The following is a 124,940-nucleotide window of genomic DNA, read 5'->3' as shown; positions in this document are numbered from 1 at the left end:
GATTTAACACCATCAGTAGATATACAGTACATTGAGTTCTATCTGTCAAGTAATTTTTAAACCAGTTACAAGTGGATTATTTATCTTTAGGCTCAGCTAATGGTATATGTATAAAACATTTATAGATCTAACTTAATGAGATTATATATAACTCTTTTAATAAATGCCTAAATATTAGATCAACTTACCTCAGAGTAACTTAACATTTTTAGATAATCAAGAGTAGTGGCAGGCAGGAAAAGTGTTTGTCACGTCCTGACCAGCAGATGGAGCTAGTGTTTTAGTTTTGGTCAGGACGTGGCAGGTTTGTGTTTGTTAAATGTTGGGTTGATGATTGGGACTTCCAATTGAAGGCAGGTGTGTATAGTTGCCTTTGATTGGAAGTCCTATATAGGTGTGTGTGTTTGTCTTTGGGGTTGTGGGGAATTGTTCTGTGTTGAGCCTATGCTTTGCAGACTGTCAGTTTATCGTTCGTTTTCTGGTTTGTTATTTTGGCATTCATTTTGATAGTTAATAAAAGTCAAGATGAGCCTGCACATACCTGCTGCGTTTTGGTCCTCTTCTCTCCAGTACGACATTTTTAAGGATGAGTACAACTATTTTTATGACAGAATTCCCCACCAAAAAAGGACCAAGCAGCGGAAGAAGGCTGGCGAGGTAAGGGAGACCGAGAGGCACCCCCAAGATTTTTTTAGGGGGGGGCACAAGGGCTGTTTGACGGGGCAAGAGCTGCCCGCCAGTCAACAGTCGCCAGAGCTGCCCGCCAGTCAACAGTCGCCAGAGCTGCCCGCCAGTCAACAGTCGCCAGAGCTGCCCGCCAGTCAACAGTCGCCAGAGCTGCCCGCCAGTCAACAGTCGTCACCAGAGCTGCCCGCCAGTCAACAGTCGTCACCAGAGCTGCCCGCCAGTCAACAGTCGTCACCAGAGCTGCCCGCCAGTCAACAGTCGTCACCAGAGCTGCCCGCCAGTCAACAGTCGTCACCAGAGCTGCCCGCCAGTCAACAGTCGTCACCAGAGCTGCCCGCCAGTCAACAGTCGTCACCAGAGCTGCCCGCCAGTCAACAGTCGTCACCAGAGCTGCCCGCCAGTCAACAGTCGTCACCAGAGCTGCCCGCCAGTCAACAGTCGTCACCAGAGCTGCCCGCCAGTCAACAGTCGTCACCAGAGCTGCCCGCCAGTCAACAGTCGTCACCAGAGCTGCCCGCCAGTCAACAGTCGTCACCAGAGCTGCCCGCCAGTCAACAGTCGTCAGAGCTGCCCGCCAGTCAACAGTCGTCAGAGCTGCCCGCCAGTCAACAGTCGCCAGAGCTGCCCGCCAGTCAACAGTCGCCAGAGAGGTCAGACTGCGCTGAACTGCCGGAGTGGCCAGACTGCGCTGAACTGCCGGAGTGGCCAGACTGCGCTGAACTGCCGGAGTGGCCAGACTGCGCTGAACTGCCGGAGTGGCCAGACTGCGCTGAACTGCCGGAGTGGCCAGACTGCGCTGAACTGCCGGCGTGGCCAGACTGCGCGGACCTGCCGGCATGGCCAGACTGCGCGGACCTGCCGGCGTGGCCAGACTGCGCGGACCTGCCGGCGTGGCCAGACTGCCCGGACCTGCCGGCGTGGCCAGACTGCCCGGACCTGCCGGCGTGGCCAGACTGCCCTGACCTGCCGGCGTGGCCAGACTGCCCTGACCTGCCGGCGTGGCCAGACTGCCCTGACCTGCCGGAGTGGCCAGACTGCCCTGACCTGCCGGAGTGGCCAGACTGCCCCGAGTTGCCAGACTGCCCCGACAGCCTGGAACGGCCTGCACCTGAGCCACCTCCAGGATAGGTGGGTTGGGGAGGGAGGGTGTAGCACAGTGCCGTCGTTGACGGCAGCCACCCTCCCTTCCCTCCCTTATGGTTTAGGGGTTATTGTTTGTTGGGGTATTGGGGATTTTCTTGTTTTTCTTTTTTAGGTGCATTCCGGGGTCTGCACCTTGAGGGGGGGGGTACTGTCACGTCCTGACCAGCAGATGGAGCTAGTGTTTTAGTTTTGGTCAGGACGTGGCAGGTTTGTGTTTGTTAAATGTTGGGTTGATGATTGGGACTTCCAATTGAAGGCAGGTGTGTATAGTTGCCTTTGATTGGAAGTCCTATATAGGTGTGTGTTTGTCTTTGGGGTTGTGGGGAATTGTTCTGTGTTGAGCCTATGCTTTGCAGACTGTCAGTTTATCGTTCGTTTTCTTGTTTGTTGTTTTTGTATTCGTGTTGATTTAATTAAATGTTCAAAATGAACAACTGCACACCTGCTGCGTATTGGTCTACCTTTTCTGATGACGATTTCGCATTATCGTCAGAAGACGAAGATACTTGTGACAGTGTTTGACTTTTTTTTGTGACATACAGTACGTCAGAGGTCACCTTTGAGGGTGCCACTGGAGGGCACCCTTATGTTTTCTAGTGTCCAGGTGAACCTCCCCTGGCTTATTGGGTTCACCTGGTGTATGACTATTTAGGTCCTCTGTGGACTGGGCCGGTTGCACAGGTCTCTTGTTTTGTGTCGTGTCTTTGGCTATGCCGGATTAAGTGATATGACATGCTATTCTATAAAATCCTTTCTCTGTAATTAATATTACCTGATTGAGCTAATCATGTAAATGTCATTAACTAGAAAGTCGGGGCACCACGGAAGAATGTTTATAGAGCTGTTATATTCCGAATAAACTCTTAAAGACCTAGTAATATTTTACATCAATAGCAGTCAATATTAATCGTCACCTTATTTTCAGTCTCATATGAAAGTTGTAAATTCTTGGTTATCTTCACGAACCCTGGCTAACAAGTTGAATCAGCAATACGAAATTGGGTTTAATTATTTATTTACCAACTACCTAACTAATCACACAGAATTACATATACACAGAATACAAATTATGTCATACAGAAAACGTCCCTGGTGGACGGAACCTGTATGAGGCTTGTTACACAAAGAGAGGGGGTTGGGCTTGAATGAAAGAGCGGGAAGACTGATGAACAAAGGAAGCAGCTATGCTATCATAAATACAGTATCTCATGCATTCTAAATTACCGCCCATTTGGAAAAGGAAAATGCAATAAATATTTACTCTGAGCTGCGCTTCGGTAGGTCGGTCGTAGATGCTGGCCGTGTTGGCCAACAGAGATCTTCCTGTCTTCGGAAGAATGTCTCTGGTGGTAAATTGGATACTTTGTAGTATCTTCGTTGTGTGTTAGACTGGATACGTCGTCCGTCCTTTCCTAGCCCACGTTTACAGCGGCCGCTGCTAACTCAACGGCTAGGAATGATCGCTTCTGTAGTGAATAAGAGTTCAAAGTTCATACCATTCACAACCAAAGCTCACGCTGAGGTTGGCTTAGTTCTGTACTTGACATGTGAGTCCTTTTAACGCAGAGGCTGCAGACCTCACGTACCCGGAACAGGCTGGTTTCATTTTCGTCACTGGCTTATATAGTGGAGAGGGGAGGAGGGTGTGTTTCATCGTTTATAACCCATGTCTTTTCACAGGGGCGGGCCACTGATTGAGTAGGACTCTTTCCTTATGAAAACCCAATTCTCTCAATTGGAAGCTAAAATTGCATTTAATCTCCTAACAAACAGTTTCAATATCAAACATTTAAATTGCACAACAATTCCATGTGAATCTGATAACTAGAATGTGTAGACTTTCCCAGGTACAGTTTATGTCGTCCTGTCATCAGTCATAATGTCTCAGATGACAACCGAACTGACATCCATACTCATTAAGTACCTGGTATATTTCCAACTGGTTCTATTACCGAAATATGGTTCCTTTCCCCCCACTTGTTTGATGTTCCCAGACTCTCTATATTTAACAAGGGCTATTCTAGAGTCCTTCAGTAGGGTCAGAGAGAGAGGGGAAGGGAGAAAGGTATTTATGGGGGGTCATAAACCTTACCCACAGGCCAACGTCATGACATTTGTTTAGTGATTCATGCGGCAGTGTGTTGTTGTTTTTGCTGTTTAAGCGGCAGTAAATGTTCTGGATTTGTCCTCACCTCTGCCTGCTGTGTTTCTCTGCTCCTCGGGGGGGGGGGGGGGGGGGGGGGGCTAGTTACCCCACGTTACCCTATTATATCATAGAATAAAACGTAGATCACCTAAACCTGTGTTAACCTCAGACCTTGTTTTCTGTGTATATCCCAAAACTCAAATTATTTCCCCATTGAACCAGAAGTGGAAAATGTTAACTAATTTCTGTTTTTAGGGCTACAAGCTGATGAGCTTTGTAGCGAGGAATAGTAATGGTGTCTTTTTGTAGGCACTAATGGAGGCTAACTCCGCCATGGCTCGTTGGCCAAAGCTTATGGGGAAATTCATGTTTTTTTGTATGGTTTTTGGTATAAATGCTGAAAATAGCGTATGTTGTAAACACAGGCTTAGGATATGTTATCTTATGTTTGTTCTACTGTATGAGAATCTTCATCGGCTAACATCACTTTTTGTCAATTTGTTAAGCATTTATGTCATCAAAATAAGCACATAAAGGCTTCATAATCATGTTAACAGACTGATATTCTCATAGAACAAAACGTATAAGATCTCCTAAGCCTGTGTTAATCTCACATTATTTTTGGTGTGCAGTATATCCCAAAAAAACGTTCTTTCCCCATGAATTTCCTGCTTAAAGCAGGTTGATGTTTATTGTCATGAATCTTGCCCTGGAGCCAGAACTCCAGGGCGACTCCAGCTCCATGGGCAACTCCAGGGCTGTCAAAATTGGTTATCTTAAAAATTCATAAAAACAAAAATGAGCTTTTTGGTCATAATTGAAGGTTAGGTTTAGGCATTAGGGTTAGCAGTGTGGTTAAGGTTAGGTTTAAAATCATATTTTATGACTTTGTGGCTGTGCCAGCTAGAGACCACTCGCAGAGCTGCCTCCAGGGCAAGATTTGTGACAATAAATGCCAACCTGCCCTTAGCAATGGCCAATGAGCCAGAGGCAGAAAATGCTTACTAATTTCAGTTTTTTAGGACTACAAGCTGGTCCGGGGCCTTAGCATTTTTTTATTTTATTTTATTTTTACAGGGACAGTGCATATTAATCAACGTTTCAGTAAAAGTGCTGGTTTCAGCCAGCTGGCAAATTTTTAAACTGCAGTCCCTGGGCAGGTTGTGGATAGAAGCATTACATTTGGTACAAACATTCCTTAGGTTTGTAACAAATTGGTTGTGACTAGATAGAGTACATCTGACTGAAAGTGACTTTTCGTAGCCGGTTAGGAGAGCCTTTTAGCTAACCCTTTCCTTAATCTTAACATTAACCTAACTCTCCTAACCAGCTATGTTAATTCTCCTAACCTGCTGGGTAAGTTCTCCTAACCTGCGATAAAAAAAGTCACTTCTGGTCATAGCTGTAAATCACCAGGTCAAAACCATTCAAACTTAACCTGGAAGCAAGTTAAATAAAATGGCTGCCATAAAAGCTGGTATCTGACAGATAAAATAGGAACTGATTAAATATTTTCACCAGGAAGCTGAATTCAAAATGGCCACTAATGTAGACGGTAATGAATCCACAGGAATTTTTAAAACACCTTTTAATGTGACATTTTAATTTAAAAATAATTAAATAAACTACTAATACATCAAATGTCTTAAGTTCTGATTAGTGTAGAAAATAAAGTACTTAGGGCTCTGGTTCACATGTGCCACAATGGCACAATGTAGTGCATGATAATCCAGAATCCTAGCATCGACACTTCTGAGAACATACATGATCGCTTTTTCAGCCACACCTCCGGTGTTCTCTGCAAGCTTTGGCAGCGTCTTAGAAGAGTGTCCACAAAGGAGTCCAGTAATCAATTGTTTTAGCGCATCCAGATATTTCTGGTGAAGGTCACCAGAACGATTTCAGAATTGTCTTGTCATAGAGAACACAGCTGGTGTATCTCTCAAGCAATGTTAACCAGCAGATTGGTTACAGCTGGACTAGGGTCGGACAGGTTTCCTGGGTAGATTAAGACACAGCGGAGGCGGCAAGAGAAAAAGGTACCCATACAGGGATGAGAAATGCGTTGTACTCCGAATTGTTCCATTATCCCAACCGTTACACAAGGAGATTGAATGACTGCTAGCTTTTCTGGAAAACTGCAGTTTTCATCCTCATGCTAGCAAGCAGTAGCCACAACAGCCATTATGGAATGGCACGTAGCATTGAACAAAAAAGGGGCTGATTGGCTGATTCTGCCATTCCAAAATGATCAGGGACCCACGATGTAATTCCGTTTCCGTAATTCCGTTACCGTATGTAAATCCACTTCACCAAAATCTTTTTTTTGAAACTCAAGGCGTCATGTCAAAGCTGACACCCCATTTTCTCTACAGACATCTTTGAATCTTAATTCGGAGCAGATTATTTAAGTTTTGGGAAAACATGGTTGCATGAGAAACTGAGATTTTACCGTAATTCTGTTATCAAACTTTGCATCTGCACAGTTCTTCCAGTAAATGCATTTCATTTCATTATTTATTTACTAACTAAATAATAAAACAGAATACACATACACACTTACATGAGACAAAAGTCCCTGGTGGACTGATAAGATATGACGGCTTGTTACACAATGGAGAGCAGGTGGGGAAAGAGATAAAGGGACATTTATCGTGTATACATTGTATAACTATTCTCACATTAATCATATACCTTGCACATGAACCACCGCCTGTCTGGGTAAGAAATGTAATGTATTTATGTATAGATGTCTTTGTTCGTCTCTCTGTTGCAACCAATCAATCCTTCCATGGGAAGGGCTTGATGGGTGTAAGGCTCTGGTTGTCCACCAGAGGTCACAATGTCCTTAGTTGTCCGTGCCATCAATGATGCACCAGTGATAGTCTGAGGTGAGCTTCTCGCCTCTTTTCTTCCGTGGGTAGGTTGTCAAAGTTCTAGACCCCTTTACATGCACAACTGCAGACAGTCAAGGTTTTGGTTTAGTGAGGTTATCATCTTCACCTAATGTTTAGAGTTTAAGAGTTTCTAACCATTTCAACGTGTAGCCACAGCTGCACGCTTTCTGGTCTGGGAGTTTCAACCATTTGTAATATTTAGCTAACACTTCACGTCTGCTGGTCTGAAGATGTTAATTCTTAGCGAGTCTTTTTAAGCACTCTGGTTGGAAAGGGTGGTTCCGTCACACTAACACGCTCTTCTGGCCTCATTCGGGGCGTGGCTTAGTTGATGTGCAACGGACATGAAAAAACATTCTCTTTAGAAAACCAAAATCACATTCCTATCATGACAAAAATAGTTGAATCTTTCTTCATATTACATTAACATCATATTGGATGGAAACTTGAAAGCCAAAGGGGGTTTCCTTCCTAAGTTACAGTATTTGGTTCATACAGTTTTTAATAACCTCACAAAATGAAAAGCAATATGACATGATTATTCCCACTGACCATTCTTAACATTCCTATCTTAGAAATATTGTTCCAATATTAGCTGTTTGGGTGTTATAGTTTTGGCTGCAAAGGCATTCCTTTGGTTGTTACTGAAGAGCAGAGAGAGAGAGAGAGAGAGAGGGTCCCTCTCTCTCTGGTGTTTTACATGCCAGCACCCACACACAACCCACTTGTTAATGAATATTTGTTAGTGGTTACCCTTTTCGCACGTACAAACAAATGGGTGTGATCATTCTACAGTGCTCCCCGCAGCGTACGTTCAAACCCTTGTGATTAGAATGCTTATTTAGAACGTCCAGTTTCGATTGATGCTACAGTCAGAATTTGAGCTAGCTACACTTTTCTTCAAACATTTTGCACAAAGAGTCTATACAAAGTTACAGTACCAGTCAAAAGTGTGGACACACCTACTCATTCAAGGGTTTTTCTTTATTTTTACTATTTTCTACATTGTGGAATAATAGTGAAGATATCAAATCTATGAAATAACACACATGGAATCATGTAGTAACCCAAAAAGTGTTAAACAAATCAAAATATATTTGAGATTCTTCAAAGTAGCCACCCTTTACCTTGATGACAGCTTTGCACACTCTTGACATTCTCTCAACCAGCTTCATGAGGTAGTCACCTGGAATGCATTTCAATTAACAGGTGTGCCTTGTTAATTTGTGGAATTTATTTTTGGAAGATTTTATTATCAGTGTTGGTTGCACACGTCAATTCTCTTGATAAGAATTGTACTGAAAAACCCAATGTAAACCTCATACACAATGTTTGAAATGTTTAAAATTTAAATAAGATCTGAGGTACAGGGAAACAGGGGGGTCAACTGTGCCCGTAATTGATTTAGCTTATTCCCCCAAAAAATATTTGGGGTATCAGGTTGATTGTGGAGGTCTGCACACTGTGAAATGTATAGTAATTTAGACTAAGAATTCATTGAGATACCAATCTGTCATTACCACAAATGGGGGCCATGATGAAGTTAATGCGAGAAAAATAAGTTCAATGTAAATGTGCATTCTGCCAGTGTTGGTGTATACTCAGTTGAGGGTCTTAAATTTGAGTGACAGTGCTTAGTGCTTCACGCTGGTTCTATCATTCTAAATTTGGAGAGCCACTAGAATGTAGCTTGGGCTAACCTTGCCCCAATCTCATTCTTATCAAGGTTAGTGTGAAACTGTTATGTTTGGTCTCTCTTTTCCTTGTGAAAGTCAATATGGTTTCTAGGTGGTATGGAACATGAGATTTGAAGGTTGTTTTTTGTTTGGCAAGTTAAACATGTTTTGACAAGTCTCCGGGACTGTCACTGCAAACAGAATGTGGTAAGAGCTATGTAAACAATGGTTAAACATTGAGAGATTTAGTCACCTGAATCTATAGATACCTTGTTTATGTGTGTATTTTAGATTGTAAAACCCAGAAGGAAGGGTTTGAAATGATGAATTAGTAAGAGGGCACCGAAGAGAATGGCTGACGTTTTACATGCTCCTAACCAACTGTGCAATTTATTTTTTTTTTTTGCATTGTTTGTAACTTATTTTGTACATAATGTTGCTGCCACCATCTCTTATGACCAAAAATAGCTTCTGGACATCAGAACAGCAAGTATTCAACCTCGACCTGGAAGAAGCTTTTTACTTTAACGAGTCAAACGAGAGGGATATACTGCTTTACAGGAACAGGCCCAAATCCCCGTTCATTGTGTGAAGACAGAGGAAAAGTGGGCGCGGGTCGGGATGCCTTCTGAGAATCCGTAGACGAGCGACTAAACTCCCACTGCCGTCTGTTCTACTGGCTAACGTGCCATCATTGGAAAATAAAATTGATGACCTACGATTATCCTACCAACGGGACATTAAAAACTGTAATATCTTATGGTTCACCGAGTCATGGCTGAACGATGACACAGATAATATAGAGCTGGTAGGATTTTCCATGCCACGGCAGAACAGAGAAGAAGCTACGTCTGGTAAGACGAGAGGTGGGGGTGTGTCTATTTGTCAATAACAGCTGGTGCATGCTATCTATTATTAAATAAGTCTCGAGATATTGCTCGCCTGAGGTAGAGTATCTTATGATAAGCTGTAGACCACACTATCTACCAAGAGTTCTCATCTAAACTCAGCAAAAAAAGAAACGTCCCTTTTTCAGGACCCTGTCTTTCAAAGAATTTGTTAAAATCCAAATAACTTCACAGATCATTGTAAAGGGTTTAAACACTATTTCCCATGCTTGTTCAATGAACCATAAACAATTAATGAACGTGCACCTGTGGAACGGTCATTAAGACAACAGTTTACAGACAGTAGGCAATTAAGGTCACAGTTAAGAACATTTAGGACACTAAAGAGGCCTTTCTACTGACTCTGAAAAACACAAAAATAAAGATGCCCAGGGTCAGTGCTCATCTGCGTGAACGTGTCTTAGGCATGCTGCAAGGAGGCATGAGGACTGCAGATGTGGCCAGGGCAATACATTGCAATGTCCGTACTGTGAGACGCCTAAGACAGCGCTACAGGGAGACAGGACGGACACCTGATCATCCTCGCAGTGGCAGACCACGTGTAACAACACCTGCACAGGATCGGTTCATCCGAACATCACACTTGCGGTACAGGTACAGGATGGCAACAACAACTGCCCGAGTTACACCAGGAACGCACAATCCCTCCATCAGTGCTCAGACTGTCTGCAATAGGCTGGACTGAGGGCTTCTAGGCCTGTTGTAAGGAAGGTCCTCACCAGACATCACTGGCAACAACGTCGCCTATGGGCACAAACCCACCGTTGCTGGACCAGACAGGACTGACAAAAAGTTATCTTCACTGACGAGTCGCAGTTTTGTCTCACCAGTGGTGATGGTCGGATTCGCATTTATCGTCGAAGGAATGAGCATTACACCGAGGCCTGTACTTTGGAGCGGGATCGATTTGGAGGTGGAGGAGCGGGATCGATGGTCTTGGGCGGTGTGTCACAGCATCATCGGACTGAGCTTGTTGTCATTGCAGGCAATCTCAACGCTGTGCATTACAGGGAAGGCATCCTCCCTCATGTGGTACCCTTCCTCCCTTCCTTCTGTTAGTCACATGTCTGTGGAACTTGTTCAGTTTGTCTCAGTTGTTGAATCTTGTTATGTTCATACAAATATTTACACATGTTAAGTTTGCTGAAAATAAACGCAGTTGACAGTGAGAGGACGTTTCTTTTTTTGCTGAGTTTATATTATTTGTAGCCATCTATTTACCACCACAGACCGATGCTGGCACTAAGACCGCACTCAACCAACTCTAAACAGCCATAAGCAAACAAGAAAATGCTCATCCAGAAGACCTACCAGTGAAGCATCACAGGCTAGTATGAGCGGTAGCTCCAGGTTGTAGTGAACTAAGTAGATGTCTCTTAGCTTCCTCAAAAGCACTTTGGCTTTTCTGTGACCATTTCCAATTGACATCTTTCTGCAGTAGAGCAGTCATAGGCTTAACTATGACAGATAGATTTTGAATGAATTTGCCAGAATAGTTAAGTAACGAAAGAAAAGACCTGAGCTCAGTGGTGTTTGTAGGAATGGGAGCCTTCTCAATAGGTTCAGTTTTCTGTTTCATGGGGTGTATTCCCTCTGCATCTATCACATGACCTAGATAGGCTATGCTGTTCTGGAAGAAATAACATTTCTCCTTGATTGCACTTTGTCTTTTTAGCACTTCAAGATTTCTCATGTGCTCTTCTGTGTCACGCACTGTGATAAGTATATCATCAATATAGCAGATTACCCCATCTCTCCCTTGTAGTATCTGATCCATCATTTTCTGAAAAATAGCTGGCGCACAGGCAACACCATAAGGAAGCTTGTTGACCTTAAACAACCCCTTATGCATATTAATGGTGAGATAGTGCTTAGAGCTAACTGTACTTGCTGGTATGCCTGATGAAAAATCCAGCTTTGTGAACTTCTCACCCCCTGTCAGCTTTGTGAACAAGTCCTGTGTACTTCCAGCCACGGATTGATAGTTACCTTGTAATCTCCAAATGTTGTTACAGTATTTTCTGTTTTTGGTATACACACAATTTGGAGCAGCCCATTCACTGTAGTAAGAAACCCTTCTGACTCCAACTTGACTAGCTGTTTTTCAACAGCTTCTGTAAGTGCATACGGCACTGGGCGAGGCTTGCAGAATGTAGGTACCGCCCCATTAGTTACATGTACCTTGGCTGTGATGCCTTTTAGCATTCCCAGCTCTGGCTGAAACACAGAGGAATATTTTTCACACAAACCCATTAATGTCTCTACAGCTGTTACTCTGTGTACACATGACCAGTCTAGCTTCAGCTGACTGATCCAGTCTCTACTCAGCAGGGCAGGACCATTTCCTTTGACCACCAGCAAGTCTATCATTTTTGTGCTCCCATTACACTTGACTTTGACTGAGATTTTCCCTCTTAGAACTAGTGACTGTTTACGGTATGTTTTTTTTAACAGTTTGCAGGGCTCAATTTTGCCTTTTTCAATGTGCGGTTGTACAACCTCTCTGATATCACAGAAACTGCTGCACCTGTATCAACTTCCATTTTGAGTCTCACATCATCTATCCTTACGTACCCATAGTATGGTTTAGTCATGTCTTTACCTGTATCTAATGTAAACTGTTCAGTTCCATTTACGTTACCCAACTCATATTCAGTGAGGAAAATGGCTGATGTCCCTTTTATCAGACGTCTGGCTCTCATTTGAGATGTAATGCTCATCACTCTGGCGCTTGAGTGCGACGCAATGCTCATCTCTGTTGCAATGACATTCTTGTTCACTCTCTCGCTGGTGTGCGTTGCCCTGGTGCTAATCAATCAATCAATCAAATTTATGAAGCCCTTCTTACATCAGCTGATGTCACAAAGTGCTATACAGAAACCCAGCCTAAAACCCCAAACAGCAAGCAATGCAGGTGTAGAAGCACAGTGGCTAGGAAAAACTCCCAAGAAAGGCCGGAACCTAGGAAGAAACCTAGAGAGGAACCAAGCTATGAGGTGTGGCCAGTCCTCTTCTGGCTGTGCCGGGTGGAGATTATAACAGAACCTGGCCAAGATGTTCAAATGTTCATAGATGACCAGCAGGGTCAAATAATAATCACAGTGTAGAGGGTGCAACAGGTCAGCACCTCATGAGTAAATGTCAGTTGGCTTTTCATAGCCGATCATTCAGAGTATCTCTACCGCTCCTGCTGTCTCTAGAGAGTTGAAAACAGCAGGTCTGGGACAAGGTAGCATGTCCGGTGAACAGGTCAGGGTTCCATAGCCGCAGGCAAAACAGTTGAAACTGAAGCAGCAGCCAGGTGGACTGGGGACAGCAAGGAGTCATCGGGCCAGGTAGTCCTGAGGCATGGTCCTAGGGCTCAGGTCCTCCTCCGAGAGAGCATACTTAAATTCACACAGTACACCGGATAAGACATGAGAAATACTCCAGATATAACAGACTGACCCTAACCCCCCGACACAAACTATTGCAGCATAAATACTGGAGGCTGAGACAGGAGGGGTCAGGAGACACTGTGGCCCCGTCTGACGATACCCCCGGACAGGGCCAAACAGGAAGGATATAACCCCACCCACTTTGCCAAAGCACAGCCCCCACACCACTAGAGTGATATCTTCAACCACCAACTTACAATCCTGAGACAAGGCCGAGTATAGCTCATGAAGATCGAACCCAAGGGGGGGCGCCAACCCGGACAGGAAGATCACGTCAGTGACTCAACCCACTCAAGTCGCACACCCCTCCTAGGGACGGCATGGAAGAGCACCAGTAAGCCAGTGACTCAGCCCCTGTAATAGGGCCAGACTACACTCAGTCATAGGACCTACTGAAGAGATGAGTCTTCAATAAAGACTTAAAGGTCGAGACCGAGTCTGCATCTCTCACATGGATAGGCAGACCATTCCATAAAAATGTTGTTCTATAGGAGAAAGCCCTGCCTCCAGTTGTTTGCTTGGAAATTCTAGGGACAGTAAGAAGGCCTGGGTCTTGTGACCGTAGTGTACATGTAGGTATGTACGGCAGGACCAAATCGGAAAGATAGGTAGGAGCAAGCCCATGTAATGCTTTGTAGGTTAGCAGTAAAACTTTGAAATCAGCCCTAGCCTTAACAGGAAGCCAGTGTAGAGAGGCTAGCACTGGAGTAATATGATCACATTTTTTGGTTGTAGTCAAAATTCTAGCAGCTGTGTTTAGCACTAACTGAAGTTTATTTAGTGCTTTATCCGGGTAGCCGGAAAGTAGAGCATTGCAGTAGTCTAACCTAGAAGTGACAAAACCATGGATTAATATTTATGCATCATTTTTGGACAGAAAGTTTCTGATTTTTGCAATGTTACGTAGATGTAAAAAAGCTGTCCTTGAAACAGTCTTGATATGTTCGTCAAAAGAGTGATCAGGGTCCAGAGTAACGCCGAGGTCCTTCCCAGTTTTATTTGAGACAACTGTACAGCCATCAAGATTAATTGTCAGATTCAACAGAAGATCTCTTTGTTTCTTGGAACCTAGAACTAGCATCTCTATTATGTCCGAGTTTAAAAGTAGAACATTTGCCGCCATCCACTTCCTTATATCTGAAACACAGGCTTCCAGGGAGGGCAATTTTGGGGCATCAAAACGTACAGCTGTGTGTCGTCGGCATAGCAGTGAAAGTTAACATTATGTTTCCGAATGACATCACCAAGAGGTAAAATATATAGTGAAAACAATAGTGGTCCTAAAACGGAGCCTTGAGGAACACCGAAATTTACAGTTGATTTGTCAGAGGACAAACCATCTACAGACACAAACTGATATCTTTCTGACAGATAAGATCTAAACCAGGCCAGAAGTTGTCCGTCTTGACCAATTTGGGTTTCCAATCTCTCCAAAAGAATGTGGTGATCGATGGTATCAAAAGCAGCACTAAAGTCTAGGAGCACGAGGACAGATGCAGAGCCTCGGTCTGACGCCATTAAAATGTCATTTACCACCTTCACAAGTGCAGTCTCAGTGCTATGATGGGGTCTAAAACCAGACTGAAGCGTTTCGTATACATTGTTTGTCTTCAGGAAGGCAGTGAGTTGCAGCGCAACAGCTTTTTCAAAAGTTTTTGAGAGGAATGGGAGATTCGATATAGGCTGATATTTTTTTAATATTTTCTGGGTCAAGGTTTGGCTCTTTCAGGAGAGGCTATTACTTCCACTTTTCGTGAGTTTGGTACACATCCGTTGGATAGAGAGTCATTTATTATGTTCAAAATAGGAGGGCCAAGCACAGGAAGCAGCTCTTTCAGTAGTTTAGTTGGAATAGGGTCTAGTTTGCAGCTTGACGGTTTAGAGGCCATGATTATTTTCATCAATGTGTCAAGAGATATAGTATTAAAAACCTTGAGTATCTCCCTTGATCCTAGGTCCTGGCAGTGTTGTGCAGACTCAGGACAACTGAGCTTTGGAGGAATGCACAGATTTAAAGAGGAGTCCGTAATTTGCTTTCTAATGATCATGATCTTTTTGTCAAAGAAGTTCATGAATTTATCACTGCTGAAGTGAAAGCCATCCTCTCTTGGGGAATGCTGCTTTTTAGTTAACTTTGCAACAGTATCAAAAATACATTTAGGATTGTTCTTATTTTCCTCAATTAAGTTGATAGGATCGGTAATGTCTTTCCAAGCTAGTCGGAAGACTTCCAGTTTGGTGTGGCGCCATTTCCGTTCCAATTTTCTGGAAGCTTGCTTCAGAGCTCGGGTATTTTGTGTATACCAGGGAGCTAGTTTCTTATGACAAATGTTTTTTGTTTTAAGGGGTGCGACTGCATCTAGAGTATTACGCAAGGTTAAATTGAGTTCCTCAGTTAAGTGGTTAAAGGAAGCAGGGTTATTTTTAGTTATTGCAAAGAGAAACTCAACAGTATAAAGCATTAACGTCCCAAAGAGGTTTATTTCCAACATGACAGCGGGTACAACATAGCCGGTTTCAAGCTGAATCCATCTGAACCTGCTCAAAGGAAGCACACTAGAATACCTTGGCAAACAACCAATGAGGGCCTACCAATAAAACTATACGCATCCAATCAGATACATATTTCCAATATCACGCACTGAACATGTGCATACTATTTTAACCAGGTGTGTGTAATAATATGCTACTTATCTCTCAAACACTACAGAAATTATTATTTTTAGGTCACTGTGATAAGCCTTTTGGTTACTAAAACCTCTTCATCATTGCCTTTCTCTGTGCATGCTGCCAGACAGCTCATAGGACAACTTTGGGGTTTGTCTTGCATTTATTTACAACACAGTGTAGCCTTCACGGGCAGCAAGTCCATGCATGTTACTTTCCATGTTACCGGTGTACTCCCCTCACTTTAATACACATACAAACACACACACATACAAACACACACACACACACACACACACACACACACACACACACACACACACACACACACACACACACACACACACACACACACACACACACACACACACACACACACACACACACACCACACACACACACACACAAACAAACTCTTTCTCCTCTGTGTTAGAGTTCTCTGTTTTGTGTCTGTGTCCAGTTAGGCAATCAGCCAATGTATTTGTGTTGGCCTGCGTAACGTGCTGGACACTGGCCAACCCCCACTCCCTCCCCTCACTCCCTTTTTTCACTTTTCCCCTTAAGAGAAAAAAAGAGTCAGAATGTTCTGTTTAACCATTCTGTTTCAGGCCAATGAATGAGACAGAGGTGATCATGCAGTAGTGAAAAAATCGAATTAAGGGGAAAATATTGGGCAATTACGTTTTAGTCGTGTCTTTATTTTCCTAGTGCAATGGCAGACAACAGACAACTATAAAGCTGTCCATGAGAGAGTTCACTTTCTTTCCATGTAACCCTTTCACACGCTCGAATTGCTCGTGCTTTAACTTGACTTCCAATCAAGTCCGGTTCGGAGGCGCTGTGAAACCAGAACATTCAACAGACAGAGAGCTGGCTGGTGGCCCGAGATTACTTTCCATGTGTTCTGTGTACTCCCTTCATAAACACTTTTCAGTTAAAATGTGATGACCATAAACTATTAACTACTAACTACAGTATGATGGTATTACAAAAGAGTGACTTATTAAACTGCTGTCGTGCAGGAATCTGCACAGACCCCTTGTTGAACTTTGTCCTCCTTTCAGGCAGGCAGGAAAACAACACTGCTAGCATAAAAGGGGGAGCAGAGAGAGTTGAGGGTTGTTGTTCTTCCAGAAGCTACTGCTAGACCGAGCTGAGCTGACTGAGGGACTTTTTACTAGACAGTAAGTGACCGCAAAATAATTTCCTAACTTTTTGTGCATGTTGATAAGACAGAGCGTAATTCTCTTTTTGATGTATATAACCTGTGATGCCCGATCACTTGAACAAATTGAGACAAAGTGTTTTGCTATTCCTTTAGCTTTGTTATTTTGCTTGTGTTGTCTCCATATGGCATATACGCTGTATTTGATCATTTCCAGTTGATTGGCAATTGTGTGTTTCTAAAATATGAATATGCAGAGAGAGAAAGAGAGAACTTTCTGCACTTAACCACCCACACCGAACCTTTATTTTTCTGCCGTTCATCAGTACGCCTTTGGTTGTGCAATAGAATTTCTAAATGAACAAAAACAACAATATCTATCCCTATAATAAAAGTCGAGAAATGTAAAACATTTCATACTAATTCCTCATTTCTTTCATGACAGCAAATAAATACTTCAAAAAATGTATCCCTTTCTTTGTCTCTTTTTTAATGCCATTGATAAAGAACTGATTTCCAGGCAGCATTGCTTTTAATTAATAAGTCTGATAAGGGAATGACTGAGGGAAAGAGACGAAATTTAGGAAGATTGGGACACAAGCCAAAATTGAGTTGATCTTTAACTATCTTGTGTCCAACTATCTACTACCAGGCACAGTATTGGGACACAGATAGAAAATTGTGACATAGCATTGAACTACTCTACAAACCCTGTCCTCATTACCTGAGCAGACTCTTACCTGACTTGCTTTATCGCTTTATATATATATATCTCATGCACCCCCTCAGCAGATCAAGCCTGCGGTGCAGCACCGTGATGTGGGCGGGACTAAGCCTGCTCCTGGCTCTCTGCCTGCTCCCTGGGGGCGGAACAGAGAGTGAGGGGGAGGGGACCCGCTGTAAGCCGCCACCTGGTTGGAGCATTGGGGAGGTGGAGCCTATGAAGGAGGTCATGGGCCAGGTCACGGTGGTGGCCCTCCTCCAGGCCAGCTGATTGTTCTGCTTGGTGCAGGCATCCTTGTAAGTGGACCAGATAGGGCTCCGTTCCATTTTGGACCCTCAGCCACTTTCCTACCCATAGTGGAGTGTGGTTGTTGTTATGCCTGTTCTTTTTGTTATTTCGTGATTTCTTTTGACCATCTCTCCTTATCCTCATGTTTCACTTCCCTGTTGTGTTCCTCTGAGCAGATTGGATGGGCTGCGCCTGAAGCTGGAGGGTCAGGGTCTGGAGAATGTGACCTATATGGTGGTGAACCACCAGGGGGAGCAGGCCCAGCGCCTACACACCCTGCTGAGGCAGAAACTGTCTGAGAACATCACGCTATACAAACAACAGCCCAAACAGGACGACGTGTGGCAGACCCTGGCTGGAGAGAAGGATGACTTCCTCGTCTATGACAGGTCAGCTCCAGACTGTGGTCTCTCTGTCTGTCTGCGGTCAGTCTACTCAGAAATACAAACCATGCTCATCATGCTGTCTGTTCCCCTAACAATTATCCTTCTCTCTCTCTTCTCTCTCTCTCTCTTGCCCAGGTGTGGTCGTCTGACCTACCATATCTCCCTGCCCTACTCCATCCTGGGTACTCCCTATGTAGAGAACGCCATCAAGAAGACATACTGCACACGCATCTGTGGTGACTGCTCGTATGAGGTACACACACACACACACACACACAGACACAGACACACACACACACACACACACTGGGCGTGTCTGTGTTTGTATGTGAGAATTAGCTCTGAGTTATGGAAAACAAACCGAGACCCCTCCTCTTTTCCCCCACACAGAGCCAGGAGATCCCAGCAGAGTGCAACAGGACAGTAGAGGCGAAGCCTGAGGGAGAGGAGAAGCCAGTCACCGGAAGGGAGACAACTCATGGTGGACACGGCCATCATCACCATGGCCACGGTCACAATGACAACCGCCATGGTCACAATGGCAACCGCCATGGTCACGATCACCATGGTGAGAGGGGGATGGGGCGCGGTCACGGTCGTGATCATGGGGCAGAGCGGCAGCAGCAGCACCAACATGACACTGAGGGGCTCCAACACGGCCAGGCCCAGGGCCAGTTGCACGTTGGTCAGGAGCATATGGGTCAGCAGGCGGTGCAACTGGGCCAGATGCCCCAGGAAGGCCAGCGAGGCCATATTATGCAGAATCCCTGAGTGAAAGGGATGTCGAGGTGAAAGGCGGAGCACAGCTGACAGTGGAAGGAGGGGTCTGATCTAAGTCCCTCATCCAAGGCCAGCTGATGCTGACACTGACGGAGGCTGTTTGGCGATGGGGAGAGCAACGAGCCAATCGGACTCTGACACTGTGATGAGGCGCTGCCCGCCTCCTGACAGTGACAGGGACTGATGGGCCTCAGGGAGACCTGACAGTGACGCTCGTCCCCCGCTGACTGACAGCAGCCTCAGCCAGTCATGTGAGCCTGACCCCTGGGTGTTGAGAGCTGAGGGTGAGGGCAGCTGTAAGCAGGGCCATGGCTCTGTGACAGTTACCTTGCTATACCTTATAGGCCTCAGATTAACATCTGTTAGACAAACACCGGGGCGAAGCGCTCTTATAACATCTTACCAACTAGTATTACCCTGGGATCGTGAAGCCACACCTGACAGAGAGAGATGGTAGGACACCCATTGGGTGTGGTAGGTGAATGCCAAGCCTAAACCCATTACGATATGGGGAAAAGGATGGCATTTGAGATGTGACCATAGCGATGGTAAGACAGCAAGGTAGGTGTCCTCCACCATCTCTTTCTCTGTCAGTGCGTTGGTGTCACCCTCCCAGGAGTGTGTGGGGTGATTATGTTAACGTTTCTCCTGCTCCGTTTTGCTCCCTCCATCCACAATGAAGGCAGGCGCAGAAACTACGCTCTAGTGGCATCTGTCTGACGTCCGGCTGGAGAGAGGGGAAAGGGAGGGACTTATAATATGACCACCCACTAAAGTTCTAAATATCGAGAGCTTCGGAAGGAGTATGTAGTAGTAGTTGCCTATGCTGAACAAACTGGCATGATGGCTGGGAGAGAGAGATCTGAACCAAAGTTGTTATACTCAGCGTTAGCAAAACCAATTTGGTTAAAATACATTATTGATAGTTCAGATTTTTTTGTTGTTAGGCCTCAAAAAATTGGGGGTCTCACTAACATTTTGTTTTTGCAATTGAATTAACTCTCAGGTGTTTTAGAGCAGTAGTGTTTTTCGTAGATAAAGCTTTCAAAACGTCAGTATCCATTGCTTACAGCTGTGAGGACGTGTGTTTAGTTACCGTCACTGAGTTATTTTAGTTTGGCAATGTTGCACACATATGTATAATGCATTCTTTGTGAACTAGCAAAACAAAAGAGTGAACACTTTTCAACTAGCAAAATATCGGGAACACTTTTCAACTAGCAAAAGAAACCATCTAGAATGAGAGGTGGGTAAACAGAAAAGATTGAACGATTGTTTGAATCCATTCTGTACTTAATGAAGGGCTCTAGGGGAAGACAACTGTCACCTTGAACACCTGATGCTTTGTACAGAGCACGTTCATTCTGACTGTCGACTGTTAGGTGGTGTAGCATGTAAGAAACGGTGAATAAAGATGGCTGATGCACTCATATTGCAATGTTGTCTTGTTTAACTACTCTGTGTGTATGTGTGTGTGTTTGTGAGTGAGTGTGCAGAGGGAGACACAGGAAAATATAGCCTTTTATAAGCCATGTTTATCTCTGACCTGTCACCTGACAGACAGACTGATCTTGAGATTGATTTGTTGAACTGCTAACAAAACAAGCAGTGATTGCGTAACATTTTCAGCCAATCATTTGAGAAGCTTTTCAGAGTGTTTTCACTGTCAAAGAATTTGTCACGTTGCCTACACGTGACTCACATGTTAGTCAAGTAGTGGGAGTCATATGACCACAAAAATGGGTAACACTTTATTTGGATAGTCCATCTGTACATCCTCAACAGACTATCAGTAACATTTCAACTAACTATGTACTAACCCTAGCTCTAACCCTAAACTTAACACTTATCCTAACCCTAAACATTAACCCTTACCCTAACCCTAAACATTAACCCTTATCCTAACCATAAACATTAACCCTTATCCTAACCAGAAACATTAACCCTTACCCTAAACATTAACCCTTACCCTAAACATTAACCCTTACCCTAACCCTAAACATTAACCCTTACCCTAAACATTAACCCTTATCCTAACCCTAAACATTAACCCTTACCCTAACCCTAAACATTAACCCTTACCCTAACCCTAAACATTAACCCTTACCCTAACCCTAAACATTAACCCTTACCCTAATTCAAAACCTAGCCGTCACCTTAGCAAGCAGTTGCTTAGCAACGTGTAGTTTGTTGATAGTATGACCATCTACAGATGGAAAATCCGGACGATCCATATAAAATGAGACCCAAAAATGTATCGTTGTAATAATCATGGGCAACTTTAAGTAGTTTGTGTGTAAAGTTTGATGCATGGTTTTAACAGTACATTAAAGCACACTCAAACACTATTATTTTACATAGAAAAAAACTTTGCCTGCAATTCAGAACAATCACCACGAGATAGAAGAGGAGGTCTGTAAAAGGTTCTAGAGCTCTCCTGCCAGAGTGCATCATTTTGTAGGTGCAGCCTGTAGACTAGTTCTTACCAGAATACAGGGTGAGTCAGTGTTCCTTTTCAGTGCCTGGTTGAAAACACTTCATTTTAACATTCTGTCATAAAGAGCACATGTTCAACTTCATAAGAGGTTAAATAATTTTAAAAAATGACCATAGTAATGTGCCTATTAAGTGCCAAATAAAGTAACAGGGTTGACGATTTCTTCGTAAATCAGCCATAAATCTACTTGTGACAGGGGGAATGGAAGCTTGCTGTGTACGACAGAGTGGCAATTGAATCAAGCTTCGCAAAAAATGTGAAATTATAAAAACAATTCCAGCCTGTCTATCTATGGGTAACAGGGTTGACATTTGATAATCGACCCACTCAGTTTCCCACCACAAAACACCAGAAAATGTCCAAAAAGAGTAGAACCAGCTGACCTGCTTCTCCTCTATGATTTTACTATTAGATGTTAAAATATTTTAAAAGGAATAGTTTCACCATATTAAAATGATAGCTCAGTTCACGTAACAGGGTTGACCTTAAAATGAGGGACAGACGTAAATGAATCATTAATCACATTCAATAAATAATTATCTTCAGAAATGACTTTGTCAAAGCAACAAAAATAACTAGGGCTTCACGATGAGGGTGAACTTGGATACATTTGGGGATTAAGTGGGTTAAAATCTTCCTAAAGTGATACAAGGGTTGACGGAGTGACATGTCAAAATGTTGAATTTTAGCAAGCCTTTACTCATATAAAAAAACACTCAGTGTGGTCCATATTATAGGGCACTTCATTTATTATAACTTCATTTATTATAACAAGCCTTTGAAATTCAATATTGGTGGACAACTTCTAATTAAAATATCAAAAGGGACGCAAAAGGAACTATTTTTGTGGAACGACCCAGTTATGAGAATAGTCAACTCCCTCTCTGTGTCTGTCAGTGGAGGCTGCTAAGGGGAGGTTGGCTCATAATAATGGCTGGAATGGAGTGATGCGTATGATAACATTCCAGCCATTCAACACCATTCCAGGGGCTCCCGAGTGGTGCAGCGGTCTAAGGCACTACCGCATCTCAGTGCTAGAGGCGTCACTACAGACCGTGGTTTGATTCCAGGCTGTATCACAACTGGCTGTGATTGGGAGTCCCATAGGGCTGTGCACAATTGGCCCAGCATTGTTAGGGTTTGGCTGGGCTAGGCCGCTATTGTAAACAAGAATTTGCTCTTAACTGACTTGTCTAGTTAAATAAAGGTAAAATTGAAACAAGTCCAGCCATTATTATGAGCCGTCCTCCCCTGAGCAGCCTCCAATGGTGTCTATATAGTAGGCATAATATTGCTGCAGTACGCTAATAATAGTTGCGTTAATAAAATGTATGATCCTACTGAAATCCTTAGTTTAGCTACGTAAGTGTATGTAAAACTTCCGACTTCAACTGTATATTAAAAAAAAAAAAATCGGTGTAAAATCTTTTAGCTGATCCAAGATTTCCTCAGATAAGGCCCTTGAAAGTCACCGTCACTGAATTCACATAGCTAGTCAACAAATCAAACATCAATCAAAACAGACCTTTTTACTGTGACCAGTAGGTTACCTTTGTGTGACCAAATGTGACAGACTCAGGCCGATAGTGGTCAAGTTCCTAAGGTTCGAGGACAAAATGGCTGTTCTGGAGATTGCCAAAAACTTGAGAGGAACCAACATCTTCCTCAAAGAGGACTGAAGATGTGTGCAAGAGGCAGAAATAACCTATCCCAGCTAACCTATCCCAGCTGCCATAGAGCGTGAGGACATTTCCTACATCTGCTACGACAAGCTCAATGTCCACGCTCCCTCCCAAAAGCTTGGGAGGAGTGAGAGAGCCAAGCTTCTGAGTCAGTAGCTTCAGCCCAACGTCACACACGCACCAAAAAGAAAGGAGGACCAAGGTACTCTTCATAAAATGAATTAAAATGCCTTTATTTGTATGGCATGTTCAATGGAAAGAAAGTTTAAAAACACACGCACGCACACACACACACACATAGTGACCATTGTGAACATTGTGGCAATAACAAGGAAAGCCAAAGTGCTAAAGGTTGGGCCTAAAGTAATTTATAAGAGATCTTACAAAATGTTCTCTCAGGACTCTTTTGTTGAAGATGTAAAAAATGTATGTTGGTCTGATGTTTTTCGAGGAATTGAATCCAGATACAGCACTGGAAGTTTTAATAAAATTAGTAATGCCAATTGTTGACAAGCATGCACCTGTTAAGAGAAATGTTTGAGCCCCCTGGATTGAAAATTAATTGAAAAATTGTATGGTTTGAAGAAATTATGTAAAAGAGTTGGCAAACAATCAATTGAGACATTTTACTGTCCGTTGAGACATTTTGTGACTAAATTTAACAAAAATATGAAATTATATTACCAAACCAAGATAAACGACAAAACACAATGGAAAAGAACTTTGGAGTACATTCAATTATATTATGGGTAGAAAAGTTGATGGGATCCTTTATAACAAAACCTTCAGATATTGCCAATCATTTCAATGACAATTACACTAGTAGAACCATCATATTTGTGTATAAAAGATATACAGTAACAATTAAAGAGAAGAATTGCTCTTTTGAATTTAGTCAAGTTAGTGTTGCAGAGTGGGAAAATCGATTCTAACCCATCAACAGGGTTGGGGAGTAACGGATGACATGTAATTACATGTCATCCGTTACATGTAAGGGATTACAAAAACCGGTAACTGTAATCCTTAACGTTACCAGCAAAAAGATTGTATTCAGATTACAGATACTTTTGAAAAACTAGATGATTACTTCGAGGATTACTTTTAAATTCAGAAAGGATGTTTGCGAAAAAATAATATTTGACACTTCTCTGTTTTCTCAATGACATTCAAATCAGGATTGAAAAAAGGCGCAAATTTAGGTTTGTTCCACCTGAGCGAGTCTGACCACAAGTCAGAGACCACTATGATGACACACCAAATGTGTTTGATGGATCGCAGGAAAAGAGCAGGAATAGGCTTTTGTAGGCTACAGTCCAAGCTATGTCTTCCAATGGTGCAACTGCTGTAGGCATCCAAAGATTATCCAACTTGAATAAACGCTTGGAGGTAAGGATGACAGCAGTGGTTTAGTCTACGGCGATACAGATATCACTTATTATTGAAAATAAATCTAAATGTGTATTTGAACACAATAATGGTTGAATTCAAGAAGTTAAGTTGACTATCAATCATTGTTTTTGAAACCAGTAGAGAGCCAGTGAAAAATGTGCTCTTGCATCAGCTGCATAGTGCAGATCCAAGCTTTTCCAAGAATAAAGTGGGGATTTTATAGCTCAATCTAATTGATGCTGATCAAAAAAGAATCCATAGGTCTAATGGACACCAAATGGAAACTTGCACACTTTTGATAGACTTAAAAGTTGCTACCTCCATATGTATGTATGTATGTATGTATGTATGTATGTATGTATGTATGTATGTATGTATGTATATTTTATGTATGTGTATATATATATATATATATATATATATATATATATATATATATATATATATACATATACACATACACATACATACTTCCGACTTCAACTGTGTGTGTGTGTGTATGTGTATGTGTATATGTATATATATATATATATATATATATATATATATATATATATATATATATATATATATACACATACATAAAATATACATACATACATACATACATACATACATACATACATACATACATACATACATACATACATACATATATATATATATATACACACATATAGGTTCCGGAACTCCAATTTGAGCAGCAGCAGCTGAAAAATGAGCTCCTACAAATATTGAAATTTACATGGTTTTTAGAGTGAAGTACATCGGAAAAAAGCAAAAGAAAACTGCAAGACTGAATAGGAGAAAAAACAAGCAACAAACAAAGAAGATAGGCTTTTGAAAAATAACTATTTTTCATAAAATTGTAGTTATCTTAGCTAGCTGAATTGTTTACCAGTTGCTAAGCAGTTGCTAGGGACTCTTTTGGAAGAAGCTAGCTAGCTAACGAAGAACAACAAAGAATATCTAGTTAACAGAAGAAAAGAAAGAGAAAATCAGGACAGAAGAAAAAGGATATCAAAGTGAAACAGTTCTCTAAAGACACAAGAGACAATAATACAAGAAACAACACTTCTGTAGCTTGTCAACTATGTGTCTGTCTATCCCTGTTCTCTCCTCTCTGCACAGGCCATACAAACGCTTCACACCGCGTGGCCGCTGCCACTCTAACCTGGTGGTCCCAGCGCGCACGACCCACGTGGAGTACCAGGTCTCCGGCAGCCTCTGGAACTGCCGGTCTGCAGCCAACAAGGCTGAGTTCATCTCAGCCTATGCTACCCTCCAGTCCCTAGACTTCCTGGCGCTGACGGAAACATGGATTACCACAGATAACACTGCTACTCCTACTGCTCTCTCCTCGTCTGCCCACGTGTTCTCGCATACCCCTAGAGCATCGAGCCAGCGGGGTGATGGCACTGGAATCCTCATCTCTCCCAAGTGGACATTCTCTCTTTCTCCCCTGACCCATCTGTCTATCTCCTCATTTGAATTCCATGCTGTCACAGTTACCAGCCCTTTCAAGCTTAACATCCTTATCATTTATCGCCCTCCAGGTTCCCTTGGAGAGTTCATCAATGAGCTTGACGCCTTGATAAGTTCCTTTCCTGAGGATGGCTCACCTCTCACAGTTCTGGGTGACTTTAACCTCCCCACGTCTACCTTTGACTCATTCCTCTCTGCCTCCTTCTTTCCACTCCTCTCCTCTTTTGACCTCACCCTCTCACCTTCCCCCCCTACTCACAAGGCAGGCAATACGCTTGACCTCATCTTTACTAGATGCTGTTCTTCCACTAATCTCATTGCAACTCCCCTCCAAATCTCCGACCACTACCTTGTATCCTTTTCCCTCTTGCTCTCATCCAACACTTCTCACTCTGCCCCTACTCGGATGGTATTGCGCCGTCCCAACCTTCGCTCTCTCTCTCCCGCTACTCTCTCCTCTTCCATCCTATCATCTCTTCCCTCTGCTCAAACCTTCTCCAACCTATCTCCTGATTCTGCCTCCTCAACCCTCCTCTCCTCCCTTTCTGCATCCTTTGATTTTCTCTGTCCCCTATCCTCCAGGCCGGCTCGGTCCTCCCCTCCTGCTCCGTGGCTCGACGACTCACTACGAGCTCACAGAACAGGGCTCCGGGCAGCCGAGCGGAAATGGAGGAAAACTCGCCTCCCTGCGGACCTGGCATCCTTTCACTCCCTCCTCTCTACATTCTCCTCTTCTGTCTCTGCTGCTAAAGCCATTTTCTACCACTCTAAATTCCAAGCATCTGCCTCTAACCCTAGGAAGCTCTTTGCTACCTTCTCCTCCCTCCTGAATCCTCCTCCCCCCCTCCTCCCTCTCTGCGGATGACTTCGTCAACCATTTTGAAAAGAAGGTTGACGATATCCGATCCTCGTTTGCTAAGTCAAACGACACCGCTGGTCCTGCTCACACTGCCCTACCCTGTGCTTTGACCTCTTTCTCCCCTCTCTCTCCAGATGAAATCTCGCGTCTTGTGACGGCCGGCCGCCCAACAACCTGCCCACTTGACCCTATCCCCTCCTCTCTTCTCCAGACCATTTCCGGAGACCTTCTCCCCTTCCTCACCTCGCTCATCAACTCATCCTTGACCGCTGGCTACGTCCCTTCCGTCTTCAAGAGAGCGAGAGTTGCACCCCTTCTGAAAAAACCTACACTCGATCCCTCCGATGTCAACAACTACAGACCAGTATCCCTTCTTTCTTTTCTCTCCAAAACTCTTGAACGTGCCGTCCCTGGCCAGCTCTCCTGCTATCCCTCTCAGAATGACCTTCTTGATCCTAATCAGTCAGGTTTCAAGACTGGGCATTCAACTGAGACTGCTCTTCTCTGTGTCACGGAGGCTCTCCGCACTGCTAAAGCTAACTCTCTCTCCTCTGCTCTCATCCTTCTAGACCTATCTGCTGCCTTTGATACTGTGAACCATCAGATCCTCCTCTCCACCCTCTCAGAGTTGGGCATCTCCGGCGCGGCCCACGCTTGGATTGCGTCCTACCTGACAGGTCGCTCCTACCAGGTGGCGTGGCGAGAATCTGTCTCCGCACCATGCGCTCTCACCACTGGTGTCCCCCAGGGCTCTGTTCTAGGCCCTCTCCTATTCTCGCTATACACCAAGTCACTTGGCTCTGTCATATCCTCACATGGTCTCTCCTATCATTGCTATGCAGACGACACACAATTAATCTTCTCCTTTCCCCCTTCTGATAACCAGGCGGCGAATCGCATCTCTGCATGTCTGTCAGACATATCAGTGTGGATGACGGATCACCACCTCAAGCTGAACCTCGGCAAGACGGAGCTGCTCTTCCTCCCGGGGAAGGACTGCCCGTTCCATGATCTCGCCATCACGGTTGACAACTCCCTTGTGTCCTCCTCCCAGAGTGCTAAGAACCTTGGCGTGATCCTGGACAACACCCTGTCGTTCTCCACTAACATCAAGGCGGTGACCCGATCCTGTAGGTTCATGCTCTACAACATTCGCAGAGTACGACCCTGCCTCACACAGGAAGCGGCGCAGGTCCTAATCCAGGCACTTGTCATCTCCCGTCTGGATTACTGCAACTCGCTGTTGGCTGGGCTCCCTGCCTGTGCCATTAAACCCCTACAACTCATCCAGAACGCCGCAGCCCGTCTGGTGTTCAACCTTCCCAAGTTCTCTCACGTCACCCCGCTCCTCCGCTCTCTCCACTGGCTTCCAGTTGAAGCTCGCATCCGCTACAAGACCATGGTGATTGCCTACGGAGCTGTGAAGGGAACGGCACCTCCATACCTTCAGGCTCTGATCAGGCCCTACACCCAAACAAGGGCACTGCGTTCATCCACCTCTGGCCTGCTGGCCCCCCTACTTCTGAGGAAGCACAGTTCCCGCTCAGCCCAGTCAAAACTGTTCGCTGCTCTGGCACCCCAATGGTGGAACAAGCTCCCTCACGACGCCAGGACAGCGGAGTCAATCACCACCTTCCGGAGACACCTGAAACCCCACCTCTTTAAGGAATACCTAGGATAGGATAAAGTAATCATTCTAACCCCCCCCCCCCCCCTTAAAAGATTTAGATGCACTATTGTAAAGTGGTTGTTCCACTGGATATCATAAGGTGAATGCACCAATTTGTAAGTCGGATAAGAGCGTCTGCTAAATGACTTAAATGTAAATGTACATATATATATATATATATATATGTGTATATATATATCTATATATATATATATACACATACACACATATATATATACCCACATATATATATACACATATATACACACATATATATATATATATATCCCGAAAATGATGTCATGGCTTTACAAGCTTCTGATAGGCTAATTGACATAATTTGAGTCAATTGAAGGTGTACCTGTGGATGTATTTCAAGGCCTACCTTCAAACTCAGTGCCTGTTTGCTTGACATCATGGAAAAATCAAAAGAAATCAGCCAAGACCTCCACAAGTCTGTAGACCTCCACAAGTCTGGTTCATCCTTGGGAGCATCATGTTGTGGGGGTGCTTTACTGCAGGAGGGACTGGTCCACTTCACAAAATAGATGGCATCATGAGGTAGGAAAATTACGTGGATATATTGAAGCAACATCTCAAGGGCATCAGTCGGAAGTTAAAGCTTGGTCGCAAATGGGTCTTCCAAATGGGCAATGACCCCAAGCATACTTTCAAAGTTGTGGCAAAATTGCTTAAGGACAACAAAGTCAAAGTATTGGAGTGGCCATCACAAAGCCATGACCTCAATTTGTGGGCAGAACTGAAAAAGCGTGTGCGAGCAAAGAGGCCTACAAACCTGACTCAGTTACACCAGCTCTGTCAGGAGGAATGGGCCAAAATTCACCCAACTTATTGTGGGAAGCTTGTGGGAGGCTACCCGAAACATTTGACCCAAGTCAAACAATTTAAAGGCAATGCTACCAAATACTAATTGAGTGTATGTAAACTTCTGACCTACTGGGAATGTGATGAAAAAAATTCAAGTTGAAATAACTCATTCTCTCTACTATTATTCTGACATTTCACATTCTTAAAATAAAGCGGTGACCCTAACTGACCTAAGACAGGGAATTCTTACTATGATTAAATGTCAGTAATTGTGAAAAACTGAGTTTAAATGTATTTGGCTAAGGTGTATGTAAAGTTCCGCCTTCAACTGTAGGTATTTTCAGCTACAATAGTCATTTACAACATGGCTACACTGTATTTCTGATCAATTTTATGTTATTTTAATGGGGACATTTTTTTTAAATTTTCTTTCCAAAACAAGGACATTTCTAAGTGCCCCCCAAACCTTTGAACGGTAGTGTATATATCCATTGATTCTTGAAGAATATAAATTATAAATGCCTCATGAGCTTAGTTCAACTGTCACACTCCATGAGAACCAAAAATATAAGCTTGTTTTTTTCCAATGTTTGTAAACATTGTAAATGTAAACAAACACTGTATAGCCTCATAACATGGTCAAAACAATTTTTAAATCATGGATGGTCAGTAATTGCATTCATAGCTCTGTCTTAATCTGAGAGTGGCTACATTTCTCCAGGCCCATTCCTCAGCTTTTTACCAAAACAGAGGCCGTTTTGTTATTGTTTCATCTTTGGATTTGCCCTTTAAACAGCTGCATATTATCAAGATATCAAAGTGTCACCGACAAAAAGATAAACAATAGGCCAATAGCAAATGCAGCATATGGCATTCATTTTTCACATGTAAACAGCACTTTTCAGTAGTGCTCAAAGCATGTCAGTCCATGAGCGCAGCATTTATTTTTCAACTTGAATCACTGAGCCCAATCAGTCCTCCATAACAACAAAATCATAAACAACAGAATAGTGCTGGCTAATAAGTGCTTAGTTTTGGGTAAAACAATTTGGCTAATCTATACTTCCATGTTTCCAAGTCCTATTCTTGAAGATCAAGAGGTATAACATTCATTGTAATGACTGGAATTCTGATAGACTTTGATTCTAAATGTAAAGATATAATTTAATCATATTATTATATGTAGTAGAAAGTGATGGGTTAGAAGAAGCCTACATAACCAACACATAAAGTACATTTTAACATCCATATATGGCCAGCTATGTAAACTTTAACATTGATTTACCTTGCAATAGATGTCGTTCAATTGGTAACCATGTAAAAGCTTTTTAAAAATTGTGATCAATACGTAATATAGTACACATATCATAATTTGGTTGTAATCCAGAGAGGTTAGACAAATGATCTTTGTCATAGTGTTCTATTGTTTCCAGTACTTGCCTTACATTATCTCCAATGTATCGCGCATGTAAAAAACCTGTCTGATTAGAATGAATAATGCCCAACAATACCTTTTTAATTCTATGCGCTATACATTTTGCTAGAATTTTTGCATCACAACGCTGAAGTGTAACAACACCTGTTTCAGTAATAATGAAATCAGACCTTCTTGTTGAGTGTCTGATAATCTACCATTTACATAGGAGTGGTTAAAACATGCTAATAACGATCCTCTGAGTATTTCAAAAAAAGGTTTGGTATATCTCAACTCGTACGCCATCCAGCCCTGGAGTTTTCCCAAATTTAAAGGCTTTAATTGCATCAAGAAGTTCCTCCTCTGTAATTTCGCCTTCACATGAGTCTTTCTGTACGGCTGTTAATTCTACATTATTAATAGAAAAAAAATCCATACAATTAGCTTCGGTTAGAGGAGACGGAGAAGACAAACGAAACATATGCTTAAAGTACTTTGCGTCCCCTTTCAAAATATACTGCTCAAAAAAATAAAGGGAACACTAAAATAACACATCCTAGATCTGAATAAATGAAATAATCTTATTAAATACTTTTTTCTTTACATAGTTGAATGTGCTGACAACAAAATCACACAAAAATAATCAATGGAATTCCAATTTATCAACCCATGGAGGTCTGGATTTGGAGTCACACTCAAAATTAAAGTGGAAAACCACACTACAGGCTGACCCAACTTTGATGTAATGTCCTCAAAACAAGTCAAAATGAGGCTCAGTAGTGTTTGTGGCCTCCACGTGCCTGTATGACCTCCCTACAACGCCTGGGGCATGCTCCTGATGAGGTGGCGGATGGTCTCCTGAGGGATCTCCTCCCAGACCTGGACTAAAGCATCCGCCAACTCCTGGACAGTCTGTGGTGCAGCGTGGCGTTGGTGGATGGAGCGAGACATTATGTCCCAGATGTGCTCAATTGGATTCAGGTCTGGGGAACGGGCGGGCCAGTCCATAGCACCAATGCCTTCCTCTTGCAGGAACTGCTGACACACTCCAGCCACATGAGGTCTAGCATTGTCTTGCATTAGGAGGAACCCAGGGCCAACCGCACCAGCATATGGTCTCACAAGGGGTCTGAGGATCTCATCTCGGTACCTAATGGCAGTCAGGCTACCTCTGGCGAGCACATGGAGGGCTGTGCGGCCCCCCAAAGAAATGCCACCCCACACCATGACTGACCCACCGCCAAACCGATCATGCTGGAGGATGTTGCAGGCAGCAGAACGTTCTCCACGGCGTCTCCAGACTCTGTCACATGTGCTCAGTGTGAACCTGCTTTCATCTGTGAAGAGCACAGGGCGCCAGTGGCGAATTTGTCAATCTTGGTGTTCTCTGGCAAATGCCAAACATCCTGCACGGTGTTGGGCTGTAAGCACAACCCCCACCTGTGAATGTTGGGCCCTCATACCACCCTCATGGAGTCTGTTTCTGACCGTTTGAGCAGACACATGCACATTTGTGGCCTGCTGGAGGTCATTTTGCAGGGCTCTGGCAGTGTTCCTCGTGCTCCTCCTTGCACAAAGGCGGAGGTAGCGGTCCTGCTGCTGGGTTGTTGCCCTCCTACGGCCTCCTGATATACTGGCCTGTCTCCTGGTAGCGCCTCCATGCTCTGGACACTACGCTGACAGACACAGTAAACCTTCTTGCCACAGCTCGCATTGATGTGCCATCCTGGATGAGCTGCACAACCTGAGCCACTTGTGTGGGTTGTAGACTCCGTCTCATGCTACCACTAGAGTAAAAGCACCACCAGCATTCAAAAGTGACCAAAACATCAGCCAGGAAGCATAGGAACTGAGAAGTGGTCTGTGGTCACCACCTGCAGAACCACTCCTTTATTGGGGGTGTCTTGCTAATTGCCTATAATTTCCACCTGTTGTCTATTCCATTTGCACAACAGCATGTGAAATTTATTATCAATCAGTGTTGCTTCCTAAGTGGACAGTTTGATTTCACAGAAGTGTGATTGACTTGGAGTTACATTGTGTTGTTTAAGTGTTCCCTTTATTTTTTTTGAGCAGTGTATAATCTGGTGAATCATGGGTGACTGTCATTTGCAACAAGTTTTCAGAAACAAAACAGCAAAATTACCTTTTTGTTTTTTAAACAACATGGCACAAAAGAGACTGTGAAATGACACACACACAAAACACACACAGACACACTATCACACTCTAACACACACTATTCTTTAGTTGTATTGTTTGTATATCGTATTTAAAATGTGCGTGACTGTACTTGTCTATCAGTGTTTTGTTACTTATAGTGTTTTATGTTTTTGTGTGGACCACAGAAAGAATAGCTTGTGCTTTGGAAAAAGCTAATGGGGAACGAATAAACCAATAAATGTGACCAGTGTTTCTTCTCTTTCTTTCCTCATGTTAACACTGTAGCACGTATCACAACGACCAGTGCCTTACCTCTGAGTCCTAAGTTTGGCCTGTTCACAGCACATATACTTAAGGGCTTACGTAATGGGGTCAAGGCATCCTCTTCCACCTATAAAAAGCATCTTCCAGCCTCCAGAACCATCGCTACTGCAACTCATCCCTGTAATGGAGCTGAATAACCATTGAGAATGCTTCTTTAAAAAATTGGAACAAGCAAGCAGAAGCAATAAACGAGGGCAGGGTGGGCAGCTAGCGTGGGCGTAATTGGCCTGAAGATCCAATACAGGGGGAGTAGTGACTTATGGGTAATTACCTGCAACGTCCAGAGACGCAGAGCTGTGAGTGGCTGGCTCTCTGATCGAATCAGCCCCACACTGTGCAGCAGAGTACACAGGCTTTGCCTAATTGGCCGATCTGCTTTCCCCACGACACAGGGCTGCTTCCAGGACGCTTCCTGGTCCACTTAGTCACGGAGAGAGACACACACAGATATATGGACAAATGCACACACTCTCATAAGTATACACACACACACTCGCTCTCGCTCTCTCTCTTTTTACTCCTTGCACCGTCACAGTACATTGAAAACTCATCCGGAATGACCTAAAGTGTGAAATATTATATTATTTCATTCTGCATCAGAAGGTTTATTGGTCAATACATTCAGGACTTAGCTAAGTTAAATTATTCTCCTACTTCATTCTGCATCAGAAGGTTTATTGGTCCATACATCTTTGTATCTAAACAGGCACTTCTCCATGTTGTTTACATATTGTAGGTATTGTGAGAAATAACAATGTACAAATACGTAACTGACAAAGATCATATATATTTATTGTGTACCTTTTTGAAAGATACTGAACATTAAACAAAAGAGGAAAACAATTCAGAACACCCCAATTTAAGCACGAGAAACCCGTCGAACATCAAGCCCCTTGAACCAGATCCTGCCAAATGATGTCAAGCAGGGTGTATAGCCAATATCATCACTATCCAATCAACGTCAAGCAAACAAACAAAACCTGAGCCAGCGGAACGTTTTGCAACTAAAACCAGAGTTTATAATGGACACACTGAGGTAAATCCCTCCCCGTTTCATTCCATTTGCTACCATTTTAAGAAACCGTTTAAGAAACGTTTGGCAACAGAATCCGCGTAACGTTTTAAAAGCCACTATATCCCCCTTCCTCGTCTCTCTTTTAATGTCAACATATGAAAATGTTAAGATGTCTTTGACACAGATGACATGGGATTGTAGAAAAGCAAAAGACAATATAGAGTTTAGTTACAGCAAGATATTGGCTTATATCTTGAAATAATACTTGTACTACTGTATCTATACTGTATGACCATATAGAAAATACTCTGTAGGAATGTTTCTTATAGGCTGATCAACACACACATTGTCTTATCTTTCTGGTGAATATCAAGGCAATATTGTAAAGAATGTCATTGAAGCTTATTGATAGGTTTCTCCCTGTCCAATTCTTATAAACTCAGCAAAAAAAGAAACATCCCTTTTTCAGGATCCTGTCTTTCAAAGATAATTAGTGTAAATCCAAATAACTTCACAGATCTTCATTGTAAAGGGTTTAAACACTGTTTCCCATGCTTGTTCAATGAACCATAAACAATTAATGAACATGCACCTGTGGAACAGTCGTCAAGACAGTAACACTTACAGACAGTAGGCAATTAAGGTCACATTTATGAAAACTTAGGACACTAAAGAGGCCTTTCTACTGAATCTGAAAAACACCAAAGGAAGGATGCCCAGGGTCCCTGCTCATCTGTGTCAACGTGCCTTAGGCATGCTGCAAGGAGACATGAGGACTGCAGATGTGGCCAGGGCAATAAATTGCAATGTCCGTACTGTGAGACACCTAAGACAGCGCTACAGGGAGACAGGACAGACAGCTGATCGTCCTTGCAGTGGCAGACCACATGTAACAACACTTGCACAGGATCGGTACATCCGAACACCATACCTGCGGGACAGGTACAGGATGGCAACAACAACTGCCCGAGTTACACCAGGAACGCAAGATCCCTCCATCGGTGCTCAGACTGTCTGCAATAGGCTGAGAGAGGCTGGACTGAGGGCTTGTAGGCCTGTTGTAAGGCAGGTCCTCACCAGACATCACCGGCAACAACGTCGCCTATGGGCACCGTCGCTGGACCAGACGGGACTGGCAAAAAGTGCTCTTCACTGACGAGTCGCGGTTCTGTCTCACCAGGGGTGATGGTCGGATTCGTGTTTATCGTCGAAGGAATGAGCGTTACACCGAGGCCTGTACTCTGGAGCGGGATCGAGGTGGAGAGTGTGTCATGGTCTGGGGCGGTGTGTCACAGCATCATCGGACTGAGCTTGTAATCATTGCAGGCAATCTCAATGCTGTGCATTACAGGGAAGACATCCTCCTCCCTCATGTGGTACCCTTCCTGACATGACCCTCCAGCATGACAATGCCACCAGCCATACTGCTCGTCCCGTGTGTAATTTCCTGCAAGACAGGAATGTCAGTGTTCTGCCATGGCCAGCGAAGAGCCCGGTTCTCAATCTCATTGCGCACGTCTGGGACCTGTTGGATCGGAGGGTGAAGGCTAGGGCCATTCCCCCCAGAAATGTCCAGGAACTTGCAGGTGCCTTGGTGGAAGAGTGGGGTAACATCTCACAGCAAGAACTGGCAAATCTGGTGCAGTCCATGAGAAGGAGATGCACTGCAGTACTTAATGCAGCTGGTGGCCACACCAGATACTGACTCTTACTTTTGATTTTGACCCCCCCTTTGTTCAGGGACACATTATTCCATTTCTGTTAGTCACATGTCTGTGGAACTTGTTCAGTTTATGTCTCAGTTGTTGAATCTTGTTATGTTCATACAAATATTTACACATGATAAGTTTGCTGAAAATAAACGCATTTGACAGTGAGGAGACGTTTCTTCTTTTGCTGAGTTTACAATGTAAAAACAGATTCTGCTATGCATTCATGATAGATAATTCACAGATACTTGATTTAGTCTGAAATACAAAATATGGACAGGGAGAAATAAAATATGGATATATGACAGGTGTCCACATACCTTTGGTCATATAGTGTATTTACTTTTTACTCCCACACATTTTCCCTGATACGCAAAAGTACTCGTTTCATGTCGAATGCTTAGCAGGAGAGCAATATGGTCCAATTTACGCACCTATCAATATAACACGTTGTCATTCCTACTGCCTCTGATCAGGTGGAATAATTAGACACCAATACTGCATTTGTAAATTATGTCAGTGTTGGAGTGTGCCCCTGGCTGTCCGTAAATACATTTAAAAAATACGAAAATTGTGCCATCTGGTTTGCTTAATATAAGGAATTTCATGTATAGCATTTACTTTAACTTTGTACTTTTACTCAAGTATGACAATTGAGAACTTTTTCCACCACTGTACTTAAGTACATTTAAACTAGATACCTTTAGAATCAAGTAATATCTTAGTGGATGACTTTCACTTGATTAATGTTCTTTTAAGGTATCTTTACTTTAACTCATGTATGATCATGTTGTACTTTTTCCACCACTGCACAAATGGTAAACAAATGTCTCGTAAGCTTGAATAGAGTTGTTCTCTGTTCTCTCTTCCTATATCTGTAACTTTTCAAACATCCAGAAATGTGACCCGTTTCAGGAAACTAGGCGTATGTCACAAGTCACTACTTCATAGGAGAGCCGTTTTTTGAATAAAAAATATTTTGGGGGGGCTGAAATGCCTTCTCGAGCATACAGTATGAACTTTCATATGCCTTAATTACAAACTTGTATGCCATCTGTAAATACAAATAAATTGTTAAATTACGAGCCTAGTTGGTTTAGCCACAGAAAAAGCCAGCAACCTTCTCGCTAGCCATGATTGGCGGAGATAATGAGTGGGCTGGACATGCCGAGAGATGAGTTTGGATTGGTCTGCCATATAGCACGCTTCTGTCTATTTGAGCTGGTCAGTATGTCTAGGTAATCCTGCCTAACATGGCTTTTGTTTTAATGTATCGAGTAGTAAAACTGCATAACAGTTGCTCTCCACTTTCTGGAGGACAGAGTTTTGAAATGAGTGGAATTCGAGTATGATAGCTAAGGAGCTGGAGAAAACACCTGTCTCCGGATTACATCTTCAAACTAAGGGCAACCATGGCATCCGACAGGAGATGGGTCCATCCATGAATCATGAGGTATATGGGTAAGATAGTCTAGCTAGCTACATTTTCAGATATTACACGTTTCTATTTTGACAGAAAGTGGTTTTATTTCAAGTTAAAGGGGCGCTGTTCGCTAGCTAACGTTAGCTGGCTGGCTCACTAGCTAACGCTATGTGGATGATCTTATTATTTCGTATCTCAGAGCCATTTTCTTGGCTAGTTAAAGCCTAATGTTAGCGAAGACAATTTCAAATTTTGCTACATAAGACTGGTTTGAGCCGGCCTGTCACAAATGTTATATGAGTACTTAATTATTTAAATAATCTGATATCTCTTTCCTTATACTGTATATACACAGAGGCACCTCTGGCTTATTCCGTTTGTTGCAAAGTTTTTTAGAATGTTGCAGATAGAAATGCAATGTATAGAGCGGACACTTTTTCATATTCTACCACACAACATAGAATGATGTCTGTTGAAGACAATGCATTTTGATCTCAACCTTCTGTGAAGTTGCATCCTCCTGTATAAGCCCGTGGTAAGGCTGAATGCAGGCGGGGAAACATACCTAGCAGCAACATTTCTGATTAGTAACAAAACAAAATACAACACACATAGTTGTTACGGCACTTGTAGATTTCTGTTTCAATGTTTACATGCTGGTCTCATCAGCAATGGCGGCAGCGGCAGTTCACTTAATCATTTCTCAATGAAGCAGAGAGAGCGAGAGAGAATAAGCATGCCAGAGAATGGCACACTTGAACAGGTTGTGTTGTGGTATTATCGGTTTAAAAACACATCATTCATGAATTGTTGACTAGATGAATTGACAACTGAAAATTGATATTGTCCATATTGAACTCTGAACTGAACATTCTTAATGTGCCGGCATAATATATGTTTCATATTTATGAATCGTAATGGTCAAGAGCTCCTGTAGTGAACACCACAAAATAGTAACAGATTTTCTGCACTTACAGATAGGCTTTCAGTCCTTGTGATGCAGTTTGTACAGTCTTAGAAAAAAAAGGTGTTATCTAGAACCTACAAGGGTTCTTCTGCTGTCCCCATAGAAGAATCCTTTGATGAACCATTTTTGGTTCTAGGTAGAAACCTTTTGGTTCCAAGGTGGCGCAGCGGTCTAAGACACTGCATCTCAGTGGAAGAGGCGTCACTGCAGTCCCTGGTTTAAATCCAGGCTGCATCACATCCGGCCGTGATTGGGAGTCCCGTAGGGCGGCGCACAATTGGCCCAGCGTCGTCCGGGTTTAGCCGGGGTAGGCCGTCATTGTAAATAAGAATTTGTTCTTAACTGACTTGCCTAGTTATATAAAGGTTAAAAAAAAACAAGTAGAACCCTTTCCACAGAGGGTTCTACACTGAACCCAAAAGGGTTCTACCTGGAACCAAAGGGTTTTCCTATGGGGACAGCCGAAGAACCCTTTTTTCTAAGAGTGTTACGCTGAATGGATCTGACAGAATGCCACAGTCATACACAGAAGAGACGAGACTCTCCAATAATGATGGCCCTGAAAGGTTCACATCCACCTTTAAAGCGTTCATTGCCTATGAACAATTATGACCGTACCGTACAATGTCCAACACCAAACACATACTCTAGCTCCTCACGCAACCACTGGATCTGATGGTTTCTCTTCGGGATGAAGATGATCTTTCTTCTGATGATACATGTATAATCTACTGTATCTACGGAGCGTCTTGTCAATCACTAATGCAGATCAGATACACAAACTAGTACATTTCCAATTTACCACCAGTTGTTTTTTTACAACAATGTGTGTGCGTGTGTATATGTCAGCTCAAAAGAAGAGTAGATACTGTCTTTTCCACGTTTTGAAATGGTGTGTATGTATGTGCTTGCGTGTGTGTGTGTGTGTGTGTGTGTGTGTGTGTGTGTGTGTGTGTGTGTGTGTGTGTGTGTGTGTGTGTGTGTGTGTGTGTGTGTGTGTGTGTGTGTGTGTGTGTGTGTGTGTGTGTGCGCGCTTGCTTGGGCATGTTTGCAAAGTTGGGTGCATATAGAAAACCCTGAGTGTCTAAGTACGTTTCACTACATCAAAAGAGGCTCATCTCACTGTCATAAAGCGCGAGCGACAGCACATTAACATTGGCATTGCAACTACATTGAGAACAACAGAAACACAGAGAGAAAGACATATTCTAAGTACCTCTTTACACATTTTCAGTTATTGTCCCTGCAATTAAAATGAAGGCAAAGTAAGTAGACCATACAAAAGCAGTCTTTCCTGTACTGTGAGACTCTAGTCTGTGCTCGTTAATGTCTCATTACACAATTGAAACCTGTTCGCTGTTATGAGCTGCCTTGTTCTCCATTTATTATGGTAACCAGAGTGAGTTTTCACATTGAGTGCACACAGCTTGTCTAATGGCTGTGTTCAATACCGTGACCTCAGTCGGGTAACTGTTAGATGATTCTGCTGCAAGAATTCAAAGCTAAATATAAGCATGACCAATGTGCTACTAAGCAAAATAATGAGTGCTAAATGAACGACAATAGCCACCAATAGTCACTTTGCACTTATTGTAGCGGTACGTTTGACAAACAGCACACTTAAGTGTCCTGTCAGTTAATGAGGCGATAACGATGATGTATATGTGTGCCTGTGCGCGTGTGTGTGATTGTATAAATGTGCTTGTTATTCTCCATTACATTCTGTTACTTGATCCATCTACAGAATAGTTAAGACTTAAGCCAATATGCTACAGCATTAAACATCTATATGCTATATGATATATGTGAGCTTGTTTCTTTACTCACTTCTCTCTGACATTTCTATAATAGATCATAGTAGAAAACATTAAGGTGGGACTGGGTGTGTCTGCAAGGAAAATGTTTACATAGCACTTGATCAGTCAAATGATAGATACCTTTAAGTATCAGATAACATCCAACTAGAATCATGTCTGAGCTTGTCTGCGTATACGTGGTGCATAAGTTTATCTGTGTGTAACATTATATTAGAAATCTGTGCATTTAAAGGGTTCAGACAGTGGGTTTTTGGGTGTCTCAGTCTTAGTCAGACAGAGCACACTAAGATTTGTTCAACACAAGTCTTTCTTTAAGCTCTGTCATACCAGAAAGGCCAATTTACTCCTTCCTCAAGTTCCAGTATCACTTACATAAAACCCAAACACAACATCTAAACGTTTCTCTTTCCCAGCTTCCCTTCCATCACCCTCTCAAACAAACATCGTGCCTGTCTGTCCCGTAACATATTTGGTTTCCAGCGGTGATCAGGTAAAACAAGACTGTCTGTCTGGGATGATTACTGACTTCCTGGCGTGTGAACTCTGACCTATATGCCCCAAGGCCACCTGGGAGGTGGTTTTTTTTTTTAAGGCAAGAGGTTGCCTAACAGGTCCGGGGTGAGGTACCCTATGGGCATTGTGGGCAGGGGCTTGGAGGGGGGTTGTGGAGGGCAGGAGGGGGACCTCTGGGGGGAAGGAGGGTTGAGGAGAAGGCTATGCTGGGAGTCAACATCTTGTACCACAGTGTAGTCCAAAACAGGGGGGAGGAACTGAGCAGGGGAGTTGGGAAGGATGTACAGGGACTGATAGTTCCCTAGGGGGGTGGTATGCAGGAGATAGGGGGGAGGTGGGGGGAAGGCGTGGTAGACCTCCCCAGGTGAGGAGGGGTCAGGGGTTCTGATTTGCTGGCCACTGCTCTCTGTCGTGTAGCCCCAGCCTCAGGATCCACCACCAGCAGCTGAGACGGCAACTTCTTATTTCTCCTCTCCTCCTCCTCACTCTCCTCCTCTCCTCCTTCCATTTTCCCATTCTTCTTCTTATCCTCCTCTGTTGTTGGAGCGTTCTCCGGGGCTCTGACCTGCTGGCCTGGTGAGAGCACCACCCCTCCGGCGGGCATCACATCGCTGACCTGGGCATAGACGTTTATGTTGACCCAGCTATGAGGGCCTCCCAGCTGGGTCTGGACCAGGGGCCTCTCCCCTCCCTCTGGAGCTAAGCCTGGAGCTTGGAGCCTTGGGCATGGGACCTCCTGCACCTCTAGGGCCGGGGGGTTTGAGTGGCTCCGCCGGTTCCCCAGGCAGGGTTCATCTTTTTCTGGTTGGCTGGACAGGAGGGCAGCCATCAACATTAGGGTCTCCTGGTCAGGCAGCTCTGGATCATAGTCATTATCAGGGATGCTGTGAGAGAGAGAGAGAGAGAGAGAGAGAGAGAGAGAGAGAGAGAGAGAGAGAGAGAGAGAGAGAGAGAGAGAGAGAGAGAGAGAGAGAGAGAGAGAGAGAGAGAGAGAGAGAGAGAGAGAGAGAGAGAGAGAGAGAGAGAGAGAGAGAGAGAGAGAGAGAGAGAGAGAGAGAGAGAGAGAGAGAGAGAGAGAGAGAGAGAGAGAGAGAGAGAGAGAGAGAGAGAGAGAGACAGAGGAGAGAGAGACAGAGGGAGAGAGACAGAGACAGAGAGACAGAGACAGAGAGACAGAGAGAGAGACAGAGAGACAGAGGGAGAGAGACAGAGGGAGAGAGACAGAGGGAGAGAGACAGAGGGAGAGAGACAGAGGGAGAGAGACAGAGGGAGAGAGACAGAGGGAGAGAGACAGAGAGAGAGAGAGAGAGAGAGAGAGAGACAGACAGAGAGAGAGAGACAGACAGAGAGAGACAGAGACAGAGACAGAGAGTTACCATTCCAGTTCTCATCGCCACTAAGAGCTGCTTCGTGCCTCCATAAGTGGCTCCAGTCTACACTTTCCTAATGTACAGCAGCCTACAGCTAGACACGAATGTGCATCCAATCCATCCAACAAGTATACGTTAATGACAGTAGGCCTATAGTTGACTCTTTCGGTTAGAAGCATACATTATTTTGGATTTGTGTGCCCGTGAGAACTGTTTAAACGGCAAAACATAATTCAATGTTACGTAGGCATAGTTACACTTAGTGCATTTTCCGAGATCTCCAAGATCCAGGATTCGTACAGGGTTTAATGTTCAATGTTCGAAGTCAATTGTTAAATGTTTAAATAATGACAAATAACACTAATAAATGTAATTAATGTAAGGAAAGAAAGATAGTGTTTTGTGTCACACAATCTGTGAAGACTCCAAGCAATCAACTCATGAATTATGAACAACTCGTGAAATAGTGTGTAAACATGTTTTCATTCAACTATTATATTGAATGTCGGCTACCTGTTCTGTATGTGTTCCTGTGTGTAAAATTGCCTCGGCTAAGAGGGTAGGCTACCAGCAGTGGTGTAGGCCTAGTGATGAGTAAACGCAAGTAAATGCCATTTACCCACTTTTTTCAGAAAAATGCAGTGAAAGTATAGGGAGTGTTACTTTTTTCACCTCAACCGGCAGTCAGAGATTACCCACCCATTTTTACCACTACATCACTGGCTGCCGGTAAGCCTGTTTGAAGTTCATCGTAATACACATTGTATTGACCATTCCGTTTTTCCTGGGACAGTTTCAGCCCCATTTCAGCTGTCCCGGCTTTTCAGGCTACCAAATAGGTCAATTTGTAAGCAAGATGCATCAATTAAAGATGCACTATGCAGAACTTTCCTGGTTGCAAAAATTCTAATAGTTTGCCTAATTTCAGTTTATCTGACAAAACAAGCAAGAATAGTGTAAAGAAACATTACACCATCTAAACCGCTGTGAAATATATTTTCCATAACCAAAAATATTATATTTTCAGATGTTTGAAGCTGGTGTACAAAAACTGAAAGTAAAAGATGCTAAAAATTAAACTTAAGAATGGGAAGCATAGAATAGCGCACATCTACAGCTTCTGAGACTGGCTTTCAATGAGAACGACAGACCTATAACACACATTTCTATGTGAATTTGGAGGGTCATCCCAAAAAAGTTACATATTGCAGCTTTAATGTAAGCCTAAAAATGAATGACCTTTTAATGTGGAATGAACACAACCAGTCATGATGTTGTCATCTGATTGTCTACCAAATCACTACAGAAAATAGGCTACCTGTGCATGTTTGTCCACTCCAAAATAATTCCAGCATCCAAACTGTATGTACACTCGCCCCATTTGATGAACGAAAATAGACATCTGTTTACAAAACACCAAAAAGTGTACCCAATGACATTCTGCAATTGCCATTGATTATGAAGTGATGAATTATGGACAACTCCTGAACTAGGGTGTAAACTTGTTTTGATTCAACTTATGTAGGCCTATTATATGCATGCAGTGCATTGTATGGATGCTGGAATTATTTTGGAATGGACAAACATGCACAGGTAGCCTACTTTTTGAAGTGATTTGTTTGACAATCAGATGAAAACATTATGACTGGTTCATGCCACATTAAAAGGTAATACATTTTTACCTTTAAAATACGTCTTTATTATTAGGTACATAAAAATAAACGATGCACACGCGCACCCAAAAGAGACCCCACCAATGTCACAGTTTAATTCGCAATCTGGTTTCAGCATTAAATATAATTTTAAAAAATGTACACACTTTCATTTATTTTACGATGTCAATGTCATCTTTTTTGTAAATGTTTTGGCGACAGACTGTTGGCAGTTGATTGAGTTGCAGAGTTAATTGAAAATTATGCCATTGTTGATTAGACACTTTTTTCATTAATTAGGCTATTTTCTATTGAACAAAATGCGTTTCCACTAGTAACTCATGGACAATATGGACACAGATATACAAAATTAATACTACTGTATATACTGTATGAATAAAATAAAATAAAAAGTATGAATTACCAAAATTACCATTGATTATTCCGGTAACTTTGGTAAATGACCAGTAGCTTTGCAAACCTATCCATACCGGAGGGTGTGAGAGCAGCCATGGTTTGTGCGGTGGTTGTTGTGACCCAGGCTCAGCAGTCTCTGTGTGTCTGAGCTCTGGTTGTCCTCCTTCTCCCCAGGCTCAGGCTCGTCTGCGTCCAGCTCAATGAACTCCATCCAGGACTCGTCCTGGTACAGGTCAGGGGGGTAGGGATGGAGACCCCCCATACCACCAACACTCAGAAGGAAGTTCAGCTCATTCAGCTTTCCCTTCTGGATAGGGTGTGGATGTGACAGAGGGAGAGATAGAGGCAGAGAGTGTTTGTGAAGAGGGTATGGGTTTGAGACAGAGGTACTTATATGCCTAAGCTCGGAATTCAAGTACTGCAAGCGCTTCAATCATCTTGTACCACATTTCATTGCCAAGCCCAAATGTATTTTACAAACAAAGCCTATTGTATTAGTATAGCTTGCCCATAGAAATAGAATCTAGATTATATTTCTTTGAGCGTGCCAACATCCCAAACTGTTGCCACAAAGTTGAAAACACAGAATCGTCTACAATGTCATTGTATGTTGTAGCGTTAAGATTTCTCTTCACTGGAACTAAGGAGCCTAGCCCGAACCATGAAAAACAGCCGCAGATCATTATTCCTCCTCCACCAAACTTTACAGTCGGCACTGTGCATTGGGGCAGGTAACGTTCTCCTGGCATCCGCCAAACTCAGATTCGTCCGTCGGATTCATCACTCCAGAGAACGCGTTTCCACTGCTCCAGAGTCCAATGGTGGCGAGCTTTACACCACTCCAGTCGACGCTTGGCATTGCGCATGGTGATCTTAGGCTTGTGTGCGGCTGCTCGGCCATGGAAACCCATTTCATGAAGCTCCCGACAAACAGTTCTTGTGCTGACATTGCTTCCTGAGGCAGTTTGGAACTCTGCCTCAGGACAGGCGATTTTTACTCGCTATGCGCTTCAGCCCTCGGCGGGCCCATTCGGTGAGCTTGTGTGGCCTACCACTTCGCGGCTGAGGCGTTGTTGCTCCTAGACGTTTCCACTTTACAATAACAGCACTTACACTTGACCGGGTGCAGCTCTAGCAGGGCAGAAATTTGACAAAGTGACATGTTGGAAAGGTGGCATCCTATGACAGTGCCACGTTGAAAGTCACTGAGCTCTTTCTACAGCCAATGTTTGTCTATGGCGATTGCATGGCTGTGTGCTCGATTTTATATGTGGCTGAAATAGCCGAATCCACTAATTTGAAGGGGTGTCCAAATACTTTTGTATATATAGTGTACTTGATCAAACCTACTCACAAGATAAATGCATGCGCACACACACACACGCATGCACACAGTGTTTTTGGTCTTACCTTAAGCAGTTCTGGGTCAATCCCTTTGATTTTGGGTGCAGGTACAGGAGGCAGAAGAATCACCATAAGTCTGAGAGGAAGAGGGAGAGAGGAGATGAAGATGACGGAAGTGTGTGTGCGTTTGTGTTTGTTTGTTTGTCCTCACCTCTGCTGCTGAGAGAAGATGATGAGCATAAGGAAAATGGCCACGCCCACAGCCCCGAAGATCAGGACCAGAGTCACAGTGAACGTGGACTCTAGAACAGAATCATCATCATCATCATCACCAAATCAATAAATAACAATGATTTAACTATTAGCATTATGTGGTAATCCTACCCTATCCCTGATAAGTGTCTTCCTTGCGCAAGATGGCTGCCATGTTTGTTCTTTGTGTAAACAACACTGTCCCTCCTCTCTACCCGAACCCGTGCCGCCCTGACCCTGACCTCTCACCTTTACTGGGAATCTCTGACACATGGACAAAGATGGCATCACTGAACTCCCCAAAGTTATTGAAGGCCCTCATTGCGCAGTGCACGCGCACCTCATACTCCTCTCCTGTGCTAAGGCCGTAGATTGACTTCTGAGTGCCAAACTCATGCTCCAACTGAGAGAGAGCGGGAGACAGAGGCAAAAAACTTTTGTAAGAGAGGAATACAATCGAAAGCTACGAAATGTTCAAATAAAAGGTTTATGTCTTCCTCTTATACATTAAATTACGTTTTATTCCATAAACACTCTTCTATGCCACAAACACAAACTTGGCTCTGTCGTTGATTGAGGCAGTCAACAACAGGATCACTCTTCTTGTTATGGTGTCGACAGAGTTTCAGTGTGGTCTAGCACTCAAAACAGCAGAGGCCGCTGGGTAATAGGCCGGAAGTGCAGTCAGGGTATGTGTGCGAGTGTGTCTATGTGTGACTCACCACTTTCCAGTGTGAGTTGTTCCTCCTCTTGAACTGGAGTTCGTACACCAGTGTCAACCATCCAACGGCTACGTCGGCCGAGGGCGGGGGTTCCCAGCTCACCATGATGTCATAGTTCAGGCCCGACCGGCTGACGTTCAGCAGCGTCCAGTTCAGGGCCACCGGGGGGTCAGGGTGCACTGTCAGGTGCCAAAGTGCAAAGGTCAGTAAGGGACTGCTTAAAATGATTAAAACGCACAAAAACTATTGTGATTGTGATGGATTGTCTTTGGGAAATAAAGATAGACATGATTTTAAAAAGGTAGTATTAATATTTAATTAAATACAGAAATGTGTAAGCGGCTTAACTTAGCCCGTCCCGCGGCTCAACTAACCCATACCCCAAACTATGTTTCCAAAACTGTAATGTTTACATGAATTCAGATTATTTCCAGGGATACACAACATCCTGAATATATATATGTAGATATCCTTGTTAGAAAGGATACTATATTTCCCTAAACAACAAGATGCTGAAGGTAATAAATGGCTTAACTTACCCTACTCTCCTCTATATGAATGACTAGTTACTAGTGACAGGACTTTGGGTGTATCTTAGTCTAAAATTGCTTCTTTCTCCTTATGCATTATCCACTGACTAGAAAGAAGTGGACCAGTGAACCAATATATCATGGTTTTCAATATAGACCTCAATAAGTTTAATCATGTGTTTTCGAGCTGGGCTGGAACAAAAGCTTGTACTCCCTGGGACTCCCAGGACCAGAGTTTCACATCCCTGAGCTAGTCTATAGACAAGAAGTCCCAAACTGCATTCAGCCATTGGTCATTTTTTTCTTGAGAGGATGGTCAACATAATAACAAATAATTTCTGCAAGAAGCCCAAACAGATATAATATTTCACAAAACATAATCATTTCAAACATTTATTACATTGGCATACGATAACATACCGTGCCTTTTCAAAGTACTCACACCCCTTGACTTTTTGTTGTTGTTGTGTTACAGCCTGAATTTAAAATGGATTCAATTTAGATTTTTTTGTCACTGCATGGCCTACACCAGTGCTTAATTTGTTTCATTCCGGGACCCACTTGCTAGGATCCTTTACCTCTCATGGCATGAAACATTATTTTCACTGTATGCAATGTAAAAAGTTGAATAAAATCAGAGTTAATTCAAGTTGCCTCCTCTGTATTTTCCTGCCTCCTAAAAAAAAACGTAATGTGAAAACGAGCCTGATATTCTAAGAATTGATTGTTGGGCCGGCCCCGGTTTATGGTTCGCACACATTGTTGACTATAGACCAACACTTGGCTATTGCTGTGGTGAGAGAGAGAGAAGCGCCTGTATCTCTCACAGAACCTGAATGATATTCACATTCTCCTTCTCTTTGCTCTGAAAGACATGAGCCAACTCTCATTTCTCCAGCGTTGTACTTAATTTACTTCCTTATAGAATCACAGCTGCGAGAAGGGTGCTGGAGGTGCCACAGCACCCCTGATAAATTGAAATACATTTGCCAAAGTTATAGAGCTCCTGCTGTCTGTTCAGAAAGAAAGACCAGGAGTAGGCCTATAATTGAGTTACAGAGGATCAATAGCTTTTTTTAATATATAGCCTACAGTAGCTGTGGATTGTGTGTAGCCCATTCACAAGGCATGCCTACAGTCTGGAACACGCGGCAAATCTGTCAGTGAACAGCATGTGGCCAAAACAGGCCTTTTGTAATATTTCAAATACAATTGTGGGAAAATAAATTGTTGGGACGCAAATAGATTATGCTGAAAAGAGAAGAATAATCTGTCTGTAGGCCTAATGAGCGAACAGTAAAATGAGAGAGACAGGCTTTTGGCACGAGTGCATCAGCAATCGCTGGTGTGTGAGCTGCACATCATTGGGTGAGAAAGCTTTCTTAGGACTATAATTTCCTCCTCATATTATACGATATGGGTGTCTCCACACACCTAAGCATAGGCTATTGATGGATTCAAGACATGGTCGTTTTTATTGATCTCAGATTCTCAGTTTGTCAGTGTTATCATTTCGATAATTTGTGAGTAATAAAAAAGATTCTTCTAAAGTCTCCAAACATCTAAAATGATGTAGAATTGCATGAAATGAGTTTATAAAAAGGCAAAAACAAATCCAGACCCTAGGCTTAAAAATACAATCCCCATGTGTGCAACTTCTGCAAGTGCCTCTACTCTACCACTCTATGCCAGCATGCAAAAGCGATGATGATGCATGCAATGCATTAATAAAAAAATGTTTTTTTTAAAGCCCCAGGTCGCCCCCCTCTCGGCTCACTCTGTGTTCAATAATAGTGTTTAACATGATTTTTGAATGACTCTCTCATCTCTGTACCCCACACATACAATTATCATTTTAAACACAGATTCAACCACAACGACCAAGGAAGTTTTCCAATGTCTCGCAAAGAAGGTAAATGAGTATACATTTTAAAAAAGCAGTTATTGAACACCCCTTTGAGCAGGGTGAAGTTATTAATTTCACTTTGGATGGTGTATCAATACACCCAGTCACTACAAAGATACAGGTGTTCTTCCTAACTCAGTTGCCGGAGAAGAAGGAAACCATTCAGGGATTTCAACATGAGGCCAATGGCTGTGATAGGAGAAAACTGAGGATGGATCAACAACATTGTAGTTACTCCACAATACTAACCTAATTGACAGAGTGAAAAGTAGGAAGCCTGTACAGAATAAAAATATTCCAAAACATGCATCCTGTTTGCAACAAGGCACTAAAGTAATACATTCTAACAATTCACTTTTTCCTGAATACAAAGTTTTATGTTTGGTGCAAATCCAATAGAACATATTACTGAATACCACTCTCCACATTTTCAAGCATAGTGGTGGCTGCATCATGTTATGGGTATTCTTGTAATCATTAAGGACTGAGGAGGTTTTCAGGATAAAAAAGAAATTGAATGGAGCTAAGCACAGGCAAAATCCTAGAGGAAAACCTTGTTCAGTCTGCTTTCCACCAAACACTGGGACATGAATTCACCTTTAAGCTGGACAATAACCTAAAACAGGCCAAATCTACACTGGAGTTGCTTAGCAAGAAGATTGAAGTGAATGTTACTGAGTGGCAGAGTTACCATTTTTACCTAAATCTACTTGAAAACCTATGGCAAGATCTTACCCAGAAAGACAGCTGTAATCGCTGCCAAATGTGCTTCTACAAAGTATTGACTCAGGGGTGTGTATACTTATGTAAATTAAATATTTCTGTATTTCATTTTCAATAGATTAGCAACATTTTCTAAAAACATGTTTTCACTTTGTCATTATGAGGTATTGTGTGTTGATGTGAGAGGAAAAACAACAAGTTTATCCATTTTTAATTCAGGCTGTAATACAACAAAATGTGGAATAAGTCAAGGGATATGAATACTTTCTGAAGGCACTGTATGTGTCTATATTTATGCATGGGAATACTTGGGAACAGATTTCCTGAATCAAAATCACTGAGCTGATTTCCTGGTGACGTTACAGTCTTTTATATCCAACAATGAAACTTCTAAAATCATTTTATTTTTACTTGGGGGGCCAAATAAAATCGCCCGTGGGACGAATTTGGCCCGCAGGCCGAGAGTTGGGGAACCCTGCTATAGACCATGTCTATCACACCGTCCACCTTACATCAGAAGAGCATGTCTGAAACTTGTGTCCCTGCCAGTGTACCAGTGTCCACTAGTCACTTGGCGTGAAACCTCCCTTAATAAAAACACCTGCTATGGTCAAATATTTTCATAATTTCTGTTCTGACTGATCATTATCCCCCTTCTCCTTCTGTGCATCCCTGCTTTTATTCTTCCATCCCTCTCGGAACAACTGGTTTCTGGTAAAAATGTCCTACATCCCGCGGCTATTGTCAGTCTCACATGCTGATAGTAATTTTCTGCCCTTGGAGGGGGAAAGGATGGAGGTAGATGTTGCCGTGCATTTGTAATATTTAATTACTTTTCCTACTGTGTCTCTAATATCGATACATATTCCCATTGTTAGGTCAGGCACAGTGCATTCGGAAAGTATTCAGACCCCTTGACTTTTTCCACATTTTGTTAGGTTACAGCCTTATTCTAAAATTGATTAAAAAAACTGAAATACCTTATTTACATAACTATTCAGACCCAAGGGGTCTGAATACTTTTCCAAATGCACTGTAGGTACAGTATCTTAAAACTGTGGTACTGTCTAACAGTGTGTTGGTATGGTCTGATATTGACCAACATGTAACAGGACATTGCTGTTTTTCTGCTGTTTCTGGCTGATAGTGATAACTGGTTGGCCAGCTAGGCCTTCCTAGAAACCTGCTCTTGTCCTGGGAACCCAGTGTGTTTGCAGGTTTTGATTTCAACCCAATTAGCGTACTCCCATCATCAGTAATTAACCCCTCGCCCCATGACAAATATTTTAACCGTTTTTCACATTTAAATGACCCAATTAGACAAATCTCCAAAGCTGTTTTGCTTTTATATAAAGTCTAAGCTTTTTTTGCATGCAGTCAGTTTTCATTGTTTTTAAACAAGTAAGCTACTAAGCCAGCAAACCACAAGAGAAGTCCTAGCTCTCGAAAACCCTTATTATCCATAGGGTTTTTCAGCGCTTAGCGTCGCCCACGGCTGGCTGCATGTGAATTACAATTCCGAAGCTGGGTTTTAACGTTTAGAAACATCAATAATCATCGCTTGCGAAACAGTTTTCTAAACATATGCTGATATGCCCCTTATCTTTCACATCAGCGAGAAAGAATCTTTCAAATAAAAAAGTATCTTACAGGTACTGTAACAGTTTTGCACAGATCCATAAGCTGTGTGTGCCTCAAGTTGACAAACTACACTTCCTCCCCAGTTGCACTTACAGGTGCTTCGGAGCACGCATGATAGCTAATTAGCACAGGTGGCAGCCTATGTCTTTTGTAAACTAGCAGTGTAATATGGAGTGTAACGCCCTGGCCATAGAGAGGTTTTTTTTTGTTCTTTATTTTGGTTAGGCCAGGGTGTTACATTGGGTGGGCGTTCTATGTTCCCTTTTCTATGTTTTTGTATTTCTTTGTTTTGGGCCGAGTAGGGTTCCTAATCAGAGGCAGCTGTCTATCGTTGTCTCTGATTAGGAATCATACTTAGGCAGCCTGTTTTCCTTTGGGGTTTTGTGGGTAGTTGTTTTCTGTCTTGTGTGTGTTCACCTGGCAGAACTGTTGGCTTTCGTTTTCCCTGTTTGTTTTTGAAGTGTCTCATTAAAAATCATTATGACCACTTACCACGCTGCATCTTGGTCCCCTCTTCCAGACGATGGTTACATGGAGATAAGGTGTGTAGTAATTATACTTTTTTTATTATTATTTATCACTGATACGAAAGATACGTTCCTAATGTTTCCAAAACCTTACCGCAAGCGATGTGTTTTAACATTCCGAACAAGCATCTGGGATCTTAACAAAACTCCCCGGCCAGAAGATACTATCATCAATAGGCACTGTTAACTACTATTAATGGGTTAGCAAAGTCCCTCTTTTCAAATCCAAGCAAGCTGTGTGATGAAACAACAATCACAAATGACAATACATTGACAATAATGAAAGTAGACTCTGCACAAGCATTCAAAGTTTGGAGGATACAATCACTGACAGAGTGGCCGCTGACATCAGAGAGAAAATGGAGCTTATTCGAGAGGAGCTTAAAAAATACTTTGAGGACTTACTTACCAAGTCACTAACCTAGAAGCGGACATGAAAAAACAACCCTCTTCCCGCAGTGTTTCTATCGGACTCTGAGGTTAGTGATCTAGGTACCCGACTGAAAGTGCTAGAATATACTCCCTGTGAGTCCGCTGACACATGCAAAGAAAACAAAGTCAGCCTGAACACTGTGAACTGTATTATTAAACATGGGCCGAAAATGAAGGTCATAGTGTGTGTGACTTCAGAAAGGAAATAATCACAAATCGACAGACCAGAGATAATACATTAACTGATTAAATTGCTTTAGAAAGGGGCACAAGACAGGGATGTCCCCACTCCCCGTCCTGTTTGTTCTGGCAATTGAGTCGCTTGCAGAAATAATTAGACAGGAACCAAATGTAACAGTATTTGTAAAGATTAATATCAACTAAATGTATTTGCAGATTATCTCCTGATATATCTGACCAATATTGAAAACTCAATGCCCCTTTGCTAAAAGGATTTCCAGAATACTCAAAAATCTCAGGATAATTAAAAAAATAATAATAATAATGACAATAGGAAAAATAAAACAAATAACTTACAATCAACAGCAATCCTTTAAAACCCCTAGAGTTGACATCCTTGCCCCCGCGAGAACCTAATTAGCATAATAAAACAACCCCCATAAAAATCTGTCAGTTTAAGCTAGAAATACAAAAGTTTGTGGACACCCCTTCAAATGAGTGGATTCGGCTATTTCATCCACTCCTGGTGACAGGTGTATAAAATCGAGCACACAGCCATGAAATCACCAAAGACAAACATTGGCAGTAGAATGGCCTGTACTGGAAATCTCAGTGACTTTCAACGTAGCACCGTCATAGGATGCCACCTTTCCAACAAGCCACTTAGTCCAATTTCTGCCCTGCTAGAGCTGCCCCGGTGAACTGTAAGTGCTGTTATTGTGAAGTGGAAACGTCTAAGAGCAACAACGGCTCAGCTGTGAAGTTTATTTTTAAATATTTTTTTATTTCACCTTTATTTAACCAGGTAGGCTAGTTGAGAACAAGTTCTCACTTACAACTGCGACCTGGCCAAGATAAAGCAAAGCAGTTCGACACATACAACAACACAGAGTTACATATGGAATAAACAAACATACAGTCAATAATACAGTAGAAAAAGTCTATATACAGGATGTGCAAATGAGGTAGGATAAGGAAGGTAAGGCAATAAATAGGCCATAGTGGCAAAGTAATTACAATATAGCAATTAAACACTGGAATGGTAGATGGGCAGAAGATGAATGTGCAAGTAGAGATACTGGAGAGCAAAGGAGAAAGATAAATAAATACAGTATGGGGATGAGGTAGTTGGATGGGCTATTTACAGATGGGCTATGTACAGGTGCAGTGATCTGTGAGCTGCTCTGAGAGCTGGTGCTTAAAGATAGTGAGGGAGATATGAGTCTCCAGCTTCAGTGATTTTTGCAGTTCGTTCCAGTCATTGGCAGCAGAGAACTGGAAGGAGAGGCGGCCAAAGGAAGAATTGGCTTTGGGGGTGACCAGTGAGATATACCTGCTGGAGCGCGTGCTACGGTTGGGTGCTGCTATGGTGACCAGTGAGCTGAGAAAAGGCGGGGCTTTACCTAGCAGAGACTTGTAGATGACCTGGAGCCAGTGGGCTTGGCGACAAGTATGAAGCGAGGGCCAGCCAACGAGAGCGTACAGGTCGCAGTGGTGGGTAGTATATGGGGCTTTGGTGACAAGACGGATGGCACTGTGATAGACTGCATCCAATTTGTTGAGTAGAGTGTTGGAGGCTATTTTGTAAATTACATTTCCGAAGTCGAGGATCAGTAGGATGGTCAGTTTTACGAGGGTATGTTTGGCTGCATGAGTGAAGGATGCTTTGTTGCGAAATAGGAAGCCGATTCTAGATTTCATTTTGGATTGGAGATGCTTAATGTGAGTCTGGAAGGAGAGTTTACAGTCTAACCAGACACCTAGGTATTTGTAGTTGTCCACATATTCTAAGTCAGAACTGTCCAGAGTAGTGATGCTGGACGGGCAGGCAGGTGCGGGCAGTGATCGGTTGAAGAGCATGCATTTAGTTTTACTTGGATTTAAGAGCAGTTGTAGGCCACGGAAGGAGAGTTGTATGGCATTGAAGCTCGTTTGGAGGTTAGTTAACACAGTGTCCAAAGAAGGGCCAGAGGTATACAGAATGGTGTTGTCTGCGTGGAGGTGGATCAGAGAATCACCAGCAGCAAGAGCAACATCATTGATGTATACAGAGAAAAGAGTTGGCCCGAGAATTGAACCCTGTGGCACCCTCATATAGACTGCCAGAGGTCCGGACAACAGGCCCTCCGATTTGACACACTGAACTATCAGAGAAGTAGTTGGTGAACCAGGCGACTTTGGCTTCAGAGCGAAACACTCCACAGAAACGGCCAACTGCTTTCTTCTGGAAAATGTGAAGTCCAAGATGGACAAAGGGGGCGTTGTTGGGGCTGTGTTTCTGGACCTATTGAAGGCTTTTGATACTGTTAACCATGAGATTCTCATCACAAAATTGTCCAAGTTCAACTTTTCCCCCGAGGCCTTGAGATGGATGAAATCATACCTTGAAGGCAGAACTCAGTGTGTCAGAGTGAGCAATGAGCTGTCGCCCACTCTTAGCTATGATGTGGGTGTGACCCAAGGGTCAATACTGGGGCCCCTCCTGTTCAGCCTGTACATTAATGATCTGCCTTCTGTCTGTACTGGGTCTGAAGTTCAAATGTATGCAGATGATACAGTGATTTATGTGCATGCAAAGAGCAAACAACTGCACTGCACAAGAACTCACTACTGTAATGGTCCAGGTTACAAAGTGGCTCAGTGACTCGTGTTTGCATCTCAATGTGAAAAAAACTGTTTGCATGTTCTTCACAAAGAGGGCAACAGATGCTACTGAACCAGATGTCTATGTGTCAGGGGAGAAGCTCCAGGTGGTATCTGATTTTAAGTACCTTGGCATCATACTTGATTCCAACCTCTCTTTTAAAAAGTATGTGAAAAAGTGAATTCAAATAACCAAATTCAACCTAGCTAATTTCCGATTTATACGAAATTGTTTGACTACAGAGGTAGCAAAACTGTACTTCAAATCTATGATACTCCCCCACTTAACATACTGCTTGACTAGTTGGGCCCAAGCTTGCTGTATAACATTAAAACCTATTCAGTCTGTCTACAAACAGGCTCTCAAAGTGCTTGATAGGAAGCCCAATAGCCATCATCACTGTTACATCCTCAGAAAGCATGAGCTCCTGAGTTGGGAAAATCTTGTGCAATACATCGACGCATGTCTTGTATTCAAGATCCTAAATGGCCTGGCTCCCCTCCACTCAATATTTTTGTTAAACAGAAAACCCAAACATATGGCAGCAGATCCACAAGGTCTGCCATGAGAGGTGACTGTATAGTTCCCTTAAGGAAAAGCACCTTTAGTAAATCCGCTTTTTCTGTGAGAGCTTCCCATGTCTGGAATACACTGCCATCAGACACACATAACTGCACCACCTATCACACTTTCACAAAATGCATGAAGACATGGCTAAAGGCCAATCAGATTTGTGAACACAATACCTAGCTGTGTATTGCCGCTTTCCATGTTGTCTGTAGCTTGTGAGGTGTGGAAACACTTTGTTGCTTTTATGGATTTTGTCTTATTGCTTTTTGTTCTATGGTGCTCTGTCTGCATGCTACGTTTTGCATGTCCTATGTTGCTCTGCGTGTGCTCACTGCTCAATGATTGTCTATATTGTAATTGTTTTTAATAACCTGCCCAGGGACTGCGGTTGAAAATTAGCCGGCTGGCTAAAACCGGCACTTTTACTGAAACGTTGATTAATGTGCACTGTCCCTGTAAAAATAAAATGAACTCAATCATTTGAGAAACCAAGGCTGTTGAGTCTGCCGATAAGAATGTGGTGATTGACAGAGTCGAAAACCTTGGCCAGGTCGATGAATACGGCTGCATAGTAATGTCTTTTATCGATGGCGGTTATGATATCAAATAGTAGGCCACACAAGCTCACAGAACGGGCCGGCCGAGTGCTGAAGCGTGTAAAACTTGTCTGTCCTCGGTTGCAACACTCACTAACAAGTTCCAAACTGCCTCTGGAAGCAACGTCAGCAAAATAACTGTTTGTTGGGAGCTTAATGAAAAGAGTTTCCATGGCCGAGCAGCTGCACACAAGCCTAAGATCATCATGCGCAATGCCAATCTGCTCCTGAATTCATCCCAGTCATCAGCAATAGAGCATTGGGGTAGGTGCATGTTTGACGTCAATGTGTGCGCAATTACAATGACAATTTAACATAGTCAAAAAAAATGTTTTTATATAACATAAACATACTGTTGACACCTAGGCTATGGTGTGATGGAATGTTTTGCCTTGTGTGGTAGGTATTGTGGGTTTTGGCGCTCTTATGTAGGTGCCATAACCAACCATAAAATAAAACAATATATGTCACACCAGGTCTAAATATATGTCATGACAGTGTTATGATCATATTACAATCAATTATGACATATTATGTTTGCTGTTATGACATATTATGACATGGCTTTGACCGTGTCATTACGTGTTATGACGCTGGGTGTCAAGTAAAGTGTTACCATTAAAATAAAATCTACAAAAACAAATGAACACAAGAAAGCTGTAATGGACAAAAACGCTATGCTCCTAAAAACAAAGATGTACATGACGGTGTACATTAATCATGCCACCAGCAGCGAGCTATTGAGTCTAGGTTACAAGACATCATAAAGGAAATAGGCACAGATAAATTCGCTGTCAGGGGAGGGCGGGTTGTGAAGTCTACATGCCGCTGCCCGATGTTAGGTCACATGCGGGTTCTAGAATGTACAGCGCTGGAATATTGACATTTCATAAGACCCGTTCTCATTGTTTACAGCACCTTGGGCTGGATGTAGTTGGAGTGGCAGAAGCTAATTTACACTGCACTGGAAAAGTATTTAGACCCCTTGACTTTTTCCACATTTTGTTACGTTACAGCCTTATTCGAAAATTAATTAAATCGTTTTTTCCCCCTTAATCTACACACTTTACCCCACAATGACGAAGCAAAACAGCTTTTAGGAATTTTTCGTAATTTAAAAAGAAATATATATATATAAAAGAAATATATATATATAAAAGAAATGAGGGAAATAAGTATTTGACCCCTCTGCAAAACATGACTTAGTACTTGGTGGCAAAACCCTTGTTGGCAATCAGAGGTCAGACGTTTCTTGTAGTTGGCCACCAGGTTTGCACACATCTCAGGAGGGATTTTGTCCCACTCCTCTTTGCAGATCTTCTCCAAGCCATTAAGGTTTCGAGGCTGACCTGTGGCAACTTGAACCTTCAGCTCCCTCCATGGGATTAAGGTCTGGAGACTGGCTAGGCCACTACAGGACCTTAATGTGCTTCTTCTTGAGCCACTCCTTTGTTGCCTTGGCCATGTGTTTTGGGTCATTGTCATGCTGGAATACCCATCCACGACCCATTTTCAATGCCCTGGCTGAGGGAAGGAGGTTCTCACCCAAGATTTGACGGTACATGGCCCCGTCCATCGTCCCTTTGATGCGGTGAAGTTGTCCTGTCCCCTTAGCAGAAAAACACCCCCAAAGCATAATGTTTCCACCTCCATGTTTGACGGTGGGGATGGTATTCTTGGGGTCATAGGCAGCATTCCTCCTCCTCCAAACACGGTGAGTTGAGTTGATGCCAAAGAGCTCCATTTTGGTCTCATCTGACCACAACACTTTCACCCAGTTGTCCTCTGAATCATTCAGATGTTTATTGGCAAACTTCAGACGGGCATGCATATGTGCTTTCTTGAGCAGGGGGACCTTGCGGGCGCTGCAGGATTTCAGTCCTTCACGGCGTAGTGTGCTACCAATTGTTTTCTTGGTGACTATGGTCCCAGCTGCCTTGAGATCATTGACAAGATCCTCCCGTGTAGTTCTGGGCTGATTCCTCACCGTTCTCATGATCATTGCAACTCCACAAGGTGAGATCTTGCATGGAGCCCCAGGCCGAGGGAGATTGACAGTTCTTTTGTGTTTCTTCCATTTGCGAATAATCGCACCAACTGTTGTCACCTTCTCACCAAGCTGCTTGGCGATGGTCTTGTAGCCCATTCCAGCCTTGTGTAGGTCTACAATCTTGTCCCTGACATCCTTGGAGAGCTCTTTGGTCTTGGCCATGGTGGAGAGTTTGGAATCTGATTGATTGATTGCTTCTGTGGACTAGTGTCTTTTATACAGGTAACAAACTGAGATTAGGAGCACTCCCTTTAAAAGTGTGCTCCTAATCTCAGCTCGTTACCTGTATAAAAGACACCTGGGAGCCAGAAATCTTTCTGATTGAGAGGGGGTCAAATACCTATTTCCCTCATTAAAATGCAAATCAATTTATAACATTTTTGACATGCTTTATTCTGGATTCTTTTGTTGTTATTCTGTCTCTCACTGTTCAAATAAACCTACCATAAAAATTATAGACTGATCATTTCTTTGTCAGTGGGCAAACGTACAAAATCAGCAGGGGATCAAATACTTTTTTCCCTCACTGTATCACATTTACTTAAGTATTCATATCAACTTTGAACTAAGAACAGATATAGCCCTTGGTTCACTCCAGACTTCACTGCCCTTGACCAGCACAAAAACATACTGTGGCGTACTGGATTAGCATCGAATAGCCCCCGTGATATGCTACTTTTCAGAGAAGTTAGGAACCAATATACACAGGCAGTTAGGAAAGCAAAGGCTAGCTTTTTCAAACAGAAACTTGGATCCTGTAGCACAAACTCCAAAAAGTTCTGGGACACTAAAGTCCATGGAGAATAAGAACACCTCCTCCCAGCTGCCCACTGCACTGAGGCTGGGAAACACGGTCACCACCGATAAATCTACGATAATTGAGAATTTCAGTAAGCATTTTTCTACGACTGGCCATGTTTGCCACCTGAATACCCCTACCCCAGTCAACAGCTCTGCACCCCCCACAGCAACTTGCCCAAGCCTCCCCCATTTCTCCTTCACCCGAATCCAGAAAGCTGATGTTCTGAAAGAGCTGCAAAAGCTGGACCCCTAGAAATCACCTGGGCTAGACAATCTGGACCCTCTCTTTCTAAAATGATCCGCCGAAAATGTTGCAACCCCTATTACTAGCCTGTTCAACCTCTCTTTTGTATCGTCTGAGATCCCTAAAGATTGGAAAGCTGCCGCGGTCATCCCCCTCTGAAAGGGGGAGACACTCCAGACCCAAACTGCTACAGAAATATATCTATCCTACCCTGCCTTTCTAAGGTCTTTGAATGCCAAGTTAATAAACAGATCACTGACCATTTCAAATCCCACTGCACACTCTCCGCTATGCAATCTGGTTTCGAGCTGGTCATGGGCGCACCTCAGCCACGCTCAAGGTCCTAAATGATATCATAACCACCATCGATAAAAGACAGTACTGTGCAGCCGTCTTCATCGACCTGGCCAAGGCTTTTGACTCTGTCAATCACTGCATTCTTATTGGCAGACTCAACAGCCTTGGTTTCTCAAATTATTGCCTCGCCTGGTTCACCAACTACTTCGCTGATAGAGTTCAGTGTGTCAAATTGGAGGGCCTGTTGTCCGGACCTCTTGCAGTCTCTATGGTGGTGCCACAGGGTTCGGGCCGACTCTTTTCTCTGTATACATCAATGATGACGCTCTCGCTGCTGGTGATTCTCTGATCCACCTCTACGCAGACGACACCATTCTGTATACCTCTGGCCTTTCTTTGGACACCATTAACTAACCTCCAGACGAGCTTCAATGCCACACAACTCTCCTTCCGTGGCCTCCAACTGCTCTTAAATGCAAGTAAAACTAAATGCATGCTTTTCAACCGATCACTGCCCGCACCTGCCTGCCCGTCCAGCATCACTACTCTGGACGGTTCTGACTTAGAATATGTGGACAACTACAAATACCTAGGTGTCTGGCTAGACTGTAAACTCTCCTTGCAGACTCACATTAAGCATCTCCAATCCAAAATTAAATCTAGAATCAGCTTCCTATTTCGCAACAAAGCATCCTTCACTCAGGCTGCCAAACATACCCTCGTAAAACTGACCATCCTACCGATCCTTGACTTCGGCGATGTCATTTACAAAATAGCCTCCAACACTCTACTCAATAAATTGGATGCAGTCTATCACAGTGCCATCCGTTTTGTCACCAAAGCCCCATATACTACCCACCACTGCGACCTGTACGCTCTCGTTGGCTGGCCATCGCTTCATACTCGTCGCCAAACCCACTGGTGCCAGGTCATCTACAAGTCTCTGCTAGGTAAAGCCCCGCCTTATCTCAGCTCACTGGACACCATAGCAGCACCCACCCGTAGCATGCGCTCCACCAGGTATATCTCACTGGTCACCCCCAAAGCCAATTCTTCCTTTGGCCGCCTTTCCTTCCAGTTCTCTGCTGCCAATGACTGGAACGAACTGCAAAAATCACTGAAGCTGGAGACCCATATCTCCCTCACTAGCTTTAAGCATCTGCTGTCAGAGCAGCTCACAGATCACTGCACATGTACATAGCCCATCTGTAAACAGCCCATCCAACTACCCTCATCCCCATACTGTATTTATTTATATTATCTTGCTCCTTTGCACCCCAGTATCTCTGCTTGCACATTCATCTTCTGCACATCTACCATTCCAGTGTCTAATTGCTATATTGTAATTACTTCGTCACCATGGTCTATTTATTGCCTTATCCCTTATCCTACCTCATTTGCACTCACTGTATATAGATTTTTTTTTCTACTGTATTATTGACTGTATGTTTGTTTATTCCATATGTAACTCTGTGTTGTTGTATGTGTCGAACTGCTTTGCTTTATCTTGGCCAGGTCGCAGTTGTAAGTGAGAACTTGTTCTCAACTGGCCTACCTGGTTAAATAAAGGTGATTTAAAAAAAAAAAGATCTCCCTCACTAACACTAAGCATCAGCTGTCAGAGCAGCTTACTGATCATTGCACCTGTACACAACCCATCTGTAAATAGCCCACCCAACTACATCATCCCCATATTGTTATTTATTTTTAGCTCCTTTGCACCCAAGTATCTCTACTTGCACATTCATCTTCTGCACATCTATCACTCCAGTGTTTAATTGCTAAATTGCAATTATTTCGCCACTATGGCCTATTTATTGCCTTACCCCCCCAAATCTTACTACATTTGCACACACTGTATATAGACTTTTCTATTGTGTTATTGACTGTACATTTGTTTATCCCATGTGTAACTGTGTTGTTTCTGTCTCACTGCTTTGCTTTATCTTGGCCAGGTCACAGCTGTAAATGAGGACTTGTTCTCAACTGGCCTACCTGGTAAAAAAAAAAAAAAAAAAAAAAAAACACACACATCTCATTTTATTTGTCACATGCGCCGAATACAACAGGTGTAGACTTTACAGTGAAATGCTTACTTACAAGACACTTCACTCAGTACTCTGTTGAAGCACCTTTGGCAGCGATTACAGCCTTGAGTCTTATTGGGTATGACGCTACAAGCTTGGCACACCTGTATTTGAGGAGTTTCTCCCATTCTTCTCTGCAGATCTTCTCAAGCTCTGTCAGGTTGGATGGGGAGCGTCGCTGCACAGCTATTTTCAGGTCTCTCCAGAGAAGCTTGATCGGGCTCAAGTATGGGCTCTGGCTGGGCCACTCAAGGACATTCAGAGACTTGTCCTGAAGCACCTCCTGAGTTGTCTTGGCTGTGTTCTTAGGGTCGTTGTCCTATTGGAAAGTGAACCTTCGCCCCAGTCTGAGGTGTTAAGCGCTCTGGAACAGGTTTCATCAAGGAGCTCTCTGTACTTTGCTCCTTTCATCTTTCCCTCAATCCTTACTAGTGTCCCAGTACCTGCCGCTAAAAAACATCCCCACATCATGATGCTGCCACCACCATGCTTCCCTGTAGGGATGGTGCCAGGTTTCCTCCAGACGTGACACTTGGCATTCAGGCCAAAGAGTTCAATCTTGGTTTTATCAGACCAGAGAATCATGTTTCTCATGGTCAGAGTCCTTTAGGTGCCTTTTGGCACCTTTAGGTGTCTTTACTGAAGAGTGGCTTCCATCTTGCCACTCTACCATAAAGGCCTGATTGGTGGAGTGCTGCAGAGATGGTTGTCCTTCTGGAAGGAACTCTGGAGCTCTGTCAGAGTAACCATCGGGTTCGTGGTCACCTGCCTGACCAAAGCTCTTCTCCCACGATTGCTCAGTTTGGCCGGGTGGCCAGCTCTTGAAAGAGTCTTGGTGGTTCCAAACTTCTTCCATTTAAGAATGATGGAGGGCACTGTGTTCTGGGGAACCTTAAATGCTGCATACATTTTTTGGTACCTTTCCCCAGATCTGAGCCTCAACCCAATCCAGTCTCGGAGCTCTACGGACAATTCCTTCGATCTCATGGCTTGGTTTTTGCTCCGACATGCACTGTCAACTGTGGGACCTTATATAGACAGGTGTGCCTTTCCAAATCATGTCCAATCAATTTAATTTACCACAGGTGGACTCCAATCAAGTTGCAGAAACATCTCTAAGATGATCAATGGAAACAGGATGCACCTAAGTTAGCAAAGGGTCTGAATACTTATGTAAATAATGTATTTATGTTTTTATTTGTAATACATTTGCTAACATTTCTAAAAAAAAACGTTTTCACGTCGTCCTTATGGGGTAGTGTGTCTAGAATAATGAGGTAAAAAAAATATTTGATCCATTTTAGAACAAGGCTGTAACGTAACAAAATGTGGAAAAAGTCAAGGGGTCTGAATACTTTTCAAATGTACTGTATATATACAGTATATGGCTGTAAGAGTGAGTTAGCTAGCATGCTTTAATTGTAATGGTCGCATAATTATTATTTATTTTTTTCAATTGAACCTTTATTTAACTAGGCAAGTCCATTAAGAACAAATTCTTATTTACAATGACGGCCTACACCGGCCAAACCCAGATGATGCTGGGCCAATTGTGCGCCGCCCTATGGGACTCCCAATCACGGCCGGATGTGATGCAGCCTGGATCCGAACCAGGGACTGCAGTGACGCCTCTTGCACTGCATTAGGCCCTGCTAATTCAGTTATTTCCATGCTAACAGACGAATCACGAATCTACTGTACAGCCATCAACATGCTGTTGTCCTGCACATCTGTACTTCCTTGTGTCTATCGTCAGTCAGTCAGAATAAACACCAATCAACTGAGATCGCTGGCTGGACAGGCCTTTCTTTAAAAACACAACGCAAGATTGTTACGAACTATGATGACATCTGTTACACTGGTGCCAAGACCAGTCTTCTTGTCTTCGCTGGACATCTGTTACACAAGCTCTTTGGTTATTGCTTTTATTGCTAGGTATTACTGCACTGTTGGAGATAGAAACACAAGCATTTCGCTGCACCTGCAATAACATCTGCAAATCTGTGTACGCAACCAATAAACTTTGATTTAATGAACTAAAGTGTTACCAACTGATAAACAAAACCTGAAAGTAACAAACTGTGCACTTAGTGCCTTTTTTAAACGAACGTTTGGGACAGAACCCTATGTATGTACAGTTTTATCCAAGCAAAACTTTGATGTGGAGTGGCCCCTCTCACTATTGAGACTGGTCGATACACAAACACTCTTAGATAAACGTGTATGTACTTTTGGTAAAAACGATTTGTTCCACTGAAACAGAAGCTTGTGCCTTGCTTTACTGTGGGTTATACAATGACATTAGGGATGATTGTTAATTCATCAGCTGTCCAGACAAAACTATAAATTTAACGGTCTTGCTGAAAATAATAAATGTGTAATTTTATCAGGTAACAATAATATATAAATATTCTCCAATGGAAATGTTCCTTTATATATGCCTAATTGTCCTTTTATTTACTGTACTTAGTTTTTGGTTCATGCATACATGTATATAGGTTATGTTATGCATTATAGATGACACTTGTACCATGTTTGACTATGATTGTTTTTAGTGTCTCAACTCAATTTGAGTGGTCCACAATGTATTTAAAACGACCTACTGTAGTTTATTGTATCATTGTGGAGCGACACTTAAATACATTTTTCTAAACTCTAAACTAAATTAGTTTGGGTGGCCCCTCAACCAATCAGGTAGATTTAACCAAAAACACGTCGAAGTTAACTGCCACTGATGACGTCAAGACTTGGTCCTCAAGACTTTATGACAAATGTGTATTTCAAACAGTCAAATTTGTGATTTTTAAAAAAGACATCAGTGGCCTCCAGAAAATGAATGGGGATTTCTTTGCTGACCCAAGTAGGTGAGCCGGTCCAGCAGTCCTCTATATTTGTAATGTGTTTATCAGACCCATTCAGTTCCTTAAGTTCTGCAACTTGGCATAAAGAAGTGTTTAGGGCTATCAACTAAGTGTCGTTAACTATAATAGTCCATATTAGCATGTCTTTTGTGCCCTCACCGATGTCCTGCAATTCGAAACACAATTCATCGTAGGTGATGTTCTGGCTTTTAGAGCTGAGTCGCACACAGTAGGTCGTCCAGATAACTGCGTTGTTCTTATTGAAGAAACATTCATTCTTCCCAGAGGAGGAGTAGTCAGGGCACTCCCTCCATTCTTTCGTCAAATCATTTCTGAGGGAGCGAGAGAGAGAGATAGGACTAACACATTCTAGAGGTCTTTGGACTCTCCGAGTCCACATGAGTCATTGATAAAAAGATATTGATAAAAAGATAATATAAAACTTAAATAATTTTTTACAATACTTCCGCGGTATATAAAGCACACACACTCTTTAGGCGTTTTTTCACTACTTTCCACACATACACAGTCACTCACTCACTCACTCACTCACTCACTCACTCACTCACTCACTCACTCACTCACTCACTCACTCACACTGCTCTCACACTGCTCTCACACTGCTCTCACACTGCTCTCACACTGCTCTCACACTGCTCTCACACTGCTCTCTCTCTGCTCTCTCTCTGCTCTCTCTCTGCTCTCTCTCTGTGCTCACTTCTTCCAGTAGAACATTTGCAGTGCTCCGGGTTCCGTGAGATTCTGGAAGCTTCCGGCGCTCCACCAACAGCTAAACGTCACCTGCTCCCTGGACTTACACCCAGTGAAATGAGGAGCACGGACGAAGGGATCTGAGAGAGAGAGAAAGAGAGATACACTTTAATTATCACAGGGAAGCATACTTTAAGAAAATGACACAGACTACTGTACAAGAAAAGATACCGTACGTGAAGAATCATTAATCTGTTGTGTGGATCAAATCGTTCATTAGGATAAATTTGCCTCTGGTTTCTGAGGTGTGGAAGTGGAACAAACTTTGATATCGGGTTAAACTATGTCCAAACCCTGGCTAGCTGTGCTCTGTGCATTTCAGTTAGGCAGAGCATTGCTACTGTAAAAAACACTAGCAGTATAGCCTTTTACACTCATACCCGAACAGTATATGGGTTAAAAATGGCTGATTTGGGCACGAGTAAGCACCTACATTGGAATGTAGTGGCTGTAGAGTGACATGCTATACATGATGTCAGAGCTCTGGCTCTGCGCTGTACGGGTTATGACTGACAGCCGTTCTGAGCTTGAGCACCACACGCGACAAGAAGTTGCCCCCAACCCTCCTATTTTTTGGAGTGATGGAAATTCTGTAAATTAAGATCATTCAATGTATTTTGAAAGATGAGATGTTGAAGATTATAACAAATACCGCTTAGATGTCATACAAGCAAGCACAAACACCCGTGAATCTGAACGTGCACTTCACATTTCCAAATCATAAAACTCAATTCATATAGAGTTACAAGATGACATGGCGTCATACCCTGGTTTGTTCTGAACAGAATGAGATTGTTTATTTATTGTGAAGAAAATCCACTGCAGCACACGCACCTGAATGCACTCATGACTATGCGCAACCAAATGAAGATCCATTTCTCTGAATTGCCTTGTGAAAGCCTAACAAGCATGCCTACCTGACCCACACTGAGATTTATAAATGGACTGTTTTTGAATTGCGTAAATTACAACAGTAATTGTGTGATGGGGGGGGGGTGAGGGATTGTGTTCAAAGCGAAACAACTACAAGTGTGCTTGCTCTAGTTCCTCAACGGCACAGCTAGGAGAGCTCAAAAAAGTACCTTATAGTTGAAGTCTCTTCTTTGAGTCATAAAAGGGCATTGAAATGACTTAGGAACTGTGCACACTTTGGAGAGGCGTGTGTCCACTTGGAGACAACAGTTAGTCCTCTCACTCTAACCCTTGTAATTTTTTGGTCTTATGTTACACCTACCCCACATTTTCTTAACATGTTACTGAAAGTATCCAGAGTATTTTCTGATTTCGTTATCATCAAATACGGTGAAAAGTACAGTAAATGGAAAATACAAATAAAATCAACAGTGTAACGTTTCGATTCAGTCTTGTGTCAGGTGAACTGTTGTGTTCTCAACTTAAGTCTAATCCTTTTCCCATTATCTCCAAACTCTTCCCTTTCAGTTGCTACCATGGTTATGCACATGCTTTTCATATTTCTTCAGTAAGAAACGTTTCAATTGAGCCCTATCCATATAAGCCAATTCCCACAATCGTAAAGGTTTAAGAAAATCTTCGAGGCTTGGTAGGGCACCTGAGCGTAACCGAAATAGTTTCTTACTATGTGGTTCCACTGCCACTTCTCTTCCATCCTTCTCCCCTCATTAGACCCATTTTCTCTTCCTCTACCCCCTCCACAGACCCCACCGACCCATCTTCCCTCCGAGTCAGTTTGTCATCCATTTGTGAGGCTCTGGGTTTGGCGTAACCATAAATAAGTGTCTGAAGGTGCCATTGATTTCTGCTCACACACACACACACACACACACACACACACACACACACACACACACACACACACACACACACACACACACACACACACACACACACACACACACAATTGTAGTTAGTGGAGCTGCTTTGCCTTTGATACGTGGTAATATCATCATCTTAACCACTATCATCACCAACATGGAACATATGCCTCCGTTTATTTGGTTATTAAACATAGGTCTACGTGAATATAAGCCTATATCTCATATTTCAGTGCATTCCTCTCTCTCCCACTCTCTCCCTCACAACAAGGACGGTGTGTCGCTCGCTGCCCTCCTTTAATTCAACCCTCCCTAACTCCCACCCCTCGAATTCCAGCTGCCCCAATCAAAGAGTTGCTGCAGACAGAAAGCTGTGATGCCAAAACATACAGCAAGGAGAATGGCCTACCCCTGCCTAGATATACTTACTGCTTTACTTCAAAAACATAGAAAAGGCCTGATTATGGGAATGGTGCTTAAAGATACTAGGAGTTAAATTGTTTAAAAAAATGGTGAACTCCTGCCTAGACCCCTGCCAACTAAAAAAAGATTGATGGGAGAAGTGCATTTAAAGACAACACATAGCAAAAAATCAACAGAATAATGATTAGCCTTCCCCTTGGAAATCACTGCAAAGCTAAAGAATTAAGCTAAGCATGAATGGAAATAGTGCATTAAAGAACACTGTATAATTGATAACTCTCAACAACAAAAATTTTTTTTACAGGTAGCACTTTGTAAAATCACCACTTTGTCTATAGATTAGTTAAAAGTACAGTTACATATCAGGATATTATTTTTGGCAATATATTGTATTGTTTTGACAATATCGCAATATTATTTTTGCGCCAGATGGCTGCACCAATACTCCAGTATATTTCCTTCATAGCTTGTTCTCCATCTTCTTTTTAAATAGGGAGACAGTTTTCACCACATTTACTTCCATGACTGATCGAAACCAATTTTCTCTCTCGTCCCTCTGCAGCAGACATATGGTGAGCAATATGTTTGGACCATGGAATCGCAATAAAATCACTGTACTGAATCGCAATACATATCGTATCGTGGTAATATTGTATCGTGAGGTCCCTGGCAATTCCCAGCCCTAGTACTAGGCTAAGTGTGATGAATAAGTACTGAAGTTGTAAATATCTTTGACGTCATTGTAAGTGGTTTTGGATCAAAGTGTCGGCCAAATGACCTTAATGTGGAGGAGGTCAAGGTTAACTGGGAGTTCTCTACTATTCTATCACCAACTGGACACATCTGCCCGGCCTCCAAGCCAAAAGTCTGTCGGAGGTGAAAGGTTATGAACAACACCTGATAAACAGTCTCCTGCTCATCTGCTGAGAGGACTTTTCAAACCTTTGGTCTGTGAGTTTTTGACAGAGGCCTAACTGATCGATTTTAAAAGGGAAAATCTAAAAATGTCCGGTGGCCTTTGTCAGTGGCCTTTTGTGACTCAGGGCCCTTTTTATTAAGCCTGTTTGGGGATGTATGTCAGAGGAGAGGCTTTTCATAACTGATCATTGACAGAAGGTCATCTGTCAGAGAAGGGCATCTGGGTATGACAAATGGAGAAGAATGTGAAGGGCTGGATGGAGAACATTATTTTTTTCTGATGAGAACGCCCCTTTTTTGTCTTCTTTCAGCAGGAGAACGGCATAACTCTTACATAACCAGCATGCTCCTAAAGCAATGGAAACGCAAACATGTTGTGCATGCCTGTGTATGCTACAGACTGCGTGCATTTGTGCCCCCCACTCCTCTCTCTCTATCAGACTGAAAAACAGTGTTAACATGCCGGTCTTCCTCCCCGTACCAGTCCACACAGTGTAGCTAGGAAACAGAGCCCGACTCACTAACAAGACGACAGTCATTAGGCTTAAAACAAACCCTCTACAGTCAAAATAAAACCCTTTCTGTGAGCACCAAAGCCGCAATAGATTGCGGTGTGAAAAGAGCAAAGGCGCGTTAGGGATATATCAGCGGGTATATTGCAAAACGGTTAGCTAATTGCCCTGAAGAGCCTGGGGGACATGGGGCTAATGCTGAGAATCACCACCTTTCCAGTTCATTTGTTAATGTGAGAGAGTTAGCTAACACTGGGCTAACAACACACAGAGTGATTTCTTCAGAGAGATGGAGACAGGCGGGGTTTGTGTTTGTGTGTTTGTGTGTGTGTGTGTGTGTGTGTGTGTGTGTGTGTGTGTGTGTGTGTGTGTGTGTGTGTGTGTGTGTGTGTGTGTGTGTGTGTGTGTGTGTGTGTGTGTGTGTGTGTGTGTGTGTGTGTGTGTGTGTGTGTGTGTGTGTGTGTGTGTGTGTGTGTGTGTGTGTGTGTGTGTGTGTGTGTGTGTGTGTGAGCAAGCGAGCGAGCATATCAATAACAAAACATTCTTTCAACTTTCAGAATCTTTAGCAACTCGTGTGTCATCAAATGTCAAAGTCATAATCATCACATTGACATTACTCCCAGATAATTAGCTAGTGGTTTCATTTTCACTAGTTCCCAAATCAGGCATGGTAAGATTTACATCCACCATGATGTGGCATTGCACGCACATCCTCCTAATGCTATAAAAGGCCATTACCAAGGAGAAGCAGCAAGAAATTAGAACATTATCTAGCTCACTATAAAGCAATGACCTTTTGATCCGTCTCAGCTACCGTTTGTTAACTAGGCAAAGAACACAGCTACATTTTTCATTCTGCATCCTGTTGCTTTCTTGCAGATAAGCTAATTAGGCACAGTGTGTGTGTGTGTATGTGTCTGCATGCATTTCTATTTTCATACAAAGGATGTTTACAATAATGAAAAACCTTCTACAGTCATTCAATTCACAGGTTCATCAGAACCCCATGTTAGTGTTTACATTTTCTGCTGTTGTTTTTCAAAGGACATTCAGTCTGTTCTTTTGCCTTAAATGTTTAGCTAGTAAGTGCCCTATATCCATTCTAATAAGCCCACTGTAATATCCCTCTGCTGTATTGGACATTCTGTCCATTTAAACGCGTCCATTCACAAACCTTGGGTTGCTCTTCCCACTTTAGTGTCTAAATCAGTGCGATATAATGTGATTTCCGTGCAAATTGAGTTACATCCTGCTGTGTCATCACGCACGCATACACACATTTGAAATACTTTATTTGAATCCACAAATCACATTACACCCATATGGAAAAAAAAACAATTAAAAATATATTTTTTAGATACAGTTTTTAGGATACATGTGAAATGTAAAAAATTGGCCAAAAAAATGTACACAGAGTATACAAAGCCTGAAGAACACCTGCTCTTTCCATGACAGACTGACCAGGTGAATCCAGGTGAAAGCTATGATCCCTTATTGATGTCACTTGTTAAATCCACTTCAATTAGTGAAGAAGAAGGGGAGGAGACAGGTTAAAGAAGGATTTTTAGACCTTGAGACAATTGAGACATGGTTGTGTGCCTTTCCAAATCATGCCCAATCAATTGAATTCACCATAGGTGGACTCCAACGAAGTTGTAGAAACATCTCAAGGTTGATCAATGAAAACAGGATGCACGTGAGCTCAATTTCGAGTCTCATAGCAAAGGGTCTGAATACTTACGTAAATAAGGTTTCTGTTTTTATTTTTAATACATTTGCAAAAATGTCTAAAAACCTGTTTTTGCTTGGTCATTATGGGGTATAGTGTGTCTCTGAATGTCCTTGAGTGGCCCAGCAAGAGCTCTGACTTGAACCCGATCTAACATCTCTGGAGAGACCTGAAAATAGCTGTGCAGCAATGTTCCCCATCCAACCTGACAGAGCTTGAGAGGATCTGCTAAGAAGAATGGGACAAACTCCCCAAACACAGGTGTGCCAAGCTTGTAGTGTTATACTCAAGAAGACTCGAGGCTGCCACATGTGCTTCCACAAAGTACTAAGTACAGGGTCTGAATACTTACGTAAATGTGATATAAATTTGTTCTTACTTAATTTGTACTGTACAGGCTCACATACATCAGCAAAATATTTTTTCCGATAAAAATCTTGAGTATCAAATAAAAACGTATATATCAAGTATGCATGTGAATGAATAAGGCTTTTCACCCTTTCAATAAAGATGAGAAAGATATCTTCCATTACGTTCTTACTAACGTGGAAGTCAGACTTTCTGAGGTTGACATCTAATGAGACAATGAAAAGTGACCATGAGAAGGCATAAATCCGCCTACACAATCCTGGGTATAACACCGCTAACCATCTACTGTAGAGCCGTATAATACCACAAGACCTAGACCAACACTTTGACATGTCGTTCAAATTTATTATGAAGTTATGAGTAATTGTAAAAAAAAACGTTCACGTCATCGTTCACTGTGGTGTTGTCTGTCTCTGACAGAGGGGGCCAAACAATACAGCAATTGATTCAGGACGACCTGGAGCTTCGTTTGGTATAACCGGTGTTGAAATCAGGCAAATCCGTGCATATTTATTGAAATTAAAATGTTTGCTGGGGACCTAGACCAACCCTTTGACATATTGTGGATCATTGTACGACCTATCGTTTTGTTTAAACCGATAAAAACGTTATTTATGAATTTTTTTAAACAGCCTAGTACCGATTCTCTGGTACTTTTGTATACTTTTTAGCCAGTAGTTCTGAAAGTTGCAGTCATGAGCCAAAAGGTCCCTGAAAATTGCATACTACATCACATACAGTATCAGTCAAAAGTTTGGGCACACATACTCATTCAAGGGTTCTTCATTATTTTTACTATTTTCTACATTGTAGAATAATAGTGAAGATATCAAAACTATTAAATAACACATATGGAATCATGTAGTAAAAAAAAGCATTAAACAAATCAAAATATATTTTATACTTGAGATTCTTCAATGTAGACACCTTTTGCCTTGACAGCTTTGCACACCCTAATCACCAGGGTTGGGGTCAATTCCATTTAGTTAAATGAAGAGGGGCTTGAGATTCCAAATTAGTTATACAGGAAGTGCACCAATGAAAAAGTTTGCATAAATGTTCCTAAATTCTAAAACATATATTTTTCAGAATAAGAAAAATAGGTTTGAATGTCAAAGAGATGTTCACATGAATAATGTCTATTTGTCACATGGCATCTGTGCAACTTAATGTAAAGGTGTAGGCTGAACAGCCTTACCTTCTTAACCCTTTGACGTGTACAAACACATGGGTGTGATCATTCTACAGTGGTCCCTGCAGCGTACACTCAAACCAGTGTGATTAGAACAATTCCTTTCAATGTATAGTTACGATTGATGCAACAATCAGCGTTTGAGCTGGCCACTCTTGCATAAACAGTCTGTACAACTTTATGTCCTCAATGTGAGCAGTTAATTTTTGGATGCAATTTTCAGACATGCACAGAAGTAGCAACAACGTAACACAATTCCCATCCAAATTGGAAAATGTAGGCTACAGTACATCAGTCCTAGCGCTAAACATCACATATCAAAATAATTGAGTAAAACACTTTCTAAAAGTCTAAAGTAATCCCACGGTGAGTAGTTTGTGCGCACCGCCATGCTCGTTTTTCTGCATCAACCAAAGATAAGATAACCCTTTTCCTAAACTTAAGATAATGAGGTTAACATCCTACATTAATTCACCTAACCTGCTGCGTTAATTGTCCTAACCTGCCATGTTAATTATCCTAACCTGCTATGTAAACAAGCCATCTGGGAAACAAATCATCATTATCACCACACCGGCAGCCAATCACGTCACCCCTGACACTCACTTGGAGCCATTGTGTTGTTGTTTATGTAGCTCATGGGGTAAGCTGTAGCATTATAAATATCTTTCAAAAGGAGACAAACTCACAAATGTGGAAATTCAGGAGATTTTTGTCAATTCTGACAATGATTCTGAGTATGACAGTGAGGAATCAGATTCTGACAGTGACAGTGAGCAGCTGCTCTCCAACCTTGTGGCCTTCAAGAACGCTGAATCTGAGGACCCCTTGCCCACCAACAAAGTCCCAGGTCCCTCTGAAGATGGTGGTGGTGATGGAGGCAGACCAACAGTGGGTGAAGTACGGCAGGTCTGCTGTAGCTGGAACGCTGCCAGCCATTTTACCCATCCTGGACCTGCTGTTGGCTTTGAGTCCCAGCTAAGAATGCAAAGACACTTGCCATCTCCCTCTGAGGCAGAGTGCGTCAAGTTGTTTCTGACAGAGATATAGTGGAGGAGAACAAATCGCTATGCCTTGGAGCTACAGGAGAAGAGATAGCCACAGGGAAGGTGGATCACCTGATGGGAGAGTGAAAGACCAAACCAGACTGAGTGCATGACTATAATCGCAAAATGGGGGCAGTGGATAAGGCGGACATGATGAACAGCTTTGTGGCATGCTCTCGGAAAACCACCAAGTGGCATAAGAAGATATTTTTCCGTCTGATCAACACTGCTGTTCTCAATGGCCACATAACACTGCTTTAAAAATCATAATTGTGAATAATATAACCGTAAGAAACAGTAACTGAACAGCTCCACAAGGGGGCAGGGCAGGACAGAACAGAGTTACGCTAAACAGGCCAAATGAATACATTGGCAACGGTCATGATAAGGCCAGGGCAGCTTCAAAGGAAACAACACAAGCTAATACTTCTCTGATGCAATTAGCATTGTTTTACAGAGCTAATAGCTAGCTACATAAGCACAATTAAGTATAACACCATAAAGGTTATGAAATTAGTACCTCGCATGTCCGCGGTTATAAAGGAATACACACAGAATACATTATTCTCCATACATACTGAGTGTACAAAACATTAGGAACACCTGCTCTTTCCATGACATAGAACAGGGCTCCCCAACTAGCGGGCCGCGGGTGGTTTAATTTGGCCAACCAAGTTTTTTGAGGAAAAAAAATGTAAACATTTTATTTATTTATAATTTTCATTGTTGAAAATAAGAGACAGTAAAACCACCAGAAAATCAGCTCCAAGTGATATAGTAAATCTGTTCCCAAATATTCCCACCCATAACCATGATAAAGAGACACGTGATCGAATACAAATGCAAGCAAGGTTTGAAATTATAATGTTTTAGTGAAATATGTGACACAATTCCGGAAACTAGGTGTATGTCGCAAGTCACAACTTCATAGGAGAGCCGTTTGAACGTCATTTTTTTTTTTTTTTCATCAAAATGTTTTTGGGGCCAGAAATGCATTCTCGAACATGTGAACTTTCATGTGCCTTAATAACAAACTTGTATGCCATCTGTAAAAATGAATACAATTGTTAAATTATGAGCCTTGTTGGTAAAGCCACATAAAAAGACAGCAACCACTAGCCATGATTGGCTGAGATAATAGGTAGGCTGGACATGCAGAGAGAGGAGTTCGGATTGGTCTGCCATATTGAAGCCGTCTGTCTATTTGAGCTCGTCAGTCTGTGTTGGTAATCCTGTCGAAAGCAGCTTTTTCAAAAATGTATTGTGTAGTGGAGCTGCATACGTGTTGCTCTCCACTTTCTGGAGGATCAAGTTTTGAAATCAGTGGAATTAGTGTATGATAGCTAAAGAGATGAAGTAAACACCTGTCTCCAGATTACATCTTCAAACTAAGGGCAACCGTGGTATGGCATTCCTGACAGGGAGATGCGTCCATGATGCACGTAGGTTAAGATAGCTAGCTACATTTTCAGATATTACACGTTTCTAATTTTGACAGGAAGTGGTTTCATTTCAAGCTGAAGTGTACTACAGTGGTTCGTCCTTTAAAAGTTGCAGCGTACTGCAGCACAGCTTGCATGGTGACGCAGAATTCTATGGCACGTTATTTAAGTGTCAGCCACTGTAACCATTAATGCTAGTTAGTGCTAGTTTGACCACCAGAGGGCATCTTTGAGAAGCATTTGATAGCCTTAAATAGTGGCTGTACTAGAGAATTTAAAACCTTTTTTGTAAGAACATTAGTATATGGGACTGATTTTAATAAATTTTGCATGATTAATTTGATTAATATTATGGTGTTTCTATTCCAAGAAAAATGAAAAACCCTCAGGGTTTCTGTTAGGATGGAACGGAAAATATGGCGCTGTACAACGTGACGGTAGGGAGTAGGCTACAGTACTAAGAGCATAATATTTCCACACCCTAATTGTAGTCTAACCTATACCCAAACGGAGATTCAGTGAAAATAAAAATGTAATTGATTTATCAAGACCAGTCCACATGCTTGTCAAAGAGCATTGCGAAACGCTGCTAAAATAGTTCACCACAGGGGTAGGCTATTGCTTCAAATCCTATTGATTCTAACTTCAATATGCTCTTTAAATAAATAAGACCTACACCACTTTTAACAGCACATTACTCAATACTAGTGAGACTCATATCGCCAATAATTACATATGGGTCTGCCATAGTAAACATGCCAATGCCGCCTGTCTCTAAACCAATGCATCAGCTGTCACCCGTATTTCCAGCGAGACTACTCAAGCCATCGACTCACTGATGAGTGAAGATGAGCAATCGGCAAAGGCCATCTGTAATCTGCTGGCTTCACGGCACATCAACATCGCTCTAATCACAGTCAGCAGACAGTTGAAGAAACTTGCATGGACTTATGGAAAGGCACGGTAAGACATGTTATATATACAGTTGAAGTCGGAAGTTTACATACACCTTATAGGCTGACCAAACCGCTCGCGTCGTGTGCGTGAGCGTTGCAAAAGAAATTTAGAAATCTATGTTATTCAATTATTGCACCCACACTACTCACGCACGTCAACGAGCGTCTGCGATGCCAAGGACTAAAATAGAACTCCTTTCTATTTCTGACGCAGATCGCGCTGCAAGTCCTGCCTCTCCCAGCTCCTCATTGGTTTATAGAAGCAGGTACCCACGTGCCATCTCCTCATTGGTTATACCCACGTGGGTGATTGAAAGACGAACGGTGTTGTCGGTCGTGTAGTAATACTATGAAAGTTTAGATGCCAATCACCATATAAGTTCAAAGATGAAAAAGCCTGGAAGGAGGAGAGATGACAAGAAACGATTCGGTTGACCGTTTTATGTGTGGATTAATTGTCGGAGTGGAGGACCTTGTGCATTTCAGGTAAAATAACTCAATGTTTATATCCCAGGACAAATTAGCTAGCAACAGCAAGCTAGCTAAATAGGCCAAATTAGCTAGCAAGTGCAAGCTAACTAGCTAAATTGCCATAAATGTTTAATGCTTTTCAACCTGTTCCCAAATGAATGTAATTGGTTCAGAGTTTCTTTTGATATTTTAACCTGCGTGTCGTGATCGCGTGTCACGTTCTGACCAGCAGAGGGAGTAGTTGTTTAGTATTTTTGGTCAGGACGTGGCAGAAGTACTGTGTTGTATGTGTTTTTCTGGTATTTCTGTTTCTATGTTGGTCTGTGTGGCTCCCGATCAGGGACAGCTGGTTATCGTTGTTCCTGATTGGGAGTCATATATTAGGAGTGTGTTTGTCACCTGGTTTTTGTGGGTTGTTTTATTTCGCACTGCTACGTATAGTTATAGCCTGTGAAACTGTCTCCTGTCGTTCTAGTTTATTGTTTTTCCGTGTGCATCAAACTTAATAAAATGATGTGGAACACGCAACCCGCTGCGTATTGGTCTGACAGTGATTTCTCCTTATCGTCAGACGACGAAGTTTGTGACATCGCGTTTGGTGTAGGGGGACAAAATAAATGTATGCATGATGGTGCATGCGCGCAGCCGGTTTGGGTTCCGTGTTAGACAAATACATTTAAACTCAGTTTTTCACAATCCCTGACATTTAATCCTAGTACAAATGATCTGTTTTAGGTCAGTTAGGATCACCACTTTATTTTAAGAATATGTAATGTCAGAATAATAGTAGAGAGAATAATCCATTTCAGCTTTTATTTCTTTCATCACATTCCCAGTGGGTCAGAAGCATACATACACTCAATTAGTATTTGGTAGCATTGCCTTTAAATTGTAACTTTTGGGTAGCCTTCCACAAGCTACCTACAACAAGTTGGGTTAATGTTGGCCCATTCCTCCTGACAGAGCTGGTGTAACTGAGTCACGTAAGTAGGCCTCCTTGCACGCTTTTTCAGCTCTGCCCACAAGTTTTCTATGGGATTGAGGTCAGGGCTTTGTTGTCCTTAAGCAATTTTTCCACAACTTTGGAAGTATGCTTGGGGTCATTGTCCATTTGGAAGACCCATTTGCGACCAAGCTAGTTTTCTGGAATTTTCCAAGCTGTTTAAAGGCACAGTCAACTTAGTGTATGTAAACTTCTGACACACTGGAATTGTGACACAGTGTATTATAAGTGAAATAACATGTCTGTAAACAATTGTTGGAAAAATTACTTGTGTCATGCACAAAGTAGATGTCCTAACCGACTTGCCAAAACTATAGTTTGTTAACAAGACATTTGTGGAGTGGTTGAAAAATGAGTTTTAATGACTTCAACCTAACTGTATGTAAACTTCGACTTCAACTGTATAGCTTGGAAAATTCCAGAAAATGATGTCATGGCTTTACAAGCTTCTGATAGGTTAACTGACATTATTTGAGGCAATTGGAGGTGTACCTGTGGATGTATTTCAAGGCCTACCTTCAAATTCAGTGCCTTTTTGCTTGACATCATGGGAAAATCAAAGGAAATCAGCCAAGACCTCAGAAAAAAGAGTTGTAGACCTCCACAAGTTTGGTTCATCCTAGAGAGCAATTTCCAAACGCTTGAAGGTACCACATTCATCTGTACAAACAATAATACGCAAGTATAAACACCTTGGGACCACGCAGCCCTCATACCGCTCAGGAAGGAGATGCGTTCTTTCTCCACTGTCGCTGGACCAGACAAGACTGGCAAAAAGTGCTCTTTACTGACGAGTCGCGGTTTTCTCACCAGGGGTGATGGTCGGATTTGCGTTTAGTAGTGCAGTCCATGAGGAGATGCACTGCAGTATTTAATGCAGTTGGCGGCCACACCAGATACTGACTGTTACTTTTGACCTCTGTCACTTCCCACGAGCCAGGTTGTGACAAAAACTCACTCATTCTTATGTTTAATAAATGTATTAGTGTGTGTGTGTGTGTGGCAGGATTACAATGATGGCAAAAAACAACATTTGAGAGTGCCCTAACCCTGGTGCTAGAGGGGGTACGCAGCTGGAGGTTGACTGTTTTAATAGTCCCGTACCACTTCAAAGTTTGGGAACCACTGCCCTAGACCCACTCCAATTCGCATACCGCCCCAACAGATCCACAGGTGATACAATCTCTATTGTACTCCACACTGCCCTTTCCCACCTGGACAAAAGGAACACCTATGTGAGAATGCTGTTCATTGACTACAGCTCAGCATTCAACATCATAGTGCCCTCAAAGCTCACCACTAAGCTAAGGACCCTGGGACTAAACACCTCCCTCTGCAACTGGATCCTGGACTTCCTGTTGGGCCGCCCCCCAGGTGGTAAGGGTAGGCAACAACACATTTGCCACCGTGATCCTCAACACAGAGGCCCCTCAGGGGTGCGTGTTTAGTCCCCTCCTGTACTTCCTGTTCACCCACGACTGGGTGGTCAAGCACGACTCCAACACCATCATTAAGTTTGCCGATGACAACGGTTGTGGGCCTGATCACCGACCATGATGACAGAGCCTATAGGAAGGAGGTCTGAGACCTGGCCGTGTGGTGCCAGGACAACAACCTCTCCCTCAATGTGATCAAAACAAAGAAGATGATTGTGGACTACAGAAAAAGGAGGGCCAAGCACGCCCCCATTCTCATCGACAGGCCTGTAGTGGTGCAGGTCGAGAGCTTCAAGTTCCTTGGTGTCCACAACACCAACAACCTATAAATGGTCCAAACACACCAAGAAAGTCGTGAAGAGAGCACGACAACGCCTATTCCCCCTCAGGAGACTGAGAAGATTTGTCATGGGTCCTCAGATCCTCAAAAAGTTCTACAGCTGCACCATCGAGAGCATCCTGACTAGTTGCATCACTGCCTAGTATGGCAACTGCTCGGCCTCTGACTGCAAGGCGCTACAGAGAGTAGAGCGTACAGCCCAGTACATCACTGGGGCCAAGCTTCCTGCCATCCAGGACCTCTATACCAGGCGATGTCAGAGGAAGGACCTAAAAATTGCCAGCTACCCTAGTCATAGACTCTCTTCTACCGCACGGCAAGTGGTACCAGAGCGCCACGTCTAAGTTCAAATGGCTCCTTAACAGCTTCTACCCCCGAGCCATAAGACTGCTGAACAGGTAATCAAAAGGCTATCTGGACTATTTGCATTGACCCCCCCCCCCCCCGTTTTTTTACGCTGGTGCTACTCGCTGTTTATTATCCATGCATAGTCACTTTACCCCTACCTACATGTACATATTACCTCAATTACCTTGACTAACCTGTACCCCCGCACATTGACTCAGTACCGGTGCCCTCTGTATATAGGCTCATTATTGTTATTTTATTATGTTCATTTCTTTTTACTTTAGTTTATTTAGTAAATATTTTCCTAACTATTATTTTTCTTATTTTTATTTAAGGGCTTGTAAGTAAGCATTTCATGGTAAGGTCTATACATGTATTCGGCGCCTGTGACAAATAACATTTGATAACACGTCGATCATTTTCAAAATATATTTACTTACTTTAATTAGGTTCTCCCACTGCCTCCATTTTCTGGGTCCTTAGAAAAACAAAATAATGGGCAATCTTTCCGAAGTTTCCGTTGGTAGCAAAACCCAGCCAGCTATATGGACAATTGGAGGACTTCCACCATACTGACTCTGGGTCTCCCAACATGGCAACTGGTGTGGTTGCTAGGTGATTTTTTACGCAACTGCAACCACTCTGTAGATAATTGGCAAGCAGCGTGACTTGGTTTGAGGGCAGGGCGGGTTAACTGTCCTGTTGAGTAACAATCCAATTTTGGAACAGTGAGTGCATTCTGACCTGACACGCATAAAGAAAAACACATAAAGGAAACCTGAAATATGTCTCTGTAATGTACGTACATCATCTAGTTCAATAATAATATATGACATAGGTCTATAAGTTGGACAGGCTGAGGGGGCAGTGTTAGGCGACACCCTGTTTTCTGGACAGGAACGAAGTAGAGAGAGAGAGGCAGAGAGAGAGAGGCAGAGAGAGAGAGGCAGAGAGAGAGAGAGAGAGAGAGAGAGAGAGGCAGAGAGAGAGAGAGAGAGAGAGAGAGAGAGAGACAGAGGCAGAGAGAGAGAGAGAGAGAGAGAGAGAGAGAGCAGAGGCAGAGGCAGAGAGAGAGAGAGAGAGAGAGAGAGAGAGAGACAGAGGCAGAGAGAGAGAGAGAGAGAGGAGAGAGAGAGAGACAGAGGCAGAGAGAGAGAGAGAGAGAGAGAGAGAGAGAGACAGAGGCAGAGAGAGAGAGAGAGACAGAGGCAGAGACAGAGGAGACAGAGGCAGAGAGAGAGACAGAGGCAGAGAGAGAGACAGAGGCAGAGAGAGAGACAGAGGCAGAGAGAGAGACAGAGGCAGAGAGAGAGACAGAGGCAGAGAGAGAGACAGAGGCAGAGAGAGAGACAGAGACAGAGACAGACAGAGAGACAGAGACAGAGACAGACAGAGAGACAGACAGCAGAGACAGAGACAGAGACAGAGACAGAGACAGAGACAGAGACAGAGACAGAGACAGAGAGAGAGAGAGAGAGAGAGAGAGAGAGAGAGAGAGAGAGAGAGAGAGAGAGAGAGAGAGAGAGAGAGAGAGAGAGAGAGAGAGAGAGAGAGAGAGAGAGAGAGAGAGAGAGAGAGAGAGAGAGAGAGAGAGAGAGAGAGAGAGAGAGAGAGAGAGAGAGAGAGAGAGAGAGAGAGAGAGAGAGAGAGAGAGAGAGAGAGAGAGAGAGAGAGAGAGAGAGAGAGAGAGGCAGAGGCAGAGGCAGAGGCAGAGGCAGAGGCAGAGGCAGAGGCAGAGGCAGAGGCAGAGGCAGAGGCAGAGGCAGAGGCAGAGGCAGAGACCCACTGAACACCAGATACACAGAAGGAGGAGAGTAAACAGGTGTTAAAAGTAAGTGCCAACACACACGCACACTCCGACACATAAATTCACACTGCTTGCTTCAGGACATTGGAAATATTGGAACTCGATACAAGACATTTGTTACCAACCACTCTTAAAGGGACAATCCTTAGTTGCTATATTGATTTTTGGACTTATAAATGAATGATATGTACCTATTGATTCTTGAAGAATATAACTTATGCCTCATGAGTTTAGTTAAACTGTCGTAGATGCACCCTATCAGAACCCAAAATAAGTTTGTGAACAAAGTAAATGTAATCACACACACTGCAGTGTACAGCCTCAAAACATGATTAAAACTATAATGTTGATGTCATGGATGCTCAGTCCCTGCATCCATAGATAGACCTATGAATTCGAGTGGTTATATTTCTCCAGCACCATCCCTTTACAGAAACAGTGTCAGAGAGTATGATTTGTATTGTGCCAACTGCTGATTGCCACTTTAAACAGCGCACACACAATGAATCTATCTTGTTCCCCATATGTCCATAACAAAACAAACCCCTGTGTACACAAAGAAAAGCTCTACAAAAACAACCAACAAACCTCTAAGATTAAAAAGAGAGTCCGCTTTTGGTTCTCTGGGCATCCATCTAAGGTTGAAAATCAATAAAACTTGTCAATGTTTACACCGTGTCACTATGTTCACCAACTACTATCTGTACGTACACAACTTCCTATTCTGAAAAGTGGACACCAACCTGTTAAAAGGAATTGATCAGGTAGAAGTAGGTTTTATGGTAGTACCCCAAACCACTTGGTGAATGTATTTGTCTATGGTTAAAAGAGCTACAGTTGAAGTGGGAAGTTTACATACACCTTAACCAAATACATTTAAACTCAGTTTTTCAGAATTCCTGACATTTAATCCCAGTAAAAAGTCCCTGTCTTAGGTCAGTTAGGATCACCACTTTATTTTAAGAATGTGAAATGTCAGAATAATAGTAGAGAGAATGAATTATTTCAGCTTTTATTTCTAATCTGTCTGTAAACAATTGTTGGAAAAATGACTTGGGTCATGCACAAAGTAGATGTCCTAACCAACTTGCCAAAACAAGACATTTGTGGAGTGGTTGAAAAACGAGTTTTAATGACTCCAACCTAAGTGTATGTAAACTTCTGACTTCAACTGTACATAGTTAATACTTCTATGCAAGTTTGATTCAATTGAGCCATAGAACCATTATCCCCATTGGAAATGTGATAGCCCGGGGTCAACTCACCGTCCCAGCCAGATTAGCCAAATTAAACAGGAATACCCTCACAACCACAGCACTTGCTGAGAGTAAATATAGATGCGTTGGTTGGGTTACACCCCTCTCAACATAACGCACACAGACACACAGAAACATACATAAATGTGCACAGTGCTCTGACAGGCATACAGTGCATACATGTGCTCAACCAATATTACTGACTGACTGAGGTGGTTCTACCCTAAATGTCAGAGGTAACTCGTTTTTGTGTGGGGTGTTGGTCATCATGAGTCGACATAAAATATTTTCACAACATTCTATGGATGAAGTGAAATTAGGTAAGGGTTAAGGTTGTTAAAACTGGAAGAAAAAGATGCCAGGAGAACGCTACCTGCCTGAATGCATAATGCCAACTGTAAAGTTTGGTGGAGGAGGAAAAATGGTCTGAGGCTGTTTGTCTTGGTTAAGGACAGACCACTTAGTTCCAGTGAAGGGAAATCTTAACGCTACAGCATACAATGACATTGTACACGATTCTGTGCTTCCTACTTTGTGGGGGAAGGCCCTTTCCTGTTTCAGCAAGACAATGTCCCCGTGCACGAAGTGAGGTCCATACAGAAATGGTTTGTTGAGCTCGGTGTGGAAGAACTTGACTGTCCTGCACAGAGCCCTGACTTCAACCCCATCAAACACCTTTGGGAGGAATTGGAAAGCCGACTGCGAGCCAGGCCTAATCGCCCAACATCAGCGCCCGACCTCACTAATGCTCGTAGCTGAACGGAAACATGTGCCCGCAGCAATGTTCCAACATCTAGTGGAAAGCCTTCCCAGTAGAGTGGAGGCTGTTATAGCAGCAAAGGGGGGACCAACTCCATATTAATGCCCATAATTTTGGAATGAGATGTTCGACTACTAGTCTCGCTTCTTCACCTGAGACGGAAATGCTTCCTTGGCCAAATATTCCCAGATTTGCATAAAAAAGCCATACATGTGGTCTCTCCTTTCTGCATTACCAAATTTGTCGTGAGGCAACAGAGTAGGCTACGAATGCTTCAATTAGCTCGTAGCGCTCCCGGAGCATTGCACTGTCACTTCACAGAATGGTGCTCGTTTAGTAAAGTTAAATCAAAGCTGAATCAATGTCTTGGAAGATCACACAGTGATTCATTTGTATTCTACATAACATAATCAAATATAATAGCATAGTATAACTGTCACACCAAAAACATCACCTTAGTAATTTCTTCTGAGATTTTAGGATGGTTAGCTGAATAGTCCCCCAAAAATGATATTGCGGCCAAAACTCAACAGCGCACACCTCTAGGCAGAATTTGTTTGGATTGAAACAAAATACAGGAAGGCTGTATAGTTTGTTGACACCATCTGCTCTAATTTTCTCATGGAAAAGTAATTGAAGATCTAAATGCATATTCCCATGAAACTGATTGAGATCAAATGATTGACATGCAGATTGAATGTTTCACTGGTAAAAGGTAACGAATGCTGCCAACATTTTACATTAATTAGGCTTCACTGTCCCACGAATGTCCCGCAAAATCATCCTGTTGTACCGCATTTGGGTATTTCAAATGTGGTCACCCTACCCTTATCTAGTAGCATATTAGAAGTTTATTACCCTAACATCCTCACAATGTTGTGGTGCTAGTTGAAATGCATCCCTCATACCATACATCCCTCCATCTCTCACCCCTTGAAAGTTATCCCCTGGTTCTTCTTCCGTTCTTTCCCAGAACTGCTTGCCTGTATCTTTGGGCCCTGCTTCTCCTTAACCCTGCTACAAACTGTAAACACACCTCAGTGCTGCTGTTTGAAGGGATCAGAGTGAGGTCTGAAATTGTAGTGTGTGTGTGTGTGTGTGTGTGTGTGTGTGTGTGTACACTCTAGCTAAAATAAATGGAGCTTGAGATTTCCAGGAAGTACCTACAGAGCTTGCAAATACATTTCAAGTGTAGAAAAGACAAACAACAACCACTTTGGTAGAATTTCTTCAAACGCTACTAAAACGGGAGATCAAAGAAAACTTGCTTGCCAACCAAAATCACGCAAGAACAAACTAGCAGGTCAGTTGGCAAAATAATACAACATATGCCATAAAAATAAAAAGCCTACATTTTAATTAGATATTTGTTTTGATTATAACTCAGAATTGACTTTATTTAGGGGGCGCTTGTGAGCAAGCCATGGAGTAGGTCACGTTTTTCCGAGCTCTGGATGAAATTGCATTTATTTAGTACTTTGTTTGCGCTTTGACACAAAATGAACTAGGAAACACAGCCTTTAAATGACGTGCTTTACATTGTTCAACTTTTATTTTTGTTTTAATGCGTAGATGGCGCATAACCTGCAAAAGTTCAGCGGAGTCACTGACAAAAGAGAAAACACTAGGCCCAAGACGAGGAGCTCAAGTTCTTCAGCAAGTGGGAGCAGCGGCTCCTCCCCGTCGGCGAAAAAATGAACACCGAGGATTTGAAATTAGAGATTCTTGCTGCCCTCAGAGTGGACATTTCATCTATACTCAAGGAACTCAAGGTGGTGCTCAGTGAGGACTTTAATTTTATTAAGTCGGAGTTATAAGCAGTCAAGAATGAATTTGCAAAGCATACATCAATGGTTCGTACTGAACTGGATACAGTTAAGAAAACTGTCTCCAACATGGAACAAGGCTTGTCAACATGCTCAGACGACACAACTACACTACAAATCATGTGGCTAGCCTTAAGGAACAATGCATACATAGGTTATATGCAAAGATCCAATATCAGGATCATGGGGGTATCGGAGGACCCGGGTTCAAGTTCTACTTCATCTGTCTCAAAGTTTTTGAGGGCTTCCATCAATTTGGATAAAGACGTCCTTGTAGATCGCTCACATCAGGGCTCTCAAGTAAGAAAGCCTGGCGGAAAGCCTGGCGGAAAACCTTGCGTCATTGTGGCTAAACTACACTACTATCAGGATTGTATTGATGCTCTTCGGCGTGCCAGAGAATTTGACCCACTTCGATGCAACAGAGCACCCATCTCTATCTTCCCAGACTATGCCCCCCAGCGTTGCCTCCAGACTATGCCCCCCCCAGCGTGACCGTGCCTCTTTCGACAATGTCAAGAGTCTGCTGCATGGACGGACCGACGTTCGGTATGATGTGGCTTTTCCTGCCCGGCTCCATATAACATACAACGGTTCTGAGAAAGAGTTCCAAGACCCCCATAAGGCGATGGCTTTCATAAAAGCTAACGTTCTACAGAGGTCAGGCGAAGCAAATGGCTGAATGTTTACCTATTTGGCAATTAGGGTAATGGACGAATGTATCTACCAATGCAGACTCAGTCTCTCTTTTAAAGATACTTTATAGCGTTGCCAGTGGTATCAGTTGATATTGTTATTATTAGGTAACGTTAAGTGCCTAAGTTCTGGCGAGTCAATTCTCCTTTTGTTTCAACGTTTTATTTTATGACCATGAAGCTGCTCATTTCTATTTATCCGCTGGTAATACTACCTTAATCAACACCTTTTGAGTTCTTCGGTATTCCTACAGTTGAACCTGATAGTGCTGCTGAATTAGAAGAACAGTTCTCTGTAGAAGAGATTGTGTTTTGGCAATTAAATATATGCCGTGTGGTAAATCCCCTGGACCTGACGGATTTCCAAGCAAATTTGATTTGGTAGGGGATCCGTGTGTGTTCTGCCCTCTACCTGTTCTGTCTTATCTGTATAATCATAAAAATGGCAAATAAAAACGAATTGACTTTATTTAGTTACAAATATGGACAGTCCTGGGATATTTTACACCCAATCTTGATAAGAAATAACCATATCAGAAACTTATTTTAAAGACAGTTGTAGCCTATTTAATGAATAACATAAATTGGAAACAAATAGAATAATATGAGTAGGCTACACCAACATTAGTTTCCATTCATTTCCACAAAAAAAGGGAAATACTTTATTTCAGTTGTACGGAATAATTTTCAAATAGATGTATCGCCCTCAGGATCAAATTGAGGGCAAAATTGTCTTGACAAATGTTGGTTGCAACGAGGACTAAAAGATAACCCTGACGTCTGTAGTAGGAGCGGTAAATCGGTGGCCAATGCTGGTTGTAATTGAGATCAGCTGTGCTGGTGATGTTAGTGTGCATTGACCGTTTAAACGAGGAATCAGCTGGTGATAATCTAGTGGCCATCAATGGTTGCAATAGGTGTGAGGGAAAAATTATGTATTCACCTTATTTGTATGCTATGTAACACTTATTTACTTAACGAACAGTAAGATATTTCTGTCCTGCTAATGATGTGTTTTATGGTCTTCACTCTAGCACCCTGCAGCTAGTCTGGGTGTTGAGGACATGGGTTCTACTAGAGATAGCTTAAAGCTGAAAATTGATTTGTGTTGGTGATAAAAAACCTAAAAGCTAGCAATCTATAGACAAGATGTGGTGTGTGTGACTCGAGATAGCGAGAGCCTGGAAGAGTTAAGAACAACGCCTCATTGTCTCATCTTCCTGGCATCTGGGAAACTAAGTAAAAGACCATCCTGTGTAGATAACCAAGGTGGCTTATGGGAAGGTTAGAAGTGACTGACTAAGCAATCTTGGTATCAGCTATATAAAAACTGTGCATCGTCTGTAAAGGCTAGACTCTCAGCCTAACAGTCAGTCAAGACTGGTGGGCTGATGCTCATTATTGCAATAATTAATTGATATTAAATAAAGATGATTGTTTGAAGAAATTACCGAGACCAAGTCTCTCTCAGTACTGAATTTCCACGACATAGGCCCTAGAGTTTTCTATACAAAACATACACACATAAAAAAATACTATAGTATTCACTGAAGTTGTTTTTGAAGACTGTAGTATTTAATGTAGTATACTGTAGTATTTAGTTAACTCTAGTAGAAATACTGTAGTAAAAGAAAACTGTAGTATAAACTATAGTAATTCATGTAATGTTTTTACAGATTGTGGTATACTGTAGTATTTACTGTAGTGTTTTTGCATATTTACTGTAGTGTTTGTTTTTTATTATCATTGACATAGAATTGGAGGCTTTCTCCTTCAGAGCAAATTTTTCATAACCAGTAGGTAGGACTGGGGTCTGAATGGATAGTTCAGCGCTTCTGCTCTTTTCTATAACCTGTAGGAAACACAATTTGGTCTATACTTGGCATGTAGGTTTCTCAATTATTAATGGCACAAATTGCGATATGGGGGAGGCAATGGGCAGTGTATATGCAAATTGAATCAAAACAAAGTTTATTTGTCAGGTGCGCCGAATACAACAGGTGAAATGCTTACAGTGAAATGCTTACTTACAGGCTCTAACCAATAGTGCAAAAAAGGTATTAGGTGAACAATAGGTAAGTAAAGAAATAAAAACAACAGTAAGAAGACTGAAAAATAACAGTAGCGAGGCTATATACCAGGGGCGGAAATCCCGGGGGGGACACGACCCCCCCATCCTGGGAAAAATATGATTTGTCTCCCCCAATATATCACTGAAACATAACTATGTAATTTAAATAATATTAATAATACGCAATGAAAGCAATTGTGCTGATTATAGACACTTAATAGCGCGTTTTTAAGTTTCAAAAGATTGCGACCCCCCCACCCTTTTCCTCACAATGGTTTGATCCACTGGCAAGGTAAGAGGGGTCGTGTCTACTGTCTGAAAGGCACTCAATGAACGTAACTGACGTAAAGTTAATCCAGTCAATCGCGCACACACACTAGCTGAATATGCAGAGCTAGCGTGCAAATATTAACTATTAAGCTAGCTAGTACCTATTCCATTTACGTGGCCTCGTCAAAGATGGAATCTTTGCTATCGTCAATTTATTCCGAGATCAGCATGCAGATGATGTAAGTTAGTGCTTCAAAGTCCCTGTGATAAGGTTAGCGATAAACTGAAGTCCAAACTGAACAGAACTACACTCTTCTTCTACCATTGTCTTAAATATATTTAATGGTCTCGTTGCAAAAGCTAAATTGTCGCAAGGGAACTTTTATTTATTTATTTTATTTAACCCGGGCAGCAAAGATTATAGCAAACACCACTGAAACGGAATTGGTGCTCGCTAGCTTTGCAAATTCAGCTATTGTTGGAAGCCAGCCAATATGAAACAAACTATTAAAATTACAAAAGGTTGCAGCATATGTTGTGTAAATGGTGAACTCATACAGCTGTCAACTCTTGTCATTTTAATCCGTTTCACATTTGCTAGCTACCTTTTAGATCGAAGCCCAAATAGAATGATAAAAGATAAGATGATAGAAGCCCATCTCCTACTGTAAATAACCTACACACTGTGTGTGTGTGTAGCCAGCCAGCCAGGTAGAAAAATGGCAGAAAAATAAAAGACGGACATCAGAGTATTTTTCAGTACACCAAAACGCAAAATAAGAACCCTAGTAGCCTAATATCTCAAAGACTAGTTGATAAAATGTTCATAAGAAAGAAATGAAATTGTAATGGAAATGTTTCACAATGATGTCATTAGGCAGAGCAGGCAACAGATGGCACACAGACAGCAGAGTTGGGGACAGATATGCAGGGACAGACTGGCAGAGACGGAGTCTCAGGTAAGTTTGTTGAGTCTTTGTTTGGCAACATTATGAAAGGTTCAATTTTTTTGACTTGTAAAATAGGAACATAATTGGAAATGCCATGGATACCCCCACTCTCAACTTTAACAAATCTTAGTTTAGTCACCAGTTTAAGGCAATGGTATTGCTGTTGTGAGTAGTTGTGTAGTTTTGGGTACCGGTAGTTAGGAGTACGGCAAACACCTTATTTCTTTGGTTCCTCAATATATATTTACCATATTACAATGTAGGCTATGTGTTACAGCACTACTTTTGGTGTCCCCCTCAGGAATTGCTCTTGAGAAAATTTAATGTAATTGTCCCCCCCAAAGTTGATATCAGATTTTCGCCCCTGCTATATACAGTAGTGAGGCTATAAAAGTAGCAAGGCTACATACAGACACCGGTTAGTCAGGCTGATTGAGGTAGTATGTACATGTAGATATGGTTAAAGTGACTATGCATATATGATGAACAGAGAGTAGCAGTAGAGTAAAAGAGGGGTTGGTGGGTGGTGGGACACAATGCAGATAGCCCGGTTAGCCAATGTGCGGGGGCACTGGTTGGTCGGGCCAATTGAGGTAGTATGTACATGAATGTATAGTTAAAGTGACTATGCATATATGATAAACAGAGAGTAGCAGCAGCGTAAAAGAGGGGGTGGGGGGGGCACACAATGCAAATAGTCCAGGTAGCCATTTGCTTACCTGTTCAGGAGTCTTATGGCTTGGGGGTAAAAACTGTTGAGAAGCCTTTTTGTCCTAGACTTGGCACTCCGGTACCGCTTGCCATGCGGTAGTAGAGAGAACAGTCTATGACTGGGGTGGCTGGGGTCTTTGACAATTTTTAGGGCTATGGCCAACTGTAGTATTTTGCTATACTGTAGTTAAAAAAGTGTAGTGTTTTTGCAGACTGCAGTGTTTTTGCGGAAATTACTGTAGTATTTACTGTAGCATTCTACAGTATACCGCCAACATTCTATAGTAACTACTACACATGATCAAGGGATAATACAGTGTGTAGTATAGTATTCTACAGTTTACTATAGAATTCTATAGTAAGAACTGTAGTATTCTATAGTAAACTGTAGAATTTTTTCATGTGGGCACTTATTATTTCTCTTACAGGTTGGGGTAAAAAACTATGACGGGACCTTTTTTAGGACTAGAAGCACACGCGCGCCCGCACACACACCATCATCATCATCATGACTTCAGAAGGCTGCTGAAAGGAAAGACTGGGGTCAGTAAGTTAGGAGTGTGTGTTTGCTCCCACTATCAGCAGCTGTTCTTTGTGTACAGATGTTTCACGGTTGTTGAGGAACACTGGCCAGTTGGCCATAGCACAGCCGTCGTTGGCAACCAATCAAACGAATACAGAACTCTGTGGTTCCCGGAGAATGCTCAGCCCATGACAGCGTCCCAAATGACACCCTATTCCCCATAGGGCTCTGGTCAAAAGTACTGCACTACAGTATAGGGTATAAGTTGCCATTTGGTACACAGTCTCTGTTTGAGGATCAGTCGTTATCTAGATAGTATCAGTAGTTTCTGTAAACTGGAAGCGAGAAAAGTGTTTGCAGCATTAAACTATTTGTGCATCATTTTAGGTACCCCCAGTTGCAAGGTGGTGCATATTCTTAACACTTCAGTAATGCATGTCAAGAACTCAAAACCAGAGAAAGCTCACTAGTGACCATTTGAAAATAAAAATAAAAAACAGTAGTATGCACTAGACTTGTTATGATTCTCGTTATATAGCCAATAAGCAAACTTTTGAAATGGTTAAAATGACATGTTCTACATGTTTTGTCACCTGTCTGAAGCTTATCCATACCCGCTCTAACTTTCTAAAAGTCCAGAAACAAAGTGAGGCTTAGTTTCATTCCATAGTCTACACCCATTTACTAGTGTGAGAGGAGAGCTTCCTGTGTGGGATCTCTTTCCTCTCTCCTTCCAAAGACCTGTTCAACTCATTGAATACTCATCAGCTGGCCAACAGAGACTCGTAACTTGGGCTCTGGGCAGAGGAGGAGAAAAGGAGGAGAATAGGAGAAAAGGCAGAGGAGAGAATTGAGGACTCCCTATTGAAGTGAGTCCTGTTAAACCACTACCAGACAGGCACAGAGAGAGACATTCTAGATCCCTCAGATTGACCCACCATTGTGTGAGGGAGCAGTTTCTACAAACAGACTGGCCAAGAGCTGTTCACTTTAACCCACTTCCAATGGACAGAGTCCATTTGACCAGCAGCCAGTGCATCGAAAGTACATTGCACCACTGCGGGTACAGCCCTCTCTGTTACTCCATATTCTGAACTCAGAGACTGGGAGCATAGTTTAACAAACAATGTGGTAACAAAATATGGCCAGTTGGACATTCCTGAAATATGGTCCCTGAGATTGCACCATTCAGGAGACACACCATTTACATGGTTATTATACCAAAACAATTGCGGTTCCCCTCTTTTCACTCATGATTTATTTACTTTATATTGGTTTTACATATTTTTTTGTCCTAGAGAAGTAGTGGTTATTAAACATATATTTAATGCATGTCTTCACGGGCTGTATGGGGGGTGAACATGTAGCCCATCATGTCCCTCTGTCCGTCCGTCCCCGTCACAGCCCAGTCCAACTTCACTACTGATCTGATGCGGTTTGACTGGCTAGAAAAGAAAAGGCTGCTGTTTGCTCAACCACCCACCTTTTCCAATGTGTGCAAATACAGGACTCTGCAACTGATGTCTGACATAACATTTGATAACAAGTGTCAATGCCATGTACTATGCAAGAAAGGACACTGATTCACGTGTTGCAGATTTTAAACAAAAAAAAGAGCAAGAGATCTGATTGAGAAAAAATTGTTATTGTGTTATACTGTGTATGAGATGACTGTGAGAGCTAAATGTCAGTAACAGTGAGATACAATGAGTGTCATGTTTTAACACATCACTCTCTCTCTACAGTGGTAACAATGACATGAGACAAACATGAGTGTGTGAGGCGAGTAGTAGCAGCCTACCTGATGATGTCACAGCAGACAGCCAACCCAGGGAGGGGAAGAGGAGGAGAAATGATGGAGACGCCATGACGGGGGGCTTTACTTTGCTGGAGAGAGGGGGGGGGAGAAGGATAATCGTCATCGATGACATCTCCATGTGAAATATTAAGCCAATATCTCTACCCAGTGCTCTCTCTCTTTCCCTCCCCCTGTTAGCACAAACTGTGACTGCCATTTATTTTCAGCTGGCCAATGTGAAACCTAACCCCCCAGACAACACATAATTAACCTCCAATAAGCTACTGAGACGCTTCACGCTACTGTGCACAAGATATGTTAGACCATGTGTTTGCGTAGTGTGTGTGTGTCCTTAATATCAGAGTTATAACTTGCATGCATATGGAATGGTTCCCTCTCAGGCTATATGCATTGATCGTAAGATCTTCATTTGAGACAGTTCGCTACAGCAGGAAAATAATCCTGTAGCAACAGGAAATGTGAACTATTTGTATTATAATGAATGGAAATGTATGGGGTTGATACATTTTTCGCTAGGGAAAATAAAGTCTGACATTTTAAAGTGGAAATTACAAACTTTAGAAGCCTTTTAAACCTTGAATACACTACAAATTGGCATTTCCTGCTGTTCAGGAAAATTCTCAGCTACAAAAGAGTGATCAAATTTAGAGCCTTCTGAACAGAACCACTATTGTTTTCATTACGTTTCACTGTTCCGACCAGCATAATAAAGTTCTGAACCGCTTAGAACAAAAACAAAAGTACCAGTTTATATCGTTGACTTTCTGTTCCTTTTTTGGCCTGTGAAATCAACATCGTTTTTCCATTTAGATCATTAAATTACTCCACCAATCAGTGGGGATAGAGCAGCTTGCTACGGACCGGGTAAGCTTGTTTACAAGTGTACTGTAGGGCGCAAGCTGTGACAGAAATTTTGCGGGTCGGGAGAGAGAGAAAGTGAGGGGTGGACATGGAGGAGGGTTGGCTTGAAGCGCTGGGCATCATGATATGACGCGCATTATAATGTATTTAGGATATTAGGAGTAGGCCTATCATTACTTCACTGAATTACATAGCTAATTATAACTAGCAGCTAAGATACCTACTGAGGAGCGGTTAATATAGAGGAACTTTGAACATGAGTTGCCTCAACGCCCTGGACAAGAGCAAGCTAACAAGCTTGTGTGTGGGGCAGCGGTACCAGAATTCAAAACACGTCTAACCTTTTTGTAGATAATAAATACATCTGGCCCTTCTTTGGACACTGTGTTAACAAACCGCCAAATGAGCTTCAACGCCATAGAACACTCCTTCTGTGGCCTCCAACTACTCTTAAATGCTAGTAAAACGAAATGCATGCTCTTCAACCGATCACTGCCCGCACCCGCCCGTCCGACTAGCATCTGTCAATCACCACATCCTCGTCGACAGACTCAACAGCCTTGGTTTCTCAAATGATTGCCTCGCCTGGTTCACCAACTACTTCTCTGATAGAGTTCAGTGTGTCAAATCGGAGGGCCTGTTGTCCGGGCCTCTGGCAGTCTCTATGGGGGTGCCACAGGGTTCAATTCTTGGGCCGACTCTTTTCTCTGTATACATCAATGATGTCGTGCTTGCTGCTGGTGAGTCTCAGATCCACCTCTACGCAGACGACACCATTCTGTATACTTCTGGCCCTTCTTTGGACACTGTGTTAACAACCCTCCAGACGAGCTTCAATGCCATACAACTCTACTTCCGTGGCCTCCAACTGCTCTTAAATACAAGTAAAACTAAATGCATGCTCTTCAACCGATCGCTGCCTGCACCTGCCCGCCCGTCCAGCATCACTACTCTGGACGGTTCTGACTTAGAATATGTGGACAACTACATATACCTAGGTGTCTGGTTAGACTGTAAACTCTCCTTCCAGACTCGCATCAAACATCTCCAATCCAAAGTTAAATCTAGAATTGGCTTCCTATTTCGCAACAAAGCATCTTTCACTCATGCTGCCAAACATACCCTCGTAAAACTGACTATCCTACGGATCCTTGACTTCGGCGATGTAATAAACAAAATAGCCTCCCAACACTCTACTCAGCAAATTGGATGCAGTCTATCACAGTGCCATCCGTTTTGTCACCAAAGCTCTATATACTACCCACCACTGCAACCTGTATGCTCTCGTTGGCTGGTCCTCGCTATATATTCATCGCCAAACCCACTGGCTCCAGGTCATCTATAAGTCTTTGCTAGGTAAAGCTCCGCCTTATCTCAGCTCACTGGTCACCATAGCAACACCCACCCGTAGCACACGCTCCAGCAGGTATATTTCACTGGTCATCCCCAAAGCCAACACCTCCTTTGGCTGCCTTTCCTTCCAGTTCTCTGCTGCCAATGACTGGAACGAATTGCAAAAATCACTGAAGTTGGAGACTTATATCTCCCTCACTAACTAACTTTAAGTGTCAGCTGTCAGAGCAGCTTACCGATCGATGCAGCTGTACACAGCACATCTGTAAATAGCCCATCCAACCAACTACCTACCTCATCCCCATATTTGTTTTGTTTTTCTGCCCTTTTGCACACCAGTATTTCTATTGCACATCCTCATCTACACATATATCACTCCAGTGTCAATTGCTAAATGATAATTACTTCGCCACTATTGGCCTATTCATTGCCTTATCTCCTATATAAATAGATAATTCAAATGTGTATACAAAAAATGACACACAAATCTAAAAGATTACAAGCCTAGCACACTGGCAGCTTCCACCACCTACAAGCAATGTTAAATAGGGGGGAGGGGGAGTGGTTAGTGATGTTATTAAATACATAAATGTAATTATTGATTTCGCGCGAGAGAGTCACACTTTAGCTGCATTGTTATGATCGTCACATATGCGTTATTTGACTCTGGAGGAGCAGCAATGGATAGTTTTTTTTTCATGAAGCTCCCGACGAACAGTTATTGTGCTGACATTGCTTCCGGAGGCAGTTTGGAACTCGGTTGCGACACTCACTACTGAGTGCAGGCGATTTTTACACACTAAGCACTTCAGCACTCAGCGGTCTCATTCTGTGAACTTGTGTGGCCTACCACTTCGTGGCTGAACCGTTGTTGCTCCTAGACGTTTCCACTTCACAGCACTTACAGTTGACAGGGGCCGCTCTAGCAGGGCAGAAATTTGACGGAGCCACGTTGAAAGTCACTGAGCTCTTCAGTACGGGCCATTCTACTGCCAATGTTTCGCTATGGAGATTGCATGGCGGTGTGCTGTCAGCAACAGGTGTGGCTAAAATAGCCAAATCCACTCATTTGAAGGGGTGTCCACATACACTACATGGCCAAAAGTATCTCCTTCCTTGCAGTCGCCTTTAGGCTGACACTGGCAGAAGTATTCTTTGCATTCATGTAAGTAATATGTTTTTGAAATTCATAGTTGGCCTTAGTCAACCATTTAGACTGGCGTACCTTTCTTATCATTTATCATTAGCTAGTTCCAAACCAAATATTCCTTACCTAGCAGTCTCTCGGTATAGCATGTTTCACTAAGGATGCTGGCTGTATGAGTGGAGGATGAGGGCTGCAGTAGAAAGATGAGATGAAGTTCATTGGCCATTGACTTTAAATCACTTATTGGTAGGATGTGAGGGATTGGCACCATTTCAGTTCTTTTGTTTAACGTAGCTTGCCTACCATGGACTTAACCTCTTGAGGATACCGTAGGATAGGGGGCGCCACAGCGCATTTAAAAAAAAAATCGTTCCCATTTTCAACGGCCTACTAATCAAACTCAGAAGCTAGGGCATGCATATACTTATTATATATGGATAGAAAACACTCTAAAGTTTCTAAAACTGTTTGAATGGTGTCTGTGAGTATAACAGAACTCAAATGGCAGTCAAAACCCCGAGACCGATTGAAACAGGAAGTGGAATTCTGAATTGTGGACTCGACTTCTCATCTTTCCTTATTAATCACACCGTTAACAATGGTTCAGTGAGCACTTCCTATTGCTTCCACTAGATGTCGCCAGTCCTTTCACAGTGGTTTGAGCCTTATAGAGTCAAAACTCAGTGAATGACACGAGTTTGAAATTGGTCACAGGGGATGGGCCATCACCATTATGACGCCGGCGGCCATGTCTGCCCCCACCTTTGGATACGGTTTTAAAGGCCATGACATCATCCCCCTCGAATCTTATTGGCTCTCTTGGTGTTACAGGCCCTGAAGATGTATGTTATACAACGTTTGACATGTTTGAACGAACCTACATGCGGGAGCATTGCATTTTATTCGGAACTTCAGCCCTGCGCTTGGAGAGAGCCATAGGACGCGCTACCAACATCAGGCTAATGGAACGTGAAGTATGGACTTTTTGACCGAAAATACATCTGTTGTGGACCTGGGATGCTTTCTGATGAAGACAACTAAAGGTAGGCGATTATTGACAATATTATACAAGATGAGATGTGACATGCGATTGTTTCCAAGATGGCGCCGAGCTCTGTATATTAGCTAATTTTCTGAGTATCGCATCTCCTTTTATCGCAAAGTGTGATTACCCAGTAAAGTTAATTTAAAATCTGGTATGACGGGTGTTCTCAAGAGATATTCATCTATAAATGTTAGATTGACAATATACATTTAAAAAATCGTTATAGGATAGTAATTTAGGGAAATGTAGCATTGTTTACCGGGACGCTTTTGAGGGGAAATTATGTAGTCAACCTCAGACAGAGATGTAAAATGCTGTTTTTATATATAAATATGACCTTTATTGAACAAAAGAATGCATGCATGATGTCCTAGGGGTGCCATCTGATGAAGTTTGTAAAAGGTTAGTGCTGCATTTAGCTGTTTTTTGATTATATGTGATGCAAGTGGTTGGTCGGAAAATGGCTATGAAGCTGCTTTTTACGATGGACTCATCTAATATAATCTAATGATTTGCTTTTCCTGTAAAACCTTTTTGAAATCGGACGACGTGGGTCGATTCAGGAGAGGTGTATCTATAAAAAAAATATATATATATATATTTTTTTTTATTATGATTTTTTTTTAATGCTAATTGGCGATATGATTTTTCGCTGGATTTTGATCCCGGTGACGGGATGAGACGCTGAATCTGGGACAGAAATAGATGAAGTGTGTAGGTATCTTCTTCAGAGACCAGACCTCATTGTGTTAAAAATGTGTTTACTCAATGAAAAGAGTCCTGATGGTGAGTTATTTGTGGCCCACATGATATGGCCCCCATCCGTCGGGAGTCTGGCTGGCCAAACCTAATTCTGTTTGCACAGTTTGGTACTCGGATCCAGACGGAGGTCTGATGGTACATTAAAGGTGGGGCCTCCCCATCCCCCAAACAATGCGGGGGACACCACTGAGACATTTAAATGCCAAACACGCTGATAGGAGGTTGACTTGTACAATGCATGCGTCTCAATTCACAGTGGTTTCAGAGTCCCGCAATAAAAGCTACGACGCTAATGTTCTCTGGGTGTCACTGAGTATACCGATACCTACAGTCGGGAGAACAAGTATTTGATACACTGCCGATTTTGCAGGTTTTCCTACTTACAAAGCATGTAGAGGTCTGTAATTTTTATCATAGGTACACTTCAACTGTGAGAGACGGAATCTAAAACAAAAATCCAGAAAATCACATTGTATGATTTTTAAGTAATTAATTTGCATTTTATTGCATGACATAAGTATTAGCAGAACTTAATATTTGGTACAGAAACCTTTGTTTGCAATTACAGAGATCCTACGTTTCCTGTAGTTCTTGACCAGGTTTGCACACACTGCAGCAGGGATTTTGGCCCACTCCTCCATACAGACCTTCTCCAGATCCTTCAGGTTTCGGGGCTGTTGCTGGGCAATACGGACTTTCAGCTCCCTCCAAAGATTTTCTATTGGGTTCAGGTCTGGAGACTGGCTAGGCCACTCCAGGACCTTGAGATGCCTCTTACGGAGCCACTCCTTAGTTGCCCTGGCTGTGTGTTTCGGGTCGTTGTCATGCTGGAAGACCCAGCCACGACCCATCTTCAATGCTCTTACTGAGGGAAGGAGGTTGTTGGCCAAGATCTCGCGATACATGGCCCCATCCATCCTCCCCTCAATACGGTGCAGTCATCCTGTCCCCTTTGCAGAAAAGCATCCCCAAAGAATGATGTTTTCACCTCCATGCTTCACGGTTGGGATGGTGTTCTTGGGGTTGTACTCATCCTTCTTCTTCCTCCAAACACGGCGAGTGGAGTTTAGACCAAAAAGCTCTATTTTTGTCTCATCAGACCACATGACCTTCTCCCATTCCTCCTCTGGATCATCCAGATGGTCATTGGCAAACTTCAGACGGGCCTGGACATGCGCTGGCTTGAGCAGGGGGACCTTGCGTGCGCTGCAGGATTTTAATCCATGACGGCGTAGTGTGTAACTAATGGTTTTGTTTGAGACTGTGGTCCCAGCTCACTTCAGGTCATTGACCAGGTCCTGCCATGTAGTTCTGGGCTGATCCCTCACCTTCCTCATGATCATTGATGCCCCACGAGGTGAGATCTTGCATGGAGCCCCAGACCGAGGGTGATTGACCATCATCTTGAACTTCTTCCATTTTCTAATAATTTCACCAACAGTTGTTGCCTTCTCACCAAGCTGCTTGCCTATTGTCCTGTAGCCCATCCCAGCCTTGTGCAGGTCTACAATTTTATCCCTGATGTCCTTACACAGCTCTCTGGTCTTGGCCATTGTGGAGAGGTTGGAGTCTGTTTGATTGAGTGTGTGGACAGGTGTCTTTTATACAGGTAACGGGTTCAAACAGGTGCAGTTAATACAGGTAATGAGTGGAGAACAGGAGGGCTTCTTAAAGAAAAACTAACAGGTCTGTGAGAGCTGGAATTCTTACTGGTTGGTAGGTGATCAAATACTTATATCATGCAATAAAATGCAAATTAATTACTTACAAATCATACAATGTTATTTTCTGGATTTTTGTTTTAGATTCCGTCTCTCACAGTTGAAATGTACCTATGATAAAAATTACAGACCTCTACATGCTTTGTAAGTAGGAAAACCTGCAAAATCACCAGTGTATCAAATACTTGTTCTCCCCACTGTATGGATTGTGGATCAATAACATGGGGTTAGGATGTACAGTGAAATAGGTATGCCCCCAATGCAATTCTAAAGTCTAATACAATCAGTGTGATTAACAGATTTGTCAAATTAACTAATTATTATATTTTGTGGAATTTATATAAGAACATTATTTGTATTAATTTGCATCGCTTTCAATTACCGCTTTCAATTCTATTTCACCCCAGCTGCCAAACTTACCCTGATTCAGATGACCATCCTACCCACGCTAGACTACGAAGACATAATTTATAGATCGGCAGGTAAGGGTGCTCTCGAGCGGCTAGATGTTCTTTACCATTCGGCCATCAGATTTGCCACCCATGCTCCTTATAGGACACATCAATGCACTCTATACTCCTCTGTAAACTGGTCATCTCTGTATACCCGTCGCAAGACCAACTGATTGATGCTTATTTATAAAACTCTCTTAGACCTCACTCCCCCCTATCTAAGATATCTACTGCAGCCCTCATCCTCTACATACAACACCCATTCTGCCAGTCACATTCTGTTAAAGGTCCCCAAAGCACACACATCCCTGGGTCGCTCCTCTTTTCAGTTCGCTGCAGCTAAAGACTGGAACGAGCTGCAACAAACACTCAAAGCGATCCAGTTTCTCAATCTCTTCATTCAAAGACTCCATCATGGACACTCTTACTGACAGCTGTGGCTGCTTTGTGTGATGTATTGTTGTCTCTACCTTCTTGCCCTTTGTGCTTTGTGTGTGTCCAATGTTTGTACCCTGTTTTGTGCTGCTGCCATGTTGTGTTGCTACCATGCTGTGTTGTCATGTGTTGCTGCTTTGCTATGTTGTTGTCTTACATCTCTATGTAGTGTTGTCTCTCTTGTTGTGATGTGTGTTTTGTCCTATATTTATATTGTATTTATTCATTTTTTTAATCCCAGGCCCACGTTTGGTAGGCCTTCATTGTAAATAAGAATTTGTTCTTAACGGACTTGCCTAGTTAAATAAAGGTTAAATAAATAAAAAATAATTTTGAAGGCAAACCGCAAATTCCACTATTGTGGCTAATCCATTGTGGCTAGCTTCACATAGGTGGGTCCGACCACCATTAATCAAATAAGAACTGTCTTGTAAATTAGGGGTATTTTAGATGACACCTAGCTAGATAGTTAGCAAACTATAGCTACTGAAACAGATGATGTAGTTGTGCTAAATTTTTTGGGGAAGAACATTGTTTGCATCCATCAGCTAGCTAGTTTTTTTTTCAAACCAGCACTGTCCGGAGTTTGGGGAAGTGCGTCTACGCTCGTGCGGTAGGTGCGCGAGAGAAAACTTTACCAGCATCATAGCATACATATCGGTGAATCGTTATGACATATGAAATACGAGTGATAGTGTAATCAATGTGTAATAACTACGTAAAAAAATTGTGAACTTGTTAAATTATTATGCGACGTGCAGTAATATTCAGGTCCTTTTTGGTCAACAAGCGTATTTAACAATGTTATTTGACACGTCAAATAGTGTTATTTGACATGAATCTTTTTAGACACGCAAAGAACCAAACGGTGTTCCATACTCATGGTTTTTAAGGGAATATGCTTAAGACATTTGATAAGTGTTTCAGAGCCAGCTCTGGATCATGAATAGACTAGATACAGTCAATATCATTACGTTGAACATCATGTAAAATGGGCTCCATGTTACATATGCATAGTCACTTCACTCCCACCTACATGTACAGATTACCTCAACTAGCCTGTACCCCTGCACACTGACTCGGTACTTGTTATTCTTCTTGTGTTACTTTTTATTATTACTTTTTATTTTTGTCTACTTGGTAAAAAATGTCTTCTTCTTGAACGGCACTGTTGGTTAAGGGCTTGTAAGTAAGCATGTCACGGTAAAGTCTACACTTGTATTCGGCGCATGTGACAAATAAAGTTTGATTTGAAAAAGCTTGTTCATTGAAGTGTTTAAAATTCCTCTTTCTGATAAGACGGGGTTTGGATCTAGGTATTCGCACCTCCCTGATACATTCAATATGACAATGGTCACTTATATCTGAGGAAAACACCCCTCTTACAACATATTTTTCTGGGGTTTTCAAAATATGAGGTCGATCAAGGTTGATTTTGTAGGGTATTCGGCTTCCACGGCTCATGACATGCGAACACCGGCCAGTCGGACAACGACAAATGGAAGGCAGAGATGCATCCAACAAGCCCAAACACCTTCCAGCCACCAGCGTAGAAAAAAGGTAAACATTCCACTCTGCATTTTCCCCAGTTTCTAACGTAGACTGGTGACCTGCTTGATCAAGGAAGCCACTTCAATCATATAATCCTCTGGAAGCAAACAATTGCCACATTGGAACTCCAAGTGATCCAGCTTGTCCCAAAACAAAGTGTAGTAGATACAGCTCCTACAGCGCTGGAACCATTCCTTTACTTCTCCAGACAAAAAGGGCTCCACTTCAAAACTAGTTAGCTAGCTGATTGGCTAGCCGATAATGTCACGACACACAGATTCAACTCATCCTCCTGTTGAGCCTCAGTCTTCTTGGATTCGCGCACAATCTTCCTAAAATAAACAGTCTACTTGGTTGCTAATCATAACACTGATCTAATAATAGTACCGTATATAAGTCCTTTGAAATAAATGCCTCAAACAGGTGTAGTTTTGTCAAATGCAGTGTTGCCAACTCCTCAGTGAGGAAAGTAGCTATTGACTGTCCTAAAAGTCGCTAGAAGTACCTAAATGATGTCATCACCTAATTTGCATAATTGGCCATGTGCATGTAATTGTGATGGACGCTGTAGGAGAGAGGTATAAAGTTGTGGGAGAGACAAAAGGTGAGTAAAAAACACCCTAAATATGTTTAGAACTACAAATGAACTTTCTTCTGTCGATTCTTGTTTTTTTTTTATGTCACAATTCCAACCCTCCTCCTTTATCCAGGCTTGGGACCAGCAAAAGTGACCCAATAGAGACACTCTGGCGGAGTTACTTTGTTTTTTATTTTAGTTTTTAGTTCTTTAGTTTAGTTTTCTTAATTTGGTTTGGTTTTTAACCTTATGGTCGACTTAGGAGCCTACAACAAGTCACAGTAAAACATGAACATGTTTAACCATAACATTTTTTTGTATACAATCTACATTAACAATCTAAATGGACCAAAAAGAGACAATAGAAAAAACTGTCAATGGCAATGTGAGAAAATGATGGTAACTAGCCTGGCCCTAATTCAGGTTAATTGTTTTGTTTTTTTACGTAAGCCAGGGCTGGATCAGCCAGCGGCGGCTTCCCGCATGCCCGATTCATTTGCAGTCTGGACGTGGAGGGGTGAATATCTCCTGCTCTGACTGCAGCGTGAGGACTGGGCCGCCTGTGAGTGCTTTGGGACCGGGGTGGGGCCCACGGCAGCACCCGCTGCTCGTTGAGAAGAATAAGAACGATACGTAAGAACGATACGTGCTTTCACGTCAGAGTCTCCAAAAGTCTCCAATAACACCAGAAAAAGTCGCTAGATTTGTCGCTAGTCGCTTTTTAAAAAATGTGTTGCTGGAGGGGTCTGAATACTCGCTAAATATAACGACAAAGGCGCTAAGTTGGAAACACTGGTCAAATGTGCTCTCCTGTACTATTGGATTTCAAAATCAACTTTCATTATCTAGTAGGCAAAAGCATTATCCTAGTAATTTTAGCAACACATGATAGTTGTTACATCTATAGCTCTCCCCCCTCTGTCCATGAAACCGATTCCATGCGCTGTGCGCATTTTAGAACAGTGTTTTCCTGCAAATTGCATCTTGGAACATTTGCGTCCCATGCGCACATTACTGCACTTATATGAAGAAATAGTTTATCAACATTTTAAGCTAAACATTATGGGCCCGGTTTCCAGATAGCGATGGAACTTAGGCTTACGAGTGTTTTAACAATGCATCTTTCCTACAATGGCCGAAGATGTAACATTAATTTCCCAAAACACCACGCAGAGAGAACAGTCGCTATTTGCGTTGTTGGAACATGTGTAGATACTGATAGGATCGAAAGAAAGGTAATGCTGCTCTCGAGTCAGCTTTTCCAGTCAAATCCTTCCTTAACATTCAAATTATTTCACAATACTGACGACAGATCAGATTTAGTACCACCTACGGCTGCAAATATTGAGGTGGCTTATTTTAATGCTTACCACTATAAATGCATTAAATCATTGATTTGGCTCATCATTGCGCACATGTTAAGCTACACATCATTACATATATTGAGACAAATTACAGGCAGTAGTCTACAAGTAGCAAAATAGAATTCAATTGATTAAAAATTAAATATATTTCAATATAATTGAAATAGGCCTATATCCTACTGTTTATATTTTAATGCAGTCATCTCGGTTTTCATTTGAATAATTTTTTTATACTTTGCTTGTTTGTATCAATTGCAAAGACACTGGCAACTTTTTTTGTTGGCAACTTTGTTCAGTGAGCAGGTCACAGAGATACGGATAAACCATGTGATTCTACGTTTAGCGGAGAGATCTTCTGTGTATAAAGTGATGTGGGAGGGCAATCTGTTTGCAAAGCATTTACTTCTAAACGTTATTGCTACTATACAGTCTACAAGGGCACCCTCCATGTGACGGTTGTATGGATAAGTGGCTGGCGTTCGAACTTTGGTGCCAAAATAAAGGAATTGTTCCTTTTCAGAGATCTCTGGTGGCCATTTTTATATTATAACAGGGTATTTTTCGAGCAGGGCCGTTAATTCTCCACACCGAAGATGTATATGGCAGCTATTTTAGCGTGTCATATAGGAATTTATGGTTCCACTCCAGTGGCTCATCCCATGGCAGTGCAGTTTTTAAAAAGGTGTGCACCGTCTCAGACCGGTTTCTAAGCCTTTTGCGCCCACTTGGGATTTGGTTTTAGATGTGCTATGCGAGGGCCCCTTTGAACCGATGGAACCTGTGCATCTGAAGATCCCCTCCTGTATGAAGTTTGCACTTGGCGACTCAAAAGTGAGGTTGCATCCTAATGCGGCCTTCAACCCTAAGGTCATGACTATGTCCGACAGGTCTCTAGCTTTTTCACTTTTCGCCTCCTCCATTTGCTTCTGAGGAGCAGCGGCGGTTACATGTCCGGTGTGCAGTAGGAGCGTTACACATGTACATTGAGCGGACTAGGGGTGTCCGTTTGTGTGACCAATTTGTCTGTTGACCTGGTGCAATTTCATGGTTCCTTTGACTCCAGTGAGATTGTTTGGCACAGCTTCCTCGTTCCTCAATCCAAAAGAACTTGATACTCGATCCACTCTTCTCAAGTATTTCGAAGAGCTCCTTGGGAGTCTGCACATCTCTCCCCCCCCCCCCCCCATTAAATGTGTTTGTGCAGATAATGTTTCACAGCCCCACCCACACCATCTGGTGCCCCCTTCCTATGAGCCTTTTCAGAAAAGTTCCAGGTGATTTGTTTGAATCCGTAAATATATGGCAGAGTGCTGAGTAGGTATAGGTTCTTCTTGTTTCTGTATTGGGTGACGGGACCGTCGCTCATCATGTGGAGTGTCATGATTTGTGGATTCTTGTTCTTGACATTCGTTGATCGTGAGTTCGTTCTTTTGTTATTTTGGTGTTCACTTCGTTATTTAAATAAACGTCAAGATGAGCATCCACATACCTGCTGCATTTTGGTCCTCCTTTCCCAACGACAACCGTGACAACTGGCTTCCCTCTGATGTTTATACAACACTTGCATAGATCGTAGCCTGCTGTCTACTCCCCCCAAAGTGGAACAACTGAATTTCTGTGGCCAATTAGCAACTGAGTCAGCAATAATCTATGTCCTCACGATACAGGCATTTGCTTGATAGAGGCATCTGCAAATTGACCCTCAATTAAGAAACAGAAAAAACTAGGTTATTTATGCAAAGGTATTTTCAGTACAAAACTGACATAAAACACCCTTATCCTACAAAAACGTGTGTTTTTACTTACAAGGAGATAATGATGTATTTGTGTGTAAAAATAATAAATATTATTTGTAACTTAAATTTGTACATAATGTTTCTGCCACCGTCTCTTATCACCAAAAAGAGCTTCTAGATAACAGGACAGCGATTACTCACCTCGTACTGGAAGAATATTTTTTCTTTAACGAGTCAGATTTACTTCAGACACCTAACAAGGCCCTCATCCCCATCATTCGCAGGAGAAAGAGACGGAGATATTGGGGACGTAGGATGGGGTGCCTTGTAAGGATCCGACGGCGAGTGGGTAATCTGCCTTTACCATCGGTCCTATTAGCCAATGTACAATCATTGCATAATAAAATAGACTAACTACGATCACGTATATCCTACCAGCGGGACATTAACTGTAATATCTTATGTTGCACAGAGTCGTGGCTGAACGATGATATGAATAACATACAGCCGGCGGGTTTTACGCTGTATCGGCAGGATAGAACAGCCACCTCTGGTAAGACAAGGGGTGCGGGTCTATGTATATTTGTAAACAACAGCTGGTGCACGAAATCTAATAGTGAGTGACGCCCCAACAAATCCACAGATGATGCAACCTCTATTGCACTCCACACTGCCCTTTCCCACCTGGAAAAAAGGAACACCTATGTGAGAATGCTATTAATTGACTACAGCTCAGCGTTAAACAACATAATGACCTCAAAGCTCATCACTAAGCTTAGGACCCTGGGACTAAACACCTCCCTCTGCAACTGGATCCTGGACTTCCTGTCGGACCCCAGGTAGTAAGGGTGGGTAACAACACATCCGCCACGCTAATCCTCAACACAGGGGCCCCTTAGGGGTGCAAGCTCAGTCCCCTCCTGTACTCCCTGTTCACTCATGACTGCATGGCCAGGCACGACTCCAACACCATCATTAAGTTTGCCGATGACAACAGTGGAAGGCCTGATCACCGACCACGATGAGACAGCCTATAGGGAGGAGGTCAGAGACCTGGCCGTGTGGTTTCAGGATAACAACCTCTACCTCAACGTGATCAAGACAAAGAAGATGATTGTGGACTACAGGAAAAGGAGGACCAAGCACACTCCCATTCTCATCGACGGGGCTGTTGTGGAGCATGTTGAGAGCTTCAAGTTCCTTGGTGTACACGTCACCAACAAACTATCATGGTCCAAACACACCAAGACAGTCATGAAGAGGGCACGACAAAGCCTATTCCCCCTCAGGAGACTGAAAAGATTTGGCATGGTCCTCAGATCCTCATAAAGTTCTACAGCTGCACCCTGGAGAGCATCCTGACTGGTTGCATCACTGCCTGGTATGGCAACTGCTCGGCCTCTGACCGCAAGGCACTACAGAGGGTAGTGCGTACGGCCCAGTACATCACTGGGGCCAAGCTTCCTGCTATCCAGGACCTATATACCAGGCGGTGTCAGAGGAAAGCCCTAAAAATTGTCAAAGACTCCAGCCGCCCTAGTCATAGACGGTTCTCTCTGCTACCGTATGGCAAGCGGTACCGGAGCACCAAGTCTAAGTCCAAAAGGCTTCTTAACAGCTTCTACCCCCAAGCCATAAGACTCCTGAACGGCTAATCAAATGGCTACCCAGACTATTTGCATTGACCCCCCCCCCCCCATTTTACGCTGCTGCTACTCCGTTTATTATCTATGCATAGTCACTAAGTCTACATATTACCTCAATTACCTCAATTTACCAGTGGCCCCACACATTGACTCTGTACAGGTACCCCCTGTATGTAGCCTCGCTACTATTATTTTACTGCTGCTCTTTAATTATTTGTTACTTTTATTTATCTATTTTTTACTTAACACTTATTTTTCTTAAAACTGCACCGTTGGTTAAGGGCTTGTAAGTAAGCATTTCACTAAGTTCTACACCTGTTGTATTCAGCGTATGTGACAATTCAAATTTGATTCGAACATATTGACATCGTTCAGTACAACAGTTTAGACATATGGTGTAATCGGAATTTCTGGTGACTCCGAATGATCGTTTTGGTTACACCATATGACTTTCCTCACCTAAACATGTTTTAGAGGCAACTGCTTATGCACCCACGTGAACACTTGACTTTGGCATCAAGTATGTATCTTGAGTATCCAAATTAAATATAAGCTTTTCAGATAATTCATCCTTTTTATTGGTTTGTAGTAGTCGCACCGAATTATCAGATTTTGGAGGTAAAACCTGACAGGGAGTGGAAATGTAAACTTATCAAACATTTACGAGAGACTTGCTTACCTTTATTCTTAACCAAAGGGTATCTCACAGGCATCTTAATGATGTCACATCCTGTCACGTGAGTACCATTATGTGATTTGATCCAAAATTGTGACTGTCGGTCGCACCGAACGATAGTCATGATGGCTATTTTTCCGGACAAAAGTATTTAAAACCGTTCTGCCTAACCTGTCTTACCCATACAGACGTACATTGCAATAGACCCTTTAAAAAATCATGCCAGAATAATCATTTGACAGTTTTGTTATGATTTGAGATGTTTTATTAACATTTATATAGATTGCATTTGTCTTCGGACAGTTGTATGACTTTAGAGCACTGAAAGTGACAGTTTTGTTCACATTTAACCGTTAACTATTTTAGGACTAAATAAAAGAGAAGGGGCATAGTTACATAACATCAAATGTGTATAAATTGGTTGTTGATTTTGGAAAATATTTATTTCGGACCATCCTTAGTTTTTCTTTTACGTTCATACTCGCATCTAAAACACATCGCTATGACTTCACTGCTCTTAGCATTGTATTACTGAAAGAACATTAGATGTCACTTTTTTCATTAATATTGTAGGCTGGCTAGGCCTAACTCATTTGTATTGGAGCAAGACAGGGCCGGTTCTAGCAGTGTGTAATACAATACAATCTGAGTACTATACATTTAATGTAACACCCTCCACCCACATAAAATTAGGGCTGTGACAGTGATGGAATTAAAACAAAAATAATAAAATATTTAACCTTTTATTACTTACCTAGGCTAACGGTAATTGGCCAGCCAAATGACCGCAGTCTCTGTAATAACCGTTCGAATAGCAAAAAAATATAAATACATATAATTTTTTTGCCACACATTTTCTCCTCTCCACTCCTGACTGCATGTGCTGCCATAGATATAGAATGAATAGAACAGGCATCCCTATTCAAGTCAATGATGGCATAATGGTTGGACTGGCGGCCATTGTTGTGTACCCATAGGCGCAAAGCAGGAAGTAAAAGCAGGAAGTGTACCCATCAATATGTGCTGTGATTTGTTGATTCAACTCGCATTACAAAAAATACTTTCCAATACATGAGCCACATCAGTTAACATCATTTGATTGAACATTCTACATTACCATGGAAATGATTGCAACGCAGCCATTAAGAGTGTACTCATGAGTTTACCAGTCGAATTGCCAGGGTTAGAGATTCCAAGCCCATTTCATTCTATGTCTATGTGTGCTGCTGCTGCACCTTGCTTACACCTTTCTGTGTGTGCTAGTTTGCTACAACTTGCTTGTTTCAGCAAGAAGCAACAAAGTTTCATCACGTTGTTAAGAGTCAATGTCACTGCAGAAAAGGACTATACCGCACAAATGGCCGGCTTCAGTCAGGTGTTTGTCCCACCCCCAAAAAACGGTTACCATGGTTATTTTATTTTCATGATGGTTTTCATCCATAACCATCAATTACACTAATTGTGCCAGCCATACATAAAATTTTATTTTCCGCTTTTTTCTCACCTTTCTTTAAACATCTGTAAAAGGCGCTGTTTGGGTAGAGATCTAACCAATCCACATTTCAAGTATTTATAAATGTAGTAACATAAATGAAAAGCCCTTGTCAACCCACTCTGTACCCAGAGGACCACTCAGACTGACAGACAGGGGGACTAGTGTTAATGTAACATAAAACAGAGAACCCTCCTCTCTTCTCAATCTTTACTGCTGTTCCCACACACACTGGGATTGACAGGCCCATCATTGCAGCCTGAGATTGGAGTGTGTGTGTGTGTGTGTGTGTGTGTGTGTGTGTGTGTGTGTGTGTGTGTGTGTGTGTGTGTGTGTGTGTTCATTTAAGGGTTTTTAGAGAGCTGGACTTTTAGAAGGTAGATTTAATGGTCTATGTGAGTGGACGAACACTACAAATAGAGCTGATGGAACTGGTCTCTTTTAAAAGGCGTCTGTCCTCATTTATTTAAAAAAAAAAATCTGTTTTTAGCCACATGCAGTACATTACGTATGGCAGATAGCCTGCACACCCGTCCATTACAGAGAGAGACAGCGGAGGTAGTCTTTGAAGTCCAATGCTATTCACTATACTAATTTCTAAAAGGTCCCTATCGCTGTCCTCTGCACTGAGCACTCAGACGTAGTTACAAAAGGGTGAAACAAAGTTTGATGTCTGGAAAGCCTATGCTATATTCTATTCAGTTCATTTCTGCTCAACCCGTACCTGATTCTGAATAGTGAATGACCATGCACTAGACCGGGGGTAGTCAAGAACTATCTGACAAAGTCCGGTCCCAGAAACTCCCTAGGTGGCAAAGGCCCGAATAGATAGTCATTTATCGGCGTTGTAACCAACCCCCATCTCGCAACCCATGCGATCCCAAACTGTTCAAACAGGTCACACCTTTCTTGATGGCGGAGAGAAATATTTTCAGTTTTAAAGCTCCTTTCCTGCAATTCTACACATTTTGCCATGCATTATGCGTGTTCATATGAGACCAGGGGTCGAAGCCCAACTGAGTCCCCCCCCCCAAAAAAAACAGTGGCCCGTATTGACCCCGTTCTGGGTCCGGATCCAGCATGTGGTCCGCCTGTTGAGTATGGGGGCACTAGACCTCCACTCCATAGATTAACAACACAGAGATAATGGAAGCCCTCTCTTATCAGCTCTCCAAACAACTATTTTTAAAACAGATGTGTTCTTTTTTCTGATAAAGATAGGCTAAATAAAAATAAACATGGTTAACAACTTACAGTATTACTCAGCCAGTTGTCTCACTTTTCTTGGTCATGCAACAATGTACACACGTTCGCACACATGCAGGCAAACGCAAACCACACACACAATTCCTTCACTTTATCATGACCACCTGGCAATGATGTGAGATATTGGTTTCCAATGCAAGAGTCTCCCCCAATGAATATTACCCCCATGGCTGAGGCAGGGGCGTGTATGTGTATTGGCATCTGCGTGTAGGCTAGGAATAGGGCTGGGCGATATATATCATAATTTGAAGATTTATGGATCCACATACTGGTATGGATTTTTACAATAAGATCTATAACAATATTTTGATATAGTGCTGAATAAATGAAAAGTGGTACAAATTGGACTACTTCACAGTCAGTTTTGTCCTAGTTTGGTTGAGCAATCAGAATGGAGAAAGACCATTAAAACCATTTTGAATTTTTGCTGTTCATCCACTAGTAATCCTAAAAAATGTATGACTTTTATCATTCTGAAACATGAAATACCATGAAATACCGCTATACCGTCCAAAATGTGAAAAAATATTGTGATATGATATTTTGGCCATATCGCGCAGCCTTTGCTAGGCCTAACATGCTGACCAGACCGCCCACGTTGCATATGCGAGCGGTGCAAAAATAAATGTAAACATACAGCTCGAGCACGCGCGTCAACGGGAGCCTGCGTAGCCAGGCCCTAAAATAGAACTTAGTTCTATTTGACTCTTGACATGCTGCAAGTCCCGCCTCTCCCATCTACTCATTGGTTTTTACGAGTATATACACACACGGGGGATTGAAAGATGAACGAGTGCCACACTCCAGTTGGTGGCGGTAATGCATCTTAAAGTTGGTTGCCAACCTCCATATAAAATCAGAAGAAGAAGAATTAAGGAGGAGAGATTAATCAAAGACAACTAACTAAAAACTAACTATGACTCATAAATGGGTAAAAATTCAAAAAAGATCCAGCAAAGAAAATTACCATATGTATTTCAGGTAAATTAGCAACCCAATGTTTATCTCCCAGGACAAATTAGCTAGTAACAGCAAGATTGCTAAATGTCCATGAATGTTTCCAATGTGTTTCAAACTCTCCCCAAATTAATATAGTTGGTTCACGTTTGGTTTTGGTATTTTAACCTGCGTGTCATGAACGCGTCTGGTGGGGATAGACAAAATCAACATGGGCACAATGGGGCACGATGCCGCACACATTGTCACAGAGTCAGTTTGGTCATCATGTACATCTGCCCAACAAGACAGGAATCAAAATTATTTGGACATAATGTTACACCACCATTCCATTCCCAACTATTGAGGAATAGATTAAATAGACCATGGATCACATTCCTACAGTAGATGCACCCACAACATTGCACCTCAAGATTGACCAATTAAGAACATAGAACATTGTATACTTTCATTCCTGTCTTGTAGCCTGTTGAATGTCAACCCCTAATAAAAATATTTGTTAAATGCATATAGTATCCTATTGCATGCATTGTCTTTTTTTTCTGGACATTCATCATATTTCCCATGCAAAAACCTAGCCTTTGATTGACCAAAAAATTATTATGATTTTACAACAACAAAAAATATGACATGGTTTGTTTATGCCCTGCTTGCAATAGGTCACTCCATGCATTTGGAATTGTAATGCAATAGGTCAGTTCCATACTTCACATTTGGATTTTATGTCGTTGCCATTTTAGATTAGGCTATCATCCACAAACTGTCAACAGGGGTTGGACTCGGAGCCCTGTGAAATCATTAGGGAATGGAGAATCTTTAACTATTGAAGCAAGAATGGTACAGCATAATGATGGATTAAAGCGTGTTTAAATAGTGAATTCCAGAGGTGTGACATTCATGTTAAAACTACTGAAGTTCTTATGGAAACTGAAACACTAACCACCCCCATCTGCATCTTTCATGCAAATATATACCAAACGCTAACATCGCAGAAACGTGCACCACACACACGCGCCTCATAATCGCTTAGGGCAGATCACTCAAAATAATGAAAATAACTCGTTTCCTTTATATTTTCCGCAAAAAAAGAAAGAAACAGCTTTAATCAATAATATGGAACAATAAAATTGAATTGCACACCAATACATGTAGCAACACGATGGTTGATGTTGAACAGCGACTCATCAAAACTTTTTGCTAGTCCCAGTCTGCGAGATTCATCCCCCGAAAAGCATTGAGAAAACATCTCAAATGAAATTTATTTTTATAATAGGCAGACAATTGCATGCATAATTGTATTATATACACGCACTCACCTAATACTATGTTGTCAGCTGGAAAAATGCGTGAGTGGTGTCGACTTCTTACGATTTGTTCATCTGACAGAACCAGGACAGACACAACTGGTCCGCCTTTTAACTCCACGATGTAGCCTACCCCCTTAACGGACGATGTAGCCTTAATAAATAAAAAAATCTAATGTTAACATTACCATACTTTAAGCTATGAGTGATCACTACTAACAGCTATTCTTTTTTGATTGATTCCTCTATATGACCAAATTGACACTATCGCTATATTAGTTCGTCTTGGATGAAGACTAGTACGACATAGATTCATAGAGGTACAGTGAGTGCTCCTTTCACAGCTCCGGGCTCTCTCCACAGTGAAGCGTGAGAATAAGCGCCCCCGTCCGGAAAATGTTCACGAAATTTCTCCGCGAAATCAAGAGGTTGAGATGCATTTGAAATCGTCAGAATTTCTAGAGATAACAAGCAGTGTGTTTTGGAAATGTGTTCATGTTATGTTCATACCTATGAATTGAATTCAACCTATAATTTCCAATCTCATCACGGACAATTATAGCTATTTAGCAACTTTTCAACTACTTACTACAGTTACTTAGCATGTTAGCTAACCCTTCCCCTAAACCTTTTAGCTAACCCTTCCCCTGACCCTAACCCTTTAACCTAACTCCTAAACTTAACCCAAACCCCTAGCCTAGCTAATGTTAGCCACCTAGCTAGAATTACTAAACATAAAGATCTTTTTTGCAAATTCGTATCATATTGTACGTTTTGCAAATTTGTAAATATACTACGAATTGTAATTTTTAACATATCATACGAAATGGGTGATGGACATCTACAAATTAATACATACCATACGATACGGAACTTATCATACTAAATGGAGTGTCTCGGATTTATGTACAGAATAATACGAAATGCTCAGAGCATAGCTTGAGTATAGCTGCAGGCCTTACACAAGTTCAGATGTCATTCACAAAATGCCTTATGAACTAACACTCAGACTTGATTCTGTCTGAAATTATACCTCAAGTCTGTAGCTTGACAGCACAAGTACCTATTTCTATCATCCTTCAATAACTGTTTGAATAAATCAGGATGTTCACTGGCCTCAAATACAATGTTTTTGGATCACTAGAAAGAAAAGAGATGGATATATTCCCGTGGGTGAAATCATGGGACATCACAACATTACAAACTACTGGAGTCTATGGAGTCAGACTACTAGAAGAGATGAACAGCGCCTTTTATATTCAAACTACAGAAGGACTTGAAAGAGAAATATACCAAATACATTTACATATTCAATTTATTTAACAAAATAAACTATGACAAATTACATAATTACAGCAACACAATGAACACATCACAGGAACTGAATGGCTAATGAGAGTGGATTATGGTTGTACACTCTTAGGAAAAAAGGTGATAAGTAGAACATATAGTCTACTTCTGCTTGTCCACATAGGGGAACCACATTTGGTGGTAGGTAGAAACCTTTGCAGATGGTTCTACCGACAATAGACAACAATAAGATCAGTCAATCACTGTGTTTTTGTGTGTTTTGCGTGTGTGTCAAATCAAATTTTATTGGTCACATACACGTGTTTAGCAGATGTTATTGCAAGTGTAGCGAAATTCTTGTGTTTCTAGCTCCGACAGTGCAGTAATATCTAACAAGTAATATCTAACAATTTCACAGCATGTACCCAATACACACAAATCTAAGTAAAGGACTGTAATTAAGAATATATAAATATATGGATGAGCAATGTCAGAGTAGTATAGACTAAGATACAGTAGAATAGTATAGAATACAGTATATAGATATGAGATGAGTAATGCAAAATATGTAAACATTATTAAAGTGACTAATGTTCCATTTATTAAAGTGGCCAGTGATTTCAAGTTTATGTATATAGGCAGCAGCCTCTATGTGCTAGTGATGGCTATTTAACAATCTGATGGCATTGCGATAGAAGCTGTTTTTCAGTTTCTCTGTCCCAGATTTGATAGACCTGTACTGACCTCGCCTTCTGGCTGATAGAGGGGTGAACAGGCAGTGGCTCGGGTGGTTGTTGTCCTTGACAATCTTTTTGGCATTCCTGTGACATTGGGTGCTGTAGGTGTCCTGGAGGGCAGGTAGTTTGCCCCCGGTGATGCGTTGGGCAGACCACACCACCCTCTGGAGAGCCCTGTGGTTGCGGGCCGTGCAGTTGCCGTACCAAGCAGTGATACAGCCCGATAGGATGCTCTCAATTGTGCATCTGTAAAAGTTTGTGAGGGTTTTAGGTGCAAAGACACATTTCTTCAGCCTGGCACTGTTGCACCTTCTTCACCACACTATCTGTGTGGGTGGAACATTTAAGTTTGTCAGTAATATGTACCCTGAGGAACTTGAAGCTTTCCATCTTCTCCACTGCGATCCCGTCGATGTGGATAGGGGGGTGCTCCCTCTGCTGTTTCCTGAAGTCCACGATCATCACCTTTGTTTTGTTGACATTGAGTGAGAGGTTATTTTCCTGGCACCACACTCCCAGAGCCTTCACCTCCATTTAGGCTGTCTCGTCATTGCTGGTAATCAAGCTTACTACTGTTGTGTCATCTGCAAACTTGATGATTGAGTTGGAGGTGTGCTTGGCCACGCAGTCATGGGTGAACAGGAAGTACAAGAGGGGGCTGAGAACGCACCCTTGTTGAGGATCAGTGAAGTGGAGGTGTTGTTTCCTACCTTCACCACCTGGGGGTGGCCCATCAGGAAGTCCAGGACACAGTTGCAAAGGGTGGGGTTCAGACCCAGGGCCTCGAGGTTAAGACCGAGTCTGGTTCTCTCACATGGATCGGCAGACCATTCCATAAAAGATGAGCTCTGTAGGAGAAAGCCCTGCCTCCAGCTGTTTCCTTCGAAATTATAGGGACAATAGGAGGCCTGTGTCTTGTGCCCGCAGCGTACATGTAGGTATGTACAGCAGGACCAAATCAGAGAGATAAGGAGGAGCAAGTCCATACAATGCTTTGTAGGTTAACAGTAAAACCTTGGAATCAGTCATAGCCTTAACAGGAAGACAATGTAGAGAGGCTAGCACTGGAGTAATATGATCAGATTTGTTGGTTCTAGTCAAAACCTCTAACACTAAATGGGAGACTGAGGGCTGAGTGGAGGGTAACATACAGTAGCTGTTGTTTGAAGAGATGGTTTGTGAGTCTGATTTTAAATATGCAAATGGGTGATGGATGCTCCAGGGGTTTCAGGGAAGTGGAACTGAGTGGAAGGCTCTGAAGACAATGTTCCCAGTGCCCAGGAGTCTGGTGTTGGAAGTGATAAGGAGGTCAGAAGAGTGAGTGACAGGGGATTTAGGTGTGCAGCATGTCAGAAGTAAGAAAGAGCCAGGACATGAAGGGATTTGAGGTGAGCAGTAGAGTCGGTGGAGAGATGGATGTGATGTTTTCCCAGGTTTTGGTGTGGATGTAGGGAAAGTTTGGTTTCCTGTGGTGTGAAATAAAATATCCAAGGATAAAGCGAACAACGATGGCCTTTTAAAGGTTTAATAACATTCAGACAATGTGCACAATCGTAAGAAGTTGCATACAGCCTGCCTGCAAAGATCTCCAATAGTCCATAGCATGACTTTGTACCATAACATCAAATAAGGACCCAGAGGAGTGAGAACACTATATTTTGCCTTCCCCCTGCCAGCCTATCAGAATGCCTGCAAACAGATTGAGCCTTTCAGGGTGAGCACTGAAGCAGCAGAATTCTGAACATATAGAAGAGGGCTGACAGAGAGGCGATAGAGATGAGTGTTGCAGTAGTCCAGGTAAGAGGTGACAATCTGACAAACTCTTCAACGCAATACTTTTCAGAATGCCCACAGCCTGGCGGTCCAACTTTGCAGAGCAGAAAGTCTTATTGTTGTGTGAAACTGAAGGAGTCAGAGAGTTGGGGCTCTAATGTTGTGCTTTACCCTGTGAACAATACAAAGTTGGTTTAAGGTCACTAGGTCACATGGTCAAGGAGCTATTGAAAGTCAGAAGTTGAACTAATACATTAAGGTAAAAGAGAAAAAAAAGAATGTAGCCTGGAATGTAACCTCATGCTTTGATGTCATCCTTCAGAAGAATAGGCTGACAGTAAAAAATCATGGATCATCTGGAAATTGCAGATGATGAGACAGTCTTATGATGAATATCTGTGTGAGCAAATTTCTGAGTAAGCATTGCCAAATGCAGTGAAACTGATTTTGTTTCTGGTGTGGTTGAAAGAGAAAATGTTGTCTGATTTGTGCGATTGCAGTATTTAATAAAAGTTGACAAAACAGTTGTTCGGGATCACTTGGAGGTCCTACTTGATGGCTGTTTGTGGGTCCCTGAATTTCAGCTGTCAATGAATGTGACCTCTGACCCCAACAGCCATCAAGTAGGGACCGGGCTGCACTGCCTCAATTCTGCAAGCCCTGCCTCTGCTCATGAGTGGGAAAAACTCAGCACTTCTTTGCACACATATCACATTGAAGAGGTGATGTTTTGTAACAGTGCACATTGGCATAGGCCTACCGGCAAGACACATATTTTTTAAACATTCTGAGAACGGAAATAAACATTTTGCCTGTTCTGAGAACTTATATTTTTGGGTTGAAGGGAGGTTCTGAGAACATTTTACCCCAGAACATCTTCCTGGGAGGTTTTATTTTTGTTCTGAGAACAGAAATTCTAGGTTATTTTGAGGTTTTTTGAATGTTCACTGAATGTTTCAATCAGACTTTTAATAATACCGCTAGCTTAGGTTAAATGTTTCATACTCCAAGCACAGATAGTGACACATGGAAATTAATTTGCTGGAAAATGAATCATGCAAACACATTTCTTTATTAATGTGGCAAGGCATCAATCAGTGAGATTTGAACCTATGATCTTCTTGTCACGCCCTGACCATAGAGAGCCTTTTATTCTCTATGTTGGTTAGGTCGGGGTGTGACTAGGGTGGGTAATTTAGGTTGTTTTATTTCTATGTTGGCCTGGTATGGTTCCCAATCAGAGGCAGCCGTTTATCGTTGTCTCTGATTGGGGATCATATTTAGGCAGCCATTTCCCTACTGTGTTTTGTGGGATCTTGATTTGTTTATGTGTAGTTGCCTGTGAGCGCTTCACGTTTCGTTTATTGTTTTGTATTTGCTGAAGTTTCACTTTATAATAAAGATGTGAGTGCTACGTATGCTGCGCCTTGGTCCAGTTCTTACGACGATCGTGACACTTCTGTTTTCTATCCATGGAATTAGTCCATTGCACCACCAGGATAGAGTTAGCATGCCATGTTTTTTAACTCATACAAAGCTGTTCATTTTAGTCTATTCAAATGGACCCCACTTCAAAGGAAACAAGCACTCATTAAGATCAGATGTGGCCAATTAGTGGGTGCGGCCAACACTCCTGAACACACTTAACATTTATTATAACATTCTTAGAATGTTTTTTTTAACATTACTCATGTTTTCTTGTGTTTTCTTATGGAACGTTTTCATAATGTTCTGTGAACATGACTTTAAATAGAACCACGAACAAACCTGCAGAAAACGTTATTCTGAAGTACTGAAATTCCCAAAGAAAAATGTTGCTTAACGTTCACTGAACATTCTGAGAACATGATTTTAAATAGAACCATAAGGAATCCTGTAGGAAACATTATGCTGAAGTATTGAAATTCCCCCAGAAGAACTTTGTTTCTTACCGTTCTCGGAACAATTTGAGAACATTACTTTAAATAGAACAATGAGGAAAGCTGGTCGAAACGTTATGCTGAAGTATTTCAATTCCCACAGGAGAACGTTGTTTCTTAACGTTTTCTGAACTATTTTAGAACATTCCCAATGTCAAACCAGTTGGATAACATTCCTTAAACATTACCAACATTTTTATTAAATGTAACAATGTTGAACTTTTAGGAAATGTTCTGTTAAAGTAATGAAATACCAAGAAAATAAAGTTATTTTGTCAAGTTCCTTAAATGTGCTGAGAATGTTAAAAAGCCAAGCAACTTTCCTGCACCTTTCCCTCCCAGAACGTGTGGGAAGGCTTTATGCAAAATAACCATAGGACAACCACATTCTAAGAAACATATGGTTCTCAGAACATTATGTGCTAGCTGGGATAGTTACACTGTGAAAACTACAAATTATACTGCAGCCCTTATTGGAACACTATCTTTCTTTCTCTCTCTTCCAACTACCCACATAAAATGCAATTCTCATATATCAATGCATGCATAGACATTTTCCCTATTAATTTGACAATCTAGGCATTTGCTTGCTGGTGTGGAATCTGCCATGCTGCATTTTGCATGCATGCCTCGGCCTGCATAACTATGGCTGGTAGAAAATGCCTGTAATATCCAAAGTGCTCAGTAGCCGAGGGCAGCATCTCGGTTTTTCTGGCCATGTGCCATTTCTATGTTTGCCTCCAGATTGCTCTGCTGATATAAATTGTGCTGCAGAAGGATAGATTTATAGGGCTCAGAAGTTACGGCTTCCCCTGTTTTTCTCTCTTCTGTGCTGTGCATAAAACGCTGTGCAGATGAGCGGAATGGATCCGATGTAACAAAATATGGAGGGATGAGTGTAAAAGGGGAAGGACTCCCCGACCCCAATGCATCTGTTAATGTGTTTTAGAGAAATGCATCTCTCTGTTTGCAATTCAAACTGGGAGTATTCACTCAATTTTGCTGTGAGGTCAGAGATTGGGGCTACACATGACACTATCGCTTTGAGTTCAAGACAGTGTGATATTTGGCAAAGAAAATCCAGCCTTTTGGTCCTAGACTTGACGCTCCGGTACCGCTTGCCGTGCTGCAGCAGATAGAACAGTCTATGACTTGGTTGACTGGAGTCTGACAATTTTTTGGCCTTTCCTCTGACAACGACTAGTATATAGGTCCTGGAGGGCAGGAAGCTTGGCCCCAGTGATGTATTGGGACATACGCACTACCCTCTGTAGCGCCTTACGGTCAGATGCCGAGCAGTTGCCATACCTCGTGGTGATGCAACCGGTCAGGATGCTCTCGATGGCGCAGCTGTAGAACTTTTTGAGGATCTGGGTCCCATGCCAAATCTTTTCAGTCTCCTGAGGGGGAAAAGGTGTTGTCGTGCCCTCTTCACGACTGTCTTGGTGTGTTTGGGCTATGATAGTTTGTTGGTGATGTGGACACCAAAGAACTTGAAACTCTCGACCCGCTCCACTACAGCCCCGTCGATGTTAATGGGGGTGTGTTCGGCCCGCTTTTTCCTGTAGTCCACGTTCAGCTCTTTTGTCTTGCTCATATTGAGGGAGAGGTTGTTGTCCTGTCACCACACTGCCAGGTCTCTGACCTCCTCCTTATAGGCTGTCTCATCGCTGTCGGTAATCAGGCCTACCACTGTTGTGTCGTCAGCAAACTTAATGATGGTGTTGGGGTCATGTTTGGCCACGCAGTCGTGGGTGAACAGGGAGTACAGGAGGGGACTAAGCACGCACCCTTGAGGGGCCCCAGTGTTGAGGATCAGCGTAGCAGACGTGTTGTTGTATAGGCCTACTTCATGCGATGATGAACCACAACACTTTCTCTGTGGCCATCTATCACTACAATGTCTGTAGCTGATCAGATCTGAGGATTACTGTAAATAAAATAACAAAATCTACAATACTTAGAACATTTTATACAATGTTAATTCCTCAATCACTGTTATTGTGGTCAGTTGAAGAAAATGAAGACAAATAAAACATTCCTGTCAACCTTGCTATAGCAATAAGCAGTCCGGAAGTAGCATGTCCTAAAGCTTGAGTGTTGAGGTGCTGTTGCTGTCCTTTCAGAGCAGACAGGGACTGTTGATCATGTAGCTTGTGATTTCTCTGGGTACACATACTGTATCTAATTAGGGCTTGGACACCGGAGATTCAAAAAAACATTTACTAAGCATCACCAAAGCCATATATCTATTTATCTAAATATATGGCTCTGAGTGTCACCTTTAGACCACATTAATGCAGATGTGGGGATTTTGAACCAATCAGCATTTCTTTACTATCACAAGATCAAATGGATCACATTCACAGCCTGGAGGTTGGGAATGCCTAGGATTCATAGATGCTGTCAATCTTTCCTGCGTCTTCTCTCAGTGATATGTCTGTGCTAATAATTACATTTGATTGATGTCCCACAGCATTGCATGATGGCTAAGAAAATTATAGAATAATACTTTGTGGTGAATACACATGTCAAATCTTTTCTGTCAGTATCTTCTCCTACTGAATTGGTATGTACAGTTGAAGTCGGAGGTTTACATACACCTTAGCCAAATACATTTAAACTCAGTTTTTCACAATTCCTGACATTTAATCCTAGTAAATATTCCCTGTTTTAGGTCAGTTAGGATCACCACTGTCACGCCTTGACCTGAGAGAGACGTTTTATTTCTCTATTTTGTTAGGTCAGGGTGTGGGTTGGCATTCTATGTGTTATATTTCTATGTTGTTTTTTTCCCTTTGAGTGGCGTAGTATGGTTTCCAATCAGAGACAGCTGTCTATCGTTGTCTCTGATTGGGAATCATACTTAGGCAGCCCTTTTTCCCTCCTTCAGTGTGGGATCTTGTTTTTGTACAGCTCAGTAAGCCTGCAGAACGTGACGTTCATTTTTCGTTGTTTATTATTTTGATTTAGTGTTCTGAGTTAAATAAAATAGAAATATGAACACTTACCACGCTGCACCTTGGTCTTCTCCTTACGACGATCGCCACAACCACTTTATTTTAAGAATGTGAAATGTCAGAATAGTAGTTGAGAGAATTATTTATTTCAGCTTTTATTTCTTTCATCACATTCCCATTGGGTCAGAAGTTTACATACACTCAATTAGTATTTGGTAGCATTGCCTTTAAATTGTTTAACTTGGGTCAAACATTTTGGGTAGGCTTCCACAAGCTTCCCACAGTAAGTTGGGTGAATTTTGGCCCATTCCTCCTGACAGAGCTGGTGTAACTGAGTCAGGTTTGTAGGCCTCCTTGCTCGCACATGCTTTTTCAGTTCTGCCCATACATTTTCTATAGGATTGAAGTCAGGGCTTTGTGATGGCCACTCCAATACCTTGACTTTGTTGTCCTTAAGCCATTTTGCCACAACTTTGGAAGAATTCTTGGGGTCATTGTCCATTTGGAAGACCCATTTGCGACAAAGCTGTACCTTCCTGACTGATGTCTTGAGATGTTGCTTCAATATATCCACATCATTTTCCTCCTTATGATGCCATCAATTATATGAAGTGCACCAGTCCCTCCTGCAGCAAAGCACCCCCACAACATGATGCTGCCACCCCCGTGCTTCACGGTTGGGATGGTGTTCTTCGGCTTGCAAGCCTCCCCCTTTTTCCTCCAAACATAACAATGGTCATTATGGCCAAACAGTTCTATTTTTGTTTCATCAGACCAGAGGACATTCCTTCAAAAAGTACGCTCTTTGTCCCCATGTGCAGTTGCAAACCGTAGTCTGGCTTTTTTATGGCCGTTTTGAGGCAATGGCTTCTTCCTTGCTGAGCGGCCTTTCAGGTTATGTCGATATAGGACTCAGTTTTACTGTGGATATAGATACTTTTGTACCTGTTTCCTCCAGCATCTTCACAAGGTCTTTTGATGTTGTTCTGGGATTGATTTGCACTTTCGCACCAAAGTACGTTAATCTCTAGGAGACAGAACGTGTCTCCTTCCTGAGCGGTATAATGGCTGCGTGGTCCCATGGTGTTTATACTAGCGTGCTATTGTTTGTACAGATGAATGTGGTACTTTCTGGCGTTTGGAAATTGCTTCCAAGGATGAACCAGACTTGTGGAGGTCTACAATTTTTTTCTGAGGTCTTGGCTGATTTCTTTAGATTTTTCCATGATGTCAAGCAAAGAGGCACTGAGTTTGAAGGTAGGCCTTGAAATACATCCACAGGTACACCTCCAATTGACTCAAATTATGTCAATTAGCATATCAGAAGCTTCTAAAGCCCTGACATAATTTTCCAAGCTGTTTAAAGGCATAGTCAACTTGGTGTATGTAAACTTCTTACCCACTGGAATTGTGATACAGTGACTTATAAGTGAAATAATCTGTCTGTAAACAATTGTTGGAAAAATGACTTGTGTCATGCACAAAGTAGATGTCCTAACCGACTTGCCAAAACTATAGTTTGTTAACAAGAAATTTGTGGAGTGGTTGAAAAATGAGTTTTAATGTCTCCAACCTAAGTGTATGTAAACTTCCCGACTTCAACTGTACCACAAAGGCTATGCTTAATTTAATTCAAATGGAATTTATCCTCCTATTCTTCACTTAATGTCCCCTATAATGCATTTAGTAAGGGTTCACACCGAGTGAGTAGCCGTTCACCACCACTGTCAGCAGCTTGCTCTCTATTGAATTATGGTGGCAGGAGCTGAGAGCGCCGCAGGCTTCACTCACACATACATTCACACACACATGCACGTAGGCACAACCTAATAGCATTAATGCTTTCATTGGGAAGGACGTGTGTGTGTGTGTGTGTGTGTGTGTGTGTGTGTGTGTGTGTGTGTGTGTGTGTGTGTGTGTGTGTGTGTGTGTGTGTGTGGTGTGTGTGTGTGTGTGTGTGTGTGTGTGTGTGTGTGTGTGTGTGTGTTTGGAACTGACAATTATCAAAGCATAAAAAGTCATATACCGGGTTTTGCATACTTAGAACTGACGGAAATCATAAAAAAGTGAACCCTATACACAATTCCACTTCATCTCATTTACTAAACAGGGACCGAGAAGATGTGAGAACACATGTCTATATCTGATGAAGACTAATAGCCTCACATCGGGTCTGACACTGGTTTTTACCCGCCATTTGCACAATGCACCATGACTCCTTACCCAGTCAGACGCATAAAAAAAACCCACATGGGACGGATGGAGGGATGGACTGAGATGGTAAAATTGAAGTGAATTGGTGTAGCTTCTGTTTGGATGTGGAGGATCTACAGAGAAGCAGCGTTAGAGCCCCAGTCAGTGGCAAAACAAGACAATTAAAACAGACGCCCACTCTAATTACTGAATGCATCATGCAAATGTTCATTTATAAGAGTCTGTTTGTGTTTTAATGTAGGCTGTTATCACAGAATATAAATCAAGGACTTAACACTGATGAAAATAGGGAAGGTGGGGGTGGAAAGTGAGTACAGGAAGGAACCCAGGGAGGAAGAAAGAAAGAAAAAGATGGAGCATTTAAAAGAAGGAGAAAATCACCCAAGCTAAAACAACATGGTGCAAGACTTGAAACATTGTGAAAACAAAATAGAATTGCATTTACTTTCCTATCACTTTTACTTTGTTATAACTGCATGGCTAACTTTTATTATTACCTTGAATGGAGATTGACATAATCAAGTTTCAAGTTGTATTAGTCATATGTACGGGATACACATGGTATACACCATCCAACGTCAAATGAGAGAAAGGGATGAATGAAGGGGTGGTGACTGAGGGGTTCTCTTCATTGGCATTTAAAATGTATTTCATGTATTTCGTAAAATCAAATCTAGATGCACCATTTATAAAAGAGAACTTGGCTCCTATTAAATATAAACTGAACAATGTGCACTGCATATTTGTAAGGTAAATGTGACTTTTTGCACATTGGATTCAATAAAATCAATGAAACTATGTTTGTAGTCTGTGTGAGATAAATAGTCAGGCAATAACAAACAGCACATTCAAACATTCTCTCTCCTAGAGCAAGAGTGATTCATTATGGAAGCCACACAGGGGGGAAGAAATAATTAAAAGATAGAACATTTAAAAGAAGGAAAAAATCCACAAGCTAAAACTTCGGGTGCAGGAGTGAAAGATTGGGAAAACAAATGAGAGAAAGGGATGAATGAAGGGTTGATGATTTTTATCTGTTTATGTATTCCACATATAGTGGATTTAGATCTGTAAAATAAGATGGATAGATGCAATACGTATAAAAGCGACTTGAATCATATTATATAAGTAAAAACTGGAGAATGTGCACAGCACATTTAATAATCATAAAAATAAAAAAAGTGAAATTGTAGACTGTATTTCCCATGCTCAATGCGCATATTTGTGAGGTAAATATGTTTTTTTGCACTTTGGATTCAATGAAATCAATGAAACCATGTTTGCTGTCTGTGTGGGATAAATAGTCACGCAACAACAAACAGCATATTCAAACATGCTCTCTCCCAGGCTAAGAGTGATTTATTCTGCTTGTCAGTTAGCAGTTTTGATTGAAAAGGGAACCTTACCCGAGACGCACAGAAAAAGTGGCTTTTGGGAAGTGTGTGTGTGTGCGTTTCAATGTGCATGTATGAGTGGTAGACAAGGTAAAAGAGACTCTTTTTTTAAAAGCAGCTCATGCCAAAATCAACCATAAGCTTTGAATTTAGGGTTTTGCCAATTTTGGGGTTAAAACCACTAATGTTTGACTTGTACCTGTTGATATTGATAAAAAAAAATGTTTAACAAACTTTAGTCAAACCGTTATTGACATCACTACAGTATCTACATTCTATACTGAGAAAACATACTCATATAGAAATCCAGCTAGACTAGGCAAGGGGTCAAATATGACTATTGAGACTATACAGGACACACTTCTCT

At 42.3% G+C, this 124,940-nt stretch overlaps 2 protein-coding genes and 1 long non-coding RNA gene across 4 annotated transcripts; 2 read left to right on the top strand and 1 right to left on the bottom strand.

The window, feature by feature from the left end:
* The first annotated feature begins 16,619 nt into the window (after window positions 1-16,619).
* On the top strand, window positions 16,620-20,336 carry selenop (selenoprotein P). Of its 2 annotated transcripts, none has more exons than XM_014171135.3 (5): window positions 16,620-16,745; window positions 17,516-17,746; window positions 17,915-18,127; window positions 18,260-18,377; window positions 18,515-20,336. In XM_014171135.3, exons 2-5 carry the CDS (start codon window positions 17,544-17,546, stop codon window positions 19,184-19,186), a joined length of 1,206 nt encoding a protein of 401 aa, XP_014026610.1. In that variant the 5' UTR covers window positions 16,620-16,745; window positions 17,516-17,543; the 3' UTR covers window positions 19,187-20,336. The 2 variants fall into 2 exon arrangements, with proteins under 2 accessions (XP_014026610.1, XP_014026611.1); XM_014171136.2 differs by having other exon boundaries at window positions 16,633-16,745; window positions 17,519-17,746.
* A 13,645-nt stretch (window positions 20,337-33,981) lies between these two features.
* On the bottom strand, window positions 33,982-112,646 carry ghra (growth hormone receptor a). The gene is given in 11 exon segments (XM_014171137.3): window positions 33,982-41,079; window positions 41,082-41,542; window positions 44,172-44,404; window positions 45,508-45,577; window positions 45,653-45,743; window positions 45,943-46,096; window positions 46,416-46,594; window positions 64,664-64,836; window positions 65,223-65,355; window positions 91,924-92,009; window positions 112,299-112,646. Coding segments are annotated over 10 exon segments (1,908 nt in total). The 5' UTR covers window positions 91,991-92,009; window positions 112,299-112,646; the 3' UTR covers window positions 33,982-40,732.
* LOC106585201 (uncharacterized) lies at window positions 88,642-92,006 on the top strand. Its single transcript, XR_001323921.3, has 3 exons — window positions 88,642-88,897; window positions 90,028-90,142; window positions 91,868-92,006. It is a non-coding gene; the product is annotated as an uncharacterized LOC106585201 (long non-coding RNA).
* Window positions 112,647-124,940: the final 12,294 nt, after the last annotated feature.

The sequence above is a fragment of the Salmo salar genome, chromosome 24, assembly GCF_965601325.2.
Source record: "Salmo salar chromosome 24, fSalSal1, whole genome shotgun sequence".
Classification (NCBI taxonomy): Eukaryota; Metazoa; Chordata; class Actinopteri; order Salmoniformes; family Salmonidae; genus Salmo; species Salmo salar.
The sequence above is the reverse complement of the archived record's forward strand: the minus strand, read 5'-3'. Positions and strand labels throughout refer to the sequence as shown.